Genomic DNA, 113,465 nt, shown 5'->3' on the forward strand with positions numbered 1-113,465 from the left:
CTGGTATAGATATTTAGAAACTGAGGGAGTAGGCTCTTATAGATGCATTCCGGTAACTTGTCAGATTCATAAATTTTCTACGGTATTGTTTATGATGCATTATTTTTTGTGTATGTATACGTGTTTCGATTGTGACAAAAAAAATATGCACCAGTAAAATGTTATACTCCCTCCTTTTCATAAAGTTTGGCATATTTGGTTCGTTAAGAGAAGTTTTTGACCAAGAATTATTTTATTAATATGTGGTTTTCAAGACATGCCTATATCAATAGATTCTTCTTTAAAAGTTCTTGCTAAGAATTGTGGCTTCTTACCATATGAATTACATATTAATAGACTAATCTTTGGCCAAACACCTGTCTTTACAAAACCAAAGACACCAAACTTTGTGGAAAGGAGGGAGTATCAAGCACTAACTCCATTCCAAAATAAATGGCTCCTAAAAAGCATGTAGTCAAACTTCTATCAAACTCTCTGCGGCTGGTTGCCAAATCTAATGGTTGCATCGAAATATCGAGTTTGATAGGGGAAGAACTATATAATCAATAAAGTTGATTCCCACTAATGTGCATTTAAAGTTTGCAAGTTACACATGCAAGATGTACACATCATCATCCACCTCACCATCCACCATTTGCACTAAGACATGTTTAATGTTTCCAAACTACACATGCAAGGTTTTCACATCATCATCAACATCATGCAACCACATGCAATTCATTTTTCTGGCACCTTCTATAATTCAATATTTTAGCACCTAAGACTTTTCACCTAAAAATTTCACCAAGTACCCATATTTTTCTAAGAATTGCTGTCCATATCCCCATCCACATTATGAAACCCATAAGCAATTCATTTTGGTGCCACCTTCTACAATTCAAATTTTTAGCACCTAAGACTTTTCACCTAAAAAATTCACCAAGTACCCATATTTTTCTAAAAATTGCGAATATTCAGGTTCCTAGCTTCTTCTTTTTTATTTATCCAAAATATATAGATAATATTCATGTACATAAAAAAGGCTCCTATTATTTTGTTGCATAATTGTTTTGTATGGTAAAGTCATTTGGATCTACAATATTCATATTTCTTTTGCATTTGATCATTTTGTTATCATTTGTTCGTAACATCAAATGCAAATAGAATTTTTCGCGGCAACATGCGGGAAATCACCTAGTTATGTTAAAGCTGCACATGCAAAAAAAAAACTCTCACTTCCTACATAAATAGTTTTTTTCCCCACATTTTAAAGTACAGTTCTTGTCTTGTGGCCGGTAACAATGCATAAAATTGTGGAATATAGTACTCCCTCTGTCCCATATACTAAAATATGGACGTATATATATACTAAAATACGTGCCGATACATTTAATATTTCGGCACTAAATATGTGACGGAGAGAGTAGCAAAAGAGCTATGGGGGAGAGGCATACAGGAGCATCCGACGTCAAACCATAGGGGTAGAATCCAACCCTTCTAATTATAAAAAGAAATTATTCTGGTAATGAAAAGGAATAAAGAAAATGCTGCCACACGTAATCATTCACCGTGCCCTACTTTTTTTGCACATATATACTGTGCGGTCCGACTTGCCTACTTGTTTTCTTATGTTTACTAAGCAGAACGAAAACAAATGCTGTAACTAATAGGAATACGACATGTGTGAAAAGGATAAGAAGATGACATGCCAGACAAGTGATGTGTATGCAAAAAAGATATGGCATAAGATACACATGGACCTTAATTGTACGTACAGCATTTGCATTTTGAAGGAAGGCATTTTGGGGACTATTGTGAGACGAAGAGGTTCCATCATATCATGATCCTAGACCTAGTAGGTAAGGGGCATCAATCATTTTAATTTGGACAGCCCTCGGGCCTTAATCAGTGGGGATTTTTTTGGCTACGGTTAAGCCGCTGAACATGGGGGTTGGGCCGGGGGTTGGGGGATCGATGCCACGAGTATATGTTGACTTACTCATTTTCGTGGAGCTTGATTTTGTCGGGTCGTCACGAATATATGCATGCCTCCCTCGAGAGATATTTGTACACACTGAGTGAGGCTTGAATGCAAATTAAGAATCCGAATACAATTGAAATGATGTGTGATCTGACGAACACTGACACGTGCGTACTACTCCATGTTCAGTCGGTAGTAGAGTCGTCTTTGAATATGTTTTCGTGTACATACATACATATATTAAATTGTTGGAAAAGGTTAGGTAGTAATTTCTGCATTTCGCGTCTGGTTGTTGTTTACACGTACGACAAAACAAACATGCACGCTGCTTTGGTATACATGGCCAGCCTGACACGCACCGGCGGCTAACTAAGCGCGCTGTTAGTGTTAGGTCACGGGCTAAAGTTTCTAGCTAGCTATTAATTAATTCCTGATGCGTTAATTTGGAGTTTGGGGGATTATCCGCCGCTAGCTAACATGCGGCCAGACGGGATCTCTGGTAAATGTAGATGAAATTGGGCTTAAGAAGGGGCTGGCTGGTTAATTAACAAGTTGTTGTAGGTGTGTGTGGCCCTCAAATTGGTAAGCGCTGAGTAATTTGGATTCCAAGAAGAGGAATTTTTCTCACAGATCGATCTGCTGCATGTACGGTCCAAAGCATTAAGTAATTTCTTTTATGTTTCCAAAGTTCGAATTACTAGCTAGGAACCCAAACTTGCGCCGCAGATTAGGAAAAGCATGATGATATGGTCAACTGTTGAGGTACACCTACTCGTTTGAGCACTCAACTTGGTACGTTTTACCCTTTCTTTATACTGGCACCTGTATGTTACACATGCATGCCCTAGATTTACTCGATCCCTCAACAGAGCCCCTAGACATCAATTGGTTGTGCCGGGGAAAAGAGAGAGAGCACGAGGAATATACAAGGTCATGGGTCAGTGTCTAGTTTCCATTTTATTTAATGGTTTTTCTGCATCCTGTGAAACGAATATCAACTTACATGACGATAAAAGATAAATTAATAGAATCCTTGTTGTAAAAAGTAGAGCGAATTCCATTTTTTACACTCTGTTTGTTTATCCCATTAATTGTTTCTTTCACTTTTCCTCAAAAGAAAATTGTTTCTTTCACATTTTACGCCTAACGTGTTACATCCTATCAGAATTTACGCTAGTTAACAATTTTCCCCATTTTCTGACTAGTTGGGCTCACTCACTAGGCTTATGAAGTAGACGGTGTTGCCAACCCAAAAGCGTAAACATTAGGTCATTTTCTCCCTATCTCAATACTTGCTAGACCACACCGGCCACTTCTATGGTTTTTGTGTCATCTTTCACCCCTCACTACACAGGGAAGAACAGTAGGAAACAAGCAAATATAACACCCACGCCACCGAGAACTTACAATAGTGAGAACTTACAATAGTGAGACAACACGCCCGATGCTTCCTCCTCAATCGTGAAGTGGGGCACCGTTTCAGTATGATTTATGAAGATAGGGTAGGCAGATGGAGAAACATGTCGAGTGTACGAGTTAGGAGAAAACACACATCATGTTTATGATTCTGAGTTAACAACCTAGGGTCCCTTTGGATCTCTAGCTTACCTTGCTTAGCTAGGCTAGAAAAAGCTAGCTCAGCTGGTCATAGATAGGAGGAGCAAGGCTTTTAGTTTGGTTAATACCCATTGCAAGGGGCAGTTTGCATTGAAAGAAAGCAGCGACGTGCGCTTGCCCGCGCGGGAGAGCCGAATTGGCTCTCCTCCGATGGCAAGCCTTTTGGAGCAGTTACGGGCTATCTTTCCAGGCAAAGCAAGACTTTTTAACTACTACCAAACGATTATCCTAGCCCAGCAAGGCTACGGCTCTCCTAGCCTGAGATCCAAACGCACCCCTAGTCGCTAGCCATAGCCAAGTCATCCTTGATGGGTGGGACCAACTAGTTATACCCGGGTGAAATTGTCAAATGGATTAAACCTTGTCACTTGGTAACAAGTTACTCACTCCGATTCATAAAAAGTGTCGTCCATTGTGTACTAAGTTAGTACAAATTTTATACGAAATGGACGACACTTTTTATGGATCAAAGGAAATACTAAAATATGACACACAATTTTAAATGGGATAAACACTCTCATAAATCTATAAACATGCGGTCAAAACTAGAATTCACTTTTAAAAAATAAATTAAAAATAGAGGCAGCTGAAGATCATTAAGACATTAAGTAGAACCCTAAGCTTTTAGAGCGGAGCTCAATCTCCATGTGAATGCGTGCTTAAGCAGCAACAACCCTCGGATCCTTTCGGTTGGTCCGGTCTTTCCTTTGTATGAATAGCTCTATGCTTTATGTATGTGCAGTCTCACACACTAGCTAGCGGCCGCGTTTTGATAGAAGTTTCTGGAGCAGGTTGACAATGATCCACCGGTACCACATGGAACCCTAGACGATATGCGTGCTTTATATGATGATTGCTACATTACTGCTTTATTGACATAGCATTAGCTAATACTGTTGACGTAGTAATTATAACTAACTTCGACATGATTAGGCCAAAGCATTTCCGATCGAAAGCTACAGCTACATATTTATACCGCTCTCTCCGTTTCATAATTCTTGTATCAAATTTGTCCAAAATAGATGTATGTATTTCTCAAAAGTGTCTACATACATGTAATATTTCGACAAAAATTATGAAATGGAGTGAGTACTTTCTTGGTGGAACATATATACATATTGTAGTCCAAGTCTAAGACATACATAAGGAACACGAAATATTTATCATATCTGATTTGACCGAAACGGCGTTTGGACCATCTAAGAGCTTTAGGACAAATGTGTGTGCTGACCACATGCAGCTAACTCTTCAAAAAGAATTATCCCCGCGTTTCAAAAGAATTATCCCCGATAAATGCCGTGTTCCGACCCCATATATACAACTCAAAATTAAGCATCGTACGCTGGATCATTTGCATGCTGTGACATCGTGCCAGATCTTTTTGCTACAAGTTGTCCATTTTTTTTCTTTCTCCCTATCTTGTCGACCTCTCTCTCTCTGAAAAATGGACTAATTGTAAAAGTTAACAATAACCTGCCCGCAAAAAAAAAAACGTATTCAGCACAGTTCTTAATTTGCCACATGTTTGGTCATGGGATTACGGAGAAGAATCGTTTGAAAGCAACAAGGTTGCTATCAAAAGAAGGTTCACCACACCTACCTACCCAGGCTATAAGGAGCACAATCAAGCCTAACTTCAGGGTGAACTGATTTGGTTGCCCTCATGGATGCACGATCGAGTTGGTTTTACACAGGAAAAAGAAAAGAAAATGCTACGGCACTAGGTAGGCTGGAGGCACAATCAGCTATACCCAATAGGAAACAGACGAATGCATGCTAGTTCCGCTTTGTCAACATCTGCTTTGGGGTTTGTCGATATGTCATTATAGTTTGTGGGAACCCGTACAACTACTAACAATTGTAGATTATCTTATTAAATCACCTGGAGCTCCTGCATTAGTTTAGCTTTTCCCGGTGGAGTTCCGTTGCTCAAACGAAAGGCATGCTGATTAAGACAGATCAGCAACCTTCTCTCCCGATTAACGATGTGCTATAGATAGCTAGGGTCCATTACCTGCTACTGCTAGTGCGTGGAGCCAAAACTTAAAGGAAAACGCTGCCTTTTTCTCATCTAAACTATTTACTACTCCCTCCGTATCATATTAATTGACTTTATATTACATGTATTTAGAGGCTTTTTAAACATAGATACATCCATATTTGGACAAATTTAAGTCACTTAATATGAGACGGAGAGAGTAAATCACTAGCATATATCAGATATTCGCAAACGGTTCGAAATGTCCACACGGTTTCCGCCTACTAGCACACAATGGTAATGGGTATGTGATGGAGGGGGGGGGGGGGTGGAGGGTGGAGATTAAAAGGATTCGTTGAAGATGAAGTCATTTATAATCTTGCAGATACCCAGGCAATGAGTGTGGAGATCTCCCTATGAAATAGAACTTTTATTTAGTTCATGCTTTAGGGCTGTAAAATTCTTTTTTTGACGGTAAGGGCTGTAAAATTCTCATGAACAGAAGGGTGAGCACTGAAAATTGCCACAAATATAGTTCCAGCAGGCCTTTGCAGAAGGGCACGTAAAAAAACAGATGACCCCTAGTCTCCACATATCCCTATAATTGGTCAGAGAGCACATTCATACGATGCAGAGTCTTGGTATGGACGTCACATCATTCATAGACACACACGTGTGTGTTGCTAGCCAGCCAGGCAGCCAGCTTGTAGATACGCGTGTGACTGCAGCGCGCGTGTTTTGTTTAACTAGGAGCAGAGACCAGTGGGTGTAAACTAAATGAGCAGCCCACGATCAGCGCCAACGACTACACTAATTGTCGACGTTGATTTCATTTCGACGTGGAGCAGCATCCATTGAAGGATATCGTGAATCTACATTGTGACCTGCAGAGACAACAGAAGCAACCAGCCACTGACTAAATTTATTTCATGGCTAAAATTTCAGCTATATATTGCTTCAAGAATTAAGACTCCCAAACATCAATCCCTTAACCTATTTCAATCCTAGTAAGCACGTTTACCCTAGCAGATTCTTATGAGCAAGTAAAACCCCGATTGTTGTGCATAAGACAATAGAAACAAGGTCATCCCTGGATCTCAGGCGCTCCTTCCATGTCAAGTCCCCAGACACTTGCTTCAACACTTCCTGGAGCTGCTCTTTGGTGTCATCCAGTGAGCCAGAGTTGTTGACTACCATGTCAGCTTGTGACTTCTTCCAGTCCAACGCAAGCTGCGTGTCGATCCTGTTCTGAGCTTGTTCCTCGCTGCACCCATCTCTTGACACGAGCCTCTCAATTTGTGTTTTGGGATCCACCCATACGACAATGACTGGGTCTGTCCATTGGTCCATCTTCGCCTCGAACAACAGCGGAATGTCGAGGATGATAACCTTGCATCCCTTCAGCCACAGTTTTGATATCTTCCAAAATATACCACATGTAATGTGTGGAGCCAGAAGACTGAAAGCAAACAGAAGTTAGCAAAAAGCTAGTCAGAAACAAAACGTATAAGCAAATATTGACAAAAACGAATCCTTTTGTGTCGAGTAGTAGTCATGAGTCATGACAACGCATAAGATGCATGTAACCAAATATTGATCGGTGCGTATCATAGTTATGGAATATTGTTTATGAAACCGTAAATCAAAATCAAAATTTGTACATGGTATACAGTTAATTTGAACAGAAATACTCCCTCTGATCTATATTAATTGTCTCAAATTTGCGCAAATATGGATGTATCTATGCATAAAAAACGTCTAGATACATCTAATATTTCGACAACTAATATGGATCGGAGAGAGTATTTGTTTACATTTTCATAGAAGCAGAAAAACACAAGATATGGGTACCGGGTGAAATTGTTTCCTTCAAGCAACAATTCTATACTAATTTTCTTGTAAACAGACTGACTCATAAATCTATGGACTGTAAAAAAGGAGAGAATAAAAATTATGTTACTAGAAGTTGTACCGGTTCAGGAGTTGCAGTTCCACCGGGTCAGAGAAAACAATCTTACGCAGGCGGCCCCTGTCGATTTTCCATTTTTCAACAAAATGTCATTCCCAAAAGCTTCCTCAACCTTCTTCCAACCTACAGTCCCTTTCCGCACTACATCCTGTAAATGCATGGATCCATAATCAGCATAATGCTGATACAGCAAACATGAATGTAAGTGGCCGCAAGCAAAATATACTGCTTTGGAAATACAATGATATAATTTGAAATCAATCAAGCTCTTTGATAGTGGTATTCAGAAGAGATGTATCAATTAAATCATGTATGTTATCTGCATGTCTCATCAATCAGTGATCAATCATTTGTAAATATGTAAATATTATTTATTTATAATATATACAGCAGTAGGAGCCTCTCCTGCTGTTTTTGGTCAAAAAAAAATCAGTGATCAATCAAGTTTACCACTATTTTCTTCCAGATTTGACTTATAGCTCTAAGAAATCCAGGAATAGTGCTGAACTTGGTACTAAAACTACCGCTACTAATGTTAGTATGCGAATGTTCTCCTAGTCATGTATTCCAGAGTTGGCATGTGGCAATGAACGAATTGTTAGTAGATCCAACTCGAGTTGTTGAATTCTAAGGATCCAAAGATTATGAGCAGAATCAGTCAATGGGAGTATTCAGGTGAGAAAACGAAGGTATATTGAGAGAGAGGGACGAACCTTGGGATCTCGATCGAGGCCGACCAGGATTCGCTTCACCCGCCGGCCGCCGTCGCGTGAGCAAAGAGAGAAGGAGATTGAAAAGGGTTTCCTAATTGGTCTTGCTCTTTTGAAGGCAAACTGGACCTTTAGCCGAACCAGAGGGATGGGTTGTTACCGTCGTGCTGGGCAAGATATTTGAGCTTTAGTGGGATGGGCTGGAACAGACTACAGACTAGTCCTCCTTTCGATCCGATTTAATTGTCGCAGGTTTACGCAAGATTTTGTCTAAACTTGACATAATTAAATTGAATCGGAGAGAGTACTAAAATTAGCCGGAGAATTTTTAAATTTGAATTAAGCCTTTGGACTTCCCAATTATTTGAGATCCTAATCGACAACGTTTATATAACTTCTCGGGTAATTTTTTGCCTCCATGCCCTGTTATCTCAAATAATTGGACACACAAGTCCACTGCATCAATTGGTGACTTATGGGCCCGGCATTTCAGATTTGAACAACAATTTTTTTGGTGCAAGGTATGTATGCCAATAGCCTTTTTCGCGGTATGCTTACACCCCACCCGTCATTTTGGAAGACACTCTATCAATGATTTATGAGAAGGCAAAGTATCATGTCAGAGAACTTGGAAACTTTTAATCCTAGCCAATTTGAATTAGTTCATTGGTTGTTTCCACTCTTTGGTAAGTTATTTTAGCAAGTAGGGTTTCTATGATAATGAATCATCAAGCGAGATTAAAGTTATATGTGATTATTATTGTATCGATACTCAAACTAAAGTTCATATCACGAGCTTAATGTTTTACAGTCGCTCCTACAAATGTTAAGTCGCTAGAGTTGAAATTTGCTGTTACCCACATTTTTCTTTCTTAGCAATAATATATTGGTATTTATAGTTATGGTTCTTATAATACTGTTGATAAGCTTGCAATATATAGATTATAACAAATGGAGGTGAGGTTACTACTTCTTAACATTCTTTATCATTTTGTAAAGAAAAAAAGGAGTTGGCATCACTGGTCGACTAATACATGTTTACCACTAACCATACCATATTGAGTCCTTGTGGACTTTAAACCACTTTGCTATTTCATCACTAGCACATGAAATATCTCTCATTAAACATTTACAATTAAGTTTCATATCAAATGGTCTATATAATTTGAACAGTGGTGATTAAAATGATGTCTAGTCTAAGTAATGCCACTTCAGGGATCACTGATACTTTTTTTTGTCAACAAGAGTTCGGCCTCTTATTAAATCTATTAGTTTTACCCACAAAAAAAATTCTATTAGTTTGAATTACATTAGTAATTACATACGCCATTGACTACTCTCCAGCAAACATGCGCACACCAAACGCAGCTCCGACTTCTGAGTGCATGCATCGAAGCGCCATCAGCACCCCGAGAGTACATACAATCTAGTGGGAAAAAACTGTCTAGACCAAGAATAGGTTCAGTTACTCATGATGGCAGATTGGCTGCCAGCACCTGGTATTTGACAATAATTTGCCACATCAGCACCCAGTTTAAAAATTTTCTTTCACCCTTTTGTACACAGCCACAAATTCACCAGGTCATTTCTATGATAATGCAGCTAATCCAATGTGATCATCTTCTTCAGCTCTGGATCCATGGTGTGCGGCACTGCTCCGATTTCGAGCTGGACATTGAGGCAAACAATGTATGTTAGTGCACGTCAGAATAATTTCTAAATCAGCTACTCAGCTCTAACCATTTTGCAACCTAACATAACATCACAATTTATGGAGTAAAGAAACTGCAAGTCACAAAATTATCAGAAGGCACAAAGAAAAAGCTCCCTTCTTCTTCTGGAGATTATAGCAAGATAATGTTTTCACGTGGCGAGTGACAGGTATTATTCAATACTCTGCATATTATAGAAAACAAATAGATGGAAGTGTGCAAGCAGATATCCATTTTGATCAATTAAATCACAATTTGCATGACAGACTTACTGTGCACCGATCATACATCGAGTCACATTTTGACTGATTAATCAGAATTATGAACAGTAAAAGGGATAATGTTCTTTTCACTGTGTACCAATCGAAAATTGACTCACAAATACACCGTGCAACATAAATTATGTAAGAAAGCAGATCAGTTTGCTCACTTGTAACATTGGTAATAACATTTGTGATCTTTTGAGAAGCAAGAGCCCTTAATTTGTTCCCTGTGGCTATCAGAAGTAAGTTTCGCATATGTTGCTTCTGCTCTTTTGGACTAGCAGTTTTGCTCAACGAATCATCAAAAGCGAGCAAATCTTCCTGCTTCATGTCGGGGAGGGACAGAAGAATCTACAAGGAAAGTGTCCTATTAGTCTCAATTCTTTAAACGCACAAGCATAAAACATACGGAAAACACATACAGACAAATAAAGAATTTTCTCCTAAGGTAAATGTCACACTCATAGAAATACTGAAATAGAAACCAATGGGAAAATGTACTATGATTTGAGTCACTGGTATGTCTGTAGATGAAGTGCCAGAACATGCCAAGGTAAGCATCATTCGATTCACTTACACTACTTGAGTCCGTAAATGTTTCCTGATTATCAACTTTTAGTAAGGTTTAGCACTGGTATCCAAGATACACCTTTGCACAAAATTATGTTTCTATTGTGTACTGTATTCTTTATGTATAAACATACAAAATAAATAATAAAAGCAGATATTTTTTACTTCTGACATCACAAGACAGATGATGTGTATGCACAGGTAGGAGATAAAGGTCACATAAAGTCAAACTTTCCTAGTTGAAAGGCAGATTAAAGCTAATAACTTATGCCCCCCTCATCTACTGCAAAATTTCTTCAACCCTCCCCCTCCCCAACAGCAAAACTGGTTGTGTTACCCCCAAAGGCTGATTCAACTCAGTTTGGACCTACGTGATGCCACATGTTCATCACACCATTAAAATCATTGGTCACATACTCACATGTTTGAATTTTGTTAATTTGTTGATTGTGATGCCATCCAAGACGAGGTAACGTGTCCAAAACATCTTACACGTAGACACCACAGGAGGTCAAAGACTAGTTGAATTAGTTTTACGAGGGTAATTTGCCTGGCTTTGGTAGTTGAGGGTACATTCAGTATGGGGTTGGAACTTTGGAACTGAAAGCCAAAGTTAGACTTTGGCATAAACTGAGGTGTAAAAATAAATAAATCCAACACTGCAAAACTTACTGATGTAAACAATGTTAAGTATCGATAAAAGCATGTACTCCATTGTTCTGTCAAAGCAACACAGCCCTAATAAAAGTTATTCTCTCCAATCCAAAATAAGTGTCTCAGTTTTGAACTAACACTAGTTCAACCCTAGTTCAAAACAGCGACACTTATTTTGGATCGGGAGGTAGTATATTATACAAATTGGAGATGTGTCTATGCAAGTCAATGCAGCTATATATGGATGTGGTGAAACATTGGACAAGATCATGTCAACACAAGTCAATGCATAGTTTTTTATAGCTCAGAAAATACCTGTTTTGGTGATGGATCTTTATCTGACAGATAGACGTATATTTCTCGACAGAGACCAACAAGTTCGGCACTAATAATTGCATTCGATTCAATAGATAAGCCCTGTATTATAGAAGAAAATAGGTCCTTTCCAACAAACTGCCTAAGCTCAGCCCGGTTTGTTGCCACAGCAAGGTGAATCAATGCACCACAAAAGGGAACTACTTTAGTCACTGCTTCACTATCTGTCCAACTGAACACTTGAATAGTTATCCTCAATGCAGGAAGGGCAGTGCTAACATTAAGCATAACAAATCTGCCAAGGATAATAATCTTAGGTTCCATTCAATGAAAATTAAAGAACTAGGTCAAAACACATTAAGTGGAAAGAAAATTTTGTATTACCCAGCAAGAGAGCTGGAAGCAAAGGACTCCAGATCTTTAAGAAAAGAATCAATCCGGTTGGCAGGTCCAAGTTGTTCCAAGGTCGGAAGCCCACTGTTCAAACCTGGTGATGCTAAAACCCAAAGCACAGAACATACTTCACGAGTCAAATCTCGTAGCAACTTCTCTTCCATCACCTCTACCTTCAGTTCTGACCCAGAAAGATTACCAAAGTTGTCAGGAACCTTAGCTCGGCCTTCACGAAGAAGACAAGACCATGAGTAATCAAGTGCTTGCTGGCAGTGAACAAATATTGGCTGCAAAAGGTTCACTGTCCACATATGCCATAGTTCAGCAGGGCAATGTTTAACCAAAGGAACAACAGCAAGGTGCATGAGTTGGCGCAAATGACGAAACTCCATAACTTGCACATTCTCCATAAGAGCAAGGGTGACAGATGAACCCTCTATGCTTCGGAAAAATGTTTCCCCAAGAGTAGCTGCTAAACCTATAAGATTGTACCTGCATCATAGTATTTTCACATGTGTCAAAGATAGATTACACTCAGAACTTTGCAGCCCTACTTACATGTGCTGTAAGATGCAGAAACTTTTTGGTGAGGCGTAGATCAATTGTTCTTGCATGGACACTCAGAACATAAAATTGATGATGAGGATCAAACATTTAGATGGCATCAATAATGGTGTTTTGAGATTGAATGGGGATCAAATCAATTAGAAAAAAAATCATCAAGTGTGCACAGTACTCTAATTGATAATCCTTACCCACTGTCACGGATCCCTCGTAACCAGTTTCTTATGTTATTTTCTTTAGACTCTCCCTCCCTTTGAACATCCAGTAATCCATCAGAAGGTGCAACTTGGCCTTTTGTGAGTTTATTTGTCTCTCCCAAAAGGCTGGCCTGCTCCGCAATAGTCATGCTTTTTGCCGCCTTGGTTTCTCCAGTCAGCGACTGAGCAAATGGCTCGGCCCAAAGTGCATGTATACATCGCAACAGCTGAAGATCAGTCAAGAGAAAGGGAAATAGAAAGTATCAGATCAGCCAATGCAGAATGGTCAGGCAAAGTGCATGTATACATCGCAACAGCTGACAATGCAACAGAAGGGGGGAAACAAGGAATAACTAATCTACAGAAGAAATAACGAAGAGTCCAGAATTATCTAACTTCATCCTTGATGTTCTTGTTATCATCTCAACTGATAGTAAGGAAGTGCCAAATTACCCTTAAAAGAGGGGGCAGAATCCATGATAGATGCGAAGACATTGGATGTAGATAACCAGTTACTGCTGTGGTGGTCGGCGCTGCTTGCAGAGCTGCTGTTGATTTTTTGGTCCCGCTTCTCTTGAGTGCCTTCTCAAAGAATGTAACATTATGATAAATGGACCACATAAATTGGCTGTCAGCAAACATGTGTGTCAAACCAGATGGATCAGACAAATACGCAGTTTGCCATTCCATTTGGGTCCACGTCTTATTAAGAGGCTCAAGTAACCAGGCCAGGACTTCCTGTTGCTGCTGAATCCTATAAAGATGTTAAAATACATAAAACTATGATGCGAGCAACACCAACAATATCATAGTTGTGGGCGTAAATATGAAAACATGAAGCAGCCAAATACCCAGAAGAGGAGGCCATAATAAGAAACGCTTCACATAGATGATCATGTTCGGCACGTAGTAAGCGGCCCTCTCCTTGAAGGTAAGCCATGGTGTCGGCAATGTTCTGCGTCATTAGTAAAGCATTTTTATCAACCAAAAGAACGAAGATGCAACAGTAAACTGTGATAGCCAAATACATGATGGATGCCAAAATAAATTAGGATGCGAGTCTTGATCACCACATTTCTGATCTTGTCCACATTTTTATTTTCCACCTTAAGTGAAGGCTGGTGGCAAGCCTAACTGCCAAAGTGGATCGACTTATGCACAGTTGTCTACTTTCTTACTTATGTACACTATAAATGTTGTGGGTGTTAGTACAGTGCACCAAAGCAGCAGCAGTTTGATTGCTGCCGGGCATGAAGCCTACGTACAAGACAGGAATGACATCCAGTAAAGAGGCAAGCTGGCAACCCACAAAGCCTGCATATACACAATGTCTGTAATTTCCAACTTGAAATTAACATAAAGTTGGCTTTATATATACATTTATGCGGGCTTTCACGGGTTGCTACTTGCATCCGTTCTGTCCAGGGAGAGTTGTCTAAGAGCATGTTCAATGCAAGGTGCTTAAGGTAGTGCTACAAAATTAAACCGGTTTATTCTCAAGCACCAGTGCTTATTTCTATACTAGAGGTGCCTAATTAAGCACCTGTCCTATAGAACACAAGCACCAGTGCTTAGACAAAACCCGGTTTTCTTTGCGCAAGCACCTCCCTAAGCACCTTGCATTGAACATGCTCTAAGGAGAGAGTCAAGGAAGCGAAGAGTTTCCTCTTTTTACACTTAATATATTATGAATACCCCACTTTTTATTTTTGTAACTACTGGTTTATCAATAAACAGTTAACTGAAGTCCAAGCAGCACAACTGTTTTAAGATCAATGGGTAACTCCACGTAAAATCAAATAGGTAAAAGTCGATTGCAGACAGAGCCTGACCTTCATATGAGGCAGAAGTGCTTTATCAGCAGCTCTTGATATACGAATGAATGACGAGCAAATCTGCAACCTAGCTTGCCGGGAATTATTTGACAGGTCCTGTTGCTACAAAAAATGACACATAATGTAGTTAAAGAATAGGATTTGTACCCAAACAATTTAAATAGGGTGAACAACAGAAGGCACATGTCATCAGTACATAGACTGAATTAGATGAAGGATTCATATCCCAGCTTGACAACCTGACTGAGTCATACATCAAGATAGTTAATGCATTGTGCTTTCAGCATCAAACAAAAATGACAAGTACCTGAATTGTGATGGGGAGAGATGTCAATAGTTCAAAAAGCTTATTCACAACACTGGCAACTGCATCTGGATAATGTCTCAAGAAAAGACCCAAAGAATCCAAATAATGACCATGAATAACTGCAAGGCTAGGTTCTGTCCACTTCAGAGAAAGAAGCTGCTGAAGTAAACCTGGTTCACGAACAGACGGAAGTAAGAGTGCTGTAAAACTAATAATAAAGTTAAAGATAGGGCAAACCTTCAAAAGTACTGTGTATTTGGAATTGTATCTCCTGGTCAGTCTTCGTATAATCACCTGAGCCATCAAATATGGCACTAACAACTGTTTCAAGCCCAAGTTGTGCACCTACCATTGCGTCAAGAACCTGAAATGGATAATTACTTAAAATTAAATAAAAACGTGAATTAGCAGGTAGACTTTCTGTGATCGAAAGTGGCAAGACATATCATGGAGTTGATATGGTACATATATACAGGTGTCAAACCTCAGGGGACTTTGTTGCTTCATTAGTATCTCCAAAAACAACACTTATTCTTTGAACAGCATTCGCTGCAGCAATAACAGGTCTTTGAGAAGCAACAACTCTTATGAGATCCAGCTGCAGGAAGAATCCAGAATACTTCAGTAATAAAAGCATATACAGGTTTTAAAAAGAAACAGCAGAACATACAGTAAGATAAACGTAACTGCACTGCAAACATCTTGCAGTCACCACTAATCACAACGCTAAATTGAAAAGTGGCAAGAAAGAACGTAGGAAAATGAATGTCATGTGCACGAAGTTACCAACAGCATGCCTTAGCACATGTACTGGAATTATACCTAGGCCGGGCTGGGCTTCGTAAAGCCCGGTAGCAAAAAGCCAAACCCAGAAAAAACTATTTTAGCTATTAAAAATGATTTTTATACCTATTTTCTAAAAAAAATATTACTATTTTATTAGTTCCAGGCTTTTTTGGGCTTTCGGGTGGGCTGCGGGCTGAAAATCAAGGCCCAAGCCTGGCCCAGGACATCGGGCTGGGCTGGTTGGGCGAGGCCGCACATGCCCAAGTATAACTGATAGCAACTAACCCTGCCTTTGTTCAATACTCCCTCCTTTCCAAAATGTAGGGCGTGTAACTTTTGTTGACGGTCATGATTTGTTTGTTAACACATGTTATATGCCCTATATTTTGGAACGGAGGGAGTAGAATAGAATGTCTGGCATCCTTTGGTACTGATAGCCTTATATCAATGCTACGATATGAAGCCACTGCCCCACCACCCACTGTCCCGTAGCTTTCATTTCAAGAATCAAGAACTTTCAATGTGTGAACTACACTTCAAACTGGGAAGAATTTGCTCATTGAAAACAAACAAATCAGCTTTCACCGGTGGAAAACTTGCATTTTTTACTAAGCACTCCTTTTGGATGCTGGAAGTGTACTCAGCAACTGCTGTTTCGATGGCAAAAAGGAAATCGAAATTGGATTTCAAGCCAAATTCCACGAGTTTCGCTGAACTACGAGCAATACCAAGGCTCCCCTCTAAATTTTATGGAAACGGCCGTCCCATGTTTCCTCGACTCTTGTTGCAAAGTACAGTATGAGTGTATGACCAAGTTCCCGTCAGGCCACTGCCCCCAGCGACTCCAGTCAACCCTTCGCCGCCGCCCCACAAGCTCCCTGGACCTACTGCCACCTTCGAGATCCTCTTCCCAATCGCTCGTGCCCCTCCTCTTCTTCCTCGCCACAGGCGCCAGTTATCATCATCCTCTTTGCCAGCGCAGCAGACGGTGCAGATCCTGTCATGACCCAAATCCAAGGCCTGTTGCGAAGGTAACTTGTGTGTTCCCTAAGCTCTAGGCCAACATATATAGTAAACAATATACAGGTGTGGTATAAGGATACCTAAAACAACTACTCCCTCCGATCCATAATAAGTGTCTCAGACTTAGTACAACTTTGTACTCCCTCCGATCCATAATAATTTAGTACTCCCTCTGATCCATATTAGTTGTCGAAATATTACATGTATCTAGACGCTTTTTAGGCATAGATACATCCATATTTGAACAAATTTGAGACAATTAATATGGATCGGAGGGAGTACAACTTTGTACTAAATCTGAGACACTTATTATGGATCGGAGGGAGTACTAACTTTCTATTAAATCTGAGACACTTACTATGGATTGGAGGGAGTATAATACATATGTAACACCATCAACAGCACTTAAAGGAGAAGCAGTGCAACGCGGCTTCACTGGTGGCAGGCTGGCAGCACATTGGCACAAGAGCCGGTAGTGGACCAAGTAGGCAAGAATGGTGGGTGGAGAGGAAGAGCACAGAGCTCGTGCAAGCAAAACTAATGGACACCTAGAAGGCCAATACATCATCTACCCGGAGGACTGAGGTGAGGTAGGACATTGATGTCACGACTGCCAGTTGTATCAATGTCACAGTGATCCTAGAGACTCCGCACTTTAGCAATCTTCTTTGTTAAGTATAATATACATACATATAAGTGTGAACCAACCAAATGTACTTCAATACATAATTCTAGTAACATTACCACATGCTAAATCATGTTAACATCCCAACACAACTGTCTCATCAGTTTTTCCCTAATTTGTCCTATAAGGGAAAAGGGCAAGTGCTAAAAATTGTTGAAGATTAAACAAGGGGCAAGGGCCATAACAGTTTCTAGATGTCAGGAGAAAACAAGACATACCAGTTTGGTGCGATAGTTGCTGAAGTCACTCTTACCCTCAAGCTCTTCATTCCACAGTTCTAACGGACTTGGAGATGAACTTGCACTTTTCTTCAGCATTCTTTTGAAAGCGACGTCCAGTAGAGTACTGTATATTTCATCAGTAATAAATAATAACACCCCTTTCTTCTCCTTTTCAGTTGAACTTCCACTAGTTGTATCGCCAGAAACACGAGCAACAGACTTCGCTTTCGATGGTTCCCTCAATACAACCTACATACAGTTTGTGTTAACTTATACTGAGTTACAAAACAACATGACATGCATTTGAATTACACGAGAAGAGACAAGGAGTATACCAGCCAAAATAATAAAGACTGGAAATGGAGTGCAATCCTGTCATGTTGGTAATATTCCAGCATCTGTGGGGAACCAAAATAAATTAAACACAATAAAATAATGAACAGTGGGAACCAACTGGAACAATTGGAGATTTTATTGTTGATGAGATGAAGACATGCACGTTTCGACAAAATGTCCAACTAGTCATTCAGTGACAAGCCACTAGCACTTGAATTTAGAAGAGAAAATGCTACAGAGAAGCACTGAGCAATTTTTTTTAATCTAAACTACGAAAGGTGCATTGGAAATGCTCACTTGTTGTAGGAAGTGAGAAGTCCTTGCTCCATCAGCCAGTATGCACTGCATGTTAGAAGAACCTAGCGCAACCATTGTCTCACAAATACACACTGCAAACTCATATTCACTATCATCAATAGCACTGGGCTGCATCCTAGATTTGGTTAAAAATTCTTGGGAAACGCTCATCAACACCTGGAAAATGTTGCTCATTGCTGCATCATACTCAGAAATTGCGACGTCCACAGGTCGCTTTCTGAGCTAGGTTGCATTGCATGAGCAAGGAACATATCAGAAGAGGAACCAATACAAAGAACTTAGTTATAGGATCATATCATAATAAATCAGTTTTTCTATACCTTTGACAGATTATTTTGAAGAACTCACAAGCATGAACGCGAAAATCACTGTAAGAAAGCAAGGACCCACATCTGCAAAATAGAAATGTTATTAATGGGATAAAAGAGACATGATGCCATCAAAACTTGAGAGATCAGAAATTCAAGCCAACAGACCCATGAATTAAACCATATTTGGCCAGATCTGTCACAGGAGCCCATTCAGCATACGCATTGACAGCATTTAGAACAGCTATTACTGTCCCTACATGCTGTTTAGCCAACTCCATTTGCTGCTTCGTGTGCTCGCTTGAAGCAGCCACAAAATGTTTCTCAAGTAACTAAAGAATGACACATAAAAGATGCGCTTATGTTAGTTTGTCATGCAACATGATGAGCCGCAATTTCCAGACAAGCTGAGGACAAACTTACAGAATATAAAAGCGGAAGAATTTGTGGCAGTGCCTCGGTAAGGCCACGCAACAGTGCTCTCCTCTTATCACCTGTTGGGTACAAGTGGCAATTTAACAGAAGTAAAAAAAGGTATTTGTTTGATTTCAGGTGAATAAATACAAATACAGTTTCAACCAATCATGACAAAGAAAGAATAGAACAAAATTGACCTTCTAAATCCTCGTTGTGAACAGTGATGTCCTCTGGAAGCCACCTTAGAATCATGGCAACTAACTCAGCCTAACAGTTAATAGATAGGTCATGAATGCAATTTAAAATATTGGGTGGAAGAAGTACAGATTTACCACGACTATGTTGAGAAACATACCTCGGCAGGACCACTGTTAGACAGAGAAACAATAGAGGGAAGTAATGTATTCAGCAAAGTAACTCCCTCCCTTCTAACTACCTACAGATATAAAATTACTATAAGAAATAATATTTGAAGTACAACAAAGGTAGAAGAGAAAAAGGTAAAAGAACACATAATGATAAACCTCTGCTACTAACGCGGCTGTTTGACTCTTCAAAGCCCACTCCTCACGGGGACCAATAACCTCTGACATCAAATTGACAGTCAAATTAGCGAATTCATTTCGTTCTGCAACACTGAGTTCCTCCCACCTCAACCTCACCAAGTGCTGTAAAAATCAACATGAGAACAATCAGACTAAAATAGCTAGCAAATAAAGAACTTTACCTAGAAAACTGCAATACTTATGCAACATAACAATAGGCATCAAAGTTTAAAGCTCTATGACACTGTCCATGATTCAGTCATTGCTGAGGAATGACTTATAAGGCAAGACAAAAGTAGTAGCTGGCCTATTCGTGTCATACTCACTACGTTGCCAAATGCAGGGCATATTTTGACCGTCCAAATTCATGTTTGATCAATAATTACTTTAATAATGTGTGGGTTATGTTATACTCCCTCCGTTCCAAAACACAACTCATATAGATTTGTGCACTTGGACCAAGGCAGCTCTCGTTTCTAGTGCCTGACCACTCATATTGGATTAATGTGAGTAGTTATTGGCTGGGTGCGGGTTTCAAGAGAAAAATGAGGTGTATTGTGGAACAAATGAGAAAAATTTGTATGAGTTGTGTTTTGGAATGGAGGGAGTATAAACAGAACTTGAAGCCATCAGATTCGTATTCAAAAGAATTTTCTTGCGATTGTGACTTTTCTAGTTATCAATAATATATTGTACAAGAAATTTTCAGTCAAAATCAGACAGTCGCGTGATATACAGACGCAACATATGTACTGTGAGCACAACAGCAAAAGGAACAAAGGTGCTCTGTGCAGCAAAAATAATGATGGTGCCCTTTTGCATTCAAAGTTCTACACATGCAGTATCTACTGGGCATAACCTATAGTCCATCATCCAATAGAAGTCCCAGTCTGGAAGAGTTTCTAGTTTCAGGGTTTGAGCTGCATCAAAGTTCTTCTCTGGGTCTAGTGCAACTGGATTAGATGAGTCCCAGGATACAAAGCACTGATACAGCTAGAAGCGCAGGCTGGGCGGGGATATGGGTGTCCCCCAGTATCCCTGATTTTTTATTTTTAAAGCCACGCATGGGGAGCAGTTCACTGGACCTGCCACCATATCCCACGACCACGGCATGACTGTCGCTGGACTCATGGGGCTCCGCCGCCACTGGACTCGCCGGCACCGTACCGTCGCTCCCTCTCCAGGCCCTACGGCCGTGCCGCCATCGTCGCCACCACCTGCCCTCCAGTAGGTATACCCTAGCGGCTCGCAGCCTTGCCCTCAGCCCTTCACCTCTCCGGCTCTGCTGTCCCTTCGCAAATCCCCTTTGCTATATTTATTTGTGATGTACTACTCTGTCCGGCTGCACTTGCTCTGCTATTTTTGCTCGTGCTGTGTCCAGCTGCTGTGTGCTGTAGTTTAGTGCTGTTTTTTTGGTACTGTTTACTTTCCAATTGCTGAGTTGCTGCTTGTCATTGCTGGCTGGGAACTTAGGAATGGCATCTAGGATAGGGGGCAGTGGCATGGCCAGAAACCAATCTTCTGTTACTGGACTTCTTTTTTGTTAATTGTTATGTTCTCTTTGTGTGCTATTTGCTATGCTATGTAGGATTATTCAAGCATTGAGGACTTGAAAAGGAGACATCGATTGGAGGCAGAGGCAGGCAACAAATGGGGCAGTAACTTTTTCTTAATCTCATCTCACATCTTAAAATTATTCTTCCATACATTGCATTTATTATTATTATTATTATTATTATTATTATTTGTATATTAACCGTATTCCTGTAGGACCATTTTTTGGAAAATGTTGTATCTCATGTACCCGTATCCATATCCCCGTGTCCGTATCCCCGTATCTAAATTTCACCTGCCATACAAACATGATTCAATATTGCCTTGTGCAAAAAAATGATTCGATATTGCCTGTTTTCTAAACATGTCAATTATTTTATTTTATTTTTGGGAAGTTGCCTCGTCAATCATCCAAAGCAAGACCAACTGGGCCAAGCAGCTTAGACTTCCTCACGCACACAAATACAAAAAAAAAGATATATAAACTATTTGCACTTACCATGTAAAAAAAATGTATGCAGGAACCAGACATGTTGATTGGCCAAACACCCATTCCTTACCAAAAATGCAGGTGTAATTACACACTAGATATTACTCACTGAACTAAAAGGTCGATTTTTTATGTCTTCACCTCAAATGAAGTTTGCACATAGATTTCTTAGATAGCAGAAGATGCATCACAACTCAATTCTCATAGACAATATGCATTTGACCTGTCTTTCTCAGACAGCTATCTAAGCAAATGACTACTCCCTCCGTTTGGGTTTATAAGGCCCACGCGGAATTTTATGCCAAACTTTGACCAAATATTACATTGGTAATATGAGATTATTGCGGCACAAAAGATAGATTGTTGGATTCGTATTGAAAAACTCTTAATGGTATAACTTTTATATACATATATTAAATATAATTTGAATAATTGTTGATCAAAGTGTGGCACGAATTTCAATAGGAGCCTTATAAACCCAAACGGAGGAAGTATCATGTAGCAGTTCGTTGAATAGATAAATTTAGCGGATAAGCAGTTATGCTCGCTTAGCGCAGACTGCCTTGAAGTGCATAAGCAGATGTATATGCACTAACTTGGGAATATGAAACTTTACGTGATATATACCAGAACTCCTATTGACTAAAACACATAAGAAACGTTATGATGTGCGCGAGCAAAGCCCGGAAATATCTAATAATATCTGGAACAAAACTGTTGGATTGGATATTTTTCTTTCATTAATTAAATTAGCAACATAGTTTTTATGTTCTTAAATTAATAAGCAGTTTAGAAGGTGGCATACAGTAAGCAGTACATGATAGGGTGGCTACTCGCTAATTAACCGCAGAACGCTTCTTAAAACGTCAGTAGTTATGCTGTCGCTCCTTCACTAGGTCATTTTGATTATCAGAACAAAACACACAAAGCAACCCTGTTTCCATGTATGCAACAAAGCGACAGAAATGCACACCTTGTCAGCTCACTGTGAAGGACTATTTGCATACATGTCACTGACAACAGTTGCCAAATATGTATTGCAAACCAGGTAAAAGCTGCAGAAATTTGCATTTACAGTTTACAGTGTTCCCACATTTATTTGAAAGGAATATTGCGCATAGGTTTTTTGTGCCAAGGAATGGCATTCTGCATTTTCAAGTTAATTCTTCAATTTCATGACACATTGTGTGATGCCTTCCTAATTTGGTCATGTTGCAATTATATGAGATCATTAGTCACTTACGAAAATCAGCGCCACACACTCGTCCTCTTAACACCTACCTCGTTGATCACTTGAAACAGAACTACTCACATATGGTAGACTAATTTAACAACAGTTCAGAAGTAATGTTAGTCACTCCTTTAGGTACAGAAGGACTAACAACAAAAAGGTTTTAAGACTGCATATATGCGATCAGTAACTTTTGTAGTGGGCATGCAATTGCAGCCATTATGGAAAAGTGCATGCCAACTGCTGAGCCATGCCAGATTTCTAGAAGGCTAGAAACAAGAAGAAAATCTGACTTGCTCGACTGTTTGTTTAGTTTTGCGGAATTTAGTGTTGGTCTGCAAGTAATCTCTAGAACAATCAGCGCAACATCCATCATTAAACCACAGGATGAAGATAGGATGCAAGGTTCACCTGCAACATTTTGAACCCATGCAGTCTGATCTCTGATGCCTGGTCCTTCCGAACCAATAGAAAAGATGTGCTCGCCAACGCTCGTACATCTCCACTCTTTACCTGCAGTTGGCAAGTCTCATTGTCATACCATGGTTGCCCGATGGCATTACATTTGTAGCAATGCAGTATTACAGATGATAGGGGAAACGAACTAATTGAACAGAGCATACCCTTGCTCAGCTGAAGAATGGTGCAATATTTATGTAACATATTAAACTCTAGCCTAAGTGCAGAACAGAGCCTATTGTGCCCTATTCGCGATCATAAAACACATAAAGTTCTGGACTGTCAAACTCGCAGGTACTAATACACATCAACAAATGCGTGCTAGTCAGACGGATCACAGATGCATCAACATTTCTGTCAAAACTGTCGAAATAGCTCGAAATGGGAAAATTGATAATCTTAAGCACCCTGGTAATGACACGACGGAAGCACCAGCAGGCGCGCTCACCACCGCCACCACGCACGGAAGCAACAAACAAAAAGTAGACACGGGGAGGGAAACGGGGATTAGGAGGAGAACGGGTCTGGCACGGACCGATTCGAGGTACGTGAAGGCAGCGTTGCGGGCGTCGGGCGAGGAACGCCAGTCCATCACAGCGGAGATCGCCGCCACCGCGGAGGCCGCGGCAAGGTCGGTGGACATCTTCGGATGGTGTGTTCCTTCTGGAACGCGGAGGAGGACTAACGGGAGGAGGATGCTAGGGTTGGGGAGAGGGGCACTGGCGTACGGAGAGGGGCGCTGCTAGGGTTTAGGTGTCCGTGGCGGCCGGAGATGTGCTCGATTAACGCTGAACTGCGTGGGTTTAAGGGGGGAAAGAAGAGGAGAGAGTGGGTGAGCGTGAGACGGCAAGGCAGAGAGAGTAGGGGGCAAGGAAAGCGGAGGAGAAAAGGGAAGAAAGAAAACGCGGTCCACGGCTCGTACAGTCGTCGTGGGTCGTGGCCCACGTCCAATTTCTATCTTTTTTATTATGTCTTTAATCATATTTTTTTGCCTCTTTGAATTTTTGCGTTCAGAAAACCACACTTTTCTGAAATAGTTGAACCACACTTATTGCAAAACCGTCCGCAAAACCACACGTTTTAAGACAGTTTGTCTCAAATAGCCCGAAACCGAGTGGTTTGGCAGGTTTTATGTGTTTCCTTACGGGTGGATCCACATGTCAGATGCCACGTCGGCATCAACCCGACCCGACCGAACCCGTTAGCATGCGACTGTACCTAGGCATGGGTGGCCCGGCCCGGCCCGAAGCCCGACGTCCCGGGCCGGGCTCGGGCCTCACTTTCCATCCCCAAGCCCGGTCCGAAAGCCCGGAATATTAAAAACGGGTATTTTTAGGAAAAATAGGTATAAAAATCATTTATTTATTCCGAAAATAATTATTTTAATGCTTAAATGGCCTATTTTTTGGGTTTCGGACCGGGCCAGGCTCGAGCTTCAGGTTTGACTGTCGGGCTTTTACGAAACCCGGCCCGGCCCGGGGTTTGCCCAAGTATACCTGCGACTAAACCCCCTCGGCACCCTTCTCCTTCCTACGGTCGCAGTTTTCCGCACTAGTAATGAATCACAGGGCATCCGACAAGTGGGCTCCACCCGTAAGGAATCACGTGAAATCACCAAATCACCCGGTTTCGGGCTACTTGAGACAAACTGCCTCAAAATGTGTGGTTTTGCGGACGGTTTTGCAATAAGTGTAGTTCAGCGATACGACTGCCCCAAAAACTGTGGTTATGTGAAATTTACTCAATTTTCGCCGACTATTAAGTCGAAGAAACCTTGGGAAGTTCTCTACCGAAGTCATTTGTTTTGACACATTTTTCATAACTTGTTGGCATTACAATCTAGAAAAATAATCTAAGAATTCATTCATGGTATATTTCTTACTTAAGTTTGTGTTGACACTTTTTTTCGGAATTTACAACAGTTTATTCAATAAAAACGTCATTACAATTCATCTATGGGACGGGATCAGATGCAAACACCCAAAGCGAAAAAAACTTAATGCTCCCTATAAGATAGTAGGCCGAAGGAAGTTTCCCTAAGGGCTCGTTCATGTGTTCAACAATCGGTGGGGATCAACATGGAATGGTAGAACCAAACAAGACCTGAGTGGATTTGGATGACCTAAGACTTATCAATCCAAGGGATACAAGATTTGAAGTTCTTTTCCCTCAAGCAACCCTGCAAGCACAAAAAACAAAAGTCTTGTAGTAAACGTTGTTTTAAATATTGTAGATATACTAGTTGTTCAAAGATATTTGATTAATTGCAAAGTGGAGTGGTTCTTCTTCTTTGAAAAGCAGTTACACTGTTGAGTTAAATTACCCCCACACTGTTCTTACACAAACTTACAAAAATAGGCATAAAATCTGGCGGGACAACTTTAAGAAGAAAGCCATCCTATCTATTTCTATAACTAAACCGCGCCAATGAATGGGCCACCGAATTCTCTTCTACTAGCTTTAGGAAAGAAATATTAAGATTATTAATAGCTTGGTTTCCTAGTTTCGCAATAAAACAACAAGTTGTTGTTAGAGCGTGAAAAATAAGTATTTTAGATTGAACAATGGCTGGCATACCAGGGTATTAATTAGTACTTGATGATCTTATCCTAAGATAGTTGACTTGTATGTTTTGGGCTCCATTCATTTGTTATTTCTTTTGCCGGTTATCGTCCGGTTCTAGATGACCACCTCTCACCTAATGATATGATCTTATCAAAAGTATTTCACTTTTATAATTCTTCTTACTTTTGTTGACTGCACCCGCTACAGATGCATTTTTTATGTCTTCCATTATCTTCGGTTGTTTGGCGCTCTCATTTAATGTGCCTGAAAGGGCACACCAACTTCGATCATGGGTTGATGTGATTGTTGACTAAGTTGTGACACAAAGCCTTCTCAACAATTTGAAACGTTAGTCGTCGCATGGTGAGTTAGAAAGTTTAATTTAAATCTCGGATTATCTTGTTTACTTTTTATGCATATGTGTTGATTTTTGCACTCTTATGTTTGTTGTAATTTTCAAACAATCTGCACCACCTGTGTTGATTAATCCAATTGTCTATATATCAAGGCATTGTAATATGAGTTGTTCAAAAAAGTTATATTCGTATCAACCATATTTCTAGAATTATTTTTGTTCTTTTGTTAAAACAGATCATGTCCCATGTATCCATATATACGCGCAAATCATGTGCATTCGGAGTCCAAATTGATGGATGCAACAACGCTCACAATCATGGTCTAGTTTATTACTACCTCCTTTTGTCGTACCAGTGACCCACAGGGTCCCACTGATACGGGACGCGTGAGTCGGAACTAACGAGAATCCGCTAGGCTGGCTCCCCGGGAAGGGCAAACCCGAGGAAGTTGCAAAGGGGATGTGGAAAGACGCTTGCTGGCAAGACCGTTGCACAGAGGTTCTGACATCATTGGAGAAGTCAAGGTCAAGATCCAGAACAAAAGAGATACCCGTTTCAACAGCTACCCGGGAACCTTGGTCTCGGCAAGGAAAAAGCATGCTGCCCCCGCAACAGACTGAGCACCTTCGCTAGGGTGCTCTCAGCAACTCACGCTCGGGCCTACAAGTGGGGACAGCGGAACAGGGAAGACAGGATGAGACAGCAGACGCAGTGCATTTAATGCACCGACAGGAGTCACATCGGCAGGGCTAATCTTGTTCAGCAAGGCTAGAGCGGCTACCCTTCAATTCATTTTATTTACCGTGCACAGTGGCCTGTGCGCTACATGAAGCCCAGCGTGGATCAACAGTAGTATGAGGTTTGTGGCGAGGACACGCGGATGGGAACGTGTCACGCTGCATGCATGGGCACCTGTGGTATCCCCTTGGTTATAAAAAGAGAACCAATGCCACCGGTCAAAGGGTTCCAACCCCAGTCAATAGAACATAGCTTTGCATTCATCCAAGTAGCAGAGTTCCTTAGAGGGACAAGTAGTTAGCCCGGGGACTCCCCGGCAATCGGTACACATCTAAACTCATGAAGACAACTCAAAGCAGGACATAGGGTGTTACACCTCCGGGTTGCCCGAACCTGAGTAAATCTCACGGTCGACAATTCGTGTCTTTCGCCACGCCGTCGATCGTCGGAGCGATCCCCTCGCCTCCACCGAACCAAAAACACGGGCTCCGACACCTTTCTAAAATATAAGATGTTATAGTTTTGTTCTAAGTCAAACTTTTTCAATTTTAACCAAGTTTATAAAAGAACATACTAATATCTAAAATAATGGATTTGCTAACTCTCAGTCACCTGAGAAATCTTATTTCTCAGTTCATTGCGGAAATAAGCAGCGCATAACTAGATAAATAACTGTAAATGGATTGAATCTACAAGGTAGCGGGGTGGTTGGTGGACTTTACCCCTGTCGTTGAACTCCTGCGTTCGATCATTGAGTTCCTCATTTTTGTTTTATTTTCCTTATTTTCTATTTTTTGTTTCTTATTCCGTGAAATGCATTCATTCAGCCTTAATCCCATTGAAATTATAACATGAGATTAACCTTTTTTCGGTCAACTCGTCTTAACGAAACAAAATACGCCAATATTTATGAATAGGATGAACTATCAGACAAGCCCGGCCGGCATAAAAATAAAAGTGAGCTTAATGGATTCCTCAGGCATAAAAATAAAAGTGAGCTTAATGGTTTTCTCTAATTTTCTTTGAGGCATATCTCCGAAGTGACCAACCAAACACCCCTCAGCCCACGAGTTAGAGTCTCAGTCGAGACACGTGCAGGAAAAGTTATGATTCTAAATCGAGGCAATCAACTTAGGCCAACAAATAGCTGAACGACCACGCAAGGCCCATTTATTTTGCAGGTTGTGTCTTTTTTCTATATGGACGAAACCATCCCATACTCTTATCCGTCGTAGCCATTACCCGGTATCCATACATATTTAAGGACACAATTTTTCCTTTACCATTCTACGTCAACCTCCAGAGTGGTTGACTGTTTCGTGGAAATGTGGAACTAAAAAAGGTTAAGTATTTGAAGTTAATCCTTAACTAACTTTATCTGGGCATTTTGCCAGTACTCCATCTTTTTAGTTGACTAGTTAGAAGCCCGTGCGTTGCTACGGAAAATAAAATACGACTAAAACAATATGTCATTATGAACATACGACCAAAAGACACCTCTCCTCATTTTCTCTCTTTCCATCCACCACATGGCTCCAATACCACAACATGATCAACATGGCTTCGATTCCGCCGATCAAACACAAAAACAATACAATCTTTCAAAGGTACGAAATGAAGTTTGGAACTGCTCTCCTACATCAAGATAGTTCAATCAGTATACAACCAACATTCACTTGGCAATCATAACATCCCTACGGTTTGGTTCACAAAAGTACTCTAATCCTTTTCTTATCTTTTGTCAATTCGCCCCTGCTCTAGTTCACAGTAACATCTTCCTTCCACCCTTTATCTTGGCCCAGCCACGTCTCCTTCCTCCCATCTGCATGTGTTGCTACAGAAAAATGAAATACAAGAGAAAACTCAAAACCTGTAGTACTTCAGGCACCATCCACTTCGCCTACGTACGCATCAACATGAACATTCAGCGGTAATTATTATAGTTGATTAAAACAGCTAGATACAAATAAATAATGTACACATATAAAAAAAGTATCCTTTGTTTTTCATAGTATAAAAGAAATATCCGATACAAGAACAACAAAGTAGCCATTTGTGGAGTCTGGGCTAAAATCTTGGAGATAGAATTTCGTAAAAAAGATTGGAGATAGAAACTGAAGGCTGTGGAGATAATATATTGTAAACCCAGTAATATCGTTATCAAATCTTCCTTCCATACCAGGAAAGTTAAGACCTTCAAATGTTCTAATTATTTATGTAAGGAACGCTATGGAATAAGTTTTATAAATACATACGATGCAACCGACGTTATTATTAACTGAATATCAGAATCGCCTGTTGACTGGTCTATGTAAAATCTAAGCATATAAAAGCCGAGCGAACAGATAAACCACAGAATCTTGCTGCTTGAAGTTTCCAAAGAAAGTCACACATTTGCGAACTATATGTTTTTAGGGGAGAAGACATAACTGGAGAACTTAGTGCACTACAAAAAAACAATACACAAGGAAGTTCATCTGTACTCTCCCAGATAGAGAAGTGCAGCTTCTTAAAGCATTGTTGCCACAAAATTAATACTAAAATGGAGGGTTTATGCAAGTGCAGCTTCTTAAAGCATTGTTGCCACAAAATTAATACTAAATGGAGGGTTTATGCATTCTTACTGCTCCACCTATGGATCTTAATGACAGGAAGGTATTGTACTTCATTCTTGATAGACTGAAAACACAAACCTAATTCTAGACAAAAAAATATATGGTTAGATTGTATTTGTGAAACATAGTAACTAAAAGAATGGTACTCCAGCGAACAACCTACCCAAAGATCAGAAAATAGATGTGATTGTTGCAACTATAAAGAGAAATAACAGTTTGTGGTTAGGGAAATTTAACAGTGAAAAGGGACAAAGCATATAATATCAGGCTGCTAAGTTTTCATGACTAATTCCTACTATATCGAAACAAAATCAAAGGAGGAAGAAGATTTTAATTCTTGAACTATAATTTCTGGCGAGGCTACAATTATTAGTTGATCCACCATATCCAAAGAGCAGGATGACACAAAATATAATAAACATGTCAATATGGCATAAGTTTTCTCCTATACAGATTTAGCTTGAGAAATACTTCATGAAATGGTCTATATATAGTTTGTTGTAATTGTACAATTGCAGCCCATGGCACTAATCATGCCAGTACATGTGATCGTACTACACGACTGATAAACAAGTAACGGAACAAATGAACGCAATGTTTGCTAACATTAATCCATGATAACGAGAAACGGGAAAATAATCAGTTTGGTGATCTGTAGACAGTTCCATTGCTTTCGGTCGTGTTTTATAATATTCACACACAACCTCTGCAAGCACCTCTATTGCACATCACAAAAAAAAACGTTCCACAACTCCAGAAACCAGGGAAATCATCATGATAAGAATTGACTCTCCATGAATAACCAGAGAAAGCATTATTGCACCCCTTTTTCTGCCAAGTGTAGGACAAATTAAGGTATGGTCAAGATAAGGACACTGATGATACATACCAAATTGAAATCTATTTCCAGCTCTCAGGATTTAGTGATTCACCAAACTTACGAATTGAGCCTCGTATCTAAGAGCAGCGGTCTTGTGGCCGCCTTCAAGCGGAACTATGGGGATCTGTGGGGCCATCGTGACCGGTTCACTGGCGACTTGACCGCCATTGTTTTGACAATGATAACAAACCTTGACAGCCTTGGCAAAGAAAATAAGAAATAGATTAATCTATGTTCATTCAAATAACTGATGATAACTACTTCTATGTGGTCTTGATATAGCTAACAAAAAAACATGGTTACCTTCTATACTAAATTTTCTTCACAACCTAAAACAAATGAGGAACAGGCTGCAGAAGTACAAAAAAAGAAAAGAATGATGGCATGGTTACCTTCTATACCATATTTACCTTAAATCTAAAGCCTGATATGCAAAGTTAACATGACTGAGGCAGCATATAACCTTCATGATAATGCTGAAAAAAAATATACCATTTAGAATTAGGAGAAAAGACCTTGTCAAGGTGAATATGGCCAGCGAGACAATGTATTGCCTGGATTGTTTGCTTCTGGTACCTGAAACAAGACAATTTTTCTGAGCCTAGTAGAATAACATAGAACTTTGTAAGTAGTCACTTGTTATTCGGCTCTGGCTTCTAATTTTTCGTGCAAAGCGGAATTAGGCTGACCGAAGTTCAATAATATGATAGTTTAAAGCATTCAGTAAACCAAGAGATAGCTACTCTTGTCCAGGTTTTCCAGGTTTTCTAATCACGTGGAATCAATACTGAAATGCACAATTTAGGATTAAGTAATGCATAATTTAGGATTAGAGGCATACCAAATGCCTAGATTCATTATCTGTACCAAATGGAAGTACCTGGAAAAATTAGTTTTCTTGTAGGCATTAACACAAGCACATGTTGAGCACAAATGTGTTACTCTTGTCCAATTCCTCAAAGAAACTGAAGGGCATGGAGGGCTTCCGACGAACGTGCGCCATGCCGAACGGAGTCGAGGTGGGCCGCATCTCCATCAGGTTCGAACGGCGGTGGCCGAGATTATGGTGGAGGTCAAGTTGGAGGAGCATCACCGTCACAGTGAGTAACCGCGCCATGGAGACGCCCAAGAGATGGTGATGCCGCCGACCACTTGGATCCCGCTGCCATCTCCTTATTCCGCCGCCACCGCCCAGATCTCACTGTCCATCGCAGGGTCTCTGCCCGCCTGCAACCGGCCATGGAACGGCTCGTGAGGACCATTATGCAGGGCGGGGGGAGGGTGCGGCGGGGCAATGGCAAACAACAGTGGTGGAGGCAGAGGTGGGGAAGGGCAGGCAACGGAGGCAGCGCCTCTCTTCGTACGAGGAACAGCAAACTGCCGAGTTTCCTTTCCCATCGTGCATGCGTGTCTCGGGGTGGCAGCGGTGGTGATCAGCAGGGCTCGTGAAGGTGATTGGGAGTTGGGTTCCCGTGATGAAGAAGGCAGGTTTGGATGGTGGAGGTAATTTGGGGATCGGAGAGCATCGCGGCAGTTAATTGATGTTTTTATTTTGGTAAGCAAAGGGAAGCGCACGAAGGGAAGAAGGTTTCGCGCGTGCCAGGGAGGCAGACGTATGATGGACTAACGTAACTGTGAATTAAGGAATAGTAAAGATAAAGATAAAGATAAAGATATTGTAAAGTCAAGTTGTTAATTTTATAGGTTACCAAGGATTCAAGGGCTCGACGTAGGTGCGGTAAAAAAAAACAAGGGCTCGACGTAGGAAATGGATGCTGTATTCTATTCTTTCGCAAGCGACAATAATACGAAATATTTAATCATTATTGAAAATAATACACGTTTTAGAAAAATTTCAAAAATAATATACCCTCGGCCTGGGCCAGGCCGACTGGAGCTAATCGGCCTGGCCCAAGCCGATTAGGCCCACTCGGCCTCGCCCAGGCCGACTGGAGGCTGGCCTGCTAGCCCACAGGCTGACTGGCCCTTGTCAGCATTGCCGAGACCAATTAGGCCCCAATCGGCTTCGGCCAGGCCGACTGGGTGTTCGTCTTCCTCGCACGTACAGGGGAACAGAAGCTCGACCGCCACTCCTGCCGTTGATCTCCCTTCGATTCCCCTGGTCTCCACTCATTCTCTTCGCATTAACACATACGAATTAATCCCCACTACTCCACGAACCGGTTCAGGCGCAATAGGTATCCCGTCGTGGCCGGGGCTCCGGGCACGGCTTCGGCATGACGTCGGGGACGGCACGGCCAACGGCGACGGTTGTTCGCGAAACCTTGTCAAAAAAGGTGAAGGGGGTCAGACGAGTCTCCCGGTGAAAGGAATCGAGGAACAGAGCTTCGGAGCGAGCTCCCCTTCAACAATGGAGGCGACGGATGGCGGAGGAAAACGGTCGTGGCACGAGATGTAGAGAGCTTGGGGCGACAACCTCTCAATAGGATAATGAGAGAGGAAGGGCAGAGGCACAGGGTGACGCGCTAGGAATCGCCTTTTATAGGCAGAGAAGGGAGATCAGGAGATGGATGCCGACGGGCGGCATTCGATTCGTGTCAATGGAAGTGACCATTAAAGAAGAAAAATTGGAGACCTAGCGCCTGAACTGGTTTGTGGAATAGTGGAGATTAATTCTCATGTGTTAATGCGACGAGAATGAGTGGAGATCAGGGAAATCGAAGAGAGATCAACCGGCGAGTAGTGACGTTTTGTTCCTGTACGTACGAGGAAGACGAGCACCCAGTCGGCCTGGTCGAAACCGACTAGGGCCTAATCGGCCTGAGGCCGGCCTCCAGTCGGCCTGGTCGAGGTTAAAAATAATAATTTAAAACGTGTATTATTTTCAATAAAGATTAAATAATTCGTATTATTTAAAAAAATTAGCTCATTTTCTTCTCTTTGCCTCTTTGGGGAACACTCAAGCCTCAACCCTGCAGCCCCGCCGCCGTGCCCATCTCCTCCACGGAAGGCCCCTGCGCGCCGCCAATCGCTGGCCGTAGCCTTAGCCTTCGGCATGGACGAGCAGAGGACGGAGGCGTGGTGGGCTCGGCGCGCGTGGGCTCTTCTCTCGGCTGTCCGCTCGCGGGCACCGCTGGTCCAGTGCATCACCAACCTAGTCTCCATGGACATCGCCGCCAACACCCTGCTCGCCGCCGGCGCGTCCCCGGCCATGCTCCACTGCATCCGAGAGGTCCCCGAATTCACCCCGCGCTGCGACGCCGCCTACATCAACGTCGGCACGCTCTCCGAAGATTGGCTCCCCTCCATGATGGCCGCCGCCTCCGCGGGCCGTCCCTGGGTGCTCGACCCCGTCGCCGTTGCCGCCTCCGGCTTCCGGATGAACACCTGCCTCTCGCTCCTCAAACTCCGCCCTTCCGTCGTCAGGGGGAACGCCTCGGAGATCCTCGCCCTCGCCGCCGGCTCAGGCAATTCCTCCTTCAAGGTGCCTTGTAACTTCCCTGCCTTCCGTTGCTCGTACGGTACTCCTCATCTTCTTGCAATTTCCAATCCTAGCAACCAATAACACAAGAATGTTAGATCAGACTTTTTTTTTTGAGCAAGGGGAGATCCCCCGATTTCCATTGCTAGAAATCAAAACGATTACATAGTTCAACAGAATGTAAACCAAGTAAGAAAGAAAACCTTGCCGCATAGAGAAATTTGACAAAATGCCACACCTTTCTTTGCACTTTGCCTCAAAAGCACACCTTACGTTTACTTAGACAAAATAGCACATCTTTCTTTGACATGTTGACAAAATAGCATTTTTTATTATTTTCTAACCCACTTTTCTGCCGAGTAATGTTCTCCCGGCTACCTTAAAACTAGGATGTGAAGTGGGATCCCACAAATATCCCACTTCTAGTACAAATTTTCAATTTTAGGTCCAATTTCGAGCCAAAAGTTTGAACGAGCAAATCCCTTATGAACTACAAGTGGGATCCCACTACATCCCTACTTAGAAGTTAGAACCTTGTTAAACCTTCGCACTAGCCTGCTACTATCCTTCTCTAGCCTTCTGGATTCATCTGTCTTCCTCCTTATGCAGATCTGACCAAAACAACTTCGAAAAGGGATTTGATGACTCTATTTTCAAAACAGGTTTTGTTTCTCTTTAACCATCTGGACCAGCAAACAGCAGCAAGAGCCACAGTGTGCTAAATAGGAGCCATGTGGTAGATAGGGACATAACCAGCACCCAACAAGGAACCAACTACCCCCTCCATCTCATATTAAGTGACTCAAATTTTTCTAAATATGGACATATCTATAGATGAAATATGTCTATATACGTGTGATCGAAAGTCACTTAATATGGGACGGAGGGAGTACTTCCTAGACTACCCTGGCCAGTCCACATCCAAAGAAGAGATGTGCTGATTCAACATTGTCACAAAAAGCACACAAGGATGATCTTAACCAGTTCCTTTTTGGCCATTGTTATCTTTGGTCACTATCGCATTTTGAAAAAGCTGCCAAAGAATGAGTTTAATTTTCAAAGGTGACTTGGCTTTCCAGATCCAATTGCTACGTGCACCATAAATGTTTTTCTCTAACCAACTATAAACAGATTTGGTCGAGAAGTTACCTAGTTTACCAAAAGCCCAACTGACATCTTTCCTATTCAAAGCTAACATTTGCTAGTCAAGTTATACTCAAGCAAGTGTTCTGACCAGGCAGGGGCGGAGCCAGGATTTGAACTTGAGGGGGGCGGATAAAAGAAAGACTAATAGTCTTTGTGTGTAAATATGCGCTATATTTGTACCACTTCAAAATTGAGACAAACAACTACCGAGCTCTTCCAACAAATCGAAAATATCATGGGAGACATAAACAATAACACAATTGATTGGTCAATTGTCTCATATGCAATTGTATTAACTAACCTATTTTACATGTTTACTAATCGATAGAAGAAGTACTACCTAAATCAAACACTAACTTACAATATTAGTCGACAAAAGAAGTACTCCCTCTGATCCATAAGTGTCTCAGATTTAGTACAAAATCTGAGACACTTATTATGGATTAGAGGGAGTAGTATTGACTAGTGCTTGATGAGAATTGAGATGCAATCTTTACAATTGAGGGCTTTATTTTGTCAAGAAAGAAAAGAATTGAAGGCTTGATTAGATAAAAATACATACGCTCATCAGGTCAGAAATAAATGCATACAAGAAATACATGCATACCAGTGATCTGATGAGTGATTGGAAAATTGAATGGTGAATTGATGATCTGATCATCTAAAGGATAAAAAAGAATTAAAGAAACAAGTTACGTGTATGGGCGTTGTGGCCAGACAACGAACAAGATTCAAGAACACGAGCTGTCTGGAAGCTACGGCTTTGCAGATGACGATTTGAGGAACAGACGAAGGTAGGCAGGATTGACGCGACACATATGCAACTACCTTGCTTTCTTGCATCAAAACACATCCTAAGCACGTGAGGCATCGCAATAGACTTGGAAGTCTTTGTGTATATCTGGTAGGATCAAAGTTGGTGCTCACACTAGGTTCTTCTTCAATTCCTGAAATGCTGCTTGACACTAGGGTGTCCAATCATATTTCTTTTCTTTCTTCAATAGCTGAGTCAAAGGCCTGGCTATCTTTGAGGAATTCTCGGTGAACATACGGTAATATCCCGCAAGTCCTATGAAACTTCTAACTTCTGGAACTGACTTTGGTGACTTCCATTCAGTCATGGCTTCTACCTTTGAGGGGTCTACGACCACTAATGTGTCCTAGAAAACAACTTCATTGAGCCAAAACTCACACTTACTGAACTTGGCATAAAGCTGGTGCTCTCTAAGCTTATCCAATACCTTCCGAAGGTGTACTTCGTGCTCACTAGTGGACTTGGAATAAATAAAAATGTCGTCTATGAAGACTACGACAAACTTGTCTAAGAACTCCATGAACACCTTGTTCATCATGTTCATAAGAGGTAAATACACCCGCGGTCCTACTTTTATTGTCGCAGTGTCAGTTTAGTCCTAAAACTATGAAACCGAACACTTTAGTCCTAATTTTATGATAAGTGGTGCACGCGAGGTCCGAAGCTCGCTCGGGCGCGTCTGACTCGCCTACGTGGCACGTTGACCGCGTACATGTCAGCTCAGGAGCGCTTTGCGGGAGTTTTGCCGCCATGGCAGTTGGGATTTTTTGCAGAAAAAAATCACGGGCACAGGGACTTCACAGGAGGATCGAAGGGCAGCATCTGAGGAAGGCCTTGAATCTGATGCAAGAGGGGCTGAATCCTCCTTCCCTTTCGGCGACACAGAGGAGTTGGCCATCGACCTCGTTGTCATGGCGGCGGCGGCGATGACTGAGAAGAGAGGACAAGAAAACAGAGAGAGGAAAATGGCCATGTTTTTATAGGGGTTTTGTGCAAAAAAATCCCTATCATGGCGAGAGGACGAGAAAACAGAAAGAGGAAAATGGCCACGTTAGAAACGATCTACGGATCAAAAGATATACGATCTGGAAGTAGGCTACTCAAAAGGATCTGCAGTTCGGAGTTTAAAACGAAAAAGCTCACTGGAGAAGATGAAGTTCGCCAGAGTAGATGGAACTTGACGAGTTGGTGGTGGATTGTGTTCTGGGCTTTGAGCGGAATCTAAAGGTGGTGGTATCTCAAGCTAGAAGTCGAAGACGAGGCGGTGATTTCTCTCCTGAGTTGATGGCGACGTTGGCTTCTCCTCCGAAATTCCGAGCTTGAGCGATCTCCTCGAGCTCCGGGCGCTTTGGAATAGGTTGAGGATCTCGAGGGGGGGGGTCCTGGGGGAGCTATTTATAGGAGGTAGGGCGCTCCGGATAAGCTCACGACGGTGGAGTTTAAACGATGTCGGTTTCGATTTGAATCGCGAGAAGATAAGAGTACGGGACGGATTGATTTTTGTTGGGATCGAATCCTTGGCCTGAGGGGTAAGATTTGGAGAGAAAACACGTTCGGCATAACGAATTCGAGGCGGCGGCCATGGAGTCTGGCTCGGACTCGAGCTCGGCTCAGGCTAGGGGTAGGAGGGGACTGGGGCTGGCGGCGGCCAGGGCGGTGTGGCAGGAGCTGGGGCTAGTGGCACAGAAGGTATGTGCTCGTGCGTTGTGTGCTCGTGAGGAAGGAGAGAGAAAAGAAAAAGAAAAAGGGGAAACAGGATTAAAATATAAAATACTTTTCTGGGTCTCTAAATTGCTAGAAAGGAAAATAGAAAGGAATTTAAGAAATGAATATAAAATACTTTTCTGGGTCTCTAAATTGCTAGAAAATCAAATAAAGCAAATAAAATACCAAACGACATTGGAATTCCAGTAATTCTGTATACCGGTTTAGAACCTAGGAAAAATAGTTTCCTGATGGAATATATTTTATAAAAAAGTTCTAATGCATATGCAGCTCAAATAAATTCCATACATTTTACTTTCAAGGTTCAAATAAAATTCCGAATTAAATTTGTAAGATCATATCCAACTTCAAACATGGACAAAATGAATATGCATGTGAAATGAAAAAGGTAGTAACATCCAAATTAAACACGTCGCCGCAGCGGAATCACAGATGCAGACCATCCGCCGGCTAGGCTGCCGAGCGGCCGAGGGCACCAGGCACATGCAGCCAACTTATGGGCTTTTCTCCTTTCTTGGGCTGTTTCCTCTGTACATGGCATTAGGCCTCGTAGGTAATTATTTAACTCTGGCAATTAGCACATAATCTATACGTCATTAGCATTAGTACATCTACTGAAATTGCATAGGGGGGGGGGCAAACTATTGGGATTGGGGGGGGGGGGGGGGAGCTGGGGCTGACCCCCCACCCCCCCACCCCCCCACCCCCCCGCCCTGTGGCCAGGAGACAGCCGTGTAAGAAAGGAGAAGCATAAGCCAGGTTGCAGGAATAACCATAATAGATTTTTCATTACATAGGTTGAAAATTGAGGAACCTAGGCAACCATGCAAAGCAAATTGGTAAGGGGAATCCGCCACGACCACACAGTTGACAAGGAGATCAAATCTGAGAGTTCAGTTCCTTCCGTGGCTGTAGTGGGCTAGTGGCAGCTGCTGCTCGGGGTGGCCGGCTGCTGCAGGATGTGGAAAATGCGAACCAAGCTGGTGCTTCAGAATTTACCTTGTTACCCAAATTCACTTCTTTTATTTTTAAATCACGCTTGTTCACTTGTTACCGTTTGCTTGCAATGGGAAGAAGGTACCAGCAGGTATGCTTTTTTCTGCTGCTGCTGGATCCACATAACATGGACGGCTGAGGTACTTTTCAAGTACACCATAGAAAACCTTTTGTACATTATTGGCTGAAAATGCAGATATATTGTTCTTTGTTTCTCCACGTTGTGCACTCATCCCCTAGCTCCACCCTGGCCATGGCTGGCTACAGAACCTATCTCATCCAGTCTGTAAGGTATTTAGACTGATTAGTTACTTGTGCTATGGTAGTCTGGTCAAGCTTCCCTTATGTTAGTTAGGTTCTTGCCAGGATTCCAGGAAAACTCCCTTGTCTCTTAGTTTGGGATTGAGCAACACACATATCATGCTATACCGCCGATGGTATTCCATCTTGCTGCCAACGGACTAATTACTCTGTCATCGCAGGGTGTGGACATTTTGCATGATTCAGAAGATGCTCAACAAGCGGCTAAAGCATTGGCGTGTTCAAGCGGGGCTGTTGTTGCAGTATCCGGTGCTGTAGATTTCATCACCGATGGGAAGCAGGTCATTGGTGCAAGCAACGGTGTGCCTATGTTGCAAAAGATCACAGCCACAGGGTGTGCTGTGACTGCCCTTATAGCGGCTTTTGTCGGAGCGGATCCTTCCGATGCTCTGGTCGCGTCAGCATGTGCTCTTGCCATCTTTGGACTTGCTGGAGAGATTGGTATGGAGTCAGCAAAGGGACCTGCCTCTCTCAGGGTCAACCTCATCGATGCTCTCTACTGCCTTGACGAACAAACTGTCACCTCCAGAGTAAAAATTTCTCTGCGACCATAATGCATATGTAGTATGGCTACCAGGCTATCAGTTTCCAGGAAGTAGAGAAAAAATTATGCATGACCTATCATCTACACAGACAATAATGTTGCACAACATATAAAAGTTGTTCTTGACCAGTGGAACAAGGAGACTTGCATAAGTACTTTTGCTGCTGGCGTTGCACAATGCTTTGAGATGGCTGCACGAGCTGTCTGTTCCAACGTTTTGGTGCAAGATAAATTGCTGTCCAAGTGCATAGTTGTGATGCCAAAAAATTATACGAAGTAAATGACCTATTATCTATAGAGACAACAATGTTCCACGACACATAATTCGTTGATCAGTCGAACAAGGACAACCACACGAGTACTTTTGTTTCTTGCGTTTGTACTTTGCACGGTGAATCATGTGTTCTTTGTTTCAGATTCCAGTGTGTCGGTTGACCTCATATATATAACATTAAAGAAAAAATTGGTGACAAAGTTGAGATGGCCGAGTTGGTCTAAGGCGCCAGATTAAGGTTCTGGTCCGAAAGGGCGTGGGTTCAAATCCCACTCTCAACATAATTTATTTCTTTTTGCCTTGCATCTGCAATATTAATGCGGAAAGTAGTAAAGTGCAACAGAGCAAAGGAGATTTAACTGAACCCCGAACCTTTTATTTTACAGTGACAGAATTCCCGGCTCCATTCATTTTTTTTGGCGATTAAATGTTTCATTTATTTATTCACCAAAGATAATGTGCAAGCACATGTTCACTGTGTCATGGAGCGCCGATGAGGCGTCACAAACGTACACAGGTCTGAAGAAAGTTTGATAATATTCATGGAGATCAACTCAAGCAGAGTACCATGGATGTACTATCTGCATTCTGCATATCTTCGAATCGATCGATACATGCACGCACAAATCAGCAGCTAGGGGAGCTAGATGAGGCAGGTAATTAATGAAGCTAGTAGTAGGATGAGTTCTTGTGGAGGGTGAGGATGGCGAGCATGAGGTTGACGAGGCTGGCGAAGCCGGCGATGAGGGAGACGATGACGGCGGCCATGGCGCGCTCGCAGAACCTCCCGTAGACGTGGCACACCTTGCCCCAGCGCACGTGGGAGTTGCCGCGCTCCCCGAGGATGCCGAACTCCGCCGCCGCGCCCACCGCCGAGAAGAGCAGCGCCAGCACCACCAGGTCGCCGATCATCACCGGCACCACCGCGCTCCGGCTGCGGCACGCCGCCAGCGACGCCGCCGAGAACACGCACGCCATCGCGTTCGCCACCACCAAGTATCTGCGTTGCATTGCACGTAATTAATTTCAACTTTCATGCCATAACTTTCAACAATATATAGGACTCTCTAGCTCTTCTGTTTCTAAGGCCTACCAAACGTCAGTACATTTATACATTTTTTTAGGCATATTTAGGAACGAGGGAGTAGCTCTACATCACTTTTGCTGAGGGGGGGTTTTGCAAATCAAACTCAGCTACTAAATAAATGCAGACATCTGGTAGCTAGCTAGGCGTTGTGTGCAAGCAGTTGGCAAGCTACGTAGTACAGGTGGTACACTAAATGTGAGGGCCCACGCTATCATAGTGTGGGTGCATGCAGTGTGAGGTCCAGACGTCTAGCTAGCTGTCCCGGACGTCGAACGCATATGCATTGGTTGCATCCTACAGTACACGGTATCACCGTCACTTTCGTGCTTAAATGTGTTTAGTCATTGTCGTTACCTAAATTTGGTCCATGTAATTCCTTGAATGCCCACCCATTTTGGCTGTCACTGCCTCACTGGCCTTAGCTAGATCGATGATGCGTACTTACAACATCTTTAGCAGCAAAAGATAAACCCAGGAAGTCATGTTTCAAAACAAAACCCCAGGAAATTCCATGCTCAAATTAGCTTTCAACTAAGGGAAAAAGAAATGCTCCCCGGCCTGCACGTTTTCACGCCCTCGGGGTCTGTGTCCATTGTTTTCAGGTTGTAGCTAATTGCAGAAATGAAAAAGGTTGTCAGATGCTAGTATATTTTTTTTACGAAACAACCTTCAGCGGGTTATTTATTGTCAAAAAACAGTCGAAAAGAATTCGATCGCGGAAGAAGTGGCCCGGTTTATAAGGAAACTGGGCCGGAAACCGAACAAAGGAAAAAACACATAAAAAAACACACTAGAGCTTGGAAGTAGGGTTCAGAGGGTATAGAAAGAAAACTAGAAAATACAACCTAAGGAACATCATCTGAACCAAAAAAGAAAGCACCGAAACCCAAGTTCACTGCAGGGTGCATCTCAAAAACAACCTGCACGATCAATCCACCCTTAAAATGCTCCTTGTGCCGACAACTCTCCAACCGAATAAAACTGATCCTTGGCGACGACAAAGGCCCACAACCAAAGAGGCTTCTACAACGACTGTCAGGAGTCACAAGCTTACATTAACCTCCTGAGAAAGCATCGATAGATCATCACAAGTGAACCCAAGCGCAACGAGGTCCACTTGTGCCTTTCCGCTGATGCCAGCCAAGACACGAATCGCCTCAATCGCCTTGGGCGTGAGCGGCTTCTTGTACATCTCCAAGTATGCCTTCATCCTCTGCTTTGCGCTCTCCTCAGGGTCATCCTCGCTTTCCTTTCCATTTGGCAATTCTCCAAAAGTCTCCGCAAGCCTAATCTCAGCCCGCTTGGCCACCAGAATAGTGCAACCTTTGTTTTTCTTGACCAACCGGCCGCTACGCCGCACGACATGAGGTGTAGTAACCGCCTTGAACTGCTGGGGCAAGGGGGTTCCGAGCACAGAACATTGGGGCATGCAGTTTAAACTTGTTGATGAAATCCGCTACCGTGGTAGGTGATGCCGCAACATCCACTGGATTCGCATCATGCGTGCCACATTGAAACCACCATTCTTGTTGACCTTAGGGGAGAAGATTGGGTGCCCCAACAGACGGCATCTCCTCTAGCGGGCAAGGCATCTCCACGGAAGGGATGATCTCAGCACATGACGGCTAGTATATATTTTCCCCATGGATTAACGGTAGCCGAGCAAAGCAGCATATATCCCAGATCATATCCAAACATAAAGCACATCTACGAGACTAGGAGACAAGTACTGCTGCTGGCGCCCGATATTGCACGGAAAGAATGGCCGGAAGTCTGCGCTTCGTACGTATAGTTGTAGTAAAAAGAAGAGATCAGCCAATTACGATTCTTGCGGATAACGATCGATCTCGATAGGTATGGGTATGCATGCATGCACCTCCTGGATGGAAATCTCTATCGTATCATACAGATTTTCGCCTTTCGTAAAAGGCCAAATCGGTGGTCGCTAGCTGGCTAAGCTTGGAGCACACATCCATATCCATCGATCAGGCCGGGCGATGCATATATGACTATATGAGCACATGTGGCCCACGGTGGATCGATATGACGTGTGAGCAGCCTGGGATCGTCGTAATGCACCGCCTGATTACACTCCTGTCATCATCATCAACCATCTATCTATCACTCTCTGCAATAATGTGCAGATCCATCCATCCATCGAGCTATAGCCACGCACGTGGTGCACCGAGAATCCATATATGCATTTGATCTGTAGGACGCAGTGACGTGGATGAAAGAAAATTGCGGCTGCAACTTTTTGATGAATAAATAAATGAAGGATATAGTGCGCGGCAGCAAGAAAACATGGTTATTAATTAATTTTAATCGTACGTCCATGGCACCTCAAAAGCCACGAATTTCTAATTCTATTGTGTGTTGTGGCATCCTTGTCTATAGTACGCTTTAGTTGAATGCTTCTTTCTTGGTAGGAGAAAGAAAATGGTTTGTTTGTACGTGTGGAATTAATTGAAGGTTCGGGATCGGGCAGTGGTAGGAATCAGCTGGCCGGACAGACATGCACGACATTTCTTGCCTGCCATCCTTATCTCACATGAAGTATACAGCTTTCTGTTTTGTTTCTAGATATACTACGAGGGAGAAACACGTACGTACGGAATGATGTTGAGTTTAAAGTGGTCCGGATCGAACGAACGGCGCGGCCGCAAACACTGGACGTACGGGCACTTGTTGCTTTGTACAGAAATGGCATGCATATATGCCGATATGCGTGCGTATAGCGGCCATATGACTGGAGTACATTGTACAGACTAGATTGTACACTTTGTGAGTGTAGAGACTATATGCCGAAACTGACACTTCTGTACTACTAGCTTGTGAGCTCAATAATTATTTTGTGTGCTCATAATCATTGCAGGAATTGAATTTCCGCTACAAAATTCTGGCACACAGAATATTGAATTAGCTAGGAAGCCGCGCGTGTGCTTTAGGTAGCCCAATTTTGTAAGGTGCGTGGCATCCCTTTGTCATACTTGTATGATGCAAAGCAAATTGGAATTAATTAGAAGAAGCAAAAGAACAAAAAAGTGTGGAGCAGAAGAGAAGCGACGACGACAATCATGACGTACGGACGGACTGAAGAGCGGCAGCGTGATTAGTTATTTGACTTGCTGTGGTGGCATGCTGGCTGAGTAAATTGAGTAGTAGCAATGAAGTAGCAGGAGCCAGGAGGGAAGGAGCTAGAGAGGCTTACACGAAGGCGGAGGAGTAGGAGGACTTGGCGGTGACGGGCACCTGCAGCGGCGGCAGCGTGTCGGCGATGGTGACCTGGACGGTGGTGGTCTGCCGGTCCACGCCCATCACCACGGCGGACACCAGCGTCGCCGCCAGGATGAACACCCGCAGCGCCACGCTGCACCAGTCCACGGACAACTGCTGCTGCTTGCCCGACGCCGCTGCCCCCATGTTGTAGCCTGATCTGCGGCTGTCGGAGAGCCCGGCTGGCTTCACCACCCGCGATTGATCCATTGTTAATTGCCGGTCGAATTAAGCCGGCCGGTCAGCCGGTGTAGTGCTACTGGTTTGGTTAATTTGCTCTTCTTAGGTAGCTAGGCGGGCAGAACGGCGTGTGTGCGTGTGGCACAGGGAGCGTGCGTTCGTCGGGGGAAGGAGAGGGAGCAAAGCTACGGTAGGTCTGTGTGCGATAATGTCTTGGACCGGGGTCTGTATTTATGGTTTGGAAACGGCAAACGTGTGGGACGAGCACGATGATACCAGGAAATTAGCACAGAGGAAACGGCAAACGGCTTTGAAATTTGCAAGCTGTACCAAAGCCGATACGTACGAGATTTCAATGTAAAGAGGTAATAACACTGCGGTACAATAACTTGTATTGCGCGAGCAGTTTTGTACAACAATTTACAAAATGGAGTCATGTGGTACAAGAACTTGACTTGGAGGCGTATTTTTGGTCAGAGCCAATGGAGCACGTGGCTTACCACGCTGGACTTGGCACGTGTCGGATGACTTTTTTTATTTTATGAAAAGCCCCCCTGCTTATTCTCTTTTGCAAAAGCCGCCTACGAATCGAATCCCCTAACCCTATATGTCCTGTCACTGTGGCGCCACTGCCGCCGATTCCATAGTGATTGCCCACGACGACCTCGAGGTCGGTGGTGGAAGATGGAACAGTTCGGTTCATGCTTGAGGGAGAAAGACGAAGGGCAGAGGAAGTAATCGAAGGGGCAGGAAACAAAACGAGAAAAATTAATCTTATAGAGTGTTTTTTTTTTGCAAAAATACAACTTGCCTAAGAAATGTAGGAACCTAAATACATAGCGAATGGCTTATACACAAATGTACAAACCGGTCTGAACTCCACGTGGCGCTGACGTGGCTAATTTCAGACTAATCCGACCAAAAGTGCACCCGCGAGTCAAGTTCTTGTACCACACCTGACCCCATTTTGCAAGTTGTTGTATTAATCTACTCGCGCAATACAAGTTCTTTTACCTCCGGTGTTATTACCTCCAATCCAATGTAAATCAAACCGGATGTTTGCATATAATCGAACATACTTCCTTCAATTCATATTAGGTGTCTCAGGTTTAATACAACTTTGTACTAAATTTGAGACACTTATTATGAATCGAAGGGAGTAGTAAATATTAAAAAAACACTGAATTGCAAAATTTAGAAAACTGTTTTTTTTTTCACATAGCCACAATAACTGGGTAGGCAGAGCAGTATGTAATTTTGCTAAAATTTTGAACCTTGACAGGCTGTTCTGGGTGGGCAGCCCATGTCTCTGTATCAAGAAACCCCCCTCTACTAAACAGTTTCAACTAACAGGCGCCGGCACACACTCATCCTCTGGTACTTAAAACACAACAGACGAATACATTAATTACTACTCCTTCCGTCCCGAATTAACTGACGTGTAGATGGAGGGAGTAGTAATTCGCCACAGTCGACAATTTCCCAGTCAATGATACTGATTGTCCATCCACATCAAAAATACACTAACAAAAGTACAAAGGCAGCTGCACGAATCTAGAAGTTGGCCCGATGGTTCGTGAGTTGGCCGAAAAAAGGCGACCGAGCCCTTGCAAAACTGACTTGGGAAAGTGAGAAACGAGCACAGGGCAATGCCAAAAAATGGTCTTAGATTCTAATGCGCAGTCGTAGTTGAAATGCCACAAACAGCCACAAAGTAAAATTACTAGGGGACCACAAAACATGTCAAGTGCAAACGATAGTCGTCAACTTAGCTAACTAAATAAAAATTAAGTATTTTAAAAAAAATATCATTATAATGTTCTTTCGATAACTTATCTAATGATGTATTTTTTTGTTAAGATATATATTTAATTAATCAAATTGATAATTTAGGAAAACGTGCGTGCCTTATGCATCTTATGGGACGGAGGAAGTATTAGGCATCCGCAGACTCCTAACCGACTCTTATTTAAAATTTATTGTGTGGAAGAGAGAGAAATAGGAGAGCCAGAATCACACCTAGGGCAACTAGGGCTATAGCCCTAGGTGTGAACCAGCTAATACATGTAGGTTGTGATGGTGATTTGGCAAGATAAACTAATTAACAATGTATTAGCCCTAGGCTTCCATAGTTAGCCTAGTTTAGCCCCAATCTTTACGCAATTCTGAATCCGCCACTGGAGATAAGAGAACTGTGTCTTCATGAAGAGTCAGACTCTTAAGAAAAAAATCGACGAGAACCGGTTAAGAGTCGGTCTTTATAACATTATATTTAATACTAACAAATTATTTAGAATCAACAAAGCCTTATTTTAACGTCCACTTTACTGACTCTGCAGTCGCGCGGTGACGCGAGTAACGGAGGGCGTCGGACATGTGCAGTGCATGCGCTGGAAGGTGGCCACGCACGGAAGCATGAGGGACAACACGGAGTTTGGTGCGGTGGCTAGCTAGCCGGTGGAGGTTGGCTGTTGTACTATTTAGATCAGTAGAAGACTATCTTTTCTAGCTAGGACGTCCAAGATATCTGGCTTCTGGCAGGCATGTGCGCGAATTCCAGCTCGCAGTTGCAACATGCTTTGACACCCATCAGCGTAGCCCACACACGTGGACGTGGCTTCTGTCAGGACCATCCCTCACGTACGGCCGGTCATTGCAGTACGTGTACTATCGGATCATGTGAGAAATTCAGATTTTTTTTTTGACAAAAGGAATTGAGATATTAATTGGCACTTTTTGAACGCCCTCCGAGACTAGTTAGACGTCACTTGTCACCTGTGATGCACGCTGCCCTGACAGTGGCCTGTGTAGCGCTTGGGCTGTGGCGGTGTGCGTCGCAAACGCGACAGTTTCTGTGTCGTTGTTTCATTAAGCCTGTTCTTTTTCCCCAAAATCTAGCTAAAAACATTAGTTAGATTTGATTCATTACTCCAACACTATTGGAGTAGCCTTCTACTCTATCCGTCTTAAAATAAGTCATTTGAATTTGTATGGATTCTTATATAAATTCACGTCACTTATCTCGAGACGAATGAAGTATTTTACAAAATTTATTATTCGGATGAGTTGAAACCATCTTTCTTCTTTTTTGCGGGTTGAAACCATCCTTCTGCTTTCTGTGTTTAAAAAGGATGTTGAAGCTCCCAAGACAAATTGTTTTCGCATCCTTCAACTAGCTTAAGAGAGTACGACAATTCATGCTGCCGAGAGCTGTTGTTATAGAAGGCGAACTAGTTGAAGCAGGTTCTCTGGATCCAGATTTTGCCCTTGGCGGTTGGAGTGGGCGTGGTTCGATCCCAATGGATCAGCACTCGTCCATGCCGAACCTAAATGTCCTGTAGGTACAAATGGTTAATCCATTTGGTAATCTCTAGTGAACTGTATGTTCCAATGGTTAGAAAGGTTCCAACTATTTTGACATCAAGTGAGCATGTTTGAAGTACCACTAGAATGAACACAAAAAAATTGAGCATGATACAAGGACAAGTTGCTATGACAACAATCATGCATGTCTAAATGTTTAGTGTCATCCGATACACATATCTTTCAAACAGAAAAAATAGCAAGCTTAACTCTTTAAAAATTACCAAATTAAATATAACAACACTACCACATCGCTTCTCACATAAACAAGGAAACTCTGAACAACTGTCAACACAGGAAAAAAAGTGGAGAACGAAACAGATAACAAAGGCGTTAGACCCAAAATTCATTTGAACAGCTCAAGCTTCATTTTTTTTATCCTTGTAGGATCTAAATCCCTTAATCAAGCATGGGTCCCTGAATGACAAAACAATATTAGTTTTATTATTTCTTTCAAAGTAGAGACCTTGAGAGGAGTAAATTCTCATTGGACAATGTTGTACCATGACAAATTTTTTCTTCAAAATATTACATATTCCCAGTCAAAATTCACAGCTTGAACTTTGAAGTGCAATATGTATTTAAAATCAAATGAAGAGCACAAGCTGAACTACAGCCTAAGGGTGAATTATGCAAAATCGCAAATCCCATGAAAGAATCAAGATTATTATAGGAAATGATCCCTCTTATCCTCTGCCTAAAATAAGGGAGAGTTGGTGATTTTTACACTATGACTAAGTTACTAGAGACCTAGATCCACAAAAGACTACCATGTACATGTGTCTAAACGTACAGAGGAAGGCATGGCCACAGTATCATGTGGAGTTTTATCTGAATGTTCAGTTGCTAAAAGTATTTGCAGGTAAAAGTGTCAAAAAAATTGCTATTAAACAAGTATGGGCAATCAAATAACTTGGATTAGGCATATGAGACATGAGACTTGAACATATAGGAACGAAGTACCATGATTTTTTCCAGATAAAATTATACATGCCATTCTGAATATGGGATGCAAATTCATTGTCAGAGTGTACCAATCTTAGCAGGAGCAGCATAATTACTGATATGTTAATTGAGGTGATATGCAGCTCTTTTCTTTCTTTTAGTACTACCATATTACCTAGCTTTATTACTGTCCGAAAGTTCTATGTAGTTGCAACTCAAGAGCCAGTTCAGAGACATGCAACGATGAGTGTCAATGAGCATAAAGATTTCTTAATCTAGAGACAGTAAATATAAAATGCTTATTCAGTTACTCTTTTCTGACCTTTAAGCACTTAAGCCTCTTCCACAGCAAGGAGGCTAATTGAATGATATTGCACACCATAGTAGTCCCTGTCATACGAAGAATGAGCGTCAATAAGCATAAAGATTCCTTAATCTAGAGACAGTACATATAAAATTCTCATTCAGTTACTCTTTTCTGACCTTTATGCACTTGCGCATCTTCCACAGCAAGGGGACTAATTTGAATGCTATTACATACCATAGTAGTCCACGTAATACCAAGAATGATACTAATCATAGCAAACGTCAGGGCTTAGTTACTTGAAGGACACACTGGGTAACCAAAAGCCTGAAGTAATAAAGAGAACGACCAAAAAATAACCAATCTCATATTAAGTTGAGTTTGACATGAAAATAATAATATGATGTAGCTAAATAGTTGTTCACTGAACTCTTAAGGTCAAACTAACCCAAAGCAACATGTATTAAATGGTTCCCCGCAAAAAAAAATGTATTAAATGGTATGAAAGATGATTGCTAAATGGAAAGCTTACTCTGGGTTAGAGGGGATCTTACTCTCAAATAAGCAGAGACAAAACATGTTTATCAAATATCCAAATTGACCTTAGAAAGAATGCAACAGTGCAATCCAACCTCTTAGGCAAATTAGAGTGGTCATCTCTATCTTAAATAGATGCACCACTGAATATCATTGCAGCTAGCACAGACCATATGAAGGCACCTAGCCAGCTTGTCTTTATCTTCCAGAGCACGAGAGTCTCACTGATATCCACGAACAAAACAATTCAACTAAGTTGATCCATTCGATTCTACATAGCAATAGATGGAACCCAAAGGTGATTCAATTTCACCCGCATTGTATAAAATGAGCACAACACTATTTTGCATGTACACAGAGCTGGATACAAACTATTCTAAAGACCAAAAGAGTTAGCTGTTCTAACCTTGTTAGATAGCTGACACATTTCATCGAGCAGATGGCAGGCAGAAGAAAAATAATCCAGAAAGTTGAATTCTCATGCGAGAATACAACACATGTTAAAGCATCTAAAGAAATTCTAGAATATCGTTTATAATTCCATCAGTAGAAGCCCAACCATGTTGGATCGCTGGCCCCGCCGATACAAACATCCATATTAGCAGTCAGTCATACTGAATAAACTGTGTTATTACTTACTACTTACTGCTTGGCTCCTGGGTCGGGTGATTAGTGCGGGCATGCGGCCGCAAGGGAAGCGGACTATAGGCGCAGGATGGAGACGGTGAGGTCGCTGGGTGAAGCCTAGACTGCGGCCACCATGATGCGAGGGAAGAGAGAGGTGCATAAGAAATTGATGTCTAATTACGGTGGTCTGGTCTACGCGCAAGGGAAGCAAGAAGGAGAAGAAAGCAGGAGCTAGGTTACCCATACAACTTGAGAGATGTGAGCAGTTTAGTTCAATAAATTTACAAAATGAACAAAACTAATACCAAGAGTTGAGATTCGAATTGCTCTTAGACGTTGACACATGTCCTGTGTTTCTTTTAGAAAAAAACCCGATCCCGAAACTCTCCTTCGCTTCCAATGCCGGCGTGTGTACAAATTGTTCCTATCTGGGTTTTTAAAAAAAGAAAATTGGTCAGAAGGGACTCTATCTAGCTGCCAGGTGTCCAATTCGGACTAATTAGACTAAAATGCTCCCGAATCACAAATTTTGGGACTAATTTTACTAATTTTGCAACTTGTTAAACTAAACTGATCCCACCTCTTAAGTTGTTGGTTCAGTGGTGCAATTACCTCAAAAAGAAGCGGATGGAGCCATGGAGGCACCGGTGGAACTATATTGGGGCCAAACTGGGCCAGGCCTGCCCAGGTTTTTGCAAAAGAAAAAAAAACTAGTACTAGTAAAGCCCCAGTCCAGTAGAAGAAAATTTGAGTTCTCTTTTAGCTTGGTCCGAGCATGAATTTCTTCTTCGTACCTCCGCCGCTGAAGACCATGTGTGCGGTTGTTGGACGTATGGCGAAGGGAGCTGAGAAGAAACTCGCGATGCAGCACAATTTCCCAAGTAGTGTTTGGTTAGCCGAAAATGGTGAATGCTCGCGATTACTGATAATCAACATCGATGATGTCCAAGAAGCTTCAACGATACCTTAATTCCTAGCGGCACAGTCATATAGGAGTAGAAGCTCCTCTTGGACTCTGTTGATGCTGTCACTAGACAGAGGCTCCTCTTCCTGTGGTGGAGGGCCTGGCATTTGCGAAACGTTTGTATTTTCGGGTCTGGCAAAGCTTCGTTGAAGAATCAGCAACGTTCATCAGGAACTATGCACTGGCGATGGAGAACCTGCGAAGCAACGATGAAGTGGTACTCAGCTGCCTTGGCGTGCCCTCTGCTTCAAAGGTTGTGACCTCTGTTCCGGTGCAGAGACAGGACAGTAGGGGCATTACGTCAGATGCTGGATCGTCGGAGTGTGAACTCCACGCCTGGAGACCTCCGGAGCAAGATGGCTGAAACTGAATACTGACGCTAGTTTCCTCCCTGAGTCAGGAGAGACTTGGTGGGCGCCGTCCTTCGCCGCAGTGACGGCCAGACCGTTGTTTCTGCATGGGGGAAGGCATCTGGCTGCTCATCTGCCCTGGAGGCTGAAACTATTGCCGGTCTGGAAGGCTCTCAAAGGGACCAGTGGCGTGCCTGGCGCAAAAATCGACCTGGAGAGCGATTGCCAGATCTTGGTTAATAACCTTCAGAATGGAATGTAAATCGCACCTACATCTGTTTCCTCCTCCACGAGTTTAGCCAGCGCCTGGCTTTGCTTAGTGCCTCTAAAGTTAGTTGGTCACACCGTTCTTGTAATTTGGTAGCGCCTAAGCTGGCTCGACATGCTAGAGAGTCAGTCTCATCGGGATCCTAGCTGGTTCGCTTCCGCCTGCTGTATTTGTGCTTGCGATCCAGTTAATTGAATCTTACCGTTTCAAATTAAAAAGAAAAATAGGAGTAGAAGCAATTGTCGCCACCATGTATATAAGGTTTTCTCTCTCGCACGAGCAAAATTTGCCATTCCGTTTTTCCTTTTTACTAGCAAAACTCTTTAGTGCCTTTTCTTTTTCTTTTTCTTTTTGCGGGTAATCTTTAGTACTATTTCAATGATCCTGCCCTGTCATTACCCTGCAGGTTGGTTTGCATGGTGACCTCCAATGCTGCAATTTCATGAAGATCTGCTCTGCATCGACTTGCTATCGAGGAGATGTGATTGGTGAAAATAACAGAACGGTGTCAGCACTTGAGGCACCGTTTTTTCCTGTTATAACTAGTGTATGAGCAAGATGTGTAGAGGCTAGAGATGCTGTCTGGAAACTGCATCTGGAATTTTGACGTTTGACGTCTAAAGATCATTGCGTTTTGAATGGTCGTCAGCTGTCAGGCTTCAACATCTGACGTTTATTGCCATCTCTTATGCGTACACTCTGCTCATTGAACGGATTTATTGGATGCTCATGCTCGTTGGCGAACATGATACTCAGTATCGGACCCGAGCAACATCGTTCAAATCTGATTGGCTCAGAGTATATCCAAAATTCAATTAGGAGCCGGAGCGTGTTGCCTGTTTCCCGTCTTGTTCCGAGGAACATTCAGGTTCTCAAGCTGCAGGTGTTACGAGTTCCAGACAAATTCGAATGTGTACAACAAGGATTCTACTACTCTACAAACGTTGTGGTACTCCGAGTGTATTCGGAAACTCCGTGAACGAGTGGAAAACAGATCTTACTCGCTCTGACTCGGAGTGTCAGTGTGTATGCAAATACGAAGCCGAGGAGGTGTATGGCATCGATAGCTCGACTGCTATATAGGTCGGCTCCACGTGACACCTTGCCTCCTCAACCCAGCACCAACGACACACAATCCTACGGCATCGCGATTTGAGACTCAACATCGTTACGTGCTTCCTCGAAGACACGACCGAAACGCGATGGCGGGCGGGGGCGCGGTGGTGAGCAAGAGCAAGCAGGAGTACCCGGGGCGGCTGACGCCGTTCGTGTTGATGGCGTGCCTTGTGGCGGCCACCGGCGGGATGATCTTCGGGTACGACATCGGCATCTCCGGCGGCGTGACTTCCATGGACCCTTTCCTCAGCAGGTTCTTCCCGTCGGTGTACCGGAAGCAGCAGGCCGATAGCAGCAGCAACAGCAACCAGTACTGCAAGTTCGACAGCCAGGTCCTGACCATGTTCACCTCTTCGCTCTACCTGGCGGCGCTGGTGGCCTCGGTGTGCGCCGCGTCCGTCACCCGCGTGGCCGGCCGCAAGTGGTCCATGTTCGTGGGCGGGGTCACCTTCCTGGCCGGGTGCGCGCTCAACGGCGCGGCCCAGGACGTGGCCATGCTCATCCTGGGCCGCGTGCTGCTGGGCGTCGGCGTGGGCTTCGCCAACCAGAGCGTGCACGTCTACCTGTCGGAGATGGCGCCGGCGCGGATGCGCGGCATGCTCAACAACGGCTTCCAGCTCATGATCACCCTCGGCATCCTCGCCGCCAACCTCATCAACTACGGCACCGACAAGATCGCCGGCGGGTGGGGCTGGAGGCTCAGTCTCGCGCTCGCGGCCGTCCCCGCGGGAATCATCACGGTCGGCTCCTTCTTCCTCCCGGACACGCCCAACTCCCTCCTCGAACGCGGCAAGGCCGACGACGCCAGGGAGATGCTCCGGCGCGTGCGGGGCACGGACGACGTGGAGGAAGAGTACGGCGACCTGTCGGCGGCGAGCGAGGCGTCCAGGGCCGTGAAGAGCCCCTGGCGTGACATCCTGCGGCGGCAGTACAGGCCGCAGCTGGCCATGGCGGTCTTCATCCCGCTGCTGCAGCAGCTCACGGGCATCAACGTCATCATGTTCTACGCGCCCGTGCTGTTCAAGACGCTCGGGTTCGGCGGCAGCGCGTCGCTCATGTCGGCGGTGATCACGGGCGTGGTCAACCTGGCGGCGACGCTCGTCTCGGTGTTCACGGTGGACAGGGTGGGGCGGCGCGCTCTGTTCCTGCAGGGCGGGGCGCAGATGTTCGCGAGCCTGGTGGCGGTGGGGGCGCTGGTCGGCGCCAAGCTCGGGTGGAGCGGCGTGGCGGAGATCCCGGCGGGGTATGCGGCGGCGGTGGTGGCGGTGATGTGCGTCTACGTGGCGGGGTTCGCGTGGTCGTGGGGGCCATTGGGGTGGTTGGTGCCCAGCGAGGTGATGCCGCTAGAGGTGCGGCCGGCGGGGCAGAGCATCACCGTGGCTGTCAACATGCTCATGACGTTCGCCGTCGCGCAGGCGTTCCTGCCCATGCTCTGTCGCCTCAAGTTCGTCCTCTTCTTTTTCTTCGCCGCCTGGGTGCTCGTCATGACGCTCTTTGTCGCGCTATTCGTGCCGGAGACCAAGGGTGTGCCCATCGAGGACATGGCCAACGTGTGGAAGGCGCACTGGTACTGGAGACGTTTCGTCACCGACGTCGACGATGCCCAAAATGGAGACATCGAGATGGGCAACAAAAACAGCAGTGTTAAGAACTACGGTCTACGGAGTAGCTTAGATTCGTAGCATTTACCGGTGTTCTGTTTAGGTTTTACACTGTCTAAGAGGAGTGCATTGCAGTGTGTACTCTGTTTCTAAACGTAAGAAGTTGTAAGTTTGTTCTAAATTTATAGACAAATATACAAAACTATAGAGTTAGTTTTATTGAATCTCTGGTGTATTTTCATAGTATACTTATTTAATATTACAGATGATGATATATTTTTTTTGTCAAATTTAAGAAGCTTAGGACATCTCCAAGGGTTCACTAGCCAAATGGACATGCCATCCGTTCATTTGGCTAGTGTCCGGATAATTTGGCTATTGTTCATTTACCACCTCACCCAATGAATACTTGTGAAATGTCCACATTACAAATTGTCCATACCCACAAATTTCACAATCAATTCTATTAGCAAACAACTATATATCGACACATCAATACAAGTTAAATAGTAGAGTGCAAATTAATTAAGATAATATAGTTCAAATATTTCGAATGACAAAGTCCAAATATCTCAAATGAAGTATTCCCTCGGTTCCTAAATCCTTGTCGTGATTTTAGTTCAAATTTGTACTTAAACGGTAACAAGAATTTAGGGACGGAGGGAGTACCAAAATAAGCATGTGGTGCATCATCACAAAATCAAATCTATCATACACCCCTCTTGAAACTCCAAGAAATATCCAAAACATGATGACCAAATATAGTTGAACTAGTAGCTAGCTTAATGTAAAAATTACTAGCTAAAAACTTGATGAACAGTAATGAACATTTGCCACAACTGTTACTGTAAAGTGCAACATGCACCGTGCGGAAAGTATTTGGGACGTGTGAAGAAGGAGTCCGCAGACAATGTCCGGCTTGCCAAACCGAAGTCACATTTGGCTAGCATTTGGCATGTCCACGGACGGATTATTTGGTAAAACATAAGGCCTCAATTCTTCCACTGTTAGAGGTTGTAGGGATAATGACACCCTTTCATATTTGAGAATGATTTATCAGCTCGTTTGATATCCCTTGTGAAATCAATTTTTTTGAAAAGATTATATATGACTAAATTTGAATTCTGATTTAAAATTCATGTTAGTCTATCACATGGGTTTGTAGGATGAGATATAATTCCAGAGAAATGATGTTTTTAGAGAGGAGTTAGGGTTATGAATAGGTGTAATTTCATGGAATTTCATATTGAATTCATGTACCAAATCTATGCCAGCCAAACAAGTTCGCTACTTGACTCCAAAATGAATTACAGGACTCCAGGCCCAAACGATGAGAGCCAAAATGAGTTGTATGCGTTTGGTTCCTACAATATACTAACTCCGCTCCAAAATGTAAGTCGTACTGTTCTAAGTCAAACTTCTTAAATTTTAACCAGTTTTTAGGAAAACCTACTAAAATTTACGAGCCTTAAATCAGTCTTCTTAATTCAATCATGATATATGTTTGTATAGTACACTATTTGATATTCTAAATGTTTACATATTTTTTATAAACTTCATCAAACTTTAAGAATTTCATCATCTTCCTCCGCCGCAGCCGAGGATCATGACTCAAGACCCGTCAGTGCCTACCCCACCTGCCGTTGACAATCCAAAAACTGTAAAGTCCTTTGCCATGCTTACTGTTTGTACCAAGTTGGTTTGGGTAACAAAGAACTTTCGTCAAATCTAATGGTTAGATGCTTATGAAGGATCGGTGTGATTCATAGACACTCATATTTTGATCTTGTATGAAATCTCATTATCTAATCCACTAGTTGTATGGTCTCCTATTATGTTCTCTACTCTATTCTTTTGAACTTGTAAGGTGGTCAATTGTATGGACTTTTTGTGTGATGTATGGACAGAGGCGGAGACAAGCCCCATGTAGGAGGGTGTGGGGGCACGGCCTGGGGCTTGAACATTTTTTTTTCTTTGCTAAATTGTGATAATTTGAAGTTTGGCCTGAGCCTTCTCCTCCTTAATTACCTTTTCTTAATGGCCCTGGTCTAAACTACTTCATGGCTCCGCCACGGTGTATGGACATGTATGCATATATAAATTGTTGACGCAGAAAAATACAGACGAAGTGCAGAAGTGCAAGTGCTGGTTTTTCAGCCTAATGTTACAGATTATGTAAATAACTATTACTGATGCTCTGTGTGTAAAGCATTTGTTTTAAGCTGTTCTAGAAGGATTCTACGTCACCTCTACATAATGTTGGCACGTGTAACTTCACTTGCTAATGTGAGCCGTGGAATGGCACCCATAATTCCAGCTAGTTCCGAGTGTTTTCCACAGGCGATGGAGCTCCTTTCCCACCACAGTCCAAGAAGGCAAACCGCGGCTGACGCAGCCATTACAAATGTTGTATCGCTAGCCCAGATTGGTGCGGCGAGCACTGACGCCTTGTCCCGATTCACTCGCTCTCCTACACTCCTACGTGCCCCACGGCAGCCCCAATCATTCCACGCCCCATCCCCTCCACACTCTCCTCTGTCTTCTTCAAGTCCTCCTCTGTTTCTCCAACCCAGCAGCCAGCCGTGTAACACACGTACGTGCCCCTCCCATCTCCATCCCCCGGCCATGTCCATTGCCGCGCTCCGATCCTTCCCCGCCGTCTACGGCGTGAAGCCAAGCCCTCGCCTGCAGGCGCCCCGAGGCCGCCCACGCCATGCCCGGCTGATCAGGGCCAGCAGCTCCGTGGCGGTGAACGGGGAAGTGGGACTTGGAAACAGGAGCGGAAAAGATGACCAAGAGGAGGACGCGGTGGTGAAAGATAAAGAGCAAGGAGGACTGGAGCCTATGTACGACGACGGGTTCGGCGGCGTCACCGTGAAGGACTACTTCGCGGCTGCCAGGGAGCTGTCCAAGGACGACGGAGGCCCGCCGCGGTGGTTCTGCCCCGTCGAGTCCGGCCGTCCGGCGGTCCGGGACGCCCCCTTGCTGCTCTTCTTGCCAGGTTAGCCTCTTGATTGATTATGATCGATGAAAGCCAGCTCATCGGTGCGAGATCATTTCCATGTCTGCGGTCGGTTGCCTGAATCAGAATGGCCAAATGGAGAACTCATTCTACACTTTCCTTCTTTTCGGTTTGGGCTCTTGTTTGTTTATTTGCTTCTAACGCCGCCCTTCGTGAACTCGAATTGACTGCACTGCAGGAACTGATGGTGTTGGGATGGGGCTCATTTTGCACCACAAGTCTTTGGGCAAGTGAGTGAGTCTTGCTTTCTGCTACCACGTGCTGTCACTTGTCCCCTTTAGCCAAATAATATATCAAACTATATATTTGCAGACCGAGGAAGCAGAAAGCCTGCTTTCCGTTCTAGTTTAGTCTCGATCAATTGCTACTTGGCGCTCCATCCATGCAGTCGTTATCTACCGAGTTAATTATGGCAAGCACAGGACTACTTAGTTTACTAGCCGTTGGTGTCTTTTTTTCATATAAAACTGCCCCCATGTGACAGAAAGTGGACTGCCTCTTTTCTTTTTTATTGCACAAATCAGAGCTTGCTGCATCACCAAATCCAGCAGTAGTTTAATTCCAACCCCCTCATGCTTCTAATTTCAGGGCCTTTGAAGTTCGTTGCTTGCATATTCCAGTAAATGATCGTACACCATTTGAAGGTACGCCAGCGTTGCCCTTATTCATCCAGGCTCCAGAGTGTTATAGTTCGGTTTTTGGGTGTGTATTATGCATGTGCATACAGCATGCTAACTCACAGTTAATACTTAATTACTAGAATTGCATCTCTAGTTATCCAATTCTAATCCCTGAAATTTACACTAGAATAAATTCCGCTTTGAACCTCATAGTTGTAACCTTGTAAAACTTCGAACCATATTTTGGCTTCAATGTGGAATTGTGAAGCTAAAATATGGTTCAAAGTTTCAGAAAAAAAACTGGTTCAAAATGCCACAAATATCTGGTTCAGAATTTACCCTTTTTCTCAAAAAAAAACTATGAATTTAAAACTTCATAAAAGAAAATCAGGCACAAAGTATCCCAGAATTTTCTATTTTTCTAACACATGCGAATATAAATGCTTACAGGGCTATTACAAATCGTCGAACAATCTATAAAATATGAGCACGAGTTGTCACCGAGCAAACCGATATATATCGTTGGAGATTCATTTGGTGGATGCCTGGCGCTTGCAGTGGCAGCTCGTAATCCACAAATTGATCTGGTCCTCGTACTAGTAAATCCAGGCAGGTGACAATGTGTTAATTCAGAAAATTATTGAGAAAGTATTCTTTTCGTAATAAATATTTTATATTACAAAACAACCTGCTTTTTTCCCCCTTGCTGCAGCAACATCATTTCCAAAGACTTCATTGCAGCCAATATTACCTCTTTTGGAAGCAATGCCAAGCGATCTTCATGTTACAGTGCCATATCTTCTCAGTTTTGTCATGGGTATACTTCTTAGCTTATTTAAATTAATTACCTGATTTGTACTTTATTCTAGTTGTCATGTGCATTTTTATCCAATTGGCTAATCTGGTAATATTTGCAATAAATTTTTCTTGTTAATTTCATATGAACTAAAGAATTTCAAGGCATGTAATTAAGTTTTATATATTTTTTAATAAATAAATATTTAATTTTTCCAGGCAGAGTATTAAAATTCAACTGTTGTTCCCTTTTTTTGACAATCTAAGAATGCATGTATATGAGCAGCTGACCCTATCAAGATGGCTATGGTTAGCATTGAGAATAACCTTTCTCCCCCAGAAACTCTTCAGAAACTGTCAGATAGTCTCACTTCATTGCTGCCTCTGCTTTCGGTATGTTATGCATAGCTCCTTATGTTCTTAAGTTTTTCTATCTATCTACCTCTCACATTTATTTTTACTTGACTTCTAGCCAAACATATAGTAAAATATATCCTTAGTTAGTAACATCATGAACATTTATTTGATCAGACCTACTTCTATGTGTGAATGTTAATTTAGACAACTTTATTTTGGGAAAAATTTGAACAACTCTTCACGGTTATAAACATCATCGAACATTATTTGAGGATGGCAGGATGCTTAGATCTGTTGTATGAAATGTTTATTTTGACACTTTCAGAAAAACATATAGATGGCAATTTGATTTGTTATGGTTGATATAAGTATGTGCTTCTTTCAGCTCACTACTTTTCAGAAGTCACGGCCTTATGGAGCTACCTAATCACTGAGAAACCCTTTTCATTCATCAGGAATTGGCAGATATCATACCAAGGGATGCTCTTTTGTGGAAGCTCAAGCTTCTTAAGGCAGGAGCAGCCTATACCAACTCTCGTCTTCATGCTGTACAAGCTGAAGTGCTGCTTCTTGCCAGGTATCTTGCAATAAAAATGTTGCTGTCATTCTGTAGTTTATGCTGACTTATTGTCTCGAATATTTTGATCTGATACTCTACATATCAACGTATTTAGTGGCAAAGACAATCTTCTGCCGAGTGCAGAAGAGGCAGATCGACTATTCAAGACACTGAAAAACTGCAGAGTTCGATACTTCAAGGACAATGGACATACACTACTCCTGGTACAGACTACAATGTGTCACACTCACAGTTCTTCCAAATGTTTCGGAGTTGCTGCAGTATTTTCATCTGATTATTATAGTATTTATGTCAAGCACTACAATCTTTAGAAGTACAATTCTTCAATTCATACTGTTCTTGCACAGGAGGATGGTGTCAATTTATTATCTGTCATAAAAGGAGCAAACATATACCGCCGTGGCAGACAACGGGACTTTGTGACTGATTACCTTCCCCCTACACTAAATGAGTTCAAGAAAGCATTTGATGAGGACCACAAGTATGTTCTCAGGTTCTAAAAGTACTTTCATGTGTTACTTTGCATAGATGTGGTAAGTGGAAAACTTAAAACTTCTGCAGATTGTTTCACCTTGCACTGAGCCCAGTCATGATGTCTACTCTGACGAATGGAAAAGTTGTCCGTGGCCTTGCTGGTATACCTGACCAAGGTCCTGTACTGTTTGTGGGGTACCATGCGCTCATGGGGATCGAGTTGAGCCCGTTGTATGAAGAGTTCTTGAGGGAGAAGAACACGGTTGTTCGTGGCATGGCTCATCCGATGTTATTTGGATCAAATTTTGAGACCTCACGCCAGGAGTCGTCTCGGTTTGATACAGTTTCTATGTATGGTGGATTACCGGTCACACCAATCAATATGTACAGGTTATTTGAGAGAAATCAATATGTTCTCCTCTATCCTGGTGGTGTTCGGGAAGCTCTACATAGGAAGGTGTGCTTAATTCCCCCACTTCTCTACTAAATCTTGACAGAACCATTAGTGTTTCACCACAATAACTCTTTTAGCAAACACCTTGATCATGCGCAGATTTGTTTTTATTGATAAGACTGCTCCCGGACGTATGAAAGTAGTATGATCAAGACTAGTACCTTACTAGAGTGTCCCGCTAAGACACAGAGAAAATAATCCAGTTGTCAAAATGTAAAACAATGATAGTATCTAAGTGTCGGCCTACGGGACCATAACTTTACATTCTTTATTTCTGCTGTAATAATTGAGCTGAATTTGCAGGGTGAAGAATACAAGTTGTTTTGGCCGGATCAACCGGAATTTGTAAGGATGGCAGCAAGGTTTGGCGTTACTGTCATTCCATTTGGGTTTGTTGGAGAAGATGATGTTTTAGAGGTAGCTTTCTGGTCCGTGTAAATTCCATTCTACTTGATAAATCAACACTGTGAAATCTCTGTCTCTGAAAATATGACCCTTTGACAAAACAACCTATCCTTTTCCTGGAACAAGACATTTACGTTCCAATGACTTATAAATTAGCTAATCATGAAAACTGGCACCCAAAATGACTATGTAGATTTGTCTAAATGCACAAGCCCTGCAGGTGGTGAACACATGTATGTAACCAAGGTTAAATACTGAATTTCGCTGAAAACTAAACAAAGTGTATGCGCACTTTCTTCTGCAGATGGTTCTGGATTACAATGATCAAAAGAACATCCCGTTCGTTCGGGAGTGGATAGAATCAATCAACAAAGAAACACTAAGAGTGAGGTCAGATTTTCATTTTAATTTCCATACAAAGAAAGAAAGTGTTCAGTTCTTACCTTTTATGCGATTGTGTACTCAAACTCTTCTTCATTCTGATGGGTGCACATTCTTCGTTTCAGGGATAGCGTCAAAGGAGAGGAAGGGAATCAGGATGTGTACATTCCTGCTCTTGTTCCCAAAGTACCTGGCCGGTTCTACTACCTGTTTGGCAAACCAATCGAAATGAAAGGGATGAACAATGTTCTGAGAGATAGGGAGAGTGCAAACGAAGTGTATTTACATATCAAAACTGAAGTCGAGAACGCAATGTCATACCTGAAGAGGAAGAGGGAGGAAGATCCTTACAGGAGTATAGCACAGCGAACTCTGTATCAGGCATCTTGGGGTGTCTCTGCTCAAGTCCCAACTTTTGAACCATGAAGATGTGCAGTTAGATAACTCTGAAGGTGTGATTGCATATTACTACCTCCGATTCTAAATTGTTGCGAAATATTACATGTATCTAGACACTTTTTATGAATAGACACATCTATATTTGGGCAAATTTGAGACAATAATTTAGGATCGGAGGGAGTAGCAATCTGGCATAAGCAGAGATAGAAGATGGACGGCTAGCCGGATATTATCTTTTTGTGGAGGAAGTTGGGCAGGTTTTCATGCAAAAGCTCACTCTGCAACTCTCAAATCAATTGTCATGCGTTCAGAAGGAAGCTCTTGATTATACCGCTGTATAGTTCAGTACACAATTCATACAGAACATTTTCGTAGCCAACTGAGCTACGTCAAGTCCGGCAGGCTGCAGAGAGCCTAAAGTCGACAAATATGTTCACTTCTGCAACCTTTTTGTTATTAGAAAAAAATGTTATACCGGCTCTCTGGCATTGAGTGTGAAAAGATTTCACATATAGGTGCTTTCACCCTCACTATCTATAATACCAAATATTTCAGAAAAAGGGGGGACATGCAAAATCACAACAAGAACTTTGGAGAACTTCCTTGTGACTGGTCCATCTCCACCAACTTGTTCTACATGATTAGCAGGATCTATTTATCAATGAGATGGCCAAAAGCTAAGTGCATGACTGAACCACCAAAATATCAAACAATGTTAAATTTATAAACAACAGAAAACAAGGTCTTAACAACTGGTTCATCGGGTGTCTTAATGATCAAAACTCAATAGCAGAAGAAATATAACAAGCCAACAAGATTGGTATTGACAGGAAAGAGGAAACCATGTAGATTCTGCATAAACTGCATTTATTCTAGGTTTTCTGTTCTCTCTCGATGACTGCATTTTCTAAGTTATAAACTGCTGTGTCAACTAGCAACCTGAAAGTGTCTAAAGATGACATCAGCATGGCACCCTTTCCCCTTCTGTTGGAGTAAAAACTTCATTCAACATCAAATCCTTTCTCTTGGAGTTCCTGTACAACCTCATTCCTCATCCGAAACCAGAGCTTTTGTGCTTCCTGGTCAAACTTTTTTGACTGCAATTGCTTTTGCATGTTATCAGAGTCCATGTTTGCATCAGCAAAACCTTTGGGTCCAATCGTGGTACCTAGAGCACCTCCACTTTTTATGAACTCCTCAACTGCCTCTTCATCACCAGGATAGGGGAACTCCCTGCGCTCATAGAGATGTGCCATTTCTTTTTCTTCCTGCAAAGTATTGAGGATACATTTGAGAAAAATATAAATTAAAATGGACATCAATAAGCTTAAAGAAGAAACAGCCCAAGGCTATTTGAAAATATTTACCTTGAGGGCTCGTTATGGATAATCATGTTTATCAGAGAGAATTTTGGTGCCACATAAACATAATCTATTTTTGGACAGTGCACCACATTAGAGTTCCTGTTTATTCTAGTTCCGTACCTGAGTTATCGATGTGACAGGATGTGCTTATTGATTGGTAATGAATGACCAAATATATACTATTTCTGTATTTCAGCAAACTACCCATGCATGACCAACCCCACAGAGAATTGTCTGAATTGCCTCCCGTCAAAACGATGCATGATTTTAATCAATTGCTTGGCCAAAATCACAATTTAGTTGAAGTCTCAGCTAGGGTACTGACCATGCAAGTATGTCATACAACCAAATTGTAAATTGTAGAATGGACAGTACCTGAATCCATTTATGTCTTAAGTCACAATATGGAATATATTCGTATTGGCATTACTTATAGACAATTCTAAACCATAGTTTCAAACACTGAACATACAGCAGGATGAACTTTGTACTGACCAGATAAAACAAAAGGTCAGAGCGATTTATTTCTGCCTGTTCTGTGAAAGAGATTAAGGGTCACCGGCCATACCTTGGGACGTGGCTTGAGCGTCCACCAGCCAAGCGGCGACGTCTCATTCCAGAACCACGCGGCGCCGAAAAGTGCGTATGTGCAGAGCATGCCCTTACCCATCTGCTTAAAGAAGTAGGCGTCCCCCTTCTCGAACCCCATCCTCCTAAACTCCCCAACACAACAAGAACAGAGATAACATCAGTAATCAGTCCATGCACAAGCAAAGGAACTGTTGAGGGGGGAACCAAGCTAACGTGAGGCACATGCTCACTCACCTGAGGAGCCTACGGGCCTGAGGGAAGCTGCGGAGCATCGAGTTCACCTGCAGGAAAGGATCAAAGTGAAGGGGATTTGATTACAGTGTGGCATTTCGTCCAACAGGTAGGCGTATGTCTACTGGTAAATCAATTTGAAACAAAAAGAGAAAAGGAATGAGGCAGGAACTTATGTTCAGAATGAGTGAATGATACCCGAGCATGGTAGAAGAAGACAAATAGATGCATAAATCGTGAAAAATAATTCACCTAAGAATTGCAGAATTGTTCACAGTTTTGGAAATGGAAAATAGGAGATGCTAAGGTTAGAGGGAGGAGGAGGAGAGATTGAGATAAGAAGCTAAGCAGATAATATCATTATTTTGACTGTTTTACCACAGAACTAAGCAATATTATGAAATTTTGAACATGATAATTAAGTGCTAAATTACAATAAAAGTATGGTGCCACCACCTTCCCAACATAAGGAGTTGAATAAACTTTGAACATAAAGATGCTATTAGGAGACAAACTAGTTTGGCAAGAATACATCAGTTCTACCATACACAATGCATACACATATAAGGATGAAATTACCAGAAAATTTCATATTCCATAAACACAAGAGAAACACTCTGCTAGTCACAAATTATTGACATATCAAATATCACCACCGCATCACACAGCTGATCTATTCATTTCATATCCATCTCTAAAATTAAAACCAAATTTGGGCATGAACTTGATACATATGTACCGCTATAAGTTCTGAACACAGACAAACATATCCATGGCATTACCTTGTGCAGCGGCCGGAGTTAGGAGGTTGCAGAGGAGCTCCTCCGGCGGCCGAAGGAGCTATGCTGGGCTCTAGCCTAGTCCCTGCCGGAGAAGGTGCCGAGCCCACGCAGCACCGGCAGCAGAAGGGGAGGAAGATGGCGTGGCGGCGAAGCGGGGAGTAGGCTGGGGGAGCCGGTGGGGCTGTCGACGTCGGCAGCGGCGGAGCCTCGGCGGCGCTGAGCCCTGGACGGCTGGGCGAGAGGAAGAGTTGAAGGGGCCGCCCGGAGGATTCACGACGCCCCACCTGGTCAGAAGCGTATTTAGGAGACATGTGGCCATTCGTAGAGGTGAAATGGGAAATTCAAGAAAAAAAGAAAAGAAAAAGCCACAAAACCTAGCCCTCGTGCACCTCAGCTCGTTGCCTTGTGGCCGCCGCCGCCGCAAAACCCAGCCCTTGCGCAGTTGCCAGAGGAGGAGAAGAGAATGAGGGGAGGCATGCGTTGCACGGTCGTCCTGGAACTGGATTTGGAGCGGCAAGGCGCAGAGATGGACGGGGATGAGGCGTGCGTCGCCTGGGCGCGTCCGGTCCTGATACGGCTGATAGTATTGGGGGCTCTACCACTTTCACGGAGGAAGAGTAGGAGGGGGAGGAGGGTGCGTCGCAGACGAGGTCGCTACATTCCTGAGGCGTACGCAGTGCATAGAGCAGCGAAGGTCGACTGGGGTGCTCGCACGCTGGAGCACGGCCGGAGCGTGGCTTGTGCTTGAGCTGCTGCTGTTGCATAGGGAAGAGGAAGGGGATGCCTGCAGGTTGGTCCAAAGGCCCAGTGGCAATGAAAATGTGTGAGAGATGGTGTTGTGCAAAGTCTTGGCTGTTGCAGATTTCGAAGTTGGGGCTTAATTCATTCATAAAATTTGGCCAGGTTCTTATTGGAATAGATTCAGATAGAAGTAGTAGATGGAATGGGCCATAATTTGGAGGGATTTAATCCTCTGAATTTTATTTTGGATTCAGAACTGAATTTTGGTGGGCTTGGAATTCCCAGACACAAAAGATAGATAAGAACTATGCAGAGTTTTCAAGTTTACTATTAGGCCTTTATTCAAGATTTAATTTGAGTAGAGAATTTGAAATGAGTGAGAATTCGAGAATGAGTCTATTGTTCAGAAACTCAAGAACAAAGCAAATAAGATCAGGGAATTCCAATAAACCGCACATAAGTATTACGCACCTCCTGAACTGAGATATATAGTTAACTCGAAGCTTTTCATTACCTTTTTCATGATAAATGTTTGTTTAGTTCCTTCGCTGAGTATGTTTTGCAACTCTAAATCAGGGTGTTACAACATGGGCATTTTTAGTTCTTACACACTTCAAGAAGCTATATTACTGGAAAAATGATGTCAGTGGTAGTAGGTACATCAGGAATTTGGATATTATCCAGTGGTATGTAGGCAATTCCTTCTTTTCCCAAACTGAACATCCAAACAGGCTTTAAAGGTTTGAGTCTTGTGCTGCCTTTTCAAATCCCAGTATTAGATGGTGATGAAATCTGACAAAAGGAACAGAAGACACTACTTTAACCTTCTAATGACACTTATAATTTTCCGACAGTACTACCATAGTTGTGATCATTCCCACATGACAGATTAACAATACTTAATGAGCCTACCTGTTAGCTGTGATGCCACGGTCTCACTCACACCCTTTGCGCATCATCTCAATTCCGTCATTTCTGTTACACACCTGATGCATGAGTGCTGCATGTCTCCTAACTAAGTCACCCCTCAAAACCATGACTGAGATACTCAAAAAAGCTTTGCTGTTCACAGCAATGGCAACTCTCTCTCCCCCTCTGGTACACCCACAGGTCCCCTCCTGCAGACTGGGGCCGCGCCAGTGGCATGCCTCTTTCGAGAGGATCCGCTTCCAGTTCAGACATGCCGGGAGACTGCAAGCGAGCTACAAAGGCCTTGAAGCAATGTATGATGATGGGTATGGGATGGTCAAGGACCTGGACTACTACTACCAGGCACTCAGAGAGCTGGTGGAGCATGACAGTGGGCCACCACGCTGGTTCTGCCCCGTCGATGCCAGCTTGTCGGTCGAGGATGCTCCACTCATGCTCTATTTGCCAGGTACAAATATGTACCGAAATGTCATGCGATCTACAGTTTCCTATACATTCTCTATGCATCATTCCATTTGTAGCCGAATGAATGCTTAGTGGTGCAGGCTCATTTGAGGTGTTGATTTGGTGTTAATTTGTTTTCAGGGGTAGATGGAATGGGGATGGGGCTCTGCATGCACCACAAGGCTCTTGGAAGGTAAGATACAGAGAGAAGTTTGGGAAAAAAATGTTGGTAATTTCTCTTTGTTGTACTTCTGTTCAGAAACTCCTTCAGAATAAATATCATGGAGCACTTAAACTAACAGAGAATCATTTCTGACAATTTAGATATTTTTCTTTTGTGTCTGGACTATGTACTAAATTCAGAGTTATCTCCAGATATTTTTCCTTCAGATTAGGCCAAACAACTGAACTAATCTGGTGTTTTTTATGATACTTTCAAACATATCAGATTCTTGTCGTTTCTATTCGCAGAATTTTTGAACTTAGATGCTTGCATATTCCTTTTCATGACCGCACACCATTCGAAGGTATCCTGAAATCTGTGAACTACTTTCTTTTGAAGCATTTTGTATCTGAATATCTATTTTCACTTCATAGTGAGAAATACCTAGCTAGCTATTGTGTTCTCAAGTATAATTGTATAGTTTTAGCTGATTTTCTTTTTCAGAACTTGTTGCAATGGTAGAAGATGTTGTGAGAGCAGAGCATTCCACTTCTCCTAATAAGCCCATCTATCTATTGGGGAACTCGTTCGGAGGATGCTTAGCTCTTGCAGTTGCTGCTCGTAATCCCCGCATTGATTTGATATTGGTACTAGTTAATCCAGGTATGTAAGAAACTCTGTTGTAATACGAGTAAACCTCCTAGCTAATAAATTTGAGATATCTAACGTTGTTTGTTTCATCTCTGGGAAAGCGACATCATTTGAGAAGTCAGATATAAAACAGCTTCTATCAATTTTTAGTCCCTTTTCGGATCACGCCTGCATTGCAATTACAGCTCTACTGAACTACAACATCGGTAAGCACCTTTGTAGGTTGCAGCACAGCAAACTGAAAAAGGAAGCACCTGTAGGAACAACTAGAAATCAGTGAGAACAGCGATGCTTTTATGTGACTGAAAATTGCCTGACTGTTAGATACTGGTTTGTCATATATACACATCTGTTCTTTAAGCTCGTTGTACTTGATTCTTCTATTCTTCCTGATCACGAGACCAGACAACGAAGTGAACATAGCACTGAGTAGAATGAAAAGTGGGAAGCATCCTTTAGAAGCATTTGGCAGATTGACGAATAACATGTCATCTTCCCTGAAGCATACGGTGTGTACCATCCTCTTCTTTGCAAGAATTTAATTTTTCAAGACAATGCAAGTTAAGGATGAAATAAGTGTGGAAATGATTTACTTCTCGTACTCTCTTTTTTTGTCATGTTTCTCTTGGCTTGTAATCTTAAACCTTTAATTGTAGAACATACTGGACAAGCTACCAGAAGACACACTAAGATGGAAAATGGAACTGATAAAAACTGCTGCTTCATACGCTAATTACCGTCTACATTTCGTTACTGCTGATGTGCTACTGCTAGCAAGGTTTGTGGCCTGAAGCAACTTAGCTCTGCACTCCCAGTTTCTTTGTTAGCATCCTGAATTTTGCACTGGGCATATTCCAGTGCGTGATTAAGCAAATTTTCTATAGGATTTTATTGTATCATCATGGCTGATTTTCTTTTCTTTTTCATATGCTTCCACTCAGCGGCGCTGACAGGTTGCTGCCTAGCAAAGCAGAAGCTGACAGGCTACAGAAGATATTACCTAAATGCAAAGTCTTCTTCTTTCAGAACCATGGGCACAGCTTACTGTTGGTGAGTTTTAGCAGGCAGACTTATTGGGTTGCTGTTGTACTGAAAAAGAAGTAGAACACACACCTAAAAGGACGTTGCTGATGATAATATATTTATTCCAAATTCAGGAACATGGTGTGCATGTCTCATCCATCATCAAGTGTGCTGATCTGTACCGCCATTCGAGGAAGTATCAGCGGGTTTTGGACTTCATCCCACCATCCACAACTGAGCTAAATGAAGTCGACAAAGCTAGCAGGTACTCAAAATCAGCACCCAGGCCAGCAAATTCTTACATGCTGAATCCTAAATATGTTGAGTTACTAATTAGTAGTACGTGGTAAATGCAGTGACCTGACGTTCAGAACGTGCCCGGCGATGTTCTCTACGATGGAGGATGGGACCGTGGTCCGAGGCCTGGGTGGGGTGCCTGCGGATGGCCCTGTGTTGCTGGTGGGAAACCACATGTTGATGGGGATTGAGCTCATCTCGCTTGCTGCAGAGTTCCTGCGGCAGAAGAAGGCCGTTGTCCGTGGCATCGCTCACCCGCTGCTCTTCCCGAAGAAGGAGAGGACGTCATCAGAGGGCCACGACTTCTTCGACTTCCTCAAACTGTGGGGAGGTGTGCCCATGACCTACAAGCACATCTATGAGTTGCTGGCAGCTCGGGAGTTCGTGCTCATGTACCCAGGTGGTTACAGGGAGGCACTCCACTGCAAGGTACTACACCACACAATTTTGTGACCGGCATATTCTTTTTAACTACAAAATATTGTGAAGCCACATGAGAGAGCCTCAATCAGATGACCAGCTCGGTTACTTGTCTGTTTCATCACTGACATAAGCATAAGCGTAATTCCCCACATTTTTATTTTAGCATTTTTGAAATAATTTGGTCACACAGATAGTATGGATTTGGACATGTAAGTGATGCTTTGCAAACTTACATTAAACATGTGGATTGAAGGGTGAAGAGCACAGGATATTTTGGCCAGATGAGACTGGATTTGTTAGGATGGCAGCACAGTTAAATGCCACAATCGTGCCATTTGGAGTCGTTGGAGAGGACGATCTCTTGAATGTAAGACATTCTATGTTTTGCTGATTAAGTTCTACCTTGCCTTCCAAGTAAACATGTTTCAGTTACTTAGTGTAAATATTTTTCCGACTTGCTTGACACTTGAATACTGGAAGCATATACAAGATTTAACAATCTTGTAATTGATTACATGATATTCAGAATGAGGACACATGTATTGCACGCCATGATGATCTACAATTAAAAATATATACCCCTTCTTCGATCGCCAATAAATGATTTTTATACATGATGCTATTCAAAAACTGCAGATCCTCTGTACGTTCGACGATATCAGGAACGCACCATTTGGAAAGGAAATCATGCGTGCGTATAGCAGCCATCTGAAGCTGAGGTATGATTATTCAGACTGCTATGCACACTTAACCACACCATATATACATTCTGCTAACTCCTTTTTCAGGATCCATTTAAAACCAGGAAGATTACATGAAACAAACTGATTCATGTAAAATTCTTGCGTTCCAAAAAGAAGGCACTTTAATATAAATGATTCCCACTGTTTTTACTTCAGGGATGCCGCTCACGAGGTCATCTTTCCAGGCGTACTTCTGAAAATACCGGGCCGGTTTTACTACCGGTTCGGCAAACCTATTCCGACCAAGGGAAGGCAAGATGTCCTGACTGATCGGCAGGCTGCGAACGATCTTTACATGCATATTAGAGCGGAGGTGGAAAGTATAATTTCGTATTTGCTGGAGAAGAGGGTGGAGGACAAGTACAGGCACATCTTGCCGAGGCTCTGGTACAAAGCTGCTCGAGGCCCAAACGCTGAAGTTCCAACCTTTGATCCATAAAACACTAATACTACGTACGTTTCTGTAAGAATGTAGTTAAATACTACTCCGTACTACGTAATTTCCAAACGAAATAAACAAAACATCAGTAAACTTGACTTTCAGTCACGCAGACATTTGGAAGTGCATGTTATATAAATTGTGATATGATCAAGCATTTAATCATGTACTCCGTTCACATAAGTTACCGAAGCATAGTGGCCAGAACATATTTGTGCGGCTAAATTCATTATTTGTTTAATTCAAATTGTTTTCAGAATTGCTTTCTCGGCCACTTTATTGAGGTTTTTCTGATGTACCTTTTGATACTACTAGGAGGAGAGAGTACCCTGATTTTAAGATTTTCTGCCGTCGTGAATATACTTCCAGCTAGGGTTAAAATTTTGAAACGTCATTGTAAATTTGGTAATTTTTAAAAATCGCTTTGGTATTGACTCAACTGAAATTCATTGAATATGGATGAATATTGATCAAACTTAAATTTTAGGATTTAAATTTTGACCAAACTTAAATTCCAGACTTTGAAATTTTAAGGTTAAAATTTTTAAGCCGTGGTCGAAAGCCTATTCAAGAGATTCGCCTCCCATGTGGAGGTACCATGTAGGCCTAGCATGTGGCGCCACTCCATCGGAATGAGCAAAAATAACTAAAAAGATAAATGAAGGAATGTTTGTTAAACGGTAAAATATGTCATGTAATTTCTTTCGAGGGATGCCCACTAAGCCAAGAAAGGAACGATGATCAGGGGTGTGTTCATTGCCGCTCGTGCTGCTCCTCCATCGCGGTGGCCTTCTTTTCTTCCACCGCTGTGGTAGCCGCCTCCAACACCCCCTGAAGATTGATAGATTGCACAGCAATTTCTCCTTTTCTAATCCTCATTGGAACGTCTCTGTGAAACCTTTGGGACTTGTTTGGCACTAGTGTTCTTCTGATGTTTTTTAGGCTATTATTCGTTCCAAATTAAAAAACACTCCATTTTTACCAAACTGAAACAGTTCTCATACTAGTTTTTGTTTTAAACACTAGTGTTTAGGTTTTTGAGAGTTTTAGATGAACAACCGAACCTATCAAATATCAAAACATTAGTGACTAAAAAATACATTAGTGTTTAGGTGGTGGATCTGTCGTTATTTCCTGACTTTGTCGTTGGGATGCGGTGGATCTGGGTCCAAGGCAGCACGGGGACGTCCCCTGGTCGACGTGCCACGACGACATGTACCTTGCTGCTTGCAGCGGGCTTGTTCATCGACTCACAAAGCCTCGTTGACGATGATGCTTCTTTGGATCTGGCAATGGTGGAGACTCGGCGTCTCTTCCAGCGTGCGTCCAGGCGGTGTTGGAGGTTGGCGGCGGTCGCTGGCTTCGGCGAGTGCAGGAACTCCAAGGAATCGTTCTGTATTTTTCTATCCATTGGTTCTTTCTCCAAATTTCCAGGACAACTGTTTTTATCGTGGTTTGTCTTTAGTTTCCACGTTTTGTTTGTTCTTGTAACTTGTTTTTCTATTAATGAAATAGGTGGTTTGCTAAAAAGAAAAATACACTAGGGAGTACTCCTAGCAAACAAGGCCTGTTGGTGTTGGGTCAAACGTCGGCCTCCTCCTTCGCCGTAAGTTTTTGGCCTTTTCCGGTAGTGGCATAGGCGTATAGCTTGCTACGCTTCCATCCAAATAAGGCACGATCGATGAATTGTGCTGCGTCACACCAAAGGACTCTCCTCCTGGCTGGTGGCTCCTGTCGACTGAAAAGCATGGTCTGTCAGATCCCTGTCACGGACAGTCGAGATCGGTCGTGTGCACGCCGGCTTCAAGAGTTCAGAGCCAATTGCGCTACGTAGCTCAACCGGGCGAAAAGACAGATTAAGATTGTGACACTACGAGAAAATTGACACCAGTTTGAGTTTGTTAACCGGGCGAAAAGACAGTTTGCGTGGCCTTGTTGTCCGTTAGCCGGAGCTTTCCACAAGTAAAATGGACTCTTCATGCATCAAGATCTTTTTAGCAAAAAGCTTGAGATTATGTAACACCTAACTGATTTGTATTTGTTGCTAAAAATAATATGTTCTATCATTATTCAAGTCAAACTTTAAGTTTGACCAAGTTTATAAAGAAAAATACAAATATCTATGATATCAAATAAATGTACTACAAATATCTATGATATCATGATAGAATTTTTTACAAACTTGATCAAAGTCTAAAATATTTGACCTAGAACAGTTAAAACATCTTCTATTTTCTAATGAGGGAGTACTTTAGCTATGTACCGGAATAAATGCTAGGCGGGAAAGGACCAAACAACATGGATGGCAGGAAAAAGAAAAGACAGGAACAATAGAACAATTTTTGGGACAGAACAACCTATTGTACAATGTCTTCGAAGGTATTCCCACATTTGGGTGAGATGGCACTCTGGCTGTTCTCAGGCTTTGCAATGACGTTCTCACGCTAATTCGAAAATGACATTAATGTTAAAGTGCATATAATTTGTTATTTGGTGTTCCACCGCTCCATATAATAAAGCATATCATGTTTCACTAGGACAAGACGTTGACCAATAATTACTCTAATAGTATATGACTTATAAGATACTATGAATTACAGTTATTACTAAACACTCCTTCCCTTCTGGTATACAGGAACGTTCAACAAATATCACGATTCCATCTGTTTTCGTGATCTCCTCGATTCCCCGGTGTTGCCATCGGTATGTAAACAGTAAACTCATGTATTAATTGCCTGCAATTGACGAAACATTTTCTGCCCAAGAAATCGCATTGACCAATTAAACTGCCTAATTGATTGCCATTTCTTTCTTTTTTTTGAGGTCATTGCCATTTCTTTCTTTTGCATGCCGAAAAGATTGTGTCAAACCCCCTTTACTGAATAATTTAATCCCTATCCACACGATTAAATCGTTAATTCAGTTTTAATTACACTGCACCATGGTCATTAACACAACACAATTTCCACCTATTGATTGGTCGATTAACGGTTCGAAATTTCAGGCTTACAAGATGTGATCTACTTGGTACGGAGATATGTGAAATATCATCCATGTATACCACTTTAAAGATAACTAAAAGTTGGCAAGCATCCCAAATTGTCGATGCAGCGCCTCTGAGACGGTTTCTGACATGGGTGACCCACGGGTCAGTATGTGGCCACCGTTTCACCCGTTGACGTGCGTCTGCCAACGTGGCAAAGGGCGTGCATATCCTTTACCTGGCCTAGCTCGAACCACACCACTTCTGTCCCATCCCTATTCTCTCCTCTGCCTGCATCTCTCCCGGCCAACAAAGACAGGCGACGACAACATGTTCGACAACCACCATGCTTCTCTCTCGGCATGGTTCCTTGGAGCGACGAATCTAGCGTTGTGAGCATTCTCCCCTGAGGAGCCGATGTTATCTGTAGCCATTACCATCAAGAGATAAGCAGGTGGGGGAGAAGAGAGTGGTGTGGTCAGACTAGTCGGGTTTGTGCCCTAGCTGGACCAGGCAAAAGAGGAGAGGAACCCCATTTGCCACATCGGTGGACGCAAGATAACCGGTGAAACGCAATGTCCATTTTTTTGACTCGTGGGCCGTGTATATAAAAAATGTCTTAAAGGCGCTAAAATTGACCATTTTGATGAGGTGCAAACTTTTAACCAAAAATGGAGTGATGGTTATATAAAAAATATACTCCCTCCGTCCAACAAAGAATGTCTCAACTTTGATTAAATTTATACACTAAGTCATGTATACATGCAAATTTTGACAAACTGGAGTCATTTTTTGTTGGACGGAGGGAGTACTCACAAAAGTGGCAGCTCCCTGCAGCTAAAAATCCATATGTGATGGTTTTGTGCAATATTATTCAGAATTAAATAAAGACCACCACGACAGAAATGGAGATCTTCATTTAGATTTTTCTCCCCTAAATCAATTTGCTCGTCTTCGATGGTTTAAAACCGCGATCACTAGTGCTTCATCGCGACGAGGAACGGAGCCTTCTCTCCTCGCGTCCCTTGCTCCTCCTCCCCTGTTCCCTTTTTCTTTCTACAGTCAAGTGATCCTCGAATCCTATCCTCTCGCCATGTCCATTGTCCCGCACACTGTTCTCCGCCCGTTCGGCGTAAATCCGACGAGTCGCTATCTTCGGCGGCATGCCTCTTTGGGCCTCCGCGCGAGCTCCGTCGATGCAACGAACCGGAAGGACGACTTGGAGACGGAGAGTAGCAAGAAGAAGAGGACGAAGAAGTCACCCTTGGAGGCTCTTCACGACGACGGGTTTGGGAGCGTCACCATGAAGGACTACTTGGAGGCGGCGAGGCCCATGATGCCCAAGGACGACGCTGGGCCTGGGCCGCCGCGGTGGTTCTGCCCGTTGGAGTGCGGACGGCCGGTGGTGGACAAGGCACCGCTGCTCATCTTCTTGTCAGGTTAGTGTCCACTCAGCGATAAACACTAGCCAATGATACGAGGAATACTGTTGTTCGAAGCAGAATCAACGGTCCTAACTCAACATTGTCAAGGGATGTTGTAGATGGTAGAACCATTATTGCAAATAGACTTTCCTCTGCTCGCAGTCTAATGCTGTGTTTTTTTCGAATTGTTTGGACCACAGGAGTCGATGGTGTTGGAATGGAGCTCATTTTGCACCACAAATCTTTGGGCAAGTGAGTATCCTTTCTTTATTTATTACTCCATTAAAATGTATTTTAAAGGTTTTTCTAGGGGAAATATGAGGTGAAAACCACACTTATGGTCAGGGGCAGACCCAGAGAAATAATGGTACGGTATCCTTGTGTGAACCATATATATTTTTATGTAAATTTAAGGGTGCCACATAAGGTTTATATACAAAATACTCCTTCTGTCCCAAAATAAGTGACTGGAATTGCCATAGATTATTATACAAATTCACGTCATTTATTTTGGGACGGAGGAGTACAACAAAGAAACAATAACTACCATGGTTCATGTACACCTGGGTAAGGTAACGTGCGTACGCCCCTGATTACGGTGAAAACTATGCAAATTTCATATAAAAAATTAGAGATTTCAAAAAATTCTAAATAAATATCATATGTTGGGGATGTGATATTCTACTAATATGCAAAATTTTAATCCGAATCTCATTACCTTCGGAAGGAATAAAAAAGAGAAATATATAAGTGAATAATATCAAACAATGAAGAACCACTATCTATGCTGAATTTCCTTTTTTATTGCCCTAAACGAGATTGAGTTTGGACTTAAAATTTTATGCATGTATAAAACATCAATTCCTTAACATATGCACTTTGTTTAATTTTTTTTACAGTAGCATTTTAAAATTGGCTTTACGGAGTGTTCACCGTAAATATGATTTTCACTGAATACGTCCCTTTTTTAAGGTACTCCCTTCGATCCATATTAGGTGTCGCTGATCGGAGGGAGTACCTATTATTGGTCGTAGAACAATAGTATAAATCTATTCCAATCGTTAGTTATTTTGGGGGCATTTTATTTAGACTTGTTTTTTCTTAGCATTTTGTTTTTGTAAGTAAGGGCATGTTAGTGCGTCCATTCGGTGCGTACGATCCACATCCAGTTAGCCCATTTTCGATCCGTCAATACCATGTTTATTTATGCGTACTTTTTTCTCTTTCTTTAAGCGTTTACCTAAGCATTCTTGCATTGAGATCACCTGAATCCATTGATATTTTGGTAAATTGTGAAACTAGAATTGACACATCCATTAATACCATCTTTATTTTTTATGCACTCCATGTGTTGTTCACCTTTTATTTTTCCATTTTTGATTCGAGTATATTTTCCTCTCCCACTTAACAGAACAGACAGAACTCAGTACATGTATTTTATCACAATTCTTGTTTATTTAACTTAACCTACTATACAAAAAGTAACTCCAACTGAGGTGCAAATGGACAATAGATGTAAATTCTGGAAACGATTATTACTTTCTGTTATATTTTTCAGGGTATGATTTTGACCATGATAATCGTGTCTTATATTCCACTTTTCCTTTATTCCTTGGATGGACTAAATCTAAGTTCAAATTTATAATTTAATTTTTGTTCTTTGCTTTTTATGCACAGGGTATTTGAGGTTTGCTGCTTCCATATACCAGTAAATGACCGTACACCATTTGAAGGTACACCTATTTAGTTATTATTTGCATTAGTTTGACATGTTCATGTCCGTATAAGTACCTGACCTTTTCTACTTCTTTTTAGGGGAAACAGTAGATGAATTACCTACCTGACCTTTTCTACTTGCTATGTAGAAAACCTAGAATCAGTAAATCTTAAACATTTTAAATACAATGCATACAGGGCTATTACAAATGGTGGAAGCTTATGTACAATATGAGAATGCTTTGTCACCAAAGAGACCAATATATATTACTGGAGATACTTTTGGTGGATGCTTGGCAATTTCAGTGGCGGCTCGTAATCAAAAAATTGATTTGGTTCTTATATTAGTAAATCCAGGCAGGTGAAATACATTTTTATGTACACAATGATATGTCGTGTCATCTTGTGATCGAAATATTGTTACTGGTTTTAGGATATTACAGTATAATCTGTTTTTTCAGCAACATCATCTGCAAAATCCCCGTTGCAGGCAATATTGCCTCTTTTGGAAGTGGTGCCAAGCAACCTTCCGGTTACATATCCTGACCTTCTCAGATATTTGATTGGTATGTTTCTCTTAACTTGCCAATTATGCCCATATATCTAAATATAAGTCCCGATAGTGTGGTTACAGTGTAATTTTTTTTCTTCCTTTATGCCGTTTACTTCAGTGACAATGAGTAATCCGTGCCTCCTCAAAATATTGTCTGTTTGTTGAAATAGGTAACCCTCTTAATGTGGCTATGGTTAGCATTCAGAACAATCATTCCCCTCAAGAGACTCTGCAAGAGTTTTCAGAAAGTCTTACTTCAATGCTACCTTTTGTTTCAGTAAGTCATAGTTTTTAAAAACTTTTTTATCTACAAATTAGTTTTGTAGTGGGTCAATGTATTTTTTTATTATTATAGCAATATCCTTTTTAGCTTTTAGCATAATTTGTTACTCAAGTGGAATTGCATGGTCTGCAATAGTGACACTGTCTAATGACTAATGTCCTTATAGGACAAAATTACTGGGCACAAGCATATAGTATTGTTATTGTTTCAAGAATTAGTGCTTATTTATTTCTCAGGAACTGGCACATGTCATACGAATGGATACTCTTGTATGGAAACTCAAGCTTCTCAAGTCAGGTGTGGCCTATGCCAATTCTCAACTTCACGCGGTACAAGCAGAAGTTCTACTTCTTGCCAGGTACGTACCTTTTGTTTACAACATCACACATTTGGTAGCTCATTGAGTTCTACTTATTTATACATTTGGATTTACGAATTCGATCTGACACTGTATATGCTTTTGGGATTTAGTGGCAATGAGAATCTTCCGCCAAGTGGAGAAGCAGACCGACTGTTTAAGACGCTGAAAAAGTGCAAAGTTCGATACTTTAGGAACCGTGGGGATAAACTACTTATGGTACAGACTACTGTGCTCATCATTTTTCTAATAGATCGTTTACGATCTCTTTTATGTTTTCACTTCATCGGTCGATTTGAAGTGCTTATGCTGAGCAGTCTAAACATTTGATATTTTGTAGTAGGAAAATTCTGAAATCTTTGTGGCACTTGGACAGGAGGATGGCTTCAACCTGCTAACTGTCATAAAAGGAGCCAGCATGTACCGTCGCAGTAGACAACGGGACCCGGTGACCGATTACCTCCCACCTACATTAAGTGAATTCAAGAGAACATATGGTGAAGATTTCAAGTATGTATTTAAACTCTCCAAACCCATATTGCACTTTCACATACTAGAACAATTGAACTCATCAGTACGAAGCTGAAACATGTGCAGACTGTTTCATCAGTTACTGAGCCCAGTAATGCTGTCTACGATGAAAGATGGAGAAATTGTGCGTGGTCTTTCCGGTGTTCCTGACAAAGGTCCAGTCTTGTTTGTGGGCTATCACCAACTCTTGGCCATGGAGATGTTCGCACTTTTTGAAGGGTTCTTGGGAGAGAAAAAAACAGTTATCCGAACTGCGGCCCATCAAGTATTTTTTGTTGGAAATTTTGAGATTTTGCGCCAAGAACTGTCTCTATTTGACGCATTCTCTATGTACGGCGCAGTTCCTGTCAGTCCGATCAATACGTACAAGTCGTTCGAGAGAAATGAATTTGTTCTCCTCTATCCCGGTGGAGTGCGGGAAGCTCTACATAGGAAGGTTTGTTTGAACTCTTTTTCTGCTACTCCCTCCGTCCAATAAAAGATGTCTCAACTTTGACTAAATTTGAATGCATCTATACACTAAGTCATGTCTAGATACATTCAAATTTTGAGAAACTTAAAACATTCTTTGTTGAACGGAGAGAGTAGTACGCACACAAGAACTTGATGTCTCCTGCTATGTTTTACTCCGTATTTTATTGCACTTGGCAGGGCGAAGGATACCAATTGTTTTGGCCAGATCAACCAGAATTTGTAAGGATGGCAGCGCGGTTTGGTGTTACTATTGTACCATTTGGTTGCGTCGGAGAAGATGACTTTCTTCAGGTAGCCTTTTCTGCCTCTATACATGTCATGTTTTACAGTGGGCGGAGCAAGAGGGGTGTGCGGGCGAAGGCCAAAACAAAATTTGTACGACTAAAACAAACTGAGTTTCAAACTGAAATCTGTAGCCTTGGGCGAAGGGCAACACACGTTTCCAATCTAAACCCAAACTAGTACCACCTCGGTTCCATAATTCTCTCAAATTTGCCCAAAAATGAATGTATCTGTTCTTAAAAAGTGTCTAGATACACGTAAGATTTCGACAAGAATTATGAAACAGAGTGAGTACATGTTAATGAACAAAAATGGGGTGCCCCAACCCCACTAGCTCTGTTGTTGGATTTACATATTATATTGTACTACTCCCTCCTCCAATAAAGGATGTCTCAACTTTAACTAAATTTGAATGCATTTTGTACTAAGTCATGTCTACATACATCTAATTTTTGACAATTTGAGACATCTTTTGTTGGACGAAGGGAGTAGTAAAATTTATATTCTACTCCCTTCAATCCATAATAAGTGTCTCGGATTTAGTACAACTTTTTTTTGAGCAGCCTGAATTTAGTACAACTTTGTATTAAGTTAGTATAAAATCTGAGACACTAATTATGGGAGGGAGTGCATTTTAATGACGAGTAGAATTCAAAATAAATCTTAGTATTTCACGTCTCTTGTATTTTAGATGCATACTATGTTCTTTCTGCAGATAGTTCTGGACTACCATGATCTAAAGAACATCCCCTATATCAAAGACCAGATAAAATCATTCAATGAAGATTTGACAGGAATAAGGTCAGATTTGTAGCCCCATGTTTGTTTTTCCTTCAATAAAGACTGTTAAACTTTGCACACTTGGGTTTCAGAGATACTGTCAAAGGAGAAGAAGGGAATCAGACTTTGCATATGCCTGTTGTTCTCCCTAAAGTACCAGGTCGGATGTACTTCCTGTTCGGAAAGCCAATTGAGATGAAAGGAATGGACAATGTATTGACGGATCGGAAGGAGGCAAACCAAGTGTATCTGCAAATCAAATCCGAGGTGGAGAACGTCATGTCTTACCTCAAGAGGAAGAGAGAGCAAGATCCTTACCGGAGTATCACGCGGCGCACGCTGTACCGAGCAACCCGGGGTCCGTCTGCTGAAGTGCCGACTTTTGATCCGTGACGGGGTATCATTCGACCATGTCGATCAGGTTCCACTGTCAAAGATAACGGAACAAATTCAGGCTCAGCAAATTCAAAGTTCAAAGACTAGAGATTCTGAACAGACTTACAGGCTAAATGCCTATTAAGTGCGCGTGACAACTTTTGACCATGTTTCAAATTGTTGCTTCTCTTAATGCTCCCTCCATTTCAGGCGTATTTTGTTTCGTTAAGACAAGCCTTTGACCAAGAATTGCTTTATTAATATGTAAGTTATATGATACGAAACCATGCTCATTAGCAAGAGCTTTTAAAAACGAATCCACTGATATGAATTTCATGTACTCCCTCCGTCCAACAAAGAATGTCTCAACTTTAACCAAATTTGAATGCATGTATACATTAAGTCATGTCTAGATACATCCAAATTTTGACAACCTTGAAACATCTTTTGTTGGACGTAGGGAGTATGAAAAAACACATATCAATAGAGTTTTCGTTGGTCAAAGGCTTGTCTTAACGAAACAAAATACGCCAACCTTTGTGAAATGGGGGAAGTATGTTACTTTGTTTGAGGCGCACAAGAATTCAAAACCATCGTGAGGCTCCTTTGATTCAAAGGGAATTCTTTGGAATTTTTGTACTCTCTCCGTCCCATATTAAGTGACTCAAATTTGTCCAAATATGAATATATCTATGCCTAAAAGCGTCTAGATACATGTAATAGAAAATCACTTAATATGGGATGGAGGGAGTAGGATTTAGATCCTTTGGAAAATTTCCTTTGTTGGTTGATTGATTCATGGGAACAAAATCCTAATTTTTTTCTTAAGGATTCATTTGCAGTCTGTTTTGAGGGAAAATTTCCATCCACCAATGTTTTTACAAATCCTTCGTTTCTCCTGTGGTGTGTCAAGCACACAAGATGTTAATTCATGAAGCCTCAATACTGTGATTTTCTTATTTTTGTGTTTTAGAAATCCTATGACCAAAGGGGTCTGAAAGGAATCGGTGGGGAAATTCCTAGCAAATGGATTCTAGCAAACGTTTTTTTTTCCAAACGATCTTTTCGATCGGATTCCACTATCATAAAGATAACGGAATACACCCGAGTTTGCCCACATAGTTCACACATACTTGCCGCCTGTTGGCTAACAAGAACACATGCGCAAGTTGATAGCAAACAAACATATAAGGTTCACAAGAACAGAGAAAAAAAGAAATGACCAGCACATAGGGCTGGGACACGGTAGTCGTTCATCACAGCAGAGACAGAGCGATGTTGAAGATAGCTTCCAGGTTTATGTCTCTCGCGCATCAGCCTTCGTCTTCCTCGTCACCCCGTGTCGTGTCTTCCGCTGCATCATCTTCTGGAAGACTTGTGTTTGGCCCGGGGCTTCCCCTACCCAGCCTCCTGTCTAGCCGAGCTTGCATTTCATGGTGTGCCAAAGCTCCTGTCAAGAGGTTAGTTTTGTCCGGTTCAGTTTGCAAGCCTGCCCAGTAGCGAAGAAAGGCACATGCATAGCAGATGATCTCAGAAGGAGAGCGAATCAGCTTATGTTCAAAGCAAGCTCTGTTACGCAGTTTCTAGAGAGCCCAGCAAAGTGCTGCAACCCCCACTACTTGTAAGTTTCGGGAAATCGGCAAATGGTGAGAAATCCACCCAAAAAATTGTGAAAAACAGGCTGGTCGAGTAGTAGAACCAATAGCCATACTGAGGACACTCCAAGCATATTTAGCAGCACTACAACCAAAGAAAAGGTGGTGTATTGTTTCATGATTATCACAGAATTTACATCTAGTATCACCTATCCAGTTACGTCTGGTCATATTGTCCTTTGTGGCAATAGCATTATGCCAAATGAGCCAAAGCCAAACCTTAATTTTCAAGTGTGCTTTCCGAAGATGTGCAAACGATCTGTCTCTCCTACCCCAAAATAGGTTGTCATACATAGATTTCACAAGTAAATTCCAGATTTGGTCCACTTCCATTTTGGTTTATCTTTCTCCTCAGTTAGAGCCACCCCCCATAGTTTGTCATGTAACCTATTTAGGTCCATTTGCAGGACAGGACCCAGCCAATGCCGAAAGTGAGGCGCCATCTATTGTCATAGAGCTCCCTAATAGTGCAACCCACCTCTTGATTGATATCAAACAGGTTTGGGAACAGCTAGCACAGAGGAGTGTGACCACACCACGCATCACCCTAGAAATCTGTAGATCTACCATCCGCAATCACAACACACCTACCCTGTAAGTAGATCTGTCTTAGGTGGAGCAAATCCCCCCAGTAAGCTGAGGTCCTAGGTCTGCGAGCAGCATGAAAAATCCCTTTTCCCCTTAAGTATTTGGCTCTAACAATGTCTTGCCACATCCCCTCTTCTTGTTCTAGTTTCCACCACCATTTCCCCATAAGAGCTATGTTATATCTAAGTAAGTCTTTCACACCCAGGCCTCCCTTCTTTTCGGGTGAGCAAACCAGATTCCATTTAACTAAGTGGTATTTCTTCTTTTGGTGGCCTCCTTGCCACAGAAATCTCCTTCTAACTTTATCCATTTTTTCAATGGCCGTTTTAGGTAGAACATACATGGACAAATGATAAGTAGGAGTGCTAGTCAGGCAAGCATTGAGAAGGGTCACTCTTCCCCCAATTGACAAAGCACTTCCTTTCCAGTCATCAAGCCTTTTGATAAGCTTTTCTTCCAGAATATCCCAGTCAGTAACTAGCAATCTATCAGGACTGACTGGCATGCCAAGATATTTCATGGGCCAGTTACCAATTTGGCAATTGAACAGGTCTGCATGGGTCTGAGCTTTCTGTGGATCAGTACTAACCAGTGTGATGTCACTTTTTAAGAAGTTAATTTTGAGACCAGACATGGAGTCAAAGAGGTAGAGAATAAGTTTCAAGTTTCTAGCCATTTCCAAGTTATCTTCCAGCAGAAGAATGGTGGCATCTACATATTGTAAGGTAGCAATACCTTTATCTATCAGATGAGAGACTAGCCCCACAAAAGATTCACTTTGTTGTCCAGCTTTGACCATTTTGTAAAGACATTCAGCAGCTAAGTTAAACAAGAAGGGAGTCAGAGGATCCCCCTATCTAACACCTTTGAAACTACCAAAATTTCTCCCCATAACATCATTTACTTTGACACATAATATCCCTCCTCTAATAATAGAATTGAACCACTTAAGACAAAGAGGGCTGAAGTTCATCCTTTGGAGACAGTGAAAGAGAAATTGCCAGTAAACTTTATCATAAGCCTTCTCAAAGTCAAGTTTTAGGACAATCCCCTGCTGTTTTCTGAACTTTGTTTCCCTAAGGATCTCTTGTAAAGACATGACCCCATCCATGACGTTTCTTCCTTTTATAAAGGCATTCTGACCAGGTGATATCATCTTAGGCATCAAAGGGCCTAGCCTGAGAGTCATCCCTTTAGTAAACATTTTGAATAGCACTTTCAATAGACAGATAGGCCTATATTTTTGAATCCTGTCAGCATCATCCCCTTTGGGTAGTAAAGTAATGACCCCATAGTTTACTCTATTCAAATTAAGTGTACCCTGATGAAAGTCAGTAAAAGCAGCAAGCAGATCTGTTTTAATGATCCCCCAGCACTGTTGATAGAATTCAATAGGAATTCCATCAGGGCCAGGGGCCTTATTAGGTTTCATACTGTCCACAATATTTTTGACTTCTTCTGCAGAAAAAGCTTGATCTAACAAATCATTATCATGAGTAGTTAACTGTTCTTCTACTGTCCACATCTCATCTCTTAGTCTACAACCAAAACCATCTGCAGGTCCAAAGAGTTGTTTGTAGAAATCAGTGACATGTTGCAAGAGATTCTCAGTCCCTTGTATAATCTCATCCTCATTCGTAAGTGAGAAAATCAAGTGCTTCCTTCTTTTTCCATTGGCAATTCTATAGAAAAAGGTACTGTTCTCATCCCGCTTAAGCAACCAATTAGTACTAGCTCTTTGATGCCAAAAATCTTCTTTCCTAGCATAAAGTTCCAGTAACTTGGTGTTGATAGAACTTCTCCTAGCCAACTGTGTAGAGGACAGTGGCTGAATCTGTTCCAAGCCCTCAAGATCCCGTAGTTCATCAGAGAGGTCCCTTTTTAACTTAATGTCCCCCCCCCACCCCCCCAAGATTTATACCCCAGCCCTTAAACACTTTGGAGATTTTCTTCAGTTTTTCCTGTATAATACCCAGGCTGTCTGTAGCTACCATAGGGGTCTGCCAAACCTGTTGAACCTTATTTAAAAAATCAGGGTGTTTGTCCCAACTGGTGTCAAACCTAAAGGTCTGCACCTTCTTTTCCTTTTTGTCCATAGTATCCCAAAGTAGGGGATTATGATCAGATAGCTTCCTAACTAATTTCTGCACCACAGTCAGAGGAAAAAGATTTTCCCAGGGGCTACTAATAAGAATCCTATCAAGTTTTTCTAAAGTAGGATCCTCCTGACCATTAGACCAGGTAAATTTCCCCCCACCAATATCCAAATCTCTGGGCCATGAGTATTAATGACAGCATTAAACATGTCAATCCACTTAGAGTTCTTAAGATTTTTGTTTTTCTCAGTAGAGAATCTCATGATATTAAAATCACCACCAATCATAAGAGGAAGGGACTGATTAGAACAGACAACAGCTAACTCTTGCAGAAAGTCCTCCTTTCCATCATCCTGGGCAGGGCCATACACACAAACTAAGTGAAATTCTAGCAAGCTTTTCTTATCTCTCACTTTAATTCTTAGAAAGAAATCACCTTGAGAAAAGTTCAACAACTCAAATTTTGAAGTTCTAATTCCTCCCAATATATCACCAGATTTTCCCTTGGAAGGTATCCAATTCCAGGAGAATTGATGCAGAGGATCAATTCTCCTGAAAAAGGCATCAAAGTAGGTAGATTTCATAGTTTCCTGAAGGCCCACAAAGTCTAAATCATGATCCTGCATAAGTTCTCTTACATAAGCATTCAAACCTTTCTTCCCCACACCTTTGTAGTTCCAGAACAGACCTAACATGAATATTTAGGATTTTTCTTCCTGGTCCTAGTAACAGGCAATTGTCCACACAAAGGGTGGAGAGGACCCAAGGTACTATCAGAGGATAGATCTTTAGGTTTCCTGTGGACTAAGACTTTTTCTTTTTATCAGACCTGATTTTCTTTTTAGTTTATTTAGAGATAACAGGGGTAAAGTCTTTCTCATCCTCTTCAAAACACATGTTCCCTTTCCTAGTCAAGTAACAAAATAGTACCATCCCCAATCACATCTCCCTCAAGTAGGTCCTCACTATCTTTTTGAGCAAGACCATGTCTTGCAATTTCTAAATCTTTCAGAATATTGATTTGTTCTAAAGGAAGTGAGTTAGGATCTATACCAAATTCAAGAGCTCTACTTAAAACATCATCATCATCTAAGACAACAAAGGACTTGCAGAAATTAAGATTGGTATCTGCCATGGTCTTCTGTGGAGCAGCATAAGAGACTTGTGAAGATAAGTTCTGCAGCCTGGAACTTTGTCTGATCACATGAGGAGGAAGGACAGTCTCCACTTGATCAATAAAGTTGCCTTCAGGTACCTCTTGGGAAAGGGGCAGCTCAGGTTGTGACTCCACTTCAGACACAAGATCAGATGTAGTCATCTGGCACTCAGGTTGAGCATTCAGCCTAATATGCACTTCTTCCATAGAAACCTCTTCTCCCTCTTCAAAAGATACATGACTCAGCTGAGAATCACTCATGGCAAGAGAATCAGCACTATCAGCAGGCAGTTGCACAACAGGCTGTTGAAAAAATTGCTTGTATTCCTGAGTCCACATAGATATCTTATCACTAGAAGTCTGTATCAGTTGGTACAGGAAGTCCTGGAAAGATAACCCTTCAAAAGGATCCTCAATTGGAGCAACATCTCCCATAAGCTTCAGCATGAAAGGACTGCCAACAGCAGCAAAGGACTGAGCAACCTTTTGATGCACATCAGATAAGACACCAAAATTCCGTGACAGATTTAAATCAGCTAGAATTATCTGGTTGAGAACTTGATGTGAGTCAGAGTGTCCTGGGTTGTGACTAGAAGATTGACCAGGATCTCCATAACTGGAAAACTGACTAAAGCCACCATATCCCAACATGTTCACCTGGTTAAGAAGATAGTCTTCATCCTCCTCCTCTTCTGCTACATGAGCCAGATGAGTAGAGCAAGATGGTGCAGGATCTTTCCCTTTCCTCTTATAATAAAAAAGAACCAGATCAGTACAAGTAGATCCAACAGTGACATAGGAACTCATTTGATGCCCACTTCCAGCTCCACCAGCCACACATGTGTCAGCAAGAGTCCCAACATTCACAGGTTGGGGATGTCCCTCAACTCCTTGTCTTTTGTTGGACATATCTTGTTCACCATCACCAGCATCAGCAATAAGGACACCATTTCTCTGAGCTCTAATTTGAGCAGGATCAATCACCTCCCTAACATATTCAAACTCATATAGACCATAAGCTATAACCTGACGCATGCATAACTCAGGAAAGTAACTCAGATGAAGCAAGAGTTTCTCAGTAGGAAATCGGACCAGAAATTCAGTAGAAGAAATTGGTTTAGCAAAGAACCGCGAAGATGAATCAGGTCCAACCCATTCCTTAAACTCAATCTCAATCTGTTTCCCAGTAGCAACACACTTGATCACTGTAACCATGCCAAAGTGTAGATCCTCTCTAGTCTCAACAGCAGTCTCATCAACATGAATGGAGAAAAAACCCTGACCAAAAGCCTCACATCCCAGGAACGGCGCAACATATTCCCAAGGTTTTTTGTTAGGACAAGTAGGCACAGAGTGCCCAATACCATCACAACCACCACACCGCAGAGGGGCAGGCGTTCCACCCAGAATCTCTGAAGCGACCGCCCCCATACACGGGTTCGGTCGTGCTAGTCCCTGGATCGACTCACTAGCACACACAGTTTGAAGATGTAATATCATAGAACAAAGGTCTCAATATTACAACGTATCATCCAGAATTTAAAAGTACTTACAACTCACATAACCCCACGGGTTAGATGGAAATAAAACAACTGTTTAGCAACGGCAAGCGAAAGATACAAGGGCACATCAACACCACGGTGAGAGCGTGTTGGAATATAGGCCCGTAACCCAAACAAGCAGAATGTAAATGTTACTCGTCGTCGGATTTTCCTGCATCATTAAACGATGCAGCCACTAGGGTCAATACATTGAATGTATTGGCAAGATTCACCGGGAATTATATCAGAACCTACCAAGTATATGCATAATGTGGCAAGGTGGAGTTCAAGGCTATTTGCATAAAAACTTAGTTATTTAATCCTATTTTTTAAACAAATAGATTTTATCACTATTGGACATGGGATAGACACACCCATGCTCCTATTAAACTAAGGACATTGAGTAGACACATCAATGCTCCTAAACCCAAGTTCAAACCATTCATTTTATTAAGAAATTAGAATGAGTGAGACTTTCCTTACAGCTCCACATCTAGTTGCTCAAATTGTCCATTGCCGGGGACACGGCTAAGTACTTAGTTTTAACGCTCTCGAGAGTTTGTACACATTCCCCACAAGAAACCGATGGGTTAATCCCTTGTTGTCCTCAGGGTAGAGTAGCAACGGCATCGATTACGAGATTTTCAGAGGGTATTCCCTAAACCACGAGAGAATCACGCTCCCCCTACACAGCTACCTCGGTACAATTACTCGGGTCTAGGTTCATACAACTTACTCTTGTCTCGCCAGAGCCCATATAGCATTGTGGTTGTACTGGAAGCTGCTAAATAGGAAACTAGTCTAGTCTCGGTTACCCCAGGTGGCATTCCACATTTGCAACGTAGGCGCTCCCCGAATCCACGGAAGAGACGTCCATGGACTATCCATTCCCGAAACCACGGGAACTCGACTCAGAGGGACCCATAGAAATGGACCTGACGCCGCTAATCCTCAAAATCCTCAAAGCAGCCCACCCATGACGGTTCATTGAATTAATTGTTTTGCCTTACTCTAATAAAACATTTCATATCGCCAAAGGCATAACAATATCATAATGTAGTTATTTCTCCCGCGATACTACCATAGCTCAGCATTCAACTACAATCGATGGCAATTTTTGTAGCAAGGTAATGGCAAGGGTAAACTATACTACCTGAGATTTATAGCTAGCATAGAGGTACGAGTAATATTCCTAGTGCATCTAATAAAACAACTAGTGCATAGTAAAATATTTAGGGAAATGATCAAAGTGAACTTGCCTTGTCCCGAGTTGTCGTGGCTATCACACTCTTCGCAACAACAGGGATTACACTCCACACAATCTAAATAAAAGAAAACATACACACAATAAACACAACATTCAATACAAAAACATGCTATGATGCATATGTCATGATGATGCACACTTAGTTTACTTCTAAATATAACAAGTTTAGTTTCTGTTTTGAAAGGCTTCTCAAAAGATTTGGACAGATTATACAATAAACAAAAGATAATTATTATGCATGAAACAAGGATGGGCTTTAATTAAAAGATTATATGGTTTTTGCAAACATAGAGCAATATTTAAACTCCTAGGGTCATGTCATTCATAAAATAATTTTCTGTTCTGGTCCTAATGGACAAAAACAAGCTTAAATCATTTTACAGCAAGCTAACATGCTCAAAACCATTTTGAAATAATTCATTTGAAATTTAAACCATATTCAACCATTCTGTAATTTTCTTCTGGAAAAGTTGTTCGAAATTGAAATTCAACTGTGCCAAAATATTCTACAAGTTGTGAGGATTCCAGAAAGGTGCGGATCATAATTTTTGGACAAGCGGTTTAAAAGTTATGATGCTTTGAATAACTGGGGACTTTTCTGCAAAAGTGCTATTTTAATTTCGGCCGAAAATTAACTTAACATGCTTCGCCACGTGGCAGTGCAGGATTGGTCCGGTTCGGTTCGAGCTAGGGTTTTACCAAGGCGGCGCGGGGGGCCAGAGCTGAGGGAGACGGGCGGCGGCGCGGTCGGGCGGACGGCGGACGGCGGTGCGGCTTGGTGGATAGGACGGCTCGGGGGAGAACGGTGCGGACGAAGGCGGTCGGCTCACGGGTGGAGCGGCGCGAGCGACGGCGGCGGCGCAGTTGGGGCGCGGGACGGACGGGCGGCTCGGAGACGGCCACGGGCGGCGACGGCTCGACGCTGCGATGCTCCAAAATAAAAAGCGTCTGCGTCAAAATGTGCGCACGAGAGAGGAGAGAAGGAGAAATGCGGCCGACGGGTGAAGAACTCACCGGGGCGGCGGCGAATCGCGAAGAACGGCGGCGACGTAACGTACTCCGGCGAGCAATTAATCTCTAACCGAAGCGAAATGGGGTGTGAGGCTTGGGGGAAAGATAGAGGAGGCCGAGAGCTTCAAAGTGACGTGCGGGGTTTTGGATATGGTGGCTCGTGCGCGACGGAATCGCGAGAGGAGTCGTGGGGTGGTTTTCGGGCGTGCGTGCCGTGGAAACCGGATGGCAGTCGGAGGAAGAAGGGCGCGTGGGGTCCATCTGGCATTGACCGCGGGCGGCTCGGGCGCGGGCGGCGCCGGTCGGTTCGTCCCGGTTCGGCCGGTCCGGTCCGGTCCGGTTTGGCTCGGTTTTTCTTTTCTTCTTCTCTATTTTCTGTTTTTGAAGCTCAAAATGGATTCAAAGCTCCAAATCACTCCAAATAAATTGCAACAAAATTTGTAAAATCATATTTTCATATGATCTAATTTTTGGAACAAGAATTTCCTCAAAATAAAATATTTAAAAATACATTTGCCAATAAAATGGCTTTTAGGGCCTTTTAGGCTATCAAAATAAATTATTTTTCAAAGTAATTTCAAAAGTGAATTTATGGGATAGCTATATATATGCATTAAATCCCTTTTTATACCAATACCTTCATGGGTTAAAATACAAAATGCTCAAAAGCAAGATCGAAGCCCAAATTCAAATCAAGGCACTATTTGCAAAAGATTTTCTGGATAAATTTTAGGGTTTTCAAATGTGATCAAATGCAAAGGTGACATGATTCTTATTATATGCAATGCATATGAAGGGTTTTGAAAATTGGGACGTTACAATCTCCAAATCAGTATCCCCCCTCGGAACAGAAGGATGTAGCGGAACCTGATTAGTCAAAACATACCTCGAGCGTGAGACCGCAGCAGTGGCCGAAGAAGTGCTAGCCACAGCTGCACCCACGATGGGAGCAGAGGGCGAAGAAGGAGTAGCAGAGATCACCCCTCTCTCCCGCTGCATCTCCCGACGATGACTCCAGCGGTCGTGATCCGCGCCCGAGATGGGGACACGTTCACCTGCCGCCGCCAAGCCTTGCGCCCGAAGTTCCTCCTCCAAGTGCAAATCCTCCCTCTGACGTTCCTCCAGCCGACGAATCTCCTCCGCACGATGAGGATCCGCCTCCTTGATGCGCTCCAGTTGGAGCCGCTTCTCCTTCGTGCGTTTCAGATCTGCAAGGCGCCGCTCCTCCAGACTGCGGGCCGCACGAGCACGATCCTCCTCCCGAAGACGCTCCTCCTGCGCCACCAGAGCCGCATTGTTGCGCCAATCGTCGGAACCACCGCGTCCACGACCTCCCAGCCCCCCGCTGCGAGGTGGTGGTCGAAGATTCCGCGTAGGGGAACGTCGATCACCACACACCCGAGGTCGTTGCCGCTCCATGGTCGGACCAGCCGCAACCTACGCGATAGATCTGGAATCGCCTGGGATCCCGGATTGTGGAGAACTAGAAGAAGAATAAGGATCAAACTCACGGGTGGCAAAAGTACTTTGTAGAAATACCACTCCACACGGTCTAGGGTTTGTCGCCGCCACCGCTTCACACGAGTGACGAATGGGAAGCACCTTGCACTAAAGGCCGAGAATATTCTCAATCAATCCCACAGGGTTGGTAGCCGCGGCTTGACCCCAGCCATTGACTAGGCCAGACCAAGGCCCCATTGTCCCGGGTGGAACACCATGTGCGGACCACCAACATGAACAGTGGCACAAGTGCGAACCAGAAGCCCAGTACTGTGCCGCGGCTCGGCATGCAGCTCCTCGCGAACCACAGAATGTGATCGCCAGGGTGAACACGGCGCAATCCGCTCCTCCACGGCATCCCACTCCTGTACCACAGAACACGGCTTCACCAAGGGCAACCGCCTCCGTGGATCAGATGCAATATCAACTCGCGTCGAACGAGTGAGACATTCAGAACCAGATTCATCGAGATACACCGTAGAGCAGGGCCGCAAAGAAGGAACAGAACGAGACCGCGTCGCAACATCGGGCGGCACAACCTTGGCAATCGAAGCATGGAAGGACACCGTGGCGTCAATCTGTCGACCAACCACCACCGCGTGACATGGACATGAGATGAGACAGAATTCCGCAATCGGGCCTAGGTGACAGAGCGGGCGATCATCAATCGGAGAACCATCCACATCGAGAAGGAAGAGACGATCCTGCGGAGAAGGAAGCAGGATGAATCCCTCGTAGATCGGACGAGCATCATCTTGTAAGGAGATAGCGTATCTAGCCTCCCAGCAGAGCGGAAAGGGAACGAGAGCTTCAGAATGGTTCATGATTCCTCCGGAGCCCATTGTTGTAGCTTTGCATGCGCGCATCGTCAGATCCGGTAGAATTCATAGCTTGCTTGCTCTTGTGGTTGCAACCTTCAATTCATATTTTGTGGTATCTGCTCTTGGGCGGCGGCCTCCACCCACACCATTAATGTAAGAAAAAAGTGAAGGCGCCGATTCTAGCAAACGTGGTATCACATGAATAAAGCTTAGTTGGCATTGTTGAACCGTGGTTCGCTGAACTTATCTTATAATCTTTTATGTAAAAATATACACGAAAGTAAAAAAAAATTGTTCAGTAAACACGAATATAACGAAAACGAACAATCCACCGTCTAAGTATGCGTTAGCAAATGGACGGGACTTGCCTGTTCCCGTAGCTCCTGTCCGTACCTGTAATCGGTTACGTGGCGAGTTGCGACCATCCTTTACCTCCCTCTCTGTTTTTTAATTGCAAAAACTCGAACCGAAATCGCCAAGACGTGCAATCTCATCCCCTTTCCCTATCGGAACTCCGACGAGGAGCGATGGAGTCATATAGCTTCCCCCCGTGGCCGTGTCCTCCGGTTCCGGTCGAGCCCTCGTTCCTCCCGACGCCGGTCCTCCTTCCGTCGCCGTCCTCTTTCATCCTCCGCGGACCGCGGTCCCTGTCGTCCTGCCACCGACGAGTTGCCGAGGCGCGGTGCGGCGCGGCTGTGAAGGCAGCAGACGCAATGGGGCTGGCGCCGGCGGCCAGACTGTATCCTTGGCTCGGGGGGTCGGGGTCCTCGTGCGGCGCCTCTCCTTCCGCCTGCAAGGAATTCTCTCGCGCCGGCCTGCAGCTAGCTGACTCGGCTCTCCACCTTCAGAGAACACAGGTAGAGTAGATTTTTCCTCAGTCCTTGCTCTGATTTGATGGGAACTGCAGCTCGCTTAGTCGCTTGTGATTTGGAGAAATTGCTTTCTGCTACTGCCTATTCCTTGGTTGTGTATTTGATGGGACACACGGGCAGAATCTTCCTCCATTCATGTTTGCCTTTAGCAGTGCTGAATAATCCCCGCCTACCGTAGGAAACTTCCCTCGTCGTCGTCTAGACACTGTTGTTATTCTTTCGACGCGGCATGATTTCGGTTGAAAATTCCGGCTTGACGGCTAGCCAATTACATGGGCCCCAGGGCATTTCCATGTGATGTTGATAGGAGTGAGTCAACGGTCGTTAACGTTGACAGAGTGCATCATCCATAGGGACCCGCGACTGCGTGACATTTTTTATTTCGAAAAGGAGGGATCCGGACTCTGCATCAATCAATGCACTGCATGACATAAGTAACCCGCTGTGCGTCGCATTGTTTTATGACAAAAAAATACCCCAGGAACATGTGCGCAATGGCCATGGCTATCCTCCTCCTGCTGCTGCCTCTCGCCGCAGCCCAGCCGCTGTGGCCATCCTGCGGCAGCGGCGGCACATACACAGCAAGCAGCACCTACGAAGCCAACCTGAGGCTCCTGTCGTCCACCCTCCCAAAGAAAGCCGCGTCTAACACCACTCTCTTCGCCACCGGCACCGCCGGCGATGTTCCCGACACCGTCTACTTCCTTGCGCTCTGCCGCGGGGACATGATCGACGCTTCCGCCTGCGAGGACTGCCTGGCCACCGCCTTCCAGGACGGGCAGAAGCTCTGCCCGTACAATAAGGACGCCACCTTGTACTACGAGCACTGCATGATTAGCTTCTCCAACCAGAATTTTCTCGCCACCAACGACAATGGCCGTGTGCGCATCCTCGTTAACCAAGGGAACATCACGGCAAATGCCTTTTCCTTCCGGCTCTTGTTGTTCAGTCTTTTGAACAGCACGGCCCGAGCGGCCGCAGACAGCTCGAGGAGGTTCACGACTTCGCGCATAGACGTCGGTTCTGGCCTCCCGACGCTGTACTGCCTTATGCAGTGCACGCCCGACCTGACAGCCGATGAGTGCGCGGCCTGTTTCCAGGGTTTCCCACAGCTGCTCCAGTACTTCGACGGAATGAAAGCTGGTCAACTTCGCGGGATTCGTTGTAGCATGAGGTACGAGCAATACCCATTCTTTCCAGGGGACCCGATGCTGCTTATTAGCAGGATCAACGTGGTCTCGGCAGTTCCAGCGACCAACACTGCCCCAGGAACGCCATTTACCGTGTATCCAGTTGGGGCACCACCACCGGAGACACAAGCGACCGTCCAAGAACAGCACGGTATGTAATAATGTAAAATTCTGATAGCACAGTTTTATATTACTCCTCCCGTCTCAAAATAGTACAAATCCATGTCACTTATTCCAGAACAGAGGGAGTATTTAATAGGGTAGTTTCTAGCTTGTTAAAAGTCTCGCGTGTGGTAGACTGGTAGCATCTTTCAGACTTGCAAACCAGAGCAGCTGAGCTTAGCAGTTGAATTATTGGGACACCGAATTGGTTATGAGATTTTGTACAAAATTGCAAATTTACTGTGCACTGATACTGTGTTATTATGCTTAGGACGGAACTCAAGTAAGCTGTGGGTTATTGGTATCTCCGTTCCATTACTATTGATACTGCTCTGCTTTATCTTTGCCATTGTATGGATAAGAAGACAGAGAAAAGGTATGTTCTAATTTATCACGCGTCACAATAACGTTCTTCAAAAGAACAACTGCCAACTTTTTGATCTACTCACCCTTCTTTGGGTAATCAAAGGTTTGATCCCAAATTAATCCTGTATTCATGTGTCTGCTCAACCTAGGAAAGGCAAACTTGCAGAATCAAGCTGCCGCGAATAGAGTGGGAGAAGATGCACTGCTCTGGAGATTGGAAGAGAAGAGTTCAGACTTCACCCTCTTTGACTTTTCTGAGATATCGGACGCTACGCGCAACTTTTCAGAAGAAAACCGACTTGGGCAAGGTGGTTTCGGTCCTGTCTACAAGGTAAATGAAAGGTTTATTTTTGCAGGGAAAAAACAAAAGGGATGACTGGATGAGTCAACAAATCGTATTAACAATCAAAAAAATACAATCACGTTTCCTTCCGAAAAACATATTCACTCATGAGTTTCTGAAATAAATCTGAGACATAGATTTTACATTAACCAATACATTCGTGTTGTGCATGGGCAAAAGCACATTCTTGCATTTTTTTTTCGGTACATTCTTGCATATTTACAATACCATTATTTATAGTCGTCAGTATATAAGAGCATCTTCAACGGCATATCCATGTTTTGAGTACCCAAAATCAATATGGGTAGAGGAGTGAAAAAATTTGGATAGTCAAAACTTGTCCAACTTTCCTAGCATCCCTAAATCTGGATACCGTAATACACAACTTCCACCCCGGACCCACATGTCATTCTCCACTGTTCTTCTCCCCTGCCTTCGTGCTCATCGCTGCTCCAGTCCTCTTCCCATCGGTCGCTCGTGGCCGGACTCATGATGGGAGGAAGCCGACGGCGTTGCCCATCAGAGACGGAGCAGGCGGCGCGGTCGCGGCCGTAATCGGGGCGGCAGGCGACGGACGTGCAGCCCCTGCTCTTCTTACTCTCCGCATCTTGCCAAGGCAACGCTTGGGTCGGGCAGGGGGCGCCGCGGGCCAGATTTGGCGATTTCGTCGGGGAGGGGGCGTCGCAGGTGGTCGTGGGAGGCCGGCGATGACGCCATTGGCCGGATTCGACGGGGAAGGGGCGCGCGGGGCCGGATTCGGCGATTTTGCCGGGCGGAATCGGGGGAGGGCCCGTGGGCGGCGGCGCTAGGGCATCAGCTCGGGGCTGGGGGCCAGCGGGCGACGCTGGAGGTCGGGAGGCGAAGAGGACGAGCGGCGACGGTCTGCGGCGCCGCGCGCTACGGAGGCATCGGCCGTCTCCTCCTTCGATCTGGGCGGCGACCTGCGGCCTCGGGGAAGCAGCGTTGGGGGCAGGGAAGCACGGTGGTGAGGGGCGCAGGGGCTAGGCGGAGCGGCCGGCAGCGCGGGGACATCGGTTGTGCGGTCCGGTGGCCGGAGTGGGCTTCTTGCCGAGCGGGGATGAAATTTCAGGTTTGCGGCAGTTGGCCTTGCGCGTGGGATACGGTAGCTACCCAAATTCTAGCCGGAAATACGCATGTTTGGTTATTGAGGGGTAAATATGGGTAGCTATCCAGTTTTTTGGATATCCAACAAATATGGGTATGCTGCTGGAACTGGTTTTTAGGACAAAATATCTATATCGGCAGTTTTTGGGTATTCTTTTCAAATAAGAAATTGTGTTGCAATCTGCCTAGTTTTCTAACCTACGTTGGAAAATAAATTATAAAGATCGATTAAACTACATTGTTTATAGAACTTTGTTTCTAGGACTACGAGAAAGTAGTTAGCCGCATCAGCTACATATAGGTGCGGGGCATTTTCGATGTGGCTTTATAGGCGCAGGGCATTTCCGATGTGGCTTTGTTAACGGCAATCATGGCCGAATTGTCTTCTTTGGTCGCTGCATCCGTGCCTCGTAGTCTCCCTGCTGCTGGCTATCTGCCTCCACACTTAGTCCACACCATTGCAAACGCCATGCACTTGTACGTGTGCGACGTGGTACGTAGAATCAAGACAGCTTGCCTGATGAGAGGTACCCATCTGTCTGATTTGACCCAAATTGACAAATGGGGTACAAAATAGATAAAGCAATACTAGCACTAGTTACACAATATATACAGTTGGGACTTGACCATAAAGATACACGCATGTTGCTAATATATCCAGATTTACCAATATATCTCAACCAAATGGGATCAGCATAAGAAACATCAAATGAAGCTGTAATTGAAAAGAAAAGAAATCAGTAGTTGATAAACCAGTTTTATTTGTCCTTTTTGAATGTTGATTGGAATTCAGTAGTGGAAATTGAAGTATAAAAGAGTGAAATGGAACATAGTCCATGCCATGGATATGTGTTGTTGTATATGCAAAAAGTATTTTTCAAAAGAGAAAAGTACCTTTTTCGTCCCTAAAAAAAAATTCGTACTTTTTTCGTCCCTCAATTTTCAAAACCGGACACTTTTAATCCCTCGGTCCATCCAAAGTGGTTTTCCTAGCCACGTGTTTGGTTTTCGCATAGTTTTTTCACTTATTTTTTTCCAGTTAAGATATAGATGATGCGGATGGAGGAGAAGTACAACCAGTGCCTGGACGAGATCCAGAGCACGACGAGGCCAATTTCAACAGCCTCGGCGGTCACGGGATTAAGTGCAAACCAGACACGTGGCTAGACAAACCGCTTCGGATAGCCTTAAGGACTAAAAGTGTCCGGTTTTGGAAATTGAGGGATGAAAAAAGTACGAATTGTTTTTGAGGGACGAGAAATGAACTTTCCGACAAATTGAGGGACGAAAAAAGTACTTTTCTCTTTTCAAAATGAATATCATGTAATCCCTTTTCTGCCATTTCAGTGAAAATTCAATAGTGTATGGAATATTGTTTTATACATGTTTCCAGGGCCAATTACCAGGCGGGATGGAAGTTGCAGTTAAAAGGCTTGCCTCACATTCGGGACAGGGATTCACAGAATTCAAGAATGAAGTTGAACTTATAGCAAAACTGCAACACAATAATCTGGTCAGACTCTTGGGATGCTGCATTCAAGGAGAGGAAAAAATTCTGGTGTACGAGTATTTGTTAAATAAGAGCTTGGACTTCTTTATATTTGGTATTCACAATGTAGCTTACTACTCAACATGTCTTTCATCCATGCTATAAAATTATGTCTAATCTGTTGTTACCATGAGTGATGTGCAGATGGGAACAGAACAACTTTAGTTGATTGGAACAAACGCCGTTCGATAATCGAAGGGATAGCACAAGGTCTTCTGTATCTGCACAAGCACTCTCGTCTGCGCATAATACACAGGGACCTTAAGGCCAGCAATATTCTGTTGGACCAGGACATGAATCCTAAAATTTCTGATTTTGGGCTAGCAAAAATTTTCAGCTCAAATGATAGTCAAGGAAGCACAAAGAGGGTGGTGGGAACATAGTAGGCATATTCCCCTTAATTTATAGTACAGTTAATGCCTAAAACACCAGTAATTGTCTGATCACTTGAACTGAAAATTTTATTCAATATTTTTACTTGTGCTTCTGAATCATTTCAGTGGTTATATGTCTCCTGAGTATGCCTCTGAAGGCATTTACTCGATCAAATCTGACGTGTTCAGCTTTGGTGTTCTACTTCTTGAGATTCTTAGCGGAAAAAGGAATTCTGGTTTCCACCAGTATGGGGAGTTTCTTAACCTCCTTGGATATGTGAGTATCTTCTGAACTTGTACACACGAAAGTATGTTATCCTGTAGAAATTCTTGTCATGTATATCATGAAGAATGTTTCTCCAGGCATGGCAATTGTGGATAGCAGGAAGTTGGCTTGAGCTGGTGGAAGCAGACATTGCAGAGGAGATCCATACAACCGAGGCTAGGAGGTATATTAACGTTGCACTGATGTGCGTCCAAGAGAATGTAGATGATCGACCTACAATGTCAGATGTTGTTGGAATGTTAAACAGTGAGAGTGTTGTTCTTCCGGAGCCTAATCATCCAGCATACTTCAACCTAAGAGTATCTAAGGTACACGAATCGGCTACTGTTGTTGATCCATGTAGTATCAATGATGTTACAATCACTGTGGAGCCAGATGGCAGATGATTGTGTTAGCGGAATACCATACGATTCAACAAAAACATCCTAGAGACTTTCACAATGATGATCCGAGTGTAACTTGCTCCATTAGAGTCCTTGCGATATTAACGTCATCGTCGTGCGTACGTTTTTTTTCTCTCTACCTCTTCCCTTCACAAGTTCCTCTGATGGATAAAGAACAGCCAGTCGGTGTGTGTGATCCTTCTGATCGATGTGTGTGGAGAATGGACAACCAGTGCTCCTTTTATACGCTACCTACAGGTGCATCCCTTGGGCCGGCAGACGCGACGTTCCAGCGAACAGGCGCGTCACTCCACTGCCGTCCAGTTTCTTCGGTCGCATGCCAATTACTCACGCGCTAAATTAATGTGTTTGCCAATCACGCACGGGTGCATGCAAACGATGCGTCGTTTCAGGAGAAGGCGTCTAGTACTAGCAGTAATCGACCCCATGCATGCGCATCTGTTCAATGCTTTTAGCAAACCAGCAAGTGCTACTTCCTTCACGCACATATAGCATATATTTAATTGAAGATTAATAGATGGAGAAAAGAGGGAATTAAAACCCATAATTCTAATAAGTTATATTAGCATCCATCACACTAATCTTTTCTTATTAGAATCAGTCTATAATTTACATTGGCCACGTAAATATTCTTTCTGGGGGAAAGCAGATTTCGAGAACGCCCGCGCGCCAAGAGGCCCTGGTTCGCGAGATCCAGAATGCCGAGGCGCGCCTTTCCGCACTCGGCGTCACGGACTCCAAGGTGGCGGAACTGGAGAACCAGGTGCGCGACGCAGGAGCCCTGCTCGCCGCAGCCGCCGGAGAGCGTGACGAACTCCTGAAGGAGAACCAGCGGATGCGCGAGCTCGCAGAGCTAGCCACCGCGCGGGAAATCAAAACGTCCTCCGCATCGGCCGTACGGGAGACAGTGCTCCGCGAGGAGCTCAAAGCTGCATCCTGCAGGGTCAGCGGCCTCGAGTCCGCGCTGACAGAGATGCGGCTTACCTCCGAGGCCCACCACCTCTCGCGGGTCCAGGACCTCGAAGCGCTGCATTCCTCCGTATCCACGGAGAAGGACAAGGCGCTCGCCGTGACTGGAGAGCTTGCCGAAGCCCGCCGCCTCGACTGCTGAGCCTTCGGGCTGTAACAGGGCAGGCTGCAGAGGCCCTCCGCGAGCTAGGATTCCGGTTTGAGCCCGCGGAGGCCCCAGACGCCTCGGCCGCGATCGCAGAACTCGCCCGCCTCGTCCGATAACTTCCGGCGATACGGGCCGCCATGGTCGAGCAGATCCGCGCGGAGAGCAAAGAAGTCATTGAAGTCACCGCCCAGCTCATCTGCTCGCGAGTACACTTCCTCTGCCCCCAGCTTGACTTCACCGGAGTTCTTGAAGACTGGGTGGACGCCGACGACGCATGCAGCCTCCCAGGCCACGAGGCCGCAGTCGCTTCCATCGTACAAGCGATCGGTGCGATGATGGTCCGAGCGGAAGTCGACGCGCCCGTCAACGGCGCCCAACCAATCCCCGAGACCACCCCTACGGCGGAAGACGCGTCCGTCCCCGCGGGCCATTAGTTCCTACAAGAGCTCTCATCATCGCTCCATTTTGTTGTATCCCTTCTGACGAGCTTATTGTAGTCTTTTTATTCCTGCATTTTAAATTTCAAATCCCAAACTTTCGACAGACCCAAGTAAAGTGCGTATGTATGCATGCTCATGCGTGTATGTAAGTATGTGCCGTACCATCTCTAGCCCCTCGGCGGTGGTGAGTCCCTTATGAACTTTGCGCGTGTGCACGGTACTGGTTGTAAAGTCACATAGGGCTCACCGCCGCCCATTTGCTTTTGACAAGAATCGATAGGGAACCAAATAAACTTGCAACTCCAAGCAAACATTTAAATATCCAGAAATTCAACTTGTTCAATCCAAATAAAGTTCTAGCGAATTACGCTGGGGAGCGACCCTGGCTACGCTAGTGTTGGGTGCGTATCTTCGATCTGGAACACGGCTTTTGGGAATAGGGCCTCGAGGCTCACGGATAGAACCTACGGAGATGGTACTTTTGGAGGTGCTCGATATTCCACGAATTTTTCACCGGCAGTCCATCCTTCGATTCCAGTATGCAGCCCCCTGCCTTGGGACATGCAGTACGTCAAGCTTTCTTCGCAGAACAAGATCCCCCGGCTGCAATTATCACTTCGGGCTGAGCTTGTTCATGCCCCTAGCGTCAAGCTTTCTTCGCAGAACAAGATCCCCCGGCTGTGCGCAATTCTCTCGGCCGCACCCGGCTGTCAAGGTACCGCCGGAGCGCCTGTTGGTATCGCGCCACGCGCTTCAACGCTTTGTTGCGTACTTCTTCCAAGAAATTCATGTCGTCGATTCTTCTTTCAATTTTTTGGTCTTCTTGGTAAGCTCGAACTCAGGGCGACCCGAAATTGAGCTCCGTTGGTAGCACCGCCTCGGCCCCGTACACCAGGGCGAACGGAGTTTCGCCCGTAACCCGGCTCGGGGTTGTCCTGAGGGACCACGGCACCGTGGGCAACTCGTCCACCCACCGCCTGCCGTGGACCCCCAACTTGTCGAATGTCTTCATCTTGAGGCCCCGTAGCACCTCTGCGTTGGCCCACTCCACCTGTCCATTGCTCTCCGGATGAGCTACAGAAGCGAAGCGTATCTTCGTCCACATCTCTGTGCAGTACGCGTTCAACACCGTGCTTGTGAACTGCATGCCATTTATCGGTTATGATGCTGTTAGGCACCCCAAACCGACACACAATTCCTTTGAAAAACTTGATGGCCGCCTGCACGGTCACCTTCCGCACAGGTTCCACCTCCACCCACTTGGTGAATTTGTCGACTGCCACCAGCAGGTACTCGTACCCGCCGACGGCCTGCGGCAATTTGTCGACAATATCCAGCCCCCAGACCGCAAAGGGCTAGGCGTCGCAAGTTCGCATCAGTTGCTCGGCGTCCGTCTTGGCCGTCGGCCAATAGAAACCTTGCCGAAACGCTTTCCCGGCAGGAGCCCTCGAGGCTAAGTGATGTGAGCACATTCCTTTGTGTATATCCTGCAAGAGTTCTAGGCCTTCTTCCCTTGTGATGCATAACAACCTTACGCCGTTGGGACGCTCCCGATACAGCTCGTCATCAATCAACACGTACATCTTCGTTCGTCGGGCCACACGTCCAGCATCCTCTTCCTTCGCCGGGAGCCGAACTTCCTTGAGGTAGGCCACTAGGTCAGTCGCCCACGGCGGCGTGCTCCTCTTGGTGAGTGTTTCTTCGCACCCTGGGATGGCCATTACGCTCCTTGTTTTACCCCACCCTCCGCTTGGGACCTCGCCGCCACCTCTCCCTCGGGCGACGGGGTCAGCTTTGTGGAGACGGCCGGTTTTCGGCGGGTTTCCAAGACCACCCCTGGCAGGAGCTTCCAGCGTTTTGCAGCAGCCCTCGCGAGCTCATCCGCTGCCATGTTCTTGTCCCGGTGGACATGCTCGAACTGCAAGCCGTCAAATTCTCTCTCCATCTTGCGCACTTCCTCGACGTATGCCGCCATCTATGGACATCCATATTCCTTGTTCACTTGGTTGACCACGAGTAGGGAATCTCCGCGGACAATCAAGCGCCTAACGCCGAGCTCCTTTGCTGCTCTTAGCCTGACGAGCAAGCCTTCATATTCTTATGTGTTGTTCGTTGATCTGGGGAAGTCCAGGAGAACCGCGAACTTAAGCTGATCTCCAGTTGGGGATTCGACCAACACACCGGCACCCGCGCCCTCATAGGTGAAGGAGCCGTCAAAGTACATGACCCAACGCCCACCATCTTCTACGCCGGGCCAGTTGGTTTCGGGCTCCTCCCCAGTGATCATGGATGTAGTCCACTCGGCCACGAAATTAGCCAACGCGGCACTCTTGATGCTTTTCAAATTTCTGAACTTTAGGTTGAATTCCGAGAGCTCCATTCTCCATTCCGCCACTTGCCCGATCGCTTCTTGGTTCGTGAGGGCTCGCTCCAGACAGAACCCTGTTACGACGGTGATGAGATGCACCTGGAAATAGTGGCGTAGCTTCCGGGACCCCAAAAGGCTGCCGAGTAGCAGCTTCTGAATCTGCGGGTACCTCTGCCCCCCGTCTCGTAGCACCGTATTGACGAAGGTACACAGGACGCTCAGCAAGACGTCGTCGGGTAAGCGGAGCCCCGGGGGGATCCATCCCATCCCCCCGGTTGCCCCACTTGTTCCGCCCCCGAGACGTTACCTCCTCCTAAGCCCTCTCCGGGGGTCAGCGCCCCGGAGGTAACCCCGGAAGTTCCGGTCCTTGGCCGTAACCCCGTAAGTTCCGGTCCTCGGCCGTAACCCCGGAAGTTCCGCAAATTCCATTGGGGGGTAACCGAGAGCACCCCGAGGTTCACCCGGAGGTTGGGGCGGAAGTTCCGGTGCCTAGAGAGTTCGGTGCACAGGAAATGATTTTCCGAATTGTCTTTTCTCTCTCTCACTTTGGGTAGGTTTTATGTGGGTGCAAATATGGTAGATTTGTGTACGTGAAGTTGATTCACCATTACCTTCCCATTTGGACTCGCTCTTTATAGTACGGAGTTCCTACGGCGACTCAATATAAATAAAAAGCCGCTAAACACCGCTAAGCTTCTTTCCTTTTTTGAGGGCAACGAACCATCTTGTGCCATTCGATATCAAATCTGAAACACTCAAGCAAACGGTTAGTCCACGTGTCATGTTGTCATTAACACCAAAACACTTAGGGAGGGAAATGCCCTTTCAGCGTCCACCCTCTTCCTGCCTCGACCCGACAGGTCGGGTTGTCTGGACGCGACGGAGCAGGTCGCCCCATCACCGGGCATGGGCGGTGCAGGCCCCGTCTTGTCGCTACACAGTGCAGATTCCTTGCTTGTTTTACTCTTCTGTCGCCCCAACTACTGAGCCAGAGGCTTTAAAGGGGCTGACAGGTCGCACCACGTGTGGCGCTCATGCCTTGCATCCGCCTGCTGAACAACGAGCCCTCACCAGAGCCCCGACGGGGTAGTGCCAGGCCAGCCCCAAGAGGCACTTGGACCCCGACTACCGGGAGTCCGACACAAGCCCGTGGGCCACGGCGTGCCAGGCCCGACACAGATTAATCGGGCCGAACAAAGAGCACGCCTGTGTCGTGCGTGGGCTTCATCCTCCGTTTAGATTATTTTTCCCATACCGGGCCTCCAGCAGATAGGCTTGGGCCTCTTTTTTCCTTTTATTTTACTTTTTTGGCATCTTCTCATGCTGGGCTAAGCCCAATTAGCATTTTTTTTCTTTTTCTTTTTTTATTGTTAGGCTACGTTTTGTTTTTGTTTTTCTCCTTGCTAGGCTGGATGGGCCCGGGCTATTTGACAGGCCTCGTCGGGCTTAAATGGGTCGGGATGGTCCGGTGGGGCTTCAGGTTGTGCGTGGGCTGCCAGGGGCATTTTGGGGCCGGGCTTGTTTTTCTCCTTGCTAGGTGGGACGGGCCCGGGTTTGTTTTTCTCCTTGCTGGGCGGGACGGGCCTGGGCTATTTGTCAGGACCAGTCGGGCTTAAATAGGTCGGGACGGTCCGGTGGGGCGTCGGGCTATGCCTGGGCTGCTAGGGGGCATTTTGGGGCCGGCCTGGCCCGGCCCGATGGCCATCTATATCCATCAACATCGTCAATTCTAAGATTTGCCGGTTTAGTCTCTCAGAGGTGCTCATAGAGGTACGACGTGCGTTCTGATGTTTGCGTATTTGTTGGCGTTTGCGTTTGTACGGTATTTCTCAATAAAAAAAATCACTCTTTATGGTAACCAAACACTTCGATGTATATAAACTGAAGCAAATATGAAAACTGCAGTAGTAGTTGGATGTATTGGTGGTGGTGGAGAAATTTTTGGTTCCTAATTTGATGTTCGGTTTTGATGATGTGTGGGAGGGGATAAACATATACTCCCTTTGTTCCTTAAATTAAGACGGTCAAGAAAACAATATACGCCATAACTTAATGAATGGAGGGATGGCCTGTTTAACTCTTTTATTTTATATTCAGAGCCCATCCCCTCTTTCTCTAGGAAACAGAGATACCTGAGCTGGCCATCTAAGTTGACCGAAACAATAAGAGAAAGTTCACCTGAACTAGATTCAGGCTGCTGCAGGTAGTGAGGCCTGTCAGGCTAAAGTGGCTAGGCCGGCCCGGGTTGGGCTCATGTGCCGTGTCTGGGTCCGGGGTTCGCTGCAACGGACTGTCACGGCATGCCCCATTGGATCTTGATTCGTCCTCATTTGGGTCCTCCAGGTCTTCATCGAAATTTCTATAGCCCGCTGAGATGTATCAATGTGGGTGAGCCCAAGCTTCTTTCAAATCGAGAACATACATATGCACTTATGGAGAAGATGGGCCGCCAACTCCTATACTTGCTTGCATCATGGACAATTAGACATAGCCCACAATTCGGCCACCTCCACATTCCATACGGTCGGGCGTTCATAGCTTGTCTCGAATAGCAACCTAGGTGAACATTTGTGCTTTGGAGGTGTACACACCTTCAAAACAACAACCCAGCACATCACGACCATCGATTTGCCGAAGGTGGTGAATATATTCCCCGAAACAACCCCTCTTTCTCTATGAAATAGAGATAATGAGCTGGCCACCTAAGTTGATCAAAACGATAAGAAAAGTGTAGCTGAACTAGATTTAGGCTGCTGCTGGTTGTGAGGCCCGCCAGGCTAACGTGGCTAGGCTGCCCGGCTGGGCTCACGTGCCATGTCTGGGTCTGAGGTTCGCCACACGGGCTGTCACGGCATGCCCCATTCTGGCGGGCCCGGGTCAGGCCGTTGGCCAGATATAAAATATACACTGAATGTTTTATCATTCTAGTATGGGAAATGTATTATTTTTCGTCCCTCAACTTGACGGAAAGTTCGATTTTCGTCCCTAATTTGTTTTTACCCAAAATTTTGTCCGCCAACTATCAAAACCGGAATCTTTCGGTCCCTTTGTCGAACCGAAGCGGTTTCCTGGCTCCGATGGCCAGTTTCGGTCATAGATTTGTAAGATTTGGGATTAGGAATCGGGTGTTTGACAAAATTGGTTGGTGTTGAATGTGTGGTTGTTGTTCAAAACTCACAAGCACCAATTTCAAGAAGATTTGGCAACCCCCATGAGTGAAAACCGGACACGTGAACTAGAAAACCGTTTCGGTTTGAGTGGAGGGAGCTTTAACAGTTGGAGGGTGAAAAAGGCATGAATTTTTTTAGAAACGAAAATTATGATAAATTAAAGGACGAAAGAAATATTTTTCTCCCTTAGTAAAAAAGAAATATCACGCGGGGAGCTTGGGAAGCGTTGGATGTTCGGTTTTGCGCGTTGGAGTACGGATGGAACAACCACGGGAGCATTAGCCAATGTTGTGTCTGTAATTCTGTATGCATACTTGACGATGTGACGCATGCATGCAGTGGACCAGCCTTTCTGGGCAGTCAGATGCACTGCAAAGAGCACAGGGCCTGTCTCGCACATGCGACAACAGTGTATAGGTCCCAGTGTTGCTCAAGTTTCAGAAAAAAAAATCTTGGCTCTCTATCTAGCGGCGCTATTTTTTTAAAAATAATATAATTTTTTTAATCATTTTCGAAAATAATACGCGTTTTTCAGAATTTACAAAAATAATGCGGCCTTGGCCTGGACGAGGCCGATTGGGCCTAGTCGGCCTGGCCCAAGCCGATTAGGCCCAGTCGGCCTCGGCCAGGCCGACTGCATGCCGCCTGCCGAGCGCGCGAGGCAGTCGGCCTGGCCCAGGCCGACTGAAGTCCATTTGGCTTCGGCCAGGCCGACTGGTCCAGTGGGTTTGGGCCAGGCCGACTGGATTCGGTCGGTTTGGGCCAGGCCGATTGAAAGTCATTAGGCCCATTTTTCGATTCGGATCATCGTGGTCTTTTGAACTAAAAGACTCGACAACTTGGATAAAAGTAACACGCCGAATCCGATTGGAAGAAATTAGGCTTCGCCGCTAGTTCGTTGCATGATCAACGCATACACGGCCGAGGCATTTTTGTCTCGAATCCATGCGGTTTTTTGAACTAAAAGACTTGACAACTTGGATAAAGAGTAACATACATTGATAATGTGCTGGACAATTTTTCTGTCGATTCTTTGCGGTTTCTTTGAACCGAAAGACTTGACATTTGGATGAATTTGGATAAATTAACATACATCGATAATGTCCTGGTTACGGAACCAAAGCATGACTAAATTAACATACATAGGTAATACCGCAATTGGACATTATTAAAAATAGCAAATACATTTGAAACACAAGCACTACTGAGTCCACTTAGGCCATTTTCCACTCGTATCGCCACGTTCTTCTGCAGCCTTTGCCACGGTGGCCCTTTCTCTTTGCCTCTCCCTTTCTGCCTCACGTGCATCCTTGCGCTTTCGTTCTTCCTCTTGCATCTCAAGCGCTTTCTCCCTGTTTTTCCTTAGTGCTTCGTCAATCCAACGACGTTGTTCCTCCCTATGCTCTTTCATCTCTCTCTCTTGCTCCTCTTTCTCCTGGGCTACAGCTTTTTCTGCATGCTCCTCCGCGTGGAAACGCTGTCATGCATTTCGGGACCTTGTTTTGATCTCTTCCACCGCCCAATCCGGCATCTCCGTGTCAATCCAACGATACCACATGCATAGGGACGGAGGAGACTACAAAAAAGCCTACTGTTACAAATCTGATATGACATAGAAAACATGTTTTAGAACACCTAAATGTGCTTACCGGAGGCTTGTCGTACGGCGAAACCGGGACAGGTGGTTCATATGCATAGTTCGCGCACATGAAAAACCTCATGCCCAGCTTATCTAAAAAATCTGTCACCTCCTTCACCTTGCATAGATTGCCGCACCAACACCTGAGATGTTCCACCCCCCGAGGCAACATCGCATATTTCATCCTCGTCGGCCTCTCGCCCTGGTCGGAGCAAGGCAAACTCATTGGGGGACACTGGAATATTGGGAAAAACAGTAGTGGGAAGGATGCTTGGATGACTACCGGAGATGAGATATTTATAGGCTCTCAAACTCATTCTCCCACCACCGTTTCCCGCCTCCTTTTCGCGCCACCGTTTCCTGCCTGGTTTTCCCGCCACCGTTTTCCCCCGCCTCCTTTTCGCGCCACCGTTTCCCGCCTGGTTTTCCCGCCTCGTTTTCGCGCCACCATTTCCCGCCTCGTTTTCCCGCCACGTTTTCGCGCCAGCGTTTCCCGTCTATTTGTATCTTCTGTAACTATAAAAGACCGTCCATGGTATTGAAGTGTAGTCTCACCATTTCGTCTGGGAAGATGTCATCCGGCTTCCCAGATGATCGTAGATTTTGGTCAGGTATGTCCCGAGAGCTATTGTGGTTAGCCGGTGATTTCAAGGTAGACAATAGGATAGTTCCATGGGACGAACTCATTAGTAGTGACATCCTACGAACTGAGCTGGGCCACCAATTATATAGGTGCAATTTTCCATTGAGGAATTGTGCAGAGATACGGCAAGAACTGCTAAGGTTGCACGAGAGGTGGAAGAAGCACAGTGAAGGTAAGAGTGAGTCATACCTACAATGGGCTAGAAAACATCCATTGTTATGGGTTGAAGAGGAGGAATCCGATGAAGATATCTTCATGCCAAGAAAAACGGGTAAGAGTTCTTCATCGTTCAAGGGGAAGAGTACTGCACCGTTGAAGCGAAAGAGCACATCATCGTCCAAGGGGAAGAGTACATCATCGTCCGATGAAGATATCTTCATGCCAAGCAAAACGGGTAAGAGTTCTTCATCGTCCAAGGGGAAGAGTACTGCACCGTCGAAGGGGAAGAGCACATCATCGTCTAAGGGCAAGATCACTTCATCTTCGTAGGGCTAGAGTTAAGTTATCTTATTTTAAGTTGTCAGTTTTAATTTCAGTCTTTCTATTGCATATGTATTTCAGTCCTGCCGTTATTTATATGCAAATGTAACTTGAATAAGAATGCGAAAATTAGTAACATGTCTCTCTCATACATAGGTAGAAATATGTCTCATACATAGATAGAAATATGTCTCATACATAAGACCTACATGCAAATATCAGGCAGGCGTCTGGGACAGCGTTCTGGAGGTGCCTGTGGCGTGGTCCAGCCATACCTATGAGGTGGCACTAGTTGCGCGGAGGAATCACGGACCCATCCTCACGATACTGTGTATCCTAATGTGTGGGGTCTGGTGGCGGAGTACTGAACATCCAGCTGTGTTGGACAGAATAGTCCTCTCCTTGAGCGTTGCTCACTACCCCACGAGGGTTCGGACAACGACGACTGATGCCCATAGGCTCCTGCATGTGGGAAAGTACTTAGCATTACAATTGTGTAGTAGTCATGTTAATGAACACAATAGATAGAAATATACATACCCTGTGGCTGGGTCTGTGGACGAAACTCGAAGTTCATCCTGGGACTCTGCAGGTGCCAATAGTCGAAAGAAGACTGCGGCTGGTGCCACGACGAACCTCCGGCCTGCTCAGGAGGAGGTGGCCTGGGCGTCGACTGCTCTGGTAGACGTGGACGCGGGTGGTGTCGGGGGTGCGGTGCTTCCTGCTGACGTGGCCGCTGCTGGTGCGTGGAGTGACGAGGGGGCCTACGGACGCCTGGTGGTGAACGACGTCCGAAGTGCGGGTGCACGTGATAGCAGGGTAAACAGAGCGTAGCTTCTCCTCCATTCATCCAAGCCAGGACTGGTGCGGCTCCCGTGGTAGTAGAAGTGGACCGGTCGAAAGCGAACGTCCATACGCAGCGAACTCGGCCTGTAAATCCTGTGTCAACTGAGCTTGCAATTGGCACGAAGAGTATTACATATATATGGCAAAGTACGTAACAAATACATGCATTATGTTAAGAGAAGATACTTACCGCGTGCTGTCTAGAGCCTGAAGTAGACTGGCGGGTACATATCTTGCAAACTTGGCTCGGCTATCTCCTGGGGGTGAGAGTGCTGAATGATGCTCAATCGGGTAGCTGTCATGTACCTCTGCAAATATCCGTTGAATAGATCGAGATCAAAAGCCGCCAATGGCCAAACCCATGTCGTCGCAGTCTCCCACTCTGTGACGTACGACTGATCCCTCTGCAGCCACTGAGTCTGGGTCCTGGTACTTCTCTTCCTTGTAAACCTAAGATCGCATAGAATGTTGAACAATTAAATTATGGACAATTCTGGATGACAATCATAAATTGGAGAACTGCACATACCTGTGGACGATCTGTGGAAGTGGATCCTCCGTCGGTGGAGGAATGGCCAACTAGCGTGCCCCAAACTGCCTCATGACCCATTGCTGGGCCATCTCCTCCACGCAGACGTCGAAGATGATCTTTGATTTTGTCATCCAGTAAGCGTAATCTCTCGTGCAAACCGTGGACATCCCGCCAGGGTATCTATCTTCGATGGCGTCCTGTGTGTACGGCTCTCAGACAACCACCTCAGAGTGCAACACGTCGAACTGCTCGTTGAATGATGGGTAGCAATTCCTGACCTGATCGTGTGCAAAGCGTCTCTGTAAAAAAAAGAAGTTAGCTTCATTCATGGTTTATGTAAACTAATGTATGAATTTCACATTCGACATACCTTGCTACGTGTCCAAATTGTCGCGAAAGTAGGCAGGTCGATGTGTTCTAAGTCAAACAACTCCTGCTCAGGGTTAGGGTAATCACCCATAATGTCTGGTCGGCCGATAGAAAACCTCTCCCATGACCAGAGCTGAAACAATAAAGGACATCCAAGCAGGGCTGACTTGGGCGACGCAAGCTGGCAAGCGTTGCACATACCTCGGTACGTAGCCGCTAAGACGGCCGAACCCCAACTCCTCTATGTGATGTCATCACCACAAGTTGCATTCGCGATCTCCACTGCAATAGGGATGTAGCGTGCGCTAATGGTGGTGACGTGGTTCTCGGTGAACATCACCTTCTCGAGAAGCCACATTATATATGCCTCAAGGCTCCGAGTGATCTGAGGCTCAGTCATTTGGGTCTCTGGATACCCAAACTTCTGAATCTGCATGCAACAAAAACCAAGTGGTAGTAAACCCATGCAAGTATATGAGGTATGCTCTTAGATATAATAACTTAAAACACATCGATCTAACCTGGTAATTGAGCAACCAATCTAGCTTAGGTCCGTGAGCCTCCGAGGTGAGTGGCCCAGCTCCGGCAAGAATACCTTGAAAACGTAGGGCACAAATTAACACATAGTTCCACATAGAGTACAAATTAAAACACAGGGCATAAATTAACACATACCTTGAAAGCGTAGTGCCATACACTCCTGCCAATCAGCTGGTGCCTACAACAGTCCTATGGGATCACCCACCAATGGTAGTCCCAGCAGCATCGACACATCCTGGAGAGTAGGAGCCATCTCTCCCCAGCGAAACGTGTGTGTCTTGGGCCTCCATCTGTCCACTAAGCAGCTCAGCAGCGAGTGGTCAATTTGTAGCTGTGTAGAGTTGAAGTCTCGTCGCTCGCCCTCTACCATTTCCGCACGAGTTGCCTCAGCAAGTTGTGCGAAAGGTAAAAGACTAGCCCACTTCAAACTGCATAAATAAAATGGACATGCAATGGATGAATAAATAAAATGGACATGCAAGGGATGAATAAATAAAATGGACATGCAAGGGATGATTGAATAAAATGTACATGTAAGGGATGAATAAATAAAATGGACATGCAAGGGATGATTGAATAAATACCGCTGAATCCAGGCAGGGTGTATCATCCAATTTTTCTTAGGAGTGCGCGTGACAAGGGGCTCGACACTCATAGGATGCGCCACCAATCGAGCAGCCCGATGCTTACTCTCAATCTCTTGAGATAGCAATGATACTCTCTCCATTTTGTACCTACAACATTTATAAACATAGTTAGACATACAAATTAAAGTTCAGCATAGTTAAACCGAGAGTACATATTAAAACATAGTTGAACAAAGCGTAAAAATTAACACACAGTTCCACACAGAGTACAAATTAAAACATAGGGCACAAATTAACACTTAGTTTCACAGAGTACAAAATAAAACTTAGTTCCACATAGAGTACAAATTAAAACTTAGTTTCACAGAGTACAAATTAAAACTTAGTTTCACATATAGTACAAATTAAAACATAGGGTACAAATTAACACATAGTTTCACATATAGTACAAATTAAAACATAGGGTACAAATTAACACATAGTTTCACATATGCATGATAAGCCTAGTTTCTTCCTCTCCCTCGTCGTCCACGTCTCCCTCTTCCACGGGCAGTAGCTCCACCAGTATCGAAAGTTGGACAATAAGTGTCCCTGTGGCCAAAATGGTTGCATAGAAAACATTGTCGTGACGGTCCTCCGGCTTCAGATTCATCCATATCATTTCAGATGCGCCTGGACGGGCGTCTGCATGTGCCTGTCCGCAGTAGCCCGGGGTCAGGGATGTACCGCCTTTCACCAGGGGTTACCTTGTTGAAATTGCCCATTGCACGAAACCCTGGCATCTCACCCGTCCATGTGCTAAGCACAGACTCTTTCAGGTAATAGGGAGACACAAATGAGATTGCGTCCATCCCTAGCTGCCCGCAAGCAGCAAGTATATGTGAGCAAGGAAGGTGAAGCAACTTTGGTTTGTTGCAGGTGCACTCACACGTTGGGCACACTTCAGTTCCAATCTTCACCTCCTGTGTCCTCAATTCATTTCCAACGCCAAACTTGTCAGTTGGCAAGCGCACCTCAAACTTGTGTTCTTGATTACCGATGGCGACGACAGTATGAGACCTAGCTTTTTCCATCTTCTCATCCATGTACTTCATAATCTTTTCACAGTACGGTGTATTTGGGTTGTTCATGATATGCATTTCAGCTCTCTGGCATCTTTCTCTGAAATACTTCACCGTGCCATGGAAAATACCCTCGACGATGGCTGTAAGTGGTAAAGCTCTATTTCCCCTCAAGACAGAGTTGTATGTGTCTGCCAGGTTAGTAGTCATGATGCCGTACCTAGCGCCATGTGTGTCGTGCAGCAAAGACCACCGCTCCAGAGTCTCGTGCTCTATCCACTGCTGAAAGTTTTTAATCAGGCTCCCAACCCTTCTCCTAGTGCCGGGTGGGTCAAATCCTGGCAAGTCACAAAGCCCAACAGGTTCTTCCTCAGATGGTCATGTTCCAATTGATGTCTGTGCAGCCACTGCTGCTACATGTGCTGCTACCGCCGCGTTTCGTGCCGCTGTCCTCTCCCTAACATGTTTCTTCATGAACTCATCAAGATAACCACGTATCCTAGTGTACTTCCATTGTTGGTTCTGTTTGCAGAGTTTCTTGAATAGATTCATAAGTGACTTGTTCCTGAACTGCGAGAAGAAGTTGGCCCCCAAATGCCGCATGCACCAACGACTCTGCATGTCCTGCCATGGAGTCTGTTCATCAGGCCCAGGGTTTGTCAGTGTCCTTATCGCACTGAGTATGCCTGCATGTCTGTCATGAAGGATGCACACATTCGGCTTATCATGCACAACTGCTCTCTTGAGCTGCCTGAAAAACCATAACCAACTTTCAGTGTTCTCACCCTCCACGAAAGCAAATGCGAGCGGAACGATTTGATTGTTGCCGTCATGCCCATCATTCACGG

The 113,465-nt window shown here is 43.8% G+C and overlaps 10 protein-coding genes, 1 long non-coding RNA gene, 1 other non-coding gene and 1 pseudogene across 24 annotated transcripts; 7 read left to right on the forward strand and 6 right to left on the reverse strand.

Moving 5' to 3' along the window:
* Nucleotides 1-6,519: 6,519 nt before the first annotated feature.
* On the reverse strand, nt 6,520-8,654 carry LOC100822010 (annotated as a pseudogene).
* Nucleotides 8,655-9,341: 687 nt separating this feature from the next.
* LOC100833381 (protein HASTY 1) lies at nt 9,342-24,286 on the reverse strand. Of its 2 annotated transcripts, none has more exons than XM_003567630.3 (22): nt 23,953-24,286; nt 23,370-23,471; nt 19,663-19,806; nt 19,494-19,574; nt 19,336-19,405; nt 19,145-19,215; nt 18,890-19,053; nt 18,734-18,805; nt 18,393-18,630; nt 18,095-18,157; nt 17,757-18,008; nt 15,529-15,642; nt 15,282-15,408; nt 15,045-15,214; nt 14,735-14,833; nt 13,754-13,857; nt 13,356-13,656; nt 12,897-13,129; nt 12,133-12,633; nt 11,749-12,043; nt 10,377-10,560; nt 9,342-9,902 (listed from the first exon to the last, which is right to left on the reverse strand). In XM_003567630.3, exons 1-22 carry the CDS (start codon nt 24,058-24,060, stop codon nt 9,823-9,825), a joined length of 3,573 nt encoding a protein of 1,190 aa, XP_003567678.1. In that variant the 5' UTR covers nt 24,061-24,286; the 3' UTR covers nt 9,342-9,822. The 2 variants fall into 2 exon arrangements, with proteins under 2 accessions (XP_003567678.1, XP_010230867.1); XM_010232565.2 differs by having other exon boundaries at nt 14,735-14,839; nt 23,953-24,285.
* Nucleotides 24,287-33,465: 9,179 nt separating this feature from the next.
* On the forward strand, nt 33,466-39,791 carry LOC100822316 (hydroxyethylthiazole kinase). Its single transcript, XM_003565701.4, has 2 exons — nt 33,466-34,016; nt 39,177-39,791. The coding sequence occupies exons 1-2, from the start codon at nt 33,588-33,590 to the stop codon at nt 39,567-39,569; spliced, it is 822 nt and encodes a 273-aa protein (XP_003565749.1). The 5' UTR covers nt 33,466-33,587; the 3' UTR covers nt 39,570-39,791.
* A 242-nt stretch (nt 39,792-40,033) lies between these two features.
* TRNAL-AAG lies at nt 40,034-40,114 on the forward strand. Its single transcript has one exon. It is a non-coding gene; the product is annotated as a tRNA-Leu (tRNA).
* An 82-nt stretch (nt 40,115-40,196) lies between these two features.
* LOC100833684 (CASP-like protein 1E1) lies at nt 40,197-44,639 on the reverse strand. Its single transcript, XM_003567631.4, has 2 exons — nt 44,132-44,639; nt 40,197-40,833 (listed from the first exon to the last, which is right to left on the reverse strand). The coding sequence occupies exons 1-2, from the start codon at nt 44,404-44,406 to the stop codon at nt 40,503-40,505; spliced, it is 606 nt and encodes a 201-aa protein (XP_003567679.1). The 5' UTR covers nt 44,407-44,639; the 3' UTR covers nt 40,197-40,502.
* Nucleotides 44,640-47,350: 2,711 nt separating this feature from the next.
* LOC100833997 lies at nt 47,351-50,409 on the reverse strand. Of its 3 annotated transcripts, none has more exons than XR_730331.3 (4): nt 50,172-50,409; nt 49,168-49,315; nt 49,007-49,074; nt 47,351-47,711 (listed from the first exon to the last, which is right to left on the reverse strand). It is a non-coding gene; the product is annotated as an uncharacterized LOC100833997 (long non-coding RNA). The 3 variants fall into 3 exon arrangements; XR_730330.3 differs by having other exon boundaries at nt 50,165-50,409; XR_002962877.1 differs by lacking the exon at nt 50,172-50,409 and having other exon boundaries at nt 49,168-50,155.
* A 2,454-nt stretch (nt 50,410-52,863) lies between these two features.
* Nucleotides 52,864-54,548, forward strand: LOC100822626 (sugar transport protein MST6). The gene has a single exon (XM_003565702.3). It carries the CDS (start codon nt 52,937-52,939, stop codon nt 54,530-54,532), a length of 1,596 nt encoding a protein of 531 aa, XP_003565750.2. The 5' UTR covers nt 52,864-52,936; the 3' UTR covers nt 54,533-54,548.
* A 2,333-nt stretch (nt 54,549-56,881) lies between these two features.
* Nucleotides 56,882-62,417, forward strand: LOC100822939 (acyltransferase-like protein At1g54570, chloroplastic). The gene is made up of 13 exons (XM_003565703.4): nt 56,882-57,452; nt 57,652-57,703; nt 58,062-58,117; nt 58,544-58,702; nt 58,806-58,910; nt 59,175-59,281; nt 59,701-59,822; nt 59,920-60,028; nt 60,173-60,306; nt 60,387-60,756; nt 61,057-61,170; nt 61,463-61,548; nt 61,665-62,417. Exons 1-13 carry the CDS (start codon nt 57,077-57,079, stop codon nt 61,963-61,965), a joined length of 2,091 nt encoding a protein of 696 aa, XP_003565751.1. The 5' UTR covers nt 56,882-57,076; the 3' UTR covers nt 61,966-62,417.
* A 224-nt stretch (nt 62,418-62,641) lies between these two features.
* On the reverse strand, nt 62,642-65,435 carry LOC100834307. Its single transcript, XM_003567633.4, has 5 exons — nt 65,296-65,435; nt 64,907-65,190; nt 64,128-64,174; nt 63,871-64,015; nt 62,642-63,206 (listed from the first exon to the last, which is right to left on the reverse strand). The coding sequence occupies exons 3-5, from the start codon at nt 64,163-64,165 to the stop codon at nt 62,940-62,942; spliced, it is 450 nt and encodes a 149-aa protein (XP_003567681.1). The 5' UTR covers nt 64,166-64,174; nt 64,907-65,190; nt 65,296-65,435; the 3' UTR covers nt 62,642-62,939.
* A 121-nt stretch (nt 65,436-65,556) lies between these two features.
* Nucleotides 65,557-70,943, forward strand: LOC100834604 (acyltransferase-like protein At1g54570, chloroplastic). Of its 5 annotated transcripts, XM_003567634.4 has the most exons (14): nt 65,557-65,696; nt 66,720-67,025; nt 67,163-67,214; nt 67,493-67,548; nt 67,689-67,847; nt 67,937-68,041; nt 68,241-68,344; nt 68,492-68,613; nt 68,777-68,885; nt 68,993-69,123; nt 69,215-69,584; nt 69,832-69,945; nt 70,215-70,297; nt 70,478-70,760. In XM_003567634.4, the coding sequence occupies exons 1-14, from the start codon at nt 65,687-65,689 to the stop codon at nt 70,758-70,760; spliced, it is 2,004 nt and encodes a 667-aa protein (XP_003567682.2). In that variant the 5' UTR covers nt 65,557-65,686. The 5 variants fall into 5 exon arrangements, with proteins under 5 accessions (XP_003567682.2, XP_014754576.1, XP_010230869.1 ...); XM_014899090.2 differs by lacking the exon at nt 65,557-65,696 and having other exon boundaries at nt 65,976-67,025; nt 70,478-70,943; XM_010232567.3 differs by lacking the exon at nt 65,557-65,696 and having other exon boundaries at nt 65,976-67,025; nt 70,507-70,737.
* A 3,713-nt stretch (nt 70,944-74,656) lies between these two features.
* On the forward strand, nt 74,657-81,135 carry LOC100823246 (acyltransferase-like protein At1g54570, chloroplastic). Of its 4 annotated transcripts, none has more exons than XM_024459753.1 (13): nt 74,657-75,182; nt 75,368-75,419; nt 76,845-76,900; nt 77,082-77,240; nt 77,345-77,449; nt 77,607-77,713; nt 77,938-78,077; nt 78,191-78,296; nt 78,454-78,587; nt 78,675-79,044; nt 79,260-79,373; nt 80,080-80,165; nt 80,237-81,135. In XM_024459753.1, exons 1-13 carry the CDS (start codon nt 74,837-74,839, stop codon nt 80,535-80,537), a joined length of 2,076 nt encoding a protein of 691 aa, XP_024315521.1. In that variant the 5' UTR covers nt 74,657-74,836; the 3' UTR covers nt 80,538-81,135. The 4 variants fall into 4 exon arrangements, with proteins under 4 accessions (XP_024315521.1, XP_024315522.1, XP_003565752.1 ...); XM_003565704.4 differs by having other exon boundaries at nt 74,660-75,182; nt 77,956-78,077; XM_024459754.1 differs by lacking the exon at nt 77,082-77,240.
* Nucleotides 81,136-88,813: 7,678 nt separating this feature from the next.
* On the reverse strand, nt 88,814-91,797 carry LOC112270913 (U1 small nuclear ribonucleoprotein 70 kDa-like). Its single transcript, XM_024459528.1, has 2 exons — nt 90,720-91,797; nt 88,814-88,877 (listed from the first exon to the last, which is right to left on the reverse strand). The coding sequence occupies exons 1-2, from the start codon at nt 91,250-91,252 to the stop codon at nt 88,862-88,864; spliced, it is 549 nt and encodes a 182-aa protein (XP_024315296.1). The 5' UTR covers nt 91,253-91,797; the 3' UTR covers nt 88,814-88,861.
* Nucleotides 91,798-92,457: 660 nt separating this feature from the next.
* On the forward strand, nt 92,458-98,937 carry LOC100834906 (cysteine-rich receptor-like protein kinase 4). Of its 3 annotated transcripts, XM_014899712.2 has the most exons (8): nt 92,458-93,011; nt 94,127-94,367; nt 94,650-94,754; nt 94,894-95,075; nt 97,606-97,816; nt 97,906-98,143; nt 98,262-98,412; nt 98,499-98,937. In XM_014899712.2, the coding sequence occupies exons 1-8, from the start codon at nt 92,682-92,684 to the stop codon at nt 98,805-98,807; spliced, it is 1,767 nt and encodes a 588-aa protein (XP_014755198.1). In that variant the 5' UTR covers nt 92,458-92,681; the 3' UTR covers nt 98,808-98,937. The 3 variants fall into 3 exon arrangements, with proteins under 3 accessions (XP_014755198.1, XP_003567683.2, XP_010230874.1); XM_003567635.4 differs by lacking the exon at nt 92,458-93,011 and having other exon boundaries at nt 93,018-94,367; XM_010232572.3 differs by lacking the exon at nt 92,458-93,011 and having other exon boundaries at nt 93,018-94,367; nt 98,486-98,675.
* The last annotated feature ends 14,528 nt before the right edge of the window (nt 98,938-113,465 follow it).

Source organism: Brachypodium distachyon, chromosome 2 (assembly GCF_000005505.3).
Source record: "Brachypodium distachyon strain Bd21 chromosome 2, Brachypodium_distachyon_v3.0, whole genome shotgun sequence".
Lineage (NCBI taxonomy): Eukaryota > Viridiplantae > Streptophyta > Magnoliopsida > Poales > Poaceae > Brachypodium > Brachypodium distachyon.

Coding starts and splice junctions, on each gene's coding strand:
- LOC100834307 (XM_003567633.4), bottom strand. CDS start 64,165: ATGCTCCGCAGCTTCCCTCAGGCCCGTAGGCTCCTCAG. Junction 64,016..64,127: donor CAGGCCCGTAGGCTCCTCAG/GTGAGTGAGCAT, acceptor TGGGGAGTTTAG/GAGGATGGGGTTCGAGAAGG. Junction 63,207..63,870: donor CGCTCAAGCCACGTCCCAAG/GTATGGCCGGTG, acceptor AATACTTTGCAG/GAAGAAAAAGAAATGGCACA.
- LOC100833684 (XM_003567631.4), bottom strand. CDS start 44,406: ATGGATCAATCGCGGGTGGTGAAGCCAGCCGGGCTCTCCGACAGCCGC. Junction 40,834..44,131: donor TCCTACTCCTCCGCCTTCGT/GTAAGCCTCTCT, acceptor AATGCAACGCAG/ATACTTGGTGGTGGCGAACG.
- LOC100833381 (XM_010232565.2), bottom strand. CDS start 24,060: ATGTCCACCGACCTTGCCGCGGCCTCCGCGGTGGCGGCGATCTCCGCT. Junction 23,472..23,952: donor CCTTCACGTACCTCGAATCG/GTCCGTGCCAGA, acceptor TGCCAACTGCAG/GTAAAGAGTGGAGATGTACG. Junction 10,561..11,748: donor AAGATCCATCACCAAAACAG/GTATTTTCTGAG, acceptor CTTTCCTTGTAG/ATTCTTCTGTCCCTCCCCGA.
- LOC100822316 (XM_003565701.4), top strand. CDS start 33,588: ATGGACGAGCAGAGGACGGAGGCGTGGTGGGCTCGGCGCGCGTGGGCT. Junction 34,017..39,176: donor CAGGCAATTCCTCCTTCAAG/GTGCCTTGTAAC, acceptor CTGTCATCGCAG/GGTGTGGACATTTTGCATGA.
- LOC100823246 (XM_024459753.1), top strand. CDS start 74,837: ATGTCCATTGTCCCGCACACTGTTCTCCGCCCGTTCGGCGTAAATCCG. Junction 78,297..78,453: donor GTGGGGATAAACTACTTATG/GTACAGACTACT, acceptor GCACTTGGACAG/GAGGATGGCTTCAACCTGCT. Junction 80,166..80,236: donor GAAGATTTGACAGGAATAAG/GTCAGATTTGTA, acceptor CTTGGGTTTCAG/AGATACTGTCAAAGGAGAAG.
- LOC100834604 (XM_014899090.2), top strand. CDS start 66,641: ATGAGTGCTGCATGTCTCCTAACTAAGTCACCCCTCAAAACCATGACT. Junction 67,026..67,162: donor ACTCATGCTCTATTTGCCAG/GTACAAATATGT, acceptor ATTTGTTTTCAG/GGGTAGATGGAATGGGGATG. Junction 69,946..70,214: donor GAGAGGACGATCTCTTGAAT/GTAAGACATTCT, acceptor CAAAAACTGCAG/ATCCTCTGTACGTTCGACGA.
- LOC100822626 (XM_003565702.3), top strand. CDS start 52,937: ATGGCGGGCGGGGGCGCGGTGGTGAGCAAGAGCAAGCAGGAGTACCCG.
- LOC100822939 (XM_003565703.4), top strand. CDS start 57,077: ATGTCCATTGCCGCGCTCCGATCCTTCCCCGCCGTCTACGGCGTGAAG. Junction 60,307..60,386: donor GCATTTGATGAGGACCACAA/GTATGTTCTCAG, acceptor AAACTTCTGCAG/ATTGTTTCACCTTGCACTGA. Junction 61,549..61,664: donor AAAGAAACACTAAGAGTGAG/GTCAGATTTTCA, acceptor TCTTCGTTTCAG/GGATAGCGTCAAAGGAGAGG.
- LOC112270913 (XM_024459528.1), bottom strand. CDS start 91,252: ATGGAGCGGCAACGACCTCGGGTGTGTGGTGATCGACGTTCCCCTACG.
- LOC100834906 (XM_003567635.4), top strand. CDS start 93,488: ATGACAAAAAAATACCCCAGGAACATGTGCGCAATGGCCATGGCTATC. Junction 94,368..94,649: donor GACCGTCCAAGAACAGCACG/GTATGTAATAAT, acceptor TATTATGCTTAG/GACGGAACTCAAGTAAGCTG. Junction 94,755..94,893: donor GATAAGAAGACAGAGAAAAG/GTATGTTCTAAT, acceptor TGCTCAACCTAG/GAAAGGCAAACTTGCAGAAT.